The following is a 144,179-nucleotide window of genomic DNA, read 5'->3' on the forward strand; positions in this document are numbered from 1 at the left end:
AAGCGGATTGGGAAAACAAAAAGCTCACAGTACGGCCGGCGGAACGAACGTTGGCTGGTTTCGACTGACGATTCTAACGGCTTTAAAATTTTATCTGGTGTTTTGGTGCTTTTTTTTCTCTCGGTATTGTTTTTTTTTTTGCTCAACTGGGATTCTTGTGTGTTCACGGGTGAATGAGTTTTTTCCGTTTTCACTTCCTGCTAATATATTATCATTTTTTTTATTTCATTGTGCTAGGAGTAGTAGTTGTAGTGACGGTTGTAGTAGCAAATAGTGTTGTGACTGCAGTTGTAGAAATACAGGTATTTTTTTAGTGTGGCGCATTTTTCTCACTATTTAAATATTACATTTTTGTGTATTTTGCTGACAAACTTCTCTGTTACGTTCGATTTTTCTTCTTCCTTTTATTTTATCGTGACTCTATTGTTTTTTGATTTCGGTCCTGAAAGACGATCAGTACTGTGGAACTTATCCTCTCTGGCCGGATGGAAATTTGCTCTCATTCTGCTCTAGCTATCGTTTGAGACACTGAAAGAGGTAGGAGATTTTGGTAGAAAAAATGGAGTAACCGACGAATAGTAGAAGGAGGTTTGAAGGATTAAGGTTTGTTTTTAAAACGAAAACTTAAAAGAAGAACTTCACACAGTGAAACCTGCCTATTAGTTTGATCATGAGAACTATTAAAGTGAAAAAAATGTCTACACCACCGTTAGTAGCGCGAATTTGTAAAAGTGAATCAATAAGGGAAATCAATTGCAAGTAAACAACTGAAAGTTATGAAACAGTCGCGCAGGGTGAAAGCAAAGCAGCTGTTTGTTGGTATCAGAAACGATCCGAAAAACCGAAACAAGGCTGATAAAAGATTTGTTTGCTTTTTTTTGTTCATTTTAATACTCGCGCTAAGTGCTATACTTTTGTTTTTACTTTTATTTTCCTTCGTATCTAGCAACGAACATCGTGACTGATTTTTTTACGGGTTTTCTTCCCCTCTGTTCCAATACGATAGTTCACTATAAACGTATTTACATTCACTTAATGCTCATTCATTTATTTAGTTTAATTTACGATATCACATTTGCATATATTTTTTCCCTCTTCTTCTTGTATGTGCTTATCTTACCCTCAATCGTTTTTCTTCTCATGGTAGAAAATATATAAAATAAACTTTCATAATTCTATTTTTAGTTTGCTTATCTTTCTTTTTCTCTCTCTCGCTTTCTATCCCGGTTCCAAGTGGCTTGCCACACCTGCAAAAGCTGACGGTCGGTAGGATGTTTTCCCTTCTGACATCAGAATGAGTTACTGTATATATCGTATTTTTCTGTATTCCGCAGATTTTCATTTAGGAATGTAATATAGGTATGCAGTCGGAGCTGCTTCTAACGGGAACGCGTTCATTTACATTTTGGGCGGTTGCTAGCTAGCCATTCGCGTAAGGTGTCTTCTCTTCGTTGTGCTGCTGGTTTTTGGGCAAATGAAGGAAACTGTGCAGTGCAGGGTTCTAGTTTTTTCAGCTAACTATGAATTCTAGTTATATCGTCTTTGGAAAAATAAATGTCTCACAACGAGTTGTGTAAAACCCATGAAAACGAACAATGATATCAAATCATTTGTATCAAATTAAGAGATATAATTAAGTTTTGTTAAAACACGAGATTAAATTCATAGATTGTGCAAAGTCTGAAATACATGTTAGGATGGCATATTCTTTCCATCAACAAAGCATGAAACACAGCAGACTACAGTGAGCAGGCCACATAGCAAGGACGTCGGTTGAGCGACCAGCAAAAGCAATATCTGCAGAGGCCTCGATAGAGGCCAAAGACGGCGAGGAACTCTGTGCACGTTGGATATGCGCTGTTGACGAGGACTCAGCCCAAGTAACAATCCAATAGCCTATTCTTTTCTTATGATAGATTTATCAGAGCATTTCAGAATCTATCGCGTTTTGTAATGCCTTTCCTCAAGTGAATTTTATCTTATTTGCTTAACAGTTCTGAAGTATTACACCCATAAACAAGCTGGTGCCGAAACACATATGGTCGAATTTCAACAACTGTCACAGAAGACTGAAGTCGTATTTGGCCAAATTTCAAAAGGCCGAACCTCTATTTAGCTCAGTCTCGATGGATGTCTGGAGCTGGAGACAATTGAAAAATTATAGATCTCTTAAACGAAAATTAAGCAAAAATCTGTCCAATATTTTGAGCACTCCTTCATTTGAACAGTCAGTGAAGTCACAAAACATCGAACATGTATAGGATAGTGATTCCTACGGTTATAAGTATGAATTCCAAACAAACTGGGGAACGGCGGGGCCTATACCTATACTTTGAGATTTGTATGTAATTGCTTAAATTTGGTTTAATTATACTTTGCCGAAAGCGGTACGAGTTTCCTCTAGGGTTGTTTGTATTTGAAATTGAATCAGAGGTCATTGGTCGGTGTCTTTATTTGGAAAATATTTGAAAGGGTTCTTGTCGAAGCATATTTTATAAAAACTGTGAGCTATGAGTGAGTACAATAAACTAGGTAGATCAAAATTTGCGTATAAAACTGTCGAAATAGATTGCAGTCTTGCTTTAGTTTTTATAATCGATCTATATTGATACTCAACTTTGAAAATATACAGCTTATGCTCAACGGAAATATATGAGCAATCAACACGCTACGTCGATACTACATCAACTTGTTTCCTTTATTTTGAACCATAAAACCATCAACATTTGCGGTGGTTTTAGTACAGTTTTAAGGGGCTCTCGGAAGTCACTATAAATAGCTATCCATAGAAGATGCAAGTTTTGAGGGGACCTATAGAAATATTCTTGAGAACCTCCTTTGGTATGGGCATGTCTAGCTTTATAATAGTTTTATGCCCGTTTTATCACAGTTTTGTAGAATAATAAATTTTGTGATCAGTTTTAAGTGGACATGAACTACTAAAAAATTAGAAAAAATCATTATTTTTATTTCAGACTAGCTGACCCGACAAACTTCGTATTGCCACAAATTAAACTGTGTTGTACATAAATCGTGAGGAATTCTGAGGAATTCATGGGTGGTTTAATATGCAAATTTTCCTCACAGTAAACCACTCCTCCCAAAAAAACCGTACGTGGGATGTACCATTTCACGGAAAATGTTTTCGGGGTAAGTACCATTTCGCAGAGGTTATTCTCTCCTCTGAAAGAAAGTAATAGAGGTCAGTAAACCTAGGAAAATAAATAAACCTAATTGATAGTTTTTGGTGATTTTGTTATTGACTAATGTTTTATGGAAGAGTCCAAAATTTCTCGAGTTCGATTAGTTTTACAGTTACACAAAAATTTCTGTTTTATTTGTATGAGAATCCTTATCCCACAGGGGTGAAACGACTTGAACCATCATAAAAAAATCCTGCCTCCAAGACCCCTCACATGCCAAATTTGGTTCCATTTGGTTGATTAGTTCTCTAGTTATGAGGAAATTTGTACATATTTCATTTGTATGAGAGCATCACCTTTTATAGGGGGGAGGGGTCGTAATTTCCCTCCTGAAGGGGATCTCTATGCACCATAGAAAAAGAATTTGCCTCCCAAAACACCCACATGCCAAGTTTAGTTTCATTTGCTTGATTAGTTCTAAATTTATGAGAAAATTTGTATTTCATTTGTATAGGAACCCCCCTCCTAAAGTGGGGAGGGGTCCTAATTCATCATCGAAAAAATTCTTGCCTCCAAAAACACTCATATGCCAAATTTGGTTCCATTTGATTGATTAGTTTTCGAGTTATGAGGAAATTTGCATTTCATTTGTATGGAAGCCCACCCTCTTAAAGGGGAGATGGGCCATAACTCGCTTTCTAAAGAAGAGAGGGGTCTCAATTCACCATAGAAAAAAATCTTGCGTCCAAAACCACTTACATGTCAAATTTGGTTCCATTTGCTTGATTAGTTCTCGAGTTATGAGGAAATTTGTTTTTCATTTGTATAGGAGCCTCCCCTCCTCTTAAAGTGGGGAACTCCATAGAAAATATACCATAGAAAATATTCTTGCCTACAAAAACACCCACATGATAAATTTGGTTCCATTTGCTTGATTAGTTCTCGAATTATGAGGAAATTTGTATTTCATTTGTGTAGAAGCACCCCCTCTTAAAGTTGGGAGGGGTCCCAATTCATCATAGAAAAAATTTTTGTCTCCAAAAACACCCACGTGCTAAATTTGGTTCCATTTGCTTGATTAGTTCTCGAGTTAAGAGGAAATTTGTATTTCGTTTGTATAGGAGCCCCCCCTCTTAAAGTGGGGAGGGGTTCTAATTCACCATAGAAAATATTCATGCACTAGAAAACTTTCACATGCCAAATTTGGTTCCATTTGCTTGATTAATTCTCGAGTTATGAGGAAATTTGCATTTCATTTGTATAGGAGCCCCCCTTCCTAAAGTGGGGAGGGGTCCCAATTCATCATAGAAAAAAAAATTGTCTCCAAAAACACCCACGTGCCAAATTTTGTTCCATTTGCTTGATTAGTTCTCGAGTTATGAGGAAATTTGTATTTCGTTTGTATAGGAGCCCCCCCTCTTAAAGTGGGGAGGGGTTCTAATTCACCATAGAAAATATTCTTGCCCTAGAAAACTTTCACATGCCAAATTTAGTTCCATTTGCTTGATTAATTCTCGAGTTATGAGGAAATTTGCATTTCATTTGTATAGGAACCCCCTTCCTAAAGTGGGGAGGGGTCCCAATTCATCATAGAAAAATAATTTGTCTCCAAAAACACCCACGTGCCAAATTTTGTTCCATTTGCTTGATTAGTTCTCGAGTTATGAGGAAATTTGTATTTCGTTTGTATAGGAGCCCCTCCTCTTAAAGTGGGGAGGGGTCCTTATTTACCATAGAAAATATTCTTGCCCTCGAAAACTGTCACATGCCAAATTTTGTTTCATTTGCTTGATTAGTTCTTCAGTTATGAGGAAATTTGTGTTTTATGTGTATAGGATCCCCCCTTCCTAAAACGGGGAGGGGTCTCAATTCATCATAGAAAAAAATTTGTCTCCAAAAACACCCACATGCCAAATTTGGTTCCATTTGCTTAATTACTTCTAGAGTTATGAGGAAAATTGTGTTTCTTTGGTACAGGAGGCCCCCCTCTTAAAGTGGGGAGGGGTCCTAATTTACTATAGAAAGTATTCTTGCCCTCGAAAACCTTCACATGCCAAATTTGGTTCCATTTGCTTGATTAGTTCTCGAGTTATGAGGAAATTTGTATGGAAGCCCCCCCTTTTAAAGAGGAGAGGAGTTATAATTCCCCTTATAAAGAGGGGAGGGGTCTCAATTTACCATAGAATAAATTCTTGTCACCGAAAACACCCACATGCCAAATTTTGTTCTATTTGCTTGATTAGTTGTCGAGTTATGCAGAAATTTGTGTTTCATTTGTATGGGAGCCCCCCCTCTTAGTGGGGGAGGGGTTTCTAACCATCACTAAAACCTTTCCTGGCCCCAAAAACCCTCTACATGCATATTTTCATGCCGATTGGTTCAGTAGTTTTTGATTCTATAAGGAACATACGGACAGACAGACAGACAGACAGACAGACAGACAGACAGAAATCCTTCTTTATAGGTATAGATTTCGATTTTACAGATTTTGACACTAATTTTGATAATAATTTTGTAATAATCCGACCTTAGCAAGTGGATGGAAAACGATCATACACATAAGCATTCCAGTGCGGCGTGGAACAACCTCGGCAAAATAAAACGCTGTTCTTTTTCAAACTTTTTGTACCTTTTTCTTGGAAACTACTCAATGTATTGGAACCAATATTTTTGTTTTGTTGGTTGAACTTCTGGAAAAGACTTATAACTTTTGAGCTTTGTACATAATACAGCCAAAGAAAAAAAAAGACTAAATTTTAGTTTTTCAACCATCTTTTCTTCGTCTTTTTCTTTTTTCTCAAGCTTTGTTTCGTATTTCTAACAAGATATAAAAAGATCCGTTCCAAATGATAGAGCATACTGGCATAACAAATTCATACATATTAGCTCCAAAAATTGCGGAAGGATTCACAGGCTTTAACTATTACTACCAAACTGTCCAACACAAAAAACAACTTTGAAGTCTTTTAAGCAGTTACCGCAGTCAAGTACTTGCACCTTCAATAGCTTGACATCCCTCCAGTATAGTCTCCGGACATCCATTCGCTAAATGCGAAGGAAATAACTGGATCTTGATTTATTATCAGAATGCAAGAGGTTTGCACACTAAAATTACCCAATTGCGTTTGTTTTTAAGCAGCTACGACTACGATATTCTCATCCTAGTGGAAACATGGCATTTCAAATACAGCACAACAGCAGCGAAATCTCATCTAATTACGCTCCCAGCTCCCGCAAGTAATTTGGTAGTTTTATAGAGCTATTAACCCATTAAGCCACACACTTAACTAAGAATCGCAGACATGTATTTTTAATTTTGTCCTTATGTCCCACAATGATACGCTGAAAAAACGCGGGACTTACAGAGGGCTGGGGAGGCGGTATGCAGTTTTTACATAGCATTGTCATTCCGGAAAGGTTAGAACATTTGATTTGAATTATGAAATACGGTCATTAACGTTCCCGCTTTCACCGGTTTCGCTTTTGCCATCCGAGGGCAAAGTTACCAGTTTCAGCTGACTGAAAATTAGGAGGACCTGTTATGTTTACACGGGTGTAATTTTGTTAAATGTAAAATCTAAGCTTTGAGCAAAAACAGGTCGATTAGATTTTTTCTTAATCTTTCTCTGCTTCTTGGGGTCCAAGTTGATATCTCAAACCTAGCCTTCTCTAGAATCGAGAGAAGGGTGCATTGTGTTTTCGCAACGCTAGGAGGAAATAGGTTAAAACGGTAACACCCTGACCAAACCGATAACAGCAACAGCTATTATGAAGAATATTGAAGTTTAACCAAACCAAAATCATTGTTTTTATGCGAGGTCATATTCTGCTTAGCTCGCAAACAAAAATTTATCAAAGCAAAGTGTTTTGCAAAGAGAAAGTCATTATCAATCGGTTTTCCTGTCACAGGAAGCAGCTAAAATGATTTTACTAGAAATTGAGATTGACTAACTGAATTTATTTATTTTGTTAAAACCAGTTTTCGAAAATTGCAAAATTTCAATGGCGCGTTGATTGTATCCACCTATCATATCAATATTCACGATAAAATTTAATGCGCATATGCTGCAAACGAACTAAGATTGCTATAAAATTTATTAATCATTCTATGGGATATTTTATTATGGTCGCCCTAAACCAAATCAATCAGAATGATCTGACAGTAAAACTTGAACTTTTCTGTTCACGGACGTATTTTAAAGTTAACAAAGCTGGCGAACTGATTTAGCTTTTACCAGAGCGAAAAGCGAAAACTTTATAAAATTATGGCGGGGCTATCAAACAGAAAGCTAATGCAGCGTCTCCAACTACCGTAGAGTCTTAGTACTCTGTGCCCTTAGTAACGTATTAAAAAAACAGTTCACAGCGCGCTATAAACGCAATTACACTAGTCATTTCTGAGATCGATGTGACTTCGGGGAGCGCCAGTCAACCACCAATCGCCAGAAATCCAAAAATGTGTCCGAGAAGTCAAGCAAAGCGAAAAGTTGACTCGCTATCCGTTGACTTGGCGAAAACTTTTGGTCATGTCTCTATACTCCACATTCTAGTTATCGACAAGCTGACGAGAGTCCTTTGGATTAGACTCCGAAATGGGTATGCTCATATTTGAAGAAGCGCGCCACATATGTTGGGATGAACTCTATTTGGTCTTGTTCTTTTCCCTAAGACAGCGAACTCGGATCATTGCTTTTTACATCGTCGTAAACAATTTAGCTGCACTTATATCGACTCCCACATAATCGTTTGCTTTAATTGCCAACATTTCGATGTATTTAATAGTATTTTCAAAACCTTTACATTGATAAAATACTGTCCAACCTGCTGAAAACATAAAGTTTTTTGCATAACTAATGTTGCAAATTTTCATCACGATGAAGGCTCATCACCTCCCAAGTAACAATTTCAGGCTGATCAAACGCTTTTATAGCTGATTTTATTCAACTTGTGGCTGATCTATGGTTTAGGTTTAGAAATAAAAACCTTTTTTCAGCTCTTAAACATCTAAATCTGGTGATTTTATAAAGCTTCAGGCTAATTAATAGCTACTTTCGAAGCTGCAATGAAGCTTAATAGAAACTTTTTTGCGCTTTTAAATAGCCAATTTGCGCAATGCTGTCAATTCTATTTTTAGAACGAGAAATAGTTTTGCAATCTGTTTTTCCAGTCGCTTAATCAACGCTTCATCAACCTTTATGCAGCCAAAAAAAAATCTATCTTTAAATTTAAAAAATGAAACGCGGCCTTTTTTTATTTTGCTGTAAACATGTTTCGAACGCGATATTTTTAATTTCGAATAACTTTAATTCGTATAAGTAAGCTAGCTAAATTAAAAATGCATGTCGTTTTTTCCGGGAATTGAACCCGCCATATCTTTTGATCCATAAGCACTCACCGTATGATCCGCCCCATTTGTATCTGCAGAACAGACAGTGAGAATATCTTTACACCTGAAGCCTAGCCCGCCTAGCGTGAAGCAGTCGATAATGTCGATAACGGATAAGCTTTTGCTGTCAGCCGAATTGCGAAATTCTATGATCTGACAGTAAGTGTGCTGTGAGCCGAAAAAAAACTTGGTAGAAGTTTGTAAAGCCACTTTAACACCTCTAAGCAGCCCTAAAGTAGTTTGAAAGCTGTGAGCCCAATGAAAGCTTCCACTCTACATTTTAACACCTTTAAGTAGCCGTAAAACGGTTTGATGTTTATGGCTATTGAGAAGCAGATTGTTTAGCAGAAAAATCCGCTATTAAGCTTGTTTATGAGCTTTTGGGAGAGAACTGGTTTGAAAAACTTAAAGTAGCTGAAACATCGCTTATTTAAACACCATTTAAGTGCTTACTTTATGCAGCTTTGATCGCCTTAAACCAACCCGTAAACAGCCATTGCTCTTGCAATTCAGCTACCGTTGTTACTTGGGAACCGAGAATGTATTTTGCGATGAAACGTAAATAAGCTTTTCTTTGGCAAATTACAAAAAAATATTGCTCGTTCAAATATAAAACGTTATTCGTATCACAAATAATAATTATGAACTTGTCAAACGTCAACATATACTTGCGGCACCATACACAACAAGTAACTTCAAGCGGCACACGCAGAAACAAAATGGCTTTAGTAGATTTAGTTTCAATGAAATGCAAACCTGGTGCAATATTGTTATTATTAATTGGTGCCTCGCAGGTTCGAAGCTATGAAAAATAATACATCTTCTTCTTGTGTGGCTAACGATGAAGGCTGATAATAAATATATTGTCGGCTACTGTTCAAAATTTGAGCCTGCCAACACTGCCAACATGTCTGAAAAATCGCTTGTATCTTGTAAAATTATGCTGCACTCAACGTAAATGTTGAAAAATTATGAATAGCGTGTTAATATAATTTTATGAGATTAAAAGTCTTCTGGGTGTAGAAGAACGTTGATATTTTGGAGTGCAACTATGTATTATGCGCAAAACTGTATATTCCAAGTATCTCAGGTGCTAATAATAGAACTGAAAAAGCAACATAAGTATTAGGTACAAGTTTTTTTGACGGTATAATTCAATATCCGATAGCGCTTTTGCCTGGTTTTCAAAATTGATAAATCATCACTACTCATCGCGATGAGTCGAAATGCGAGCTATTCGTGTTTGATTGGCATCACTAGCGATCAATTCATGCATGAAAAAGAGTGAGTGGTAATTCGCTTTTCTCTTACTCTCATAAAATAATTCTAAAAGCTAAAGCTAAAAAACCATTGCCAGAGAATTTAATGTTATGGAATCAGCATTGAGAGTGTTTCGAACCGAATCAGTACTTTTATCGATGAATGGCAACATTATGCATAACTATGATCATTGTGTTTATTTTTTTATAAATGTCTGTTGAATATTACGCCATTATTCACAAACGGGCCATAGTATTTGACAGCGAAATAATTTAAAGTGAAACTGAAAGTATTTTATATGTCGGAAAGCATCGTCGTTAGCAGTTAGCGCAAACGCTAACACTGTCCTTTTAGAAATTTACAAATTTAAATTCAGCCTATTTGCCTTTTCTTACGCCAATAAAAATACTTTGCCGACATACAATTTTAATATGGTATAACTATTTTCTCACGACTGTAAGTAATCTACTATTTTTTATTCAAAGAACGTCAAAACCACCTGTTTTTCCGAATAGATCCAACCGTTTAATGGGCCGAAAATACCCTCCCGTGCCCCAGTACCTTTAACTTGCATTGATTGGCATCCTGTGCTGCATCTCGTGGTCCAAACCTACAAGCGCCAATTCATGGAACTATGTCTTCTGATTTTTTTTTTGAATGTTGAACCTTAGGGAGCTTCACAATTTCTAATATTAGTCTAAAAGGTGATGTGATTCAGTATGTAGAAAACATGAATCAATTCGCCCTTCACATTATCGAGAAGAAAGTACTTAAAATGAGCCAATCAAAATGATTATTAACTTGACTATATTCATGTGCCACCTGGACAGCACAACAAGGTCAGCTCATGGACTTAATTATGGTAATGGCTAATGGCGGAATTTTAGTGTGCTTTCAGTGTATAAAGACATAAAAGACAAAACATAAGTAGTTATTATTACTTTTTAAGTGCACACAATTAGGAACAAATATGTGCAAGAAAGTGCGCAGAATTAGGTACCGTGGATAAGTTTACAAAACGAAAAATATACTCAATTGTTGGTCGTCTTTTAATACCCATATTTTTACCAGATATTATAGACCGTAGCACTACACGTTGAATCTAGAATACTAATAATAGCGGAAGAATCACAAAAATGTCTTAACTGCGCAGAATATGGTACGTTAACGGTGCAAATTGGGATGACCAGTCTCAGATTTTTTGTGCATTTTAATACACGTGCAAAGTAAATCGATTTATTTTAAAACATTTTAAATTTAATTTTTAATGCAAAATTGCTACTTCTGCTTGACACGGCTCGTGAGCGGTCGCTAGTTTTTCGGGCATAACTCAGCAACAATAAGAACCATAAATTTTTAACGAATGAAAAATTATAAATTGGCAAACAAAAAAACATCCAAAATTATCCAAGAGTTAGACCACAGCTTTTTTATGACCTTCCTCTAGAGTTTTTCATAGAAACCGAGACTAAATTGGAGCGAATTGGACATCTTCTCGTAGATGTGTAGTATTCGCATGCGAAACCTATCCTTAAAGACATTTTTTAATGTTGTAAGAACATAACTTATCTTATCACGTTATTTACGTTTCGTTACAGTAGGCTTCCACGAAAAATTGTTTAATCAATCTTATAAATTGATTACTTTCACCTCCGAGTAATTGAGTTTAGTTGTTCAATTTGAATGACTTTTAAGATTTGTTTACTAGTTAAACTATGCACCATTTTTTACAACTCAAAATTCAACAGCAAACAGGCTGAAACGACACTGGAACTGAGAATATTCTTAGCTAAATTGAGATTAATTAGATAATAAGCAAGACAGCAGGCAGTTGCCTTGAGTGAGTCGAATTATTAGATTTGTCAAATACAATTCTACAAAAAGCGTTTCACGTAAAGATTTAAACTGTCTGCGATTCCAATTGTATTGCTATTACATTTTTTCATGATTAAATATACCTATTTACATAAAATTTCAAAGCAGAAAAATTTACAAATGCGTTAGAATGATTCATGAGTGCTCAACCATGTCATTAAAAAAATATTTATGACACGAGTAATTTTTACCTGACGATGCTAAAGTACGCATCGCTCGAGGCTCCGAGTCCCATCCCTTACACGTGTGGTGTCAACAATACACTGACTACGCTGAGCTTCCAGCCCTTCCTTCCGGAAGGAGCGACAAAAAATGCCCTTTTCCGAAGAAAAGCTCAAATTATGGGGGTATTTTTCAGTTTACTGCATAAAATAAAACGGGGTCATAAGGAATTCTCCCGCTTCGTCCGGACGGAGAGTGGCTCCATACGCTTCCGTGTGGAAAAGTGCTGACACAGTTTCCTTCCCTTCGCACAGGATCGAGAAAAAAAAACTTTTTTTTTTATTTTCCTCATAAATTCAAGATTGTTTCATTCTGCACTGTTCCATTCCTTGTCTCGCTCTTTAGTTTTTTCCTCCCCTAGATGGTTGCCAAGCTGTAGGTTATGATTGTCTTTCGCTTAAGGTTACTCGTTTTCTCGGTCGGTGATGACGGCTGAAAACATATTGGCCACAAGTTTTGCGCTTCTTGTTTTCCGTCCCATCTACCTTCGGCGAAGTTTCGGGTTCAGTGCACTGGTTGAGAGCGTGGTGTGATTTTTTTTCTTTATGTCGCATTTTCATTTCTTTTGTTTTCCGGGCCCACAACCGAGAGAAGACACCGCACCGCACCAGTCAGTAGTTCACTCCACTGATGGGGCTGGCTAGTTGCCCGAGAAGAAAATCAAACTGCTTGCATCTTGCTTGCGCTATAAAATGACTTTTCAACAAAGCGGGTAGAGTGGAAACCTAGGACGTCCGGCCGAACATTCAAAGCCTACAGGTTTTTCGGCGTGGACGTCGATTATCGTTTTCTTATATCAGGAAACAGCAGCGTACAAAAAACAGTAGGTATAGACGCTATGTAACAAAAATTAGACCAGTTTTGTCCTCTTATTACTGACTAGACTACGGAGTACGGTTCCATTTCTTAGTTTAAAGACACTAAAATTTTCACATCTGCTACAAATGTTGCTTTGCTAAAGTTTCCTTTCAGGTCAGTTGCCGGTTATTTACAAACCGCTCTCTTCTACCAAGCAAAGATACCTGGATCCAAAACCTGCTATTTACAAACACCGTCTGATCCGGCCTGCCTTCAACTTCCAACATTTTAAAAGTATACTCGTTAAAGTTACCATATTGTGAGCTTTTTCAGCGATTTCAGACTACTCACTGTAATGCTACGTTTTCGATTTTCTACTGGGTGGCTACTTTCTTAAGGTTATGGACTCTCTCTCTCTTTCTTTCTATTTCGCGAATCACTTTATCCTCTGTACAAAACAATAAAAAACTGCCAAAAAGAACAATTTTTAAGAAGTTTTTCCCATTTAAAAATGACTTCCACTCTTCTCACTTCTTTTCGATCTATTTACACACGATCCCTCTTTTGTATCATCCGCTATCGTCACCTGCTTCTTCCATGACTTGGTCCTTAGGCGAATGACGACTTCCTTGTTCGAGGGCTCTGACAAAAAACTCCATCAGAACTTCTGTTTCCCCTCTATTACGCTCACACTGTATCGCTGGCTCTCTCACTCTCGCACTTACAATCCAGTTACTTTCCACAGTCGGGGTGCAATTTGTTGGCTACTTATTGTTAAATGGTTCTAAACTTTTCTACCGCAGCCTCCCGGATACGAAAATACATAAAAAGGGGTAGAAAAGTTGCAACTTTCCAAAAAATAGAAAGCACTATTCCACGTGTATACAGCAGCCCAATCCGGTGAACGAACGAACGCAACGAAACCCGACCAACTCCACCTACGCCCACTTACGCTATCCGGAACGAGTTCAGGAAGATGATAAACAGCAGATACGCTCCGAGCTGGCAGTGGAGCCCGGCGAGGCCGGCACCGCTCAGGCCCATCGACTCGGTGGCCGAACTGCGGGACACCTTGCTGCGGGCGGCACCCTCTATCACGTTGTTATCGTCCAGCTCGTCGTCCTCGACCAGCGGCAGATCGACGTTCGTTTCCGACTCGGTGACGTAACGGTTGCGGTTCTGGAAGTACACGTTGGCCACGCTCGGTCCCCCGGTGCCGGTTCCGGGCACCGGCCGCACGAAGCTGCACGACTTGGTCAGCTTGTACGATTTGGTGATGTTCGGGGCGTAGCCGTCCAGACTTTCGGTGCCCTGCAAGCAGTCGGAAAAGAAATGACAATGATCAGTATAGGATAATAAATATAACAGTGAATAAATTTTTGATTTTACTAAATATTATGGAATTTCTCTGCAAAGTACATTTCAATAAAAAAAGAATATATAAAATTAGCAAACAAGAACCAATTTAGCTTGTTGGAGAATATGAAAGAATCATTTTATTTGAAATAATAAAGCATTGTCACCGGTTGGCCATATTGGGGACACCAGGACACGTGTCCCACCTTCTTCATGAAACATAATGAAGAATAAAATAATTTTTAAAGGTGTGAATCGAATGCCCAAAGATTTTAATTTAATCTTCACAGTATAGATGATTGCAATATTAGGCCGTAAGAATAAAAGAGTTAGAGCAAATGCTCCCATACGATTTAAGGGGACATAAACAACTAAAAATTTTGAAAAAATCAGGTTTTCAGATTTTGATTCTGCAGTCTTTTTCGCTTATTTTGATACTAAATTTGTAATGATCCGACCACGGGAAGTGGCCGAAAAACGATCATATACATAAGCATTCCAGTGCAGCGTGGAACAACTTCGGTGGAATAAAACGCCGCTCCTGGAAAACCATTTTAAAAACATTTTATTCTAGATGTCCTATTTCGACAAAAGTAAAAGAGGGAATATTCACGCACTTATTTTCGGAATTTTTCTGAATTTTTGTTTTTGAAAGATGATAGATCTTGAATGCATAGGTAGAATGTTGTAAAATTAATATCAAAATGTCAAGAAATCTGTTTAGAACAAATTTTTCATATAGCGTAGTGTGCGGCAGGCCAGACCGGCTCTCGCCAAGGGTGCTAGGTCTTGGGGGCGCCAAAAGGGGCCTGAATTTCAGTAAAGAATTAGTAATAACGTATGCATTAAAATGGACTGATTTAACCAACTTTTAATGCAATAACCCTACCAGTTGGTGATGAATCCACCTATGCATTGCCAGTTGTAGCAATCCCGTTGTGTAGAGTGTTATCAGTTGATTTGCATGCAGCAGCCGTAGCGAAAACACTCAAACTACTCTCGATGCTTTGTTCATACTGCCAGCTCCAGCCCGTAGCGTAGAAGTGAATATGATGAGGCACTTCGTGTCCGCTGGTTTGAGCCGATCCTCTCCCTGCTAAAGCGCCAAACGGAAGCATGGTTCTGACTGTCTGGCGGTGCTGCACGACCGTGAAGTGCAACAAAAGCTGAACAGGAATATCGAAAGGAAGGTGCCCATATCTTTCGGCGCATTGGGCCGGGAGATCGGAGCAACCGGTCAAACGGTGAAGCTGGTCAAAATAGACATTTTTAAGCGGAAGCGTCAGTCGAGGCTGGCGGTGTCTGAATAGTAGACAATCACCTAGAAGGTGTGCCAGAAGTTGCCACCTTCATCAAGAAGTATTACGTGAAAGAGGGTTTGGTCTTCTGGCCGGACCAGGCCTCGGTCCATCATGCCAAGAGATCACTGCAGAAGATAAAACGGTTGAAGATAAACGTGCCGAAGACCGCTAAAAATGGCCATAATGGAGAAGCAGCTGATCGCCAGGGCCACAACTCCGACGTCTACCTTGTCGTCGACCAAGGCGTATGTTCCTGATAATTGCTGTCAGAACGCCCAGCAGGGCCGCGAAGCAGTTTTGTACAAGACTCAAAAACGTAGGATTTAAGCAAACTGTGTTTCAATGGATTATCCTTTGTATTTTTTTTATCGCCATCTAAAATTAGTCTATTTTTCTCAATGCATACGTGAAGTACAGCGAAAGTGTTGGATAAGGGACGAATAAGAAGAAGTGATAAACTTGGGGGCCAAATTGGACCTTCGCCAAGGGCGCCACAATGTCACGCTACGGCTCTGTGGTCAATTCAAAATCAATTCCATATGCGGCTATGGAGCTGTAAAAGCGAAGGCCGTCGTCAGACGGCCGTCCCCGTTAGAGGGTTACTTTCAATTTCAAGTACTCTTTTCCTGATCTTTGCTTTTATTTTTTTCCGTTTACCTTCTGATTCGTTCGTTTACTTTTTTTCCTATCCCGTATTTCTTGTTTCATTGTTCTGCTTTTCTTCGTTTGCTGTCCATTTTTTCTCACTTTCAGTTGTTTTTCACTCGTTTTATGTTATTATTTTCTTTCCGGATCTCGAATTTTCATTCCCTTTTCCCTCTTTTCGTTTCCAATTTTCGCCTTTTTTAAATTCCTTTTATCTCCTTTCATTTGCATTTTTCGCATTCAACTGTTTTGTATTTCCTCTTTTTGATGCTTCGTTTTCCAGTCTTTTCGCTGTCTTGTTTATTCTATTGTTTTGTGCCCTTTGTGTCTTTGTGCCCTTTTCTTTTAGGTTTCTCTTTTTTTATTTCCCATTTTTCATCTCTTTCTCTTCCGTCCCTGACCTTTTTCATTGATCCATTTTTCCTGTTTTCCTTTTCTTCTATTTCCTATTTTTTGTCCCACCTTCCTCTTTTTATATCAGGGTATGAAATGGGGAAGGCAACATGACAACTCGTTCAACATAGCTCTGGCCGTCCCAAGTTTCTACCTATCGCCTCCACGCGGCCATGCCCGGTAATGCTCCATCTTTGAAATGGAGTAGCCGAGCTAGGAGGTGCGCTGCCGTGGGGCACCGGCTGCCTAATCTTACAAATGTAGTTTAGGCAAGCGGGTTTAAATAATATACTAATGATTTTTCTTTCTTTTTTATGAGATACAGCTAAGGCGTTTTGGTGTTTGATGGTACTCTGGAACCATCCTTTAACCCTAACAAGGAACCGTAAGAAGTATGGAAAACTCAAGATAAGTACTCCGCTTTCATTTGTGTATTATTACCAGAGTGAAAAATTAAACTATTATTATACTATATTCTATATCGTATTGTCTATATGTACGTATATAATAACGATCAGAGCACTCGTTTGAAGTGGCATGATAGCAACATATCATGGATAACGAGCGGGCCCTTCTCCCCACTTGCCGGGGCCATTCTGTATTAAGAGGGCTTATTCAACGATTGGCGTATGGATCTAGTCCCTGGAAGGCGATTCTCAACACCCCTGGTACGTGTAAGTGATGTTGTTTACAAGCCAATTTCCTTATGTACAATTCTTTTTGTCATAATAGGTCCATTGCTATGAACGGACGTTCTGCTAAGTGGTAGTACCTTATATTCATATTCATATTCATATTCATATTCATATTCATATTCATATTCATATTCATATTCATATTCATATTCATATTCATATTCATATTCATATTCATATTCATATTCATATTCATATTCATATTCATATTCATATTCATATTCATATTCATATTCATATTCATATTCATATTCATATTCATATTCATATTCATATTCATATTCATATTCATATTCATATTCATATTCATATTCATATTCATATTCATATTCATATTCATATTCATATTCATATTCATATTCATATTCATATTCATATTCATATTCATATTCATATTCATATTCATATTCATATTCATATTCATATTCATATTCATATTCATATTCATATTCATATTCATATTCATATTCATATTCATATTCATATTCATATTCATATTCATATTCATATTCATATTCATATTCATATTCATATTCATATTCATATTCATATTCATATTCATATTCATATTCATATTCATATTCATATTCATATTCATATTCATATTCATATTCATATTCATATTCATATTCATATTCATATTCATATTCATATTCATATTCATATTCATATTCATATTCATATTCATATTCATATTCATATTCATATTCTTTTTCCTCTTTTTATAACCAGTTAGACTTCTTTTTCTCGTTTTCCTCGTTTTCTTTTTTCTCTCCTGCTATTCTTCTATTCCCCTTTGGTTTCTCTTTATTTCCGTCTTCTTTTCTCCTTCGTATTTCCTTTCTCGTTTCGTTTTCCCTCTTTTTTCTCTCATTTTTCCTTTTTGCCGCTCATTCCTATTTCTCTTTCCTATTTCTCTATACTTTTTTTCTTCATTTCGTGACCCGTTTTTCCATTTTTTTCCTTTGTCCTGATTTTCCTCTGATCCGTTTTTCAACTTTTTTCTTTGGTTCTACCTCGTTTTCAGAGCCGTTTTTCTTGCTTTCCTGTCTAGTTTTTTGTATCCCGTTTATCTTCATGTTCTTTCATGTTTCCTTCTTTTTCATAATTGTTTTTTTCTTATTTCTGCTTTCGTTTTATTTTCTTCTGCGTTTCTTTGGTTTACTTTTCTTGTTTTTCTGTTCCATTCTTGCCCATTCTTGATGTGTGTGATATCTTGATTTTTTTCTTCTGTTTTACTTTTTCATTTTCTTTTCTGTTTTACCTTTATTTTCTCTTTTTATCCCGCCCAGTTAACTCCGAAGTAAGATACTGGCCTAACAAGTCTGTCGTCGTAGGTTCGAATCTCGATTGGACGGTGCCGCTATGAAGTCAATAGGAACTTTACACTAGTCCCGTAGTTTTCCTGTACTCTAATAAACGACTGTGAAGTCTGTCGATAAAGAAGGGTCAAGTTTTTAAGGACGTTTATACCCATGGCTTTGCTATTTCTCTTTTTATCCACCTATTTTTCCATTACACCATTTTCTCTATCGGTTTTCTTTTTTCCTGTCCCCTATTATCATCCGTATTTTTTCGCTTTTAAGGCCTTTTCTACCCCATTTTACAAGTTCGTCTGTTCCGTTCTTTTACTTATAATGTCACGTTATCGTTATTTTTTTTATCGTTATTTTTCTGTCCCGTTTTTCCTCTTTTTCTGTTTTCGTTTTTTCCACTTTCCTAATCTCATATTTTCTCCTTTGCTTTTTCACCTTTGTTTCTATATGTTCTCCTTTTTTGTCTGGGTTTTTCTTCTTTATTGTTCTTTTGGAAAATGAAACAATTTCTTCCTTAACTATCCAGTTTATCCTTATTTTATTTCTCGTTCCATCTTTTTTTCATGCTTCTCATTTCTTTTGTCTCATTTTTCTTTCGTTTCGTTTTTCATCTATTGCTGTAAAGTGTCCTCATTTCTGCCTCTTTTGCTGTCCCATTTTCTCCTTTTCTGTCCAATTTATCCAAATTTTCTTTCTCCTCTTTTCCCTTCCATTATGTTAAGTTTTTGCTTTTTGTTAAGTTTTAAACCTAACATTAGATCTTATTTGAAATCCAATTCCAAGCCGCGTGAAAATAGATCCGCCGTCCTATGTTACTTGATTTTGTATACCAGAAATACGTAGAAATTTTGTCTAACTTTTAATTAGATCGCACGCACCCTTTTAGAAGAAATGTACATTCTCAATCACGCTTAACAATTGTGCTGATATTTCCTAACTCTAAGGCTGTTTACAGTAATAATTTACATATCTGGACAAGACTAGTAAATCATTTGAAATGAGGATCGTTATCACGTCATACCTTCAGCAGCCGAATATTGGGGTAAGTGCTGCTCTATTAAATGTTAATAACATTACAAAACTGCCCATGACCTGCTACATTAAGGACAATTTTTAATTACTTCTCAGTTAACAACCATAAAATTTAATAGAATGTTGCAGAAATTCGTGTTGAATCGTGCCATTTTGCACTCCTTTTCACTGCCACCCGACGCGGGGCAGACTAAATTTCAATAACCGAAAAGCACTCTGCACCGTTACCCGCAAAGCCATCGCGAAACAATAACGCGCAAAAGTTTAATCGAACTAGATATTTATGCGAAAAGTTTCACCGCACCGCAGCCAGCAGCGGAACCGGGCTGGGTCACGCAGCAAAACCAACGGCGGAAAATCACTCAATTTTGCCATGAATTTATCGCATTTCCTAAGCCCGGAGATCCGAAGCAGGTTGGCTTGGCAGGAAAAAAGAATGTACTTTAAAACGGATGTTTTTGTTTTCTTCTAAATCATCCGGTCGATTGACGTTCCGTGGAAAGTGGGTGATTCTAAAGTTAGAGAATAGAGAGTGTATCTTTCAAATCATTTTGGGATCCGGGTTGGGTCGTAAATTCTCAACAAGCTTAGTTCTACATTATATTTAAAAAAATTACAGATCAGTCGATTCATTTTGTTTTGTGGAAAATCGTCAAAATAAAGAACGACGAGAATATAAAAATCAATTTCCAAAATTCTGTTTCTCGTTCTCACCACCGTCATCCCGAAAACTGTTTTGATCAAATAAAATCCATTCATTAGGTACAATTGATTCAAGAATTTAAGCAGCAAACTGATAAATTTATCATCGAATTCCAACCTGCGGCGGTACAGTATAGTGGGACCGTGATGCATGCGTTAGACGTCCAAAACCGTCCAACTGATCGGCTGATGGTTGGCCACGACACGAAAAGTTCCGCACCACACCCTTATCATTTTTGCTGTGCACACGGCTATGCAAAGGTCCGTCGACACGGGCAATCCCGAAAGACCACCAAAGCCTACAACGTACCTACGTGCATTGGGGGAAAATCGAAAACAGCCACCACCCGCAATTTCTCTATGGGTTCACCCCCGTCAGACAGACAGACAAACCGAGCCCATAAATAGCTTATATAAATGGGATTCACTTTTGAAACATTTAGTGGCTGACTTCAAGTGCTTTATCAATAGAATTTATTTCCAGTCGAAAATTAGCATTTTCCAATATCGATTTTCACAGTCGAGCAATAGTCGAACATATGGCTTATATGGAAACCACCGAACGAGAAACTTCTTCAACACAAGTGTCGGAGTGTGTGTGCCTGTGTGTGAGTATCCGTGTGCGCGTAGTGTGCATCTAGGTTGGTTCGAATCGAACGCTTCAAGGATGCTACCGGATCTTGGGTGAAAGTACCACCGGCTGGGAACCGTTTCGGTTTCTCCCCGTTCGTTGTTGGCATCTGGCTGCCGTCGGTTTCGCACACAGTGCGGTAGTGGTGCGGTCTACGGCACGAAGATTCATTTGCGGATGAATAAATTTCATACAATCTCCATCGGAAGCATTGCTGGTCGCACTTAATTTATTTATAGCGCACAATTTGCTAAATTCAACGTGTGCAATTATTTCCAATGGATGCGAGAGCGCTCTCCCCCGAGGAAAGCGATTTAGTTCCGAATGGTTACGCTTCGGAATCGAAAATTCTGCTCAGCAGCAGCAGTGGCTTGTTTGGGTGTTAAAATGTATGCGGCGTTTTAAACTGGATTATTTTACCTTAAAATTGTAATTTATTGCTTAATTTTGTCGTGATGGACGAACGTCAATCTTCTATCACGACAGCACAATGACGAATCTAGTTCAATTTTTGCAATCTGGAGCTGGCTATCGAGACGGTTGTTGATGTTCACAAAACGAACCTAGAGATCGAACTGAAACCAGCTCTCTCTGTCTTTTTTTCTACCATTGTTTCTTTTTTCATCTTTGGTAAAAATATGCTTAGTGACTGTTACATGAATACGTTCTAGATGTATCTAAAGGTACGTTCAGGTGGCAACAGAACCAACATTGACCAACAACTAGCAACATGTCGTATACCGCATGTTGCATTCCATATGTTGCCAAAAATTGCCCAGTTTAAACGCAGCTTAAGTCAGCAAGCAATAAAAATTATTGCGAATATACTTTTGCCTGTGCCAAAATAAAAATCGCATCATCGCTTCGCTATTTGTTTCTATTTATTGCAAATTGAGCTCCACCAAAAAGTTTTTGGAAGAACGTTCAAGCCTGTAAAATAAAACATTAGTGACAATTATAACCTCACAGTTTCATACATAAAAGTAGCGGTCGACATCGACGGATCGGGTAAAGTTCGGTCCGAAGTCTGATCGGAACAAAATTTTAGAGTCCGACTTTTTACCGGAACGGACCGGGTGTTCCTTTGAAAGTCCGGAACACTTTTAACAGTAAAACTGACCACATTGAAAACTATGACTAGGACTTACTTCAAATGGGTAAAGCTAATTTCTTTTAACTTCCCCAGTATTGTGGAAAGGCAAATTTCGCTACAATAATCCGCTTTCAGTTGTGGCTCCCAAATAACTCCATCCAATCGATATAGTGTTGAAAAATTTACAAATATCTGTGTGTCTAACCCAATTGAAAGCAGACGCTTCTCAGCATTGGCGAGAGCGTTTCGATCGCTCATAACTTAATGTCAAAGAGCCCACTTTAAAAGTTATTTAATTATAAGACTTAGCTTTCTCGGGAATAGCTTCCCGATCAGACAAACGGAACAACATAATATTTTATAGTGATGCAGTAACTCAATGTCTTCACATTCAACTATAAATCATCTGCGGTAATAGTGTTTTGCAAAATAAATTCTTCTTTCTTCTGATCAAGTGCAGATTCGAACTTTTACTCCACTAGTGGGGCAAAAGTGCGAAGCTAGAATCCATGAAATTAGCCCAGCAGTAGCTATCAAAACCATATTATCTTCAATCTGCGTTATATTTCGGTAAGGAATATTCTCAATTTGCACCTTTTCTATTTTGCGCTGGTGTATTGCAGCCTCCGTTAGATCGAAACTTTTCCAAACGTTTGTTTTTTGTTTCATCAGCGAAAACACATTATTTTTCTTCGGCCAACATCTGTAGAGCACACAGTTTTCTGCAGATCTTTCATTTCTAGTATCTGTGATATAGTGCCTGAAGCTGTATATAATTAGCTATACATTTTTGCCTAGTCCGTGAATCGCACTTTTGCCCCGTCCGTGAATCGAACTTCTACCCCGCTAGGCGCTTGACGGGGTTAGATTAAATTACGGAAAAGCGAAATATATTTTGTAAATTATTTTCAAAATTCAATTACTTTCAAAACAGATATGTGGCTGATGTAAAACGCTGCTATAAATTTTCAACAAGTAATATCCTGCTGTTGGTATCGTATTTGCTGTATAACGAAAAATTACACCGAAACCGACCTAAAAGAACATTTGCACTTAACTCAGCAACTATGCTTCGTAAGCAATCAAAATTTACGTTAGATTCAACCTATCAAAGTATTCACCCATCCATGCCAATGTAGTCAATTTACTCGGAATCTGCACCGATAAATCATTGAATCGCACTTTTACCCTCATCGCACTTTTACCCCTCCTTACTCTATTATAATTAACCTAGGCAATATCGACAAATCGTGCTTGACTTTTAGTCGTCGTCATTTGAAACAGCCACCAACTTCAATTGAAGCTTGCGTGAAACGTTCTGTTCAACAAATGAAACAAGTCATTCCATGTATGAAGCGAAGGTAAGACAATGTCAGCTTCATTTATTTGTTTCGACTATACCAGGCCCTGGTCGCGAGTTCTCTAAATTAAATCCGTATTTGTAGTGGGTAAAAAAGCAAAGCCTAGGAGCTACATTCCGTTATCGAAGCTTGACCTTCTGTTTTGGTACGCCAGACTTCGCAGCCAGTTGTTAGAATACAGGACAATTACTGGGTTAGTTGCTACGATCCTACTGATTCCAACAGCCTCTCCCAGCCGAGATTCGAACATACGACGACTGGCTTATTAGGCCAGCATCATACCTCGAGGCCAACTGGGTAGCAGGTACTCAATAAAAATAATCGAAAATCTGAGTTAGCCGGTGCCAAGAGACTTCGCGGGCGCTTACATTATCCATTAAGATTTTTATCTAGCTCTCTCCTTCTACTAACAACAATTTCTTTCCCGAAATGATTGCGAAAATGCAGATCATTCCCAGGTCTTAAGTAGCAACAAGTATTGGACTAATATTTCCTTCCCATCCCACGAGGATCCATATTCGGATGTGGCTGGTGTCGGTTTTGATCAGCATGCAGGGACCTGATAACCTTACACAATGATCAATAGTGCGCTATTCCAAGCGGAGTACGGGAGGGTCTTTTCGGCATGTTTTCCAATATTTTCCAAATTCAGCCTATTTTCGTTATCTTTGTCCAATGAAAATACTCTGTCGACCTTTTCTCTGTACTGTAAGTAATCTACTGTTTTATATTAAAATAACGTCAAAACCACTTGTTCTTCCATCAAGACTACTGTTTTACCTGACTCACTGCGAATATGCGTATTATTGAAATAAAACGTAACCATACATTTTATTCGTTTATAACGCATATACAGTTAATAACGATAACAAACGATTTTTTATAAGTTGTGCTTTTGTTATAGCATTTAATTTGTAAAAAGTTGCATAAATAACAATTCAGTTTCACAATACAATTATTGCGTATTACTCGCACTTGAAATGTAACGTTTAGGTACGTTATTTTTAGTGATCAAAATTAACGATATTTTCGATACAAGGGCGATATTTTTCGAAACCTTTCGAACCTACACCAGCGTCACCCGAAGTGCTTCTGGAACTATGTAAACGATCAACGCAGAGAGTCCGGCCTCCCGTCAGCTATGGAGTATAACGAGGAAATCGCTACCGCACCTCAGGACATATGCCGTTCCTTTTCCAGTAAATTTGCAAGTGTTTTCACTAACGAGGTATTGAGCGTTGACCATGTTGCCCTAGCAGCAAGCAATGTTCCAATTTATCGTCAAACACTAGATGCCATTGATGTAAACGTCGAGAAAATTTCAAAAGCCGCTTCCATGCTTAAGTCGTCCTTCAACCCTGGACCTGATGGAGTACCTTCTGCATTCCTAAAGAGACACATATCCTGTATGTTGACGCCATTGCTCTACCTATTCCGAATGTCTATCTCTAGCGGCGTATTCCCATCGTGTTGGAAATTTGCGCATATGTTTTCTGCGTATAAAAAAGGTAGTAAACAAGATGTGAACAACTATAGAGGAATCACATCGCTCAGTGCAGTTTCAAAACTATTTGAGTTGGTAATCATGGAACCTCTTGTCACACTGCAAACAATATATAAGTGCCGATCAACATGGTTTCATTTCCCAGCGCTCTACCACCAGTAACAGCAGGTTCTGACATCATACATAACGGGAAGTATGGACCACCGTGCTCAAACAGATGTTTTATACACAGACTTGTCGGCCGCTTTTGATAAGATAAACCATGACATCGCAATTGCAAAATAGCGACAACCTTTTGCGCTGGTTTCGCTCATATCTGACCAACCGACAGTTGGTGGTTGCCATTGGAGATTGTAGGTCCGATAGCTATCTAGCCTCTTCAGGTATACCTCAGAGAAGCCATCTAGTACCTTTGATCTTTCTGCTCTACTTCAACGATGTTAATTTGGCTATCAAATACCCTCGACTCTCGTATGCAGATGACCTGAAAATGTTTTCCCAGATCCGTTCGACAGACGATTGTCACTTTCTCCAAAATCAGTTGGAGGCCTTTGCCACTTGGTGCGATGTGAACCGCATGTTAGTGAACCCGGAGAAATGTTCAATAATCACTTTCTCCAGAAAAAAGACCCGATCCTGCTTTGTTATGAGCTCAATGCAACACTCATCGGAAAAAATTGACGTTGCGAATTTTTCGTTTTAAATAATGTATATTGAACAGTTTTTCATGAAAAAGAATATAACGTAGTAAGAGTTAAGTCAATATTGTGTAAAAGTGTTCTTGAATAAGCCAAACCGTGATGGATTCACTGGGTGTAACTAAAGCAACTAGAGTGATTTATAATGGAACTATTAGCGGAGCTTTAATGCAGAAAAAGTGTGTTGCTGTGCTGGAACCGTTTATAACACCCACTCCGAATGTCCAGGGTATTGTCGGCCAAGGGCCGAGGTTGATCGATGCGAACAGAATCTTTTAACAGTAGTTAATTTGCAGTAGTGGATTATAATGCAGATGAGTGAAAGTTTTTTATTTCTGATAAATTTCTCCTAATACCGCGTTTTTTAAGAAATAATTTGAACTAATATTGTTGGTAGTTTGAGTTTAATCTATTTTCAGAGAGCGAAATAAGGCGCTATAACCTTGGCTAATTGCAGCCGGGCTTTTGGTCTAAAGGCTAAAAGTTCATCCCCGAGGGTCCGGAGTATCATTTAACCTTTATTGGCAAAGATACTCCCAACGAAAACAAAGTTACTATTAATCAGAAACGGTTGGTACGAGACGTCCCCGTTTCTTCTTCCCCTGTTGATTTTGAAATGCATCTATGTGTGAATAACTTGTTCAAACAAGACCCATTTCGTATAATCGTCTTTGCGCCAATACTTCACAGTTTGCGGGTCGATTAAACATTTGCAATATATCTCTGATATTTTGCAAATGTTAATACAGACAAGAAAATAATTTGAAATATTTCTATGGTCTGAAATAAATAAAATTATTTCCAGGAATCCTTTATTGTGGCTGTGATGGTATTAATAAGAATAAGAATAAGAATAAGAGCTCAATGGCACACCCATCGAACGTGTTCCGTATATAAAAGATCTGGGAGTTATCTTGGATCCGCAGTTAACGTATAAGGAGCATATCTCGTACATTATCGCTAAAGCTTCGAGGTCATTAGGAGGCTTCATTTTCAGGATCGCGAAAAAGTTCTCTGATATATATTGCCTTAAGTCACTATATTGTCCGCTGGTGCGGTCCATCCTGGAATACTGTTCGCCCGTTTGGAATCCTAACTACAACAACAGTACAGAGAGAATTGAATCAATTCAGCGCCGATTTCTTCGATTCGCTTTGCGAAGGTTGCCATGGAGAGACCCGTTCCGTCTACCTAGTTATGTAAGCCGCTGTCAGCTGATTGACTTAGAACCTCTCTATGTTCATAGAGCTGCCTCTAGAGCTTTGTTTATTGCAGATTGCCTGCAGGGTAGAATAGACAGCCCTGTGCTTATGGAGCAGATTAACATAAATGTGCAACCATGAGCACTGCGTAATAGTGCCATGCTGAGACTACCAGTTCATCGCACTAATTACTCTATGAATGGCGCTATCGGTGGCTTGCAGCGAGTTTTTAATTAAGTGTCATCATTATTCGATTTTCATCTGTCGCGTCGAATACTTGGCAGAAGATTTGCAAGCTTTTTTTTTTCGGGAGCAGTAAACCGCGAGTGATGTAGACTTATATTTTAACTGTTTTTGTATTTGTATTTTACTCACTTGACTGTATTTTTATGTAACTATCAACAATCATTGGGGCTATCTCGAGCCCGTTGATTTAATAATAAATAAATAAATAGATAAACACGATCCCGCGAACACAACGCATATTCGCAGTGAGTTAGGTAACACAGTAGGCGGTAGGCCGAAAATACCCTACGATTTTTCTAGTCATCATTTTGTAAATTTCAACAGCCCTGATCAATAACGGACCAGCAGCACACGGGTGGTATCCTAAGCTTATGCTTTAAGTGATTGGTTTTAAGGGATTCTATAACATTAGCCCGAATACCACTAGCCCGAAAGCAACAAGCCCGAATAACACAAGCCCGAATGTAACACTAGCCCAAATGCAACAATAGCCCGAATGTAACAGTAGCCCAAATGTAACATAAGCCCGAATGTAACACAAGCCCGAATGCAGCACGAACCTGAATGTAATACCAGCACGAATGTAACATTAGGTGCTCCGTAAACGCAGGGTTGCAAAATCTACTTTGATGAGCGACACTTAAGTAGAATCAAAACCATTCTACTTAAGGACGGAATTATTCTCAGGTCATCTATTATCAATCCTTCGTCCATAATTTTATATTATCCTAATGATGCTTCTTAGAGAGTTATAAGAGGAGCTATTGATGCTATAAATAATACAAATATGTATAGCACTAATCTAAACAGAAACGATTCTTTTGGATGAATCAAATATTCGCAGCCCGACTACGGCTTCAAACATCTAGGAAAAATTGTTATCTATAATATTGCAGATTATATTTTTTTGTACATTTTGCCATTAAGTCAAAATATTTACTTTTTTATAAAAATATGTCTGATTTTGTGAATGCTACTATTAGAAAAATAATTATCAACTTTGATCGGCTGGCTGCGAAGTCAGTTGTATCAAAACAGAAGGTTAAGTTTTGAAACTGAGTGTAGCACCCAGGCATTGCTTTCGGATCAGTGTTGCGAAGCCCACTCTCGGGTGATCTAATTTCCTCACAGACGCGTACCCATTCTTTCGGACCCTCGCTCTTATTTATTCATGCACTGCAACGAGTTTTTGCGAGTGTGTGTTTAGCTAACAGCTACGGTCATCGCTCTCGTTCGTCGTTGAAATCCGAGCTGCTGATACCAATTGTTCGTGAGGATTCGCACTCCCGCCCATGAATAGAATCGAGGGCGAAGATGACGAAGAAAAGAATGCAAAATTTGTATCACAGTTCTCCATAAGCTTCACGGGCAGCTGATTGCTCATGAGTTTTTTGACTCGCGGATAAAGCTACGCAGGAAGACAATATGAGGGTGTGCGTGCGCGAGTGTGTGGGTAGCAGAATGTCTGCACACAGCAACGGCGGCTGTTTCTTTTACGATTACGTGAGCGCTGTAAGCGTTGAATACTATGATTCTCATATTCTCTCGCGTGTGAGTAGCCATCGTTGCTTTCTCGCTCGATTCGCAACATTGCTTCGGTTTTATTGAATCCCAAGAATACTCAAGAATAAGATACACAACAATAGTAATTTAACTGCTGTTATTAATTGTTATGTAAACTTTATTTGAAAACTAGCCCCGCTCTAATCTAACCTATAGATACTGAAACAAAAGACCGCCGCTTATTCAGTTTGAAAGTCAAACATCGCGCTAGAACTGTTGCCAGAATGTTGTAAACAAACATGTTGTTCACATAACTGTGTCGCCAAAAGTACCTAACACCTTATGATTTTTTTGTAATTTCTTCCAATAATATCAAAATCGACCGGGCAACAATGAAAGAGCATTTCATTTTTGAGTTGCGCGGTGGATAACTTTCAATAAATCTCACAATATAGTAAGTGATTTGAAAACACCGCTTGTCGCGTGTAAATGCCAAAAAAGTGCCTTCGCCGCTTTTCATTTTATAAAGGTTTTATAAAGGTATTATATAAAGGAATAGATCCAGGAAAACGAATAGACCTAGACAGATGTCTAGGACCGGATAGACCGGAACAGAGCCAAATCGGACCGGAACGATATCGGACCTAAAATGTTCGTTCCGATTTTTAACCGGACCGGAACCTATACTTCAATTTTCGTTCCGATGTCGAACACTACATAGAAGGTATATTAAACTTTCTTATAGCTGAAGCTTTGATCGAATTCTTCTTTGGCTCCATAACTCCATAACTCCATAACATAAAGTTATCTCAATGTTATTTACTAATTTGAAGAAAAGATTTTGAATGTTCATTAAAATAAGTCTTTACTACCTCATCAGGCTTAACGTCTTAAGTAGAATGTTTGCCATATTGTTTTGTTACACCATTACCTACTGGACTCATAAGACAGTAAACTGAATCATCGCACTGCTTATCTCATAAACCTCAATCTCCTGCATATAAACCAGGCAAAAATGATCAAATTTACATCTCATTATTATGCTCAGTAATTTAGATATAAAAACATAAGAAAATCTTAATGTATAACTAGCATGACTTTTACTGTTTGTCTTTTTTATTCTTAAATGCTTCGCCAGCGGAGGCCAACTATCATTACTTCGTACTTCCATTTTTTACCACTTTCTTTTTGCAAAAATCAGCAGTCAGCAGTATTTACCCCGAAGGTAATAGGTGACAGAATGTGAAATTTGCAATCAAGAAAAATGCCCTTGGTGAGTCAGCAATTCCGCCCTCGGAAAATGGCTCTTCCCTAATAAATACGATATTACGTTCAGTGAAATGCAAATGTAGGACATTTTTCTTCTTCCCCCGCGGCGCGCGCGGTTGTCGAGATCCGGCGGAGTTAGCGCTTCCGCGTGTAACATCCACGGCAGCCACGCCATGTCGTTGAAGAGGGGCACATCACTCTTCTTCAGGTTATAAAGGGTATTTAAGCAACTGTAAATAGGCACTTACCGCTAGCGGTTGATTTTTCGCACTCCAGCAGAGTGGCTTGAAGGATCCTTTGCGCGTTACGTACTGGAAACTTTTGAAGTTGTTCCGCCAGTCGTAAGAGATGAGTCGCGTCTCGAGCGTCATGCCGGAAAGTTCCGCCGGGGACGCGATTCGGACCGGATTGGAGCCGCTGTTTTGTTTCGCAGGAAGAAAAATCATATTTGACACGTTAATTAATCGTCACTTACGCATGAAATGTTTTATTATATGTTGATGAGCTAGAAAAACAGTATTTTTTACTTACGGAACCAGTTCGTTAATTCCCAGCGAATGCAGTACAGTCGGCAGGCTCGGTAATGAGTGGCACGTGGTCAGTTCTTTTTGCCGCGGGAAATAAAGCGTCAACACTAGGCAGGTTTCCTCTCTGGTGGTCAAGCCGCCCAGCGTAATCGCAGCCCTTCCCGAGCTGTCATAGATACACTCGGCAATTAGACGGTCCCCTGGAAGTACCCGAACGGGAGAGTTCAGCCTTCGATACTCCTGATAGTTATAGTCCGTATTCCGGTCGTGCGCTATCGGTAATAATTCCTCCCGATACCGAATTTGACGAAGCTTAATTTGCCGTCCAATTTGATGTGTCCGCATCATAACAGCGAATATATTGATTCCATCTCTTGGGAAAGCTCGCTGGGTACATTCGCCAACGCAGTGTCCCTCGGAAACGACGTGCTCCTGCCCGGGTGGAATGATGTGCCTCCAATTTGGATCCATTCCTACGGACAGCACTCCTGCATCATGGTTTCGCAACGCACTCGTATAGTATATTTTCAGTCCAGAATTGTCCACCATCACCTTGCTTTTGACGGAGTTTGTGTTACTTTCGCCAAACTCTACACTGCTGCTGTAGTGCGTCTCCATCAAATAGAAACGCGCCTGATTCGAATCCAGCGGATAACCGGCCTCGGTTGGAAACGAAAAACCCTACAAATGTCAGAAAAGAATGAAACAAAAACGGCTTGCTTAGTTCAATCTGCGCCCTGGTTGGTAATAAAATTGTGACTGTCATTGTGGCTGCCGTCCATCGTAGCCTTTTTGCTACGGGGCGTAACCGCAAATAAAGGATCCATCAGAAATCAATAACTCAAAATTATATTTATTGCCCACTGGCAACCGGCATTCCAACGCATTGAGCGGGATTGAACCTGCAAGAGAACAGATTTTTACTGCCCAGAAGCTTCACCCCGAATCGGGAAGGGTTTCACACAAAGAGCGAGCAACCAAGCGGAGCCATTCTGAGCCAGGCGAAATGCAAAACAAAACAGGAGATGTCGTAAAAAAAGTTAAACTCGGTTTTATCAAGTATAATAGACCAGAGCGCTGGCTGCGGCGCGGTTGCCGCCGCAGGTCCATTGTTGGGAAATGACGATAAAGAATTCGGAAAACTTGTTTCAGTTCTAGTTTTATAGCGCTTTGATTGGAAACATAAATATTTTATTGAACATCTGTTACTCGCGTCTTCGATGGGTGCAGAAAAAATGCTAGCTTTGGGTTGTGTCATGTTTGAAACAGGATTTCAAAGCTATGAGTTGGAAAGCTCTAAGCTTACACTTTTACGTTGAATCAAACATGACATAGTAGGAGGAAAACGTAAGCTGAGTGGATCACCATGAATTGAGTGATTTTGGATTTTAATTTTCCTGCGAAGATAGGTATTTTTATTGAGTAATATTTCGTCAGGTATGCCGATTACATTGGATAAACTTGGTCTTTTAATTGAAGTTAGATTAGTCGAAATAAAGGTCCATGTAATGTCCATGTAAAGGTCCAATGGTTCAATAGCTTTTGCTTTTATTGTTGCTTTACAATTATACGACTTTCTTCTATTACAGTTCGTTTCATAGCATCACTTTCTCGCATATGTTTCTGATAGCCATCAGCACCATATGCACATGAGTAACTTCTAATCATTGTATCGTGCTACAGCAGACAGACTGGAGGGTTCGGATTTTTATTAAAAATATTTCTGTTGTTTTTCCTCTCTCGTCTTTTGGGAGCAACAGGAAAAATGTAGGCTGTCTATATTTTAGACAGACAATATAAATCACTGGTGCAGCCTCCAACATTTCACTTACAGGTGTCGTCATTAAATTTATTTTTACATTTTGAAATAACTTTCCATAATACCCTTTCATTTGAATTAGAGAATACTTATTTTGGTCTTTACAGTGATTATTACATCCTTTCATAGGTTCAGAGAACGACAGCATCCATGCTTCAAAAAGATAGATGGCACCGTATCACTCAAAAACTCATGGCTCAGAATCGCCAAATATTGTAGTAAAATAATTAGATTATATTAAATGAAAACCGCTTGCTACCGAAAGATCCTAGGACTTTATAAAATAGGAATTATCTCTTAAAATGATAGATGATAGTGATCAAAATATTTTAATAATTAGAAAATCAAACACCAATCTCTGAATTTACCACTCAGATGCATAATTGGCTGTGTGTCGGACAGACTAACTGTAAAGTACCCACAAGGGGGGGGGGGGGGGGAGGGCGGGCAAAGGACGTGAGTATGAATGCAAATTCTACCAGAGCTCCGGAATCGCCTGCACGATTCTTCATCTAGCTTGGTACACATATGTTCTTTGACATAAAAGAATCAGCGCAGGGGGGAGGGTTGCAGGAAGTAAGGGCAATCTCTTACAAGGGGCTGAGTACTTGGACTACAAGAGGGGGTATCTGAAAGAGGGTTAGGACGACCATTGACAACAGGGAGATTTGCTCGCTTTGTAGAGATTATCCGTTATGTGTTCGACAGGGTACCCTTTTCAGCTTTCAAAGTACGAAATTCTAAAGTTTTCTTTGATCAAGGATACTGAAACTCTGTGACATCTAAGAACTAGTTGAATTGCAACTTTTCATAAAATAAGCTTACATGTAGCACTTAAAAGGGTGGAATGGGGGGGCTTCGAATTTTTTTACCCCTTAAGTGCTCGACAAGGGTACCCGGGTACCCACAAATTGAAACGCTTGTAACTTTGGCAATTTTTGACCGATTCGGACACTTTTACCACCAAAAGATTCAAGAACTTATCCACTTCCAGTGTGGTTATAACAGAGCCGGAAGTGGTTCATCTGGTTCCCGGAAATCCGGCAGTCCGAGGATGTGTTCCGGAATTAAAGCACTTTTTATATTTTTGGATGTAATTATAGTAATATGGGTGTCCAAAGTTCTTCCATTACTCCGACAGGTCATTCTTCATTGTTTTAAGACAATACAATGATATATCCTCGGAATGGCCATTCTGCGGCAAGTTCCCGTGGGACCTCCTGTGGCCAAAAATCTGTTTGGTTTGCAACACTGGCAATATGGGTGTCTAAATTCATGAAATTACTCCAGAAGGTCATTTATGATTATTTTGATTCTATCTGATGATTTTGCCACGGCATGGCCATTCCGGAACATATTCCCGTGGGGCTTCACAGTTGTCCAAAACCAAAAATATGTGCGCATTAGAGTTTTGAGTGGGAAAACTTGATTTTAGGTTTATGGAACCTTTGGAAGAGTTTCTTGAAATTAAAAGTTCTATCGTATGGTGAAATTCAAATTTTGAATAATCCCCCTAAAAGTGAAATAAAAAATTTATTTTTCTGCAGCTTCAATATAACACATTGATGAGTTCTGCAAAGTTTTAGAGCATATTATTACAAGAAATTTAACTGAAGACCGTAACCTTCTATCTCTTCAGCGAAGATAGAAAAGTCTTATTTCTTATATGTGAATCTTCAAAATCAGTTTTTCTATTTTAGCTTTTTTTGTAGTTGTTGTATGATTTTTTCATGTTCTATAAAGTTGTACAAATAGTAAAAATAAACAATTTTGCCGAATATAGTATACCTCTATCTTTGCTTATTTAGGAGCTGTAAAACTTTTGTTATAATAAATACCCTAAATCTGACCCCGAATTACTCAACTATGGACAAACAGATACAAATTACATTACATGAATCTGAGACTAAATAAAAAACTACAAAAAGTCAGGAAGTTTCATTTGTATCCGTCTGCGCATAGTCGCGTAATTGGGGATCAAAGTTAGGGTATTTATTATAACAAAAGTTTTACAGCTCCTAAATAAGCAAAGATAGAGGTATACTACATTCGGCAAAGTTGTTTATTTTTACTATTTGTACAACTTTATAGAACTTGAAAAAATCATACAACAACTACAAAAAAAGCTAAAATAGAAAAACTGATTTTGAAGATTCACATATAAGAAATAGGACTTTTCTATCTTCGCTGAAGAGATAGAAGGTTACGGTCTTCAGCAAAATTTCTTGTAATAATATGCTCTAAAACTTTGCAGAACTCATCAATGTGTTATATTGAAGCTGCAGAAAAATAAATTTTTTATTTCACTTTTAGGGGGATTATTCAAAATTTGAATTTCACCATACGATAGAACTTTTAATTTCAAGAAACTCTCCCAAAGGTTCCATAAACCTAAAATCAAGTTTTCCCACTCAAAACTCTAATGCGCACATATTTTTGGTTTTGGACAACTGTGAAGCCCCACGGGAATATGTTCCGGAATGGCCATGCCGTGGCAAAATCATCAGATAGAATCAAAATAATCATAAATGACCTTCTGGAGTAATTTCATGAATTTAGACACCCATATTGCCAGTGTTGCAAACCAAACAGTTTTATGGCCACAGGAGGTCTCACGGGAACTTGTCGCAGAATGGCCATTCCGAGGATATATCATTGTATTGTCTTAAAACAATGAAGAATGACCTGTCGGAGTAATTGGAAGAACTTTGGACACCCATATTACTATAATTACATCCAAAAATATAAAAAGTGCTTTAATTCCGGAACACATCCTTGGACTGCCGGATTTCCGGGAACCAGACGAGCCACTTCCGGCTCTGTTATAACCGCACTGGAAGTGGATAAGTTCCTGAATCTTTTGGTGGTAAAAGTGTCCGAATTGGTCAAAAATTGCCAAAGTTACAAGCGTTTCAATTTGTGGGTACCCGGGTACCCTTGTCGAGCACTTAAAGGTGTTTTTTTTGTCGAACACATAACGGTTATCTAAAAGAAGACAGATTTAAAAGTGGCTGGGCGATAACAGGAGGGGGTCCGACTAAGGGAGTAGATACATTCAAATGAAGAAAAAGGGGTCTGTTTCATGTATTATGAGAACTTTCGTTACAATAACAGATGCACAAGTGGCTAAGAGACAAAGGGGCCCCGAGTAAGATCAGACAATCAGAGTTATGGATATTGAAAAACCGCTATCATAGCATTCTCTATGAGAAAAGGTCATATCTGCAATCTAGATGTTTTCATCTAGGAGAGCACCATCTTTTACATTACGAAAGAGCACATCTGCATCCCAAAGCGTCCATTAACCTTCACCAGTCTTTTGTGAATTTCAGTTTTGACCCTGCCAGACTCATATAGCTGGATTTAATTGTATAGGCATCATCAGATCATTTCTGTTAATTTTCTTGCCACAGCAAATAGTGCGTGATACTCGCAATCCGATGTATTAGCGCTGTAGTTCAAAGTTAGGTCTGCATCCAGAATAGCTCCCATGTTCATAACTCTACTTATTGAATAAGTCTTATTCTCTCTATGGTATTTCCATCCAAGTTGTACTGGAATGTGATCAAATTAGAACAGTATGATAACGTTATTGTAGCACATTTTGACGTAGGACTACGTCTTTGTTTACTATACTGGGACTGGGTAGCATTTTGTGAAAACGAAAATAGAAGTGTAACGTTTGAATGAAAGATTTCAAATGCTAATAACTACTAAACTACTGAACGAAACTGAACTATTCATATGTCGTTGGATAGATAAAATAACCAGCAATTTTTAAGAGGGGTAAGAGAGCAATTTTAAGGAGGACGTAAGAGGGGGGGCTCCCATACAAATGAAATACAAATATCCTCATAACTCTAAAACTAATCAAGCAAATGAAACCAAATTTGGCATGTGGGGGTTTTAGAAGACAGGAATTTTTTCTATCGTATAATGAGACCAGTCCGTCTTTTAACAAGGGGGGGGTAGGATTTTTCTATGGTGGATTAGAATCCTTGCTTTCTTTAAGAAAGAGAGATCCCATACAAATGAAATACAAATTTCTTCATAACTCGAGAACTAATCAAGCAAATGGCACCAAATTTGGCGTGTGGGGTTTTTTGGGGCCATGAATTTATTTTGAATTTATTTATTTTATGATGCTTTGAGATCCCTCACCCCTGTGGTAGGAGGATAATTCATTACCAATTCAACCTTTATGATGGACACAAGTGATTTTCAAAAGAAATTTCTATGTCTCAAAGGTTGCAGGCGTTGTACTTATGAACCCCCGTCCACGTATTTTCAAAGCCACCATTGCATTGAATGAAGAATTGAATCTGAATATTTCGCTCTTCTCTTTTAAACATTCACGTAAACAATGGGACTCACAGATTCTTATAAATATACATATGCCAGAAATGCAATTTACATTCATCCTTATTCTGCGAGGCGAGTGACGTGACTATTTTGGATTTGCCGCGAATGAGGTGACAATTGTCACCTAGATGACTCGCTTTGTCACCTAGGTAACACGGTTTGTCACTTAGGTGACAGGGGTTTGTTACCTAGGTGACACGGTTGTCACCTAGGTGACTCGACTCGCCGTAGCGAGTCACGGCGAGTGACAATTATCGGATTGAGTCATATGACTCGCAGAATAAGGGCAATTGTCTTTGATCTGATGATCTGATATAGTCCTACGTCACCCTTTCGTACAACATTTAGGGCTGTATACCTTGAAGTTTTTTGTGATTGTTTTGTAATTTACATATTGAACAGGAATGCTATGAAATTTTCAGATCACTTTAAAGTTGCAAACAATCCCTCTTTCTTGCTTACTGGATTAAATAACTTCGCATCGTTAGTATAAATTAATTTGAAAGCATTGCCAATTACAGTGGATAGTTCATTCGTGGGATGAACAAAAGTGATCCCTAATGTCTACCTTGCGGAGTCGCTGACAACAGCATTAGGTTCGGAGTGAGGTTTCTATCGATCCTTTTTTACTACAACAGTCAACACCACCGTCATTTAATGTTTTACCTTCCATTTTGTGCTGGAACTCGAACGCTATGCATAGTATCTCAATACTTCACAGCAGCCATACCTCCGATTGTACAGCAAAACTGATGCGTCTGATCGTCTCTTAACATTTTCGTTTCGATCAAGTTTCCTTTACCGTTTGGGACAACGAATGACTGTAAAACAGCCAACTGGTCGGCTGTTACCACTAGTAATGGTAAATAACCATCACGCTATTGCATGATTCAATGTCACGAAAATATAGGAGGGCCCGTAGCCGCAAGGTTACCGAGTCTGCTTTGACAAGCGAGTGGTCGTGGGTTCGAATCTTAGTAGAATCAAGTCATTCGATGTCAAATGACTTTAGTATGAATTTATTCTCAGGCCCCTCATTTACGCTTCCTTCCCCAAGCAACAATGCTAGTTTTACTGTACTCTTATTGCGGTTTTCAAGACCAATTTTGGTCTTAAATGCCATCATAAGAATGTAATAAAACCCAAATTGTTACTTGGGTCTTGCTGAATTCTACATATTTACCTACTGAAGCCTTTTGACAATACAAAAGTCCCTCCTATAGTTAAGTGTACTGGTCAGAGGAACGAAGAAGTCCTCGCCACGGACGGCTATAATATGGGATAGTGCTGGCAGTGAGGAATAAGTGGGTAAAGTAGATTTAAACTTTGAAGGAAGGGTAAACTCCAATACACATAAGCACGCATAAAATTTAATTAGCATATCGCTCACTCAATAGCGATTATAGCAAAAAGAAATTCAGTGCAGGTCATACAGCAAACACCCGGGCGATATTACAATATATCAACTATACTGGTCGCAGCAATAAGTCCACACATGAAAAAAAAAATCACAAAAATATAGCCACTAGGTACATGGGCACGGCCGAAACACGTCGGACATCGTCGGATGAGCAATTTACTTGCGCTTGTCGTGTACTTTTACCATAGGTTGATGATTTGGAAAGAAGAACCGAAACGGAAATTGGTTTCTCTTGGACTGTGGCACCGTACTGTGCAACAGGCAGCCAACAAAGACTAAGCAGAGAAGCCAGATCTACGGAAATCTACGGATTTATCAGGTTTTTTGAGCCTCAAATACATATCCTTAGCCAAAATCTTCGGATTTTTTCACATTTCTAAGGAATTCTAAGGAACCACCATAACTCCGGAACGCCTGGATGGTTTTTCGTCAAACTTGACATACATGTTTCTTGTCGTAAAAGAATCGGCATAGAGTAGCTGACGAAGGGAGGAAGGTCGAAATAAGGAAAGTTTTGTTTGCTTGTTTTGTTTTGTTTGATAGTATATGTACAAGTGGTTGAAAGACACGAGGTGGTCTGAAAGGGAAAGGGCTAGAGCGGTCGCAATAGCTTTAAATTAGGCAAATGTATTGTTCTTTCTTTATAGGCAGTTGACAAGCGAGGAGAGATGTCAAATTAGGGGAAAGTAAGTAAGTAAGAATAAGATCGGGCACTCAGTTATTATAATGCATAAGTCATAAAACGGTCGGCATTTGAAATCCAAAAGGTGCCTTCCGATTCATTTGAATGTTTAAAAATCTTCATATTGCAGATGCTTTTCAATTGAGTTGGTCTAATAGGGAATCGAATGTGTATTCTGAATTTGCTAAATATTGATTACTGGTTTCAACTGGAAGGAAACCCCGATATTTTTGGATATCTTAATCTTGAGGTTCATAAAATCTTAAAATTCTATAATGATTCTAATGGAATGGGACGGTTCGAATATGACGTCCATAAAATTTCTGCTCTTTAGACTCCTCCCTCTATCCGATTTTGTCACAAATCAAAAAGTACCCCCCTAAAAAGCATGTTAAAAGTAAAAGGTGGTTAATAAAACTTGCCTAACCTTTTAAGAGTTTAGTGTACGATTCATACATAAAAGAAAACAGTTGCGTTTATTCTCGGAAAATTTAAATTAAAATTTCCTGATTTTGAAAGATAAAATGAGCACCCAAGAGTTTTTTTTAACAAAATAACAAGAAGATTTCACGTATTTTGGTATTTTTCTCCGCCCGGCGAGTAGACTTTTTACGGATTTTTTATCGAATTGCCGACTTGTTTATAATTTTTAACATTTATTTCTACGGCGCTTGATTTATGAACTACACACCAGGACCCAGACAACGTGGTCTTCTATTGCAAATCGTCACTAATTTGAAGCGAAGGCAAGAGAGAATCAGTTTTATTTATTTGTTTCGCCGATGTTGAACTTTATAACGAACTTCTAAAACCAAAATAAATTTAAGAGTAATAAATGATTGAAAAACTAAAGTTTTGTAGTCTTTTTCCTTTTGCCCAAACCCCCTCCCCCTCTGTCACAGTCTGTTACAAATTTGACACTCCCTCCCATAAACTGTAGACGTCATTATTGAATGATCCCTATGGCTTTTGTTGACAGCACATATCATACAGTTAAAAAAATCGTCACGTCGCATCCACGTGAAAAATCCTGTAAACTTCTGCACAGAAATTAACATCAACTTCATGTACTAGTTAATGGAAAAGTTGGTAAAATTTACCGGGATCGCACGCAAACTGGTTAGTATGAGTGCGAGTTACCAATAATTCACATGAAAATTACATGAAAAGTGTGATGGATGAGAATTACATATGTTTTCACGTAAACTTGACGTGCCGATTTTGTTGGGTGTCTTTATTTACTCGGTTTATTTTTATGATTTTAGCATTAAAATGGATTTTTAATGACGATTTTCGAATTAACACGGTTTTTTACATCATTTTTCGAGTTAACGCGGTTTTTTGACGTAGGACTACGTCTTACTTTAATAGGGTGGCATGCTGCGAATACAAATATAGTAATATTCGCCATGATTGTACAACATTACGCCGAATATCATTTTGCGAAAAACCTTGCCAAATTTGGTTCCATTTGCTTGATGAGTTCTCGAGATAAGAGGAAATTTGCATTTCATTTGTATGGAAGCCCACCCTCTCAAAGGGGAGATGGGTCATAACTCGCTTTCTAAAGAGGAGAGAGGTTTCAATTCACCATAGAAAAAAACTTGCCTCCAAAACCACTTACATGTCAAATTTGGTTCCATTTGCTTGTTTAGTTCTCGAGTTATGAAGAAATGTGTTTTTCATTTGTATAGGAGCCCCCCTCCTAAAGTGGGGAGAGGTCCTTATTCATCATAGAAAAAATTCTTGCCTCCAAAAACACCCACACGCCAAATTTGGTTCTATTTGCTTGATTAGTTCTCGAGTTATGAGGAAATTTGTATTTCATTTGTACAGGAGCCCCCCCTCTTAAAGTGGTGAGGGGTCCTAATTCACCATAGAAAATTTTCTTGCCCTCGAAAACCTTCACATGCCAAATTTGGTTCTATTTGCTTGCGAGTTATGAGGAAATTTGTATGAAAGCCCCCCCTCTTAAAGGGGAAAGGAGTTATAAATCCCCTTATAAAGAGGGGAGGGGTCTCAATTTACCATAGAATAAATTCTTGTCACCGAAAACACCCACATGTCAAATTTTGTTCTATTTGCTTGATTAGTTCTCGAGTTATGCAGAAATTTGTGTTTCATTTGTATGGGAGCCCCCCTCTTAGTGGGGGCGGGGTCTCTAACCATCACTAAAACCTTTCCTGGCTACGAAAACCTCTACATGCAAATTTTCACGCCGATTGGTTCAGTAGTTTTCGATTCTATAAGGAACATACGGACAGACAGACAGATAGACAGACAGACAGACAGACAGCAATCCTTTTTTATAGGTATAGATTTACTATTTGATGGGGCTTTCAACCGTTGGTTGGTTCGCCCCAAAAAGTTTCTGCCTTTGTTTCAAGGTAAAATGATTATTATCTGGCTAAAACAAAAAGAAACAAACGGGTGCTGTGAATAAACACCTTTAACCTCCACTGTCTTTTCACTAATAGAAAAGTATGAACCAGGGACCGCGAAATCTAGACATATTTACTTTTACAGACAAGTTCGAGAAAGTTCGAGTGAGTTCATTTGACCAAAACATCAAGAAACAATCATCTGCCCTAAACAAAGGCATGAGCATCAGATTTCACATGAAAATAGGTATCTTACGGCGAAAAAAGATTACTCTATCCAAGAGCAATCTAGAGATATGGTTTTATTTTTGAAGAGATGTTACTTTATACCGAGAAACTAATGGTATTTATTTGGCCAAAACTGCTGAAATCCCACCACTGAAATCCATGAATTTTTATGATTTTCTGAGTTAAAGTTAACTAGAGTAATTCTATTCGGTACACATTTAATTTACATACGATAAAAAAACACTTGACTCGAAATACTGTAGTTCGGCCTCAACGCTAGTAAATAACTTGCAAACGTATAAGAATAGTTCCTCGTGAAACGTGAAAAACACTGCAAGCCGGCACCCAGAAGCAAAATATTGCACCAGTAAACAAGTGAAAACGACATCAAAGCTGTAAACTGTAATCGATTCCCGGAATTAACCTACCTCCGATCCCCGGGTCCAGGCGGCCACGATCGAATTGCACGTCAGTATCGATCGGTCAGCCTGGTAGCAAGGTCGTCCGTTCTCCCGGGACATGATTTCCAGCTCTGGCGATGAGCCTTGGCACTCGTGCAGAATGATATGATTCAGGTACGGCACACTGGAAGCCGAATCGAAGACCGGTTCGTACTGTAACGAGAGAAACGAAAGCAGAAGAAATAAAAACAGATAAATAAAACCGGAACAGCGAAAGGTCATAAAAACATACATAACAACATCGCGTTCGAGCATATGTAAAAATTCAGAATGGAATGCAATGTGTATCTACCCGTCACTTACCGACCGACGAGCAATGCATTCTGATTTCCGGCCGAGATTTCCACTGGATGTTACCTACTACCTTCCCCCCAGCCCGCTTCGAAATGGGTGGTGGTGGGTGGTACAGACAGAAGTGCTCTTATGCGCAGACTAATGGTTTGCTTTCTGATTCTCTGATTGATATGTTTAAAATGGTACATTCGTTTTATTTGATCAATTTTAAATTGCCAGAGTAATCTGGTTGCCGCGCTGTCATGGGTATGCTGCCGGTCGGTCGGTACCGTGAATTGAGCGTTTTCGCAATTGAAATAATCCACGTTGCACAACACCTTTGCTTCCACTCCACTCCACTACACTCGACCGCCGCAACGCTCGGAACGGATCGAAATCGCGTTCGTTCTTTGAGGTAGGTCGATGCGGATCCGTTCAACCGTAGGCCCTTCGATGGCGAATGGCTCTGACGGTGGAAAAAAAAAATCGCCGACTATCGTTTTCATTTAATTACATTTTATTTACATTCTCGTGATTTTGCAATTAAAAATATTTAACAGCAAACAAACGAATGAGAATTTCGCCGCGCACCGTTTCCAACTCACTTTTTATTTCACGATTGATGGTGACGGGTTTCCCATCGGGTAGCGGACAAGCCACGGACGAAAGGAGGATGGAACGGCAAACTTCACTATTGTCGCTTATGTTGCTTGGCTGCCGAGAACAACAGTAGGTACCAGGCAGCCAAGTTCGGTGGATGGAGCGCGGCCGGCCGTGGTCTGAAGTCTGCAACAGATTATATCTCGGAGTCACGTGCAGGTTGAAGCATTGTTGATTCGCAAACGAGGACACGACACGGGCTGCACGGGGGTTGCTGCACTCTCGTCAGAGCGATGCGATGGGCCTTTTTGTGCCACGGCCGCCGCTTCGGTGGCATTGCATTGTATGGGAAGAAATACGACCATTGCACTCGGCTAGCTCGGTTGGTTGGTACCAATAATTAAAATGGCAACCTACATGTATGAAGCGAAAGCAAAGGCGAGGCTGAGCGGTCCGCTCCAGCCGGCAGCGGCACCCCCAGTGCAGTCCCAGTGCAGTCCCAGTGCAGTGCTCCCATCTGTAATGTGCAAGTGCTGCTGATTGCAATCTGTCTGCCTCGTGTCGCCGTCGTCGTCGTCGTCGGTTCGCTTCTAGTCCCGGTGCATAATGTATTTAGGATTAAAACGGTTGACTGGAAAACGTTTATTGGCAGGAATGTAGAGTAGAGCCACGATTAGGAATGTTTCGATTGGCGAATGCGAAACTTTGATGGCCTTGGCCAGTACAGTATGAATTTTTTGCGGTGGTCTAATATTAGTTTGGACTTTACTGCAATAATGTGATTATTTTTTACATTCAATTTGATATAAATAATAATTATAATTTTTTTATTTCACAAAAAGCCAGCCCCAAAGTGCATCCCTGTCTGCAAAACGTCACAGTTTGTGGGTTGTTGAAGAGTGAAGCGCAAATTTTTCGTTATTGTGAGAAATTGCCCGATAGCGACGGGAACTCGCCACCACCCCACTGCACCGTAGTACCTCTTTGGTTTTAAACCCCGCGCACCTGTCCACCTGGGGGTAAACTGCATCGCAGTCAGTCAGTCAGCTAGTGGCCGTGGAAATGGAACACCGGTGGCATTTATTTATTTCCCCACCACCGCAGCGTGTCCGCGACCAACAACCGCTGGGGAAAAAACGTTTGAATGTTGTATTAAATTTAATTGAATGTGTTCGATACACACGCTGCTGGAAGCAGTACAAAATCGTTCTTTTGAAACATTTTACTAGGATGCAAAGTGGGTCTCTCGGTCCGTTGGTTTCTCCTATTGCGGTCGGTGCTCCGAGTCGGGCGAGATTTAAACCGACGGATTGTCTGTTAATTAACGATTTAATTGTGAAACAATGCAATGCGCGATTCGGAGAAACACAGTTCCAGCCGATATATGGCGATAAAATGAGAATGAAACCCGATTTTCCGGATCGCATTCCATCAGCCCACCTTTGAAACGTAACACAGCAAAATACAATCTTTCACCGTTTAATGAATGCCAACCGTTAGGTTGAATTACTGAAATGTTCAACAAATACGGATTCGAAATCAACGGAACTTTGACAATAAGCGTCTCATTGTGGGTTCGTCTATCCTGTCTACCCTATTTGGTTCCCCTTTTACGCTCTGTCCGTTACTTTATTTAAGTGAAATCCCACCCTCTCCAGACATGCAACCGATTTTCCAGACCACACTACAAAGAAACTATTTCCTGGCATTCGCTGGACGACCGGCAGAACCACCGTACAAACCAAACACAACGCTTAGCGCCATTATCTTAAAACAACACCCATCAGAAGTACCTCGGTCACCGCCGTCATCATTGTTATCATTTGTCCTTCTCGTATATACGCTGCCCCGTCAGTAAGTCCATCGGCACTGGACCATATCGCTTCATGCATAATTCCTGGCTCCATCAGCAACGTCGTCACATGGTAAGCAGCAGGACCAACATCGTTTGCGATGAAAACCGGAAAAAAGTACCGATGTTTAGATTCAAATGGAAAAGTTTCATTCGGGTACTACCTGCCTTTCCGCTTTCAACCACTTCTCGACCGAGTCCCGGACGAGGACGAGGTTTAGTGATCTCTTACGGTCACCGATTCGAAAAAAAGCACCGAAAGGCAATTTCTCGTCCCAAGTTCAGACTGCGTCTACAACAGTACTACTGTGCTCAGATTCGAACGATACCGATGATGAGAATGACGATCATTGTAATGATAATGATGGTGATGATGATGACGATGATAGTGATGACACAGTCTGCCTCATTCAAAGTCGAAAAGGGAGGAAAAACTTCGACTGACAGGGAACCAACATGCAAATTCGTCGAAAATGCAACCGGAAGGCTCTAAATTGTGTACAGCACACCCGGCCGCATCCACCACCGAGAGGAGCACTTTCTGCTGTGTTTTGATAATCCACCCTTTTCCGTTAGTCCGTAGTCCTCGCTCGGTAACCTGGCGAAGAGAGCTTTCCTCGATACCGAGGATGCGATGGTTCATGGGTTTTCTCCCACCCAGACGAAAGGGTTTCAATCAGCTTCTAAGAGCTCTTGCACAATTGAGAGCTGTGCTGCGAGGGCGGCAGGCAGGTGATTGCTCAGAAACTGCACCGAAATGGTTTCATTGGAACTACCAGCGACTATTACTGCAGCTGTTGTCGACGGATGACTGCTAGTGTGAGGCACACCCAAATTTTCCACAATATTATTTTTGTTTACGACGGATGGAACTGTCAGCTAATATTGCGACTTAATGGTTTTGACTTCAAATGTTTGGTATAAATTATTATTGGTTAGAGTGACGTAAGTGACTTTTCGAGACTTTTCATTCTGTCTTTCTACAAAGAAAAACAATCTTTTTATCGTAAATTCAGCGGAAGAGCAAATATAACCATCACTGGGAACTTACGTCTTCTAAGCTCGTTGCTTACAGCCCAGTAATAGCAGGGAAATAGTCCTCAGTTTATGTTTCTCGAATCATTGCATGCATTAGATTTTTAGATTAAAATCGCGTGCTTTCGAGAATCAGTGCATAAAATCGGATTGGATCCCGACGTAAAATCCATCGCACTTGACCCTGCTTCATGGCCGGCTGGATTGTTATTTAGAGGGTCGTAGAATCATCATTTTTGCGATCATCCATTGACGGTGGGAGTCTGCGGGCTCCCACCAGAGGCGAGTATTACAATAGTCATCTTGCGCTTCCTCTGCTGTACCGCTCATCTTTTCAGCATACCGATCGTAGTTCATCTAAAATATGGATTTACCATCAGAACGTGCGCGGATTGAGAACTAAAATTGATGATGCTTTCTTGGCGATCAACGACTGTAACTTCGACGTCATCATGTTTACTGAAACCGGGCTCGACGATAACATCCTTTCAGTGCAGTTATTTGGTAGTGGCTTCAACGTCTTTCGTTGCGATCGCAATTCACCGAACAGTAATAAACGTTCTTTTGGTGGTGTTTTGATTGCCGCCGCACGACAACACACGAGCTCGATCACCGAAAGTGCCCACGGTAGATGTCTGGAGCAGATTTGCGTACAAGCGATTATCAGCGGTTTGAAGCTTTTAATGTGTGCTGTATATATTCCCCCGGACAAGAGTAATGATAAAGTAATCATCGATGCACTCGTCGCTTATGTCCGCGATTTTTGTGGGAGCTACGATGATCATTGTACTACCTTAGTTTGCGGTGATTACAATCAACCCCGTATTGTTTGGGACTACAGCGAAGGTGCTATTAGGCATAATAATTCCACGACACTCTCCACTACGAGGGCCGCACTCATTGACGGCATGGATTTCCTGAATTTGAACCAGGCTATTTTACACCGTAATTCACTCTTCTGAGCGTGATGTCACAGTCGATAGGTATGTTGCTCCGTTGCTGCCGGTGGACTCACACCATCCCCCGCTGACTATTTCGCTTCTGTCTGGTATACACCATGATGCTGCTCGTTCTTACGCTATTTCTGTGATGTGTGAGTTGAATTATCGCAGGATCGATTTGGTTGCCTTTTCTGCATATATCTCTAGTATAGACTGCTTTGATTTACTGCACAGCGACAATGTTGATTGGATGGCCGAACGTTTTTGTGAAATTATTCGTTCATGGCTTAGTGACAATTTGCCAGTTGTTAGACAACCGCACTCACCTGCGTGGAGTAATTGTCTTTTGAGAGTACTGAAAAGGCAGCGAAACGCAAGTTTGCGCAAATTTCGTCGTTGGAAATCTGCTGCAACAAAAAATGATTTTAAGCGTTCTAGCGATGAATACCGTAGGTTGAATTCCAGTCTTTACAAATCGTATGTTTTGAGAAACCAAACAGATTTGCGCAGGAATCCGAAAAAAACTGGAATTTTGAAAATTCAAAACGAAAATGCCGCTCAACTACTACTGATGTGTACCTCGGTGATGAGGAATCATGCTCGGGATCTGCTGCGTGTGAGCTTTTCGTAAGGTTTTTTTCTTCGGTATTCGCCGCTGAGTCTTCTTCAGATGATAGTGCTTTGCGTGCTGCTGAAAACGTTCCCGCTGACCTTATAGATCTTGATATTTTTGAAATTACACCACAAATGATTACTACTGCTGCGAAAAAATTGAAATGTTCGTATTCGGCTGGCCAGGATGGGATTCCGGCTGTTATTTTGTGAAAAATGTGAAAAATTACCGAGGCATAACTAACTTATCGGCTGCATCCAAATTATTTGAAATAGCTGTTAGCACAGTTATTATGAGTACCACTAAGAACTACATTGATCCCGATCAGCATGTATTTGTACCTGGTCATTCCGTGACTACAAACCTTTTGGATTTCGTGTCGAACTGTATATTAGAAACCGAACGTAAAGCACAAGTTGACGTAATATATACAGATTTGAAAGCAGCGTTTGACCGTATTGATCACCTTACACTGCTAACCAAAATTTTGCGCTTGGGTGCTACTCAGCAGTTTGTCACGTGGCTGAAATCATTCCTGTGTAATAGAGTTTTACAAGACAAGCTTGGATCGGATTTATCATTTGCATTTACAAACGAATCTGGTGTACCGCAGGATAGCATTCTTGGCCCACTTCTTTTTATTATATTTTTCAATGACGCAGCTCATGCTATAGACAATGAATGTCGACTTGTTTACGTCGATGACCTCAAAATCAACTTGACGATTCGTAGCTTAGAAGATTGTTATGGTCTGCAGCTTTTATTAGATAAATTTACGACGTGGTGTAAACTGAATTCTTTGCTTATAAGCACTGTTAAATGTGAAGTAATTACTTTTTACCGAACTCAAGCGCCAATTCTCTTCGAGTATGCGATTAATAGACAAGCGCTCGAGAGAGTGGATCACTTTAATGACCTTGGCGTTATTCTTGACAGAAAGCTGACATTCGACAGGCACCGCACGGCGATCGTGTCTAAAGCGAGTAGACAATTAGGCTTCATCGCTAGAATAGGACGGAACTTCAAGGATCCTCATTGCCTGAAAGCCTTGTACTGCTCTCTTGTACGTCCGATACTGGAAAATGTATGTGTTATTGGGACCCCGCACTAGCTCGATTGGAATTTGCGGATTGAGCGTGTGCAGAGAAGATTCGTTTGTTTAGCTTTGAGCGATTTACCCTGGCGACATCCTGCCAACCTGCCCTCTTATCCGGATCGTTGCCGTTTAATTGAATTGGACACACTTGAACGACACCGCAAATTACAACAGACCTTACTTTTGACGGAAGTGCTTAACGATGAAATAGACTCCCCAAAACTGCTGTCTATGATGAACTTCCGTGTTTCACAATGTGTGCTGCGGCCATCCTCGATGCTTGTAAACCAGTTTCACCGGACGAACCTCGGTTATTTTGAACCAACAGCGTTTTGAGTGAGAATTTTTAATAGTGTTGAACATCTCTTCGAATTTGGCGAACCCATTTATGTGTTTAAAAATAGGTTAGCTAGAAGTAATTCATTTTAGTCGCTTCATTAAGACTTTTATGTCAGATGATGTACAATAAATAAACAAACAAATAAACAAATAAAGAAAATTAAATCAAAAATTAGAATTTGGAAACAATTTATCATAACAATTTATCATACCCATTATCCTTTATTACTCTTCCGACGAAATGGCAACAAGCGCATACATGTAAAAATAAGTTACAAGTTGTAACTTACAACCGACTACTGCTGTAGCGCACTTTTCCAACCTCATAAGGCTTGTTCGCGACAAAATATGGACACCCCTAAACACACACAGCTTTGGAAATACATTGAGGTGAAATTAGCAGTCATCGATTCTGTCAATTTCAAAAGCAGTTTTTTTGTTTGAAACGAAAATCTTGGACAAATTCAGCTAAATTGGTTGCCAACAAGTCTGCACTCACCCTAATGGCAAGGGTAAACTCCAAAGTTCGCCAATTTCAATTCCAACTCAACTGGTTCCATCTTGTTCTGAATCTTCTTCGTACGTCAATCAGAACGTTTTTGGCGCGGGTAAACCCGGAAACAGTATGGCCGGATGGCGAATCTATTTATTACCTATCACAAAAATACCGGCCGATTAGGTTGAAAACTCCGGACTTTCGGTTCCAGTTGGATTAAAAATCAAAGTTGAAATTGGACTAGCAATTAGATTGCTAGAAATTAGAGTTGAAATCGGACTCAAAATTGGATTTCAATATAGAGTAATTCAGACTGAAAGTATTTATTGAAATTCGACATGAAAGCAGACCTTAAACAGAATTTTTGAAGTTTTTATTTGATCTTGGAATTGAATTAGACTTGGAATGAGATTTGAAATTAAGCACAAAATTGAACTTAAAATTAGAATTGAAATTGAACATAAATTGAAATTAAATTGAACAAGAGATAAGAGATAACAATTGAACTTGACTTGGACATTAAATTAAACTTAAATTTGAACTAATATGAACTCGAAGTTTTACTTCAACCGGATTAGGATACGAAATTAGACCCGAAATTTTAGTAGGAATAGGATTGGCGAAGTAGGATTGACATTTTTCGTCTTATTCTCGTTTTACCACTTGTCCGTTCCGTTTATCCTCTTTTCAGTCCCATTTTTTACTCCATTTCCTGTTTCATTGCTCCGTTGTTCTTTGTTTCTTGTTTCATTTTTTTCTTCTTTTCACTCCTTCACTCGAGTTTTGTTTCTAATGTTTTCTCTTAGTCCCTTCGTCCCCTTAGTCCCCTGTACCGTATTCCTGGTTTTCCGTGTTTTCTTTCCTGTTCCGTTTTCGTCTTTTTGCTATTTTTTTCGTTTTTTCTCGTTTGCAGGTCGATTTTTCTTCTTTCCCTGTCTCGTTTTTTTTAGTAATTTTCTGTTCCGCTTTGACTCTTTTTTGTTTTTTTAGTTTCGGTTTTCATCTCTTTTCATTTTCGTCTATTCCGACCTTCCTGCTTTTCGTTCTTTTCTGTCACGTTCTGTTTTTCTCTTCCGATCACTTTTTGTTTTCTGTTTTTTTCTTTTTCTGTCTCGTTTTACCACTTTTTCTATTACCGTTTCTGCGTTTTCCTGCTGTTATATTTTAACCTTTTCTTTTTCTTCGAAACACGACTTGAAGTTTTACTTGAAATTGAGATGACGTATTTCGTCTTATTCTCTCACACGTTTCATGTCTTTTCTGTTCCTTTTTTTCTCTTTTCCAGTTTCGGTTTTCCATTTTTTATCCCATTTTCCTGTACTAGTTTTTGCTCTCTTTTTTTCTTCTATTTCGCGCGTTTTCTTTTTTCTGTCACGTATTTCCTATATCATTTTTCCGTTTTTCCTCGTTTATTGTCGCATTTTCAATCATTTGTTTTTCATTCATATTTTCTAATTTTCTCCCCCGTTTTCCATCGTTTCTCTTCTCTTCTTTTTTCATTTGCGATTTTTATTTTTGTCTATAACTTTTTTTCCTTCTCGTTTTTCACTTTCATCTGGTTTTCCTCTTTCAGATGCCTCGTTTTTCTCTTCTTTTTTTGTCACGTTCGTGCAGTTTTGGTTTCCTTTTTTCGGTTTTTCTTTTCTATCTCCCGATTTTCGTCTTTTTCCTTTTTCCTTTTATTTTTGGTCCGTCGTTCTTGTTTTTCTGTTCCGTTTTCTTCTTTTATATCCCGTTTGACCTTGTTTTCTCTATCGGTTTTTTCTTTCTCGCTATTCTCATTTTCCTTTATGGTTTCTCTTGTTTTCTGTTCCATTTTTTCTTTCTTGACTTGTTTTTTACCTTTTAGTTTCGCGTTTTCCCACCCTGTCTGTCACGTTTTTTCTGTGACGCCTGCCTTGTTTTATTTTCTCTCCTTTTCTCTCTTCTCTTTTATTTCTCTGCCCGCTGTTTCTTCTACCTCTTCTTTTCCAGTCTCGTTTTTCGTCCTTTTCAATCTTGGGTTTTCTCTGGTTTTCATCTTTTCTGTTTCATTTTTCGTACTTTTTTTTGTTTTTTTTTGTTTTCGTCTGTTCTTTTCTTCCTCTAATCATATCCTCCTTTTCCTTCACCGGAGGGACAAAAACTTTTTTTAATATTTGTAATGGCCTAACTTTTTTTTTGTTTTCGTCTGTTCCTTTCTTCTTCTTATCATATCTTTCTTTTCAATTACGTTCTTTTTTTCGTTTTATCCCATTTGTCTTCTATTCTTTACTTTGTTTTTCACTTTTACTGTGTATGGGTCTCAATTTTCCTGCTCCTGAATTTGCTTTTTTTCTGTTGCTCCTTTTCTATCCCGTTTTTCCTTCTTATTTGTTCCGTTTTTCTTCTTTTCTGTCCAGTTGATCCTGGTTTTCTTCATTTTCGCTATTGTTTTTCCGTTTTTTCTCTTTTTTTCCTTGTTTTTTAACAGTCTCCTCTTCTTTTACCTTCTTTTGTTTTTTCTCTCGTTTTTCCCTTTCCACTGTTTTCCCGCCTATTCTATGTCGGATTCAAATTTCACTTCAGTTCAGAAATCAGTTGTTTAAACCTAAATTAGGCTTGAAAATAAACTTAAAATTGGACTTGAAATCAGTGGTTTAAGCTTAAATCAGGCTTGGAACTATTATTCTTACGCAACTTGTTGCTACATCGTCGTAATTGCCTATTCCCCTCCTATCCAACACAAATTATTAAAAATATCAGCATTTTGACACACAATGCAAAACTAGTAAGTTCCTAATATTTTAGTTTGTTGTCTATCACATGCGATCAATCAAAGTGAGCTGAGGTCTCTTTAAATGCTTTTTATCATTAAAGAAGTCCTACCAGCCAAATTTCCTACGTTTTTTTCGTGCGACGAAGCAGGCAATGTCGACTAATCGTTTTAATTTCCATCATTCATAAATGAAAATAACTCATGCAAGGCATTGTCGTTATTCTACAGCCAGGAAAACTTGCCTGACCTGCAGAAATTTTGTAGAATAATATTTGTCACGCCGTCCTACACAAATACATGCGCGTTAGCTTCGTAAACATTGTTTTGATTTTTGGTTCGGACGATGGAAAATTTTGATGGACGGATTTTAAAACGGTACGACGAATTTTAGAAATAAAGTCAGTTGCGTAATTTCAATAATATGCTTTAATAGTCGCTTTTCAGTGATTTCAAAGTTCACGGATCGGAAGGTAAGTGTGTTTTAGTCAAATCAGCAGCAGAACTTTTGGAGTATTCATTAAATCCATCCAACAAATGATGAAAATTAGAATTGCTTTACCTATTACGACGAAGCCCTGCTATATTTACAACAATTTCTTTGCAAAAAAATTACAGATTAAATTGAAAACTACGGACTTCTGGATCACGGAAATTATTTATTTTTTATTCAATTTCAAAAAGATAGTGAGGCACGTGCCGCAGCATGGGCACGCCAGTGAATGCTAGTGCAATGGGTCAGTTAAGCTCCCCCAGTGAGTCATTCTACATCTTCTATCGAAACGTCCGTGGGCCGACAAACAAGACCTACGAATGTGTTCTAGAGCTCTCGTACGAGGTGTACGTTTTTACTAAGACTTGGCTCGATGATCACATCACCTCTCGTCAATAATTCAGCAATGCTTATACAATGTCTTTCGGGTAATTCGAGGTGCACCTGTTTAGTAGTTTCCGGAGAAGTGGTCGAGTCGTTGCAAAAGCATCGATGCCGATATGGGTGCAAATTGCCAAGGTTGGCAACATTATTTCCATCGGCGTTGTGTATATTCCACCAGACAAAAGCAAGGATTGCGACCATATTTAATTGCATCTAGACACTTTTGTTGAAATCAAGAGCCGTTCTGACCGTGATACGATAATTCTCTTTGGTGACTTCAGCCATCGTCAAGTTAAACGGAATGCACCTGATCCATTACCCAGATACTAGCAACGCTATTCACTTCGCCTCCGTTGACGTGACGTTCTTGACAAGGATGTTTTTGTTATCGCAATGCTGAGATGGTTGTTACGGCATTAGCAGAGTTACGGTCATGATCTATTGCTAGTCCAGACGACATCCAATCGTACGTGCTGAAAAAGTGTTCTGGCGTTAAAGAAAAACCTTTGACGTTCCCTGCAACCTGGAAAAGCTCATGTATGACGCCAGCACACAAAAAAGGAGACAAATCGGATATTACTAACCATCGTGGGATAATTTTACTTCCTTCTGTATCAGGATCCATCTTTACCATCTTGGTTTCTCGGATAGACTCTGTGATTGGCTGAAGGCTCATTGGACAAACCGACGGCTATACGTAAAGACAGGATCGTTTGCATCGACTGCATTCATTCCGCAGTGCGGAGTAATTCAGTACCACTCCTATTCGCCCTCTTATTCAATGATGTCTTTTTGGTTTTACCAAATGAGTGTGCGGTCATTTGAAAATTTACCTCATCATCCGCATCGATGCTTAGATGATAGTTACCATCTGCAAGATATGCTCGACAAGTTTGCCAGGTGCTATCCGGATAAATCATCTCATGATTAGGATAGCGAAGTGTTGGGTGATTTCTTATCGGCATCTGAAGAATGCTGTTCTGTTCAAAAAATCCATCAATGAGACTGTTTTGAATCAAAACATGGATCTTGGCGTTCTGTTAGATCACCTACTAACTTTTAAAATGCACTTGGTTTCATTTTAAAAGTTAATTTCTACGATCGCCTGTGTCTTCGTGAATTGTAACCGTCATTGGTAAGATCTATTCTCGAATTCAATAAGAAATGGTCGCCATTTGAAGAGTTGTGACATCAATTGTATGGTCGCCATATGAAGAGTTGTGAAGTTCTTGAATCGAATTAGTGCAGCATTTGTTTATTTGGTACGCTTAGCGCAAACTTCCATAGATGCACCCGCGGGACTTACCTTCTTATAAAGATCGTTGTGCAGTGATTATCATAGAAACATTAGAAGATCAACGCTGTTTCGACAATCAAGCTGTTTGCGGGGTAAAAATTTGACGATCGGAGATCTACTTTCGATTGATTGTTTCAAAAGTTTTTCTTCGACTTGAATGAATTTAATTGATGAAAATGTCAATAAGTAAGACATTCTTTTAACGTTCATTTTGGAATTATATTTTATTAAAAACTAGCAACAGGATTCATCTTTCCCTTCCTCGATGTAACTCAACTATAGGATAGTTCCTCTGATTGAATAATCAATACAGTAAGACAAATCTGTCAATTTGTTAGCGGGTCTTTATTGCTTCATCTTAACCTACTTTTTATTCATTGCTGACCATTTCAGACGCGGTTCTAACTTTTACGATGTATTTATGTCTATGTCTATCAATGCAATTATCTTCTATATTACGAGTAGTTATTTTATAAAGCAAGCAAATCAATCATCAACAGCAAAGAGATAAAAAATAACAAGTCGAATGTTCAGTTGAGTAAGGTACAACAAATAGAACCGTTTCATTCAACCAATCCAATCCGGCTCTGAAACAGTTATTTAAAAACCGCGGAAAGCAATAAAATTCACTAGCTAAACCAAAACATGGTCACATCGTAATTTTTTCCCGAACAATTACCACCGGTTGACCGCAACAATCTGCTCCATTGCTAACACGATATCGTTTTTCGCTATCGTTTTAGCTCCTTTAAGTTTCCCGCAGAATAGCGGGCGACTATTTATTTAACAGCCTAGTCGTGGAGGCTGTAAAAGCGATGTATGTGGGATTCAAACCAAACCAGTGCAACGGTTTGTTTGGCACAAACAATGACCTCGTATTTGTTTGTAATATTGATTTACTTTTTCTGTTCTGTGCTAGAAACTTTACCCACATAACAGATGTCTCTTAACTACCAGGAACTGGAAACTGACCTGAATTAGTACATCAGAGGGAAGGCTGAAGCAACGACTATTTCTTCTTCTCATCCCCTATAAATCTGCTTAGGTTCTGCGTTATGTGCTACCTCTGTCTCTCTCTCTCTACTCATTACACTCTAGACTTACAACCCGGGGCCATCTACCGTCAACCGCAAGTTCTCTCATCTACTGCGTTGGATCCTTTTGAAGTCTCCCGTTGCTATCCGCAAAATTCCATGTAATGAAACCGATTAAATCTCTTCCTCCTGATAGGGACACAACGTCCCCGGGGCTGCAAAACAAGCTTACATATGCGAACGGTCGGTCGTACGTTCTGCTGATCCCCGAATCCAGACCTTCCGCTGGCAGAGTTCGAAAGATGTTAATAGACAGCCGGATCCGTATCCGCAGTATTTGCCCCGTTCCACATCCGACCGTCTGGCAATCTGTCACCGGGTTCCAGACCGGGTCATCAGGAGACGTAAGCAAAACATTTCCATTGGCCCAATAACTTGTGTCCAGACGCACGGACCGTGGGAAGGAATCTAGTATCTTATAGCTGTAAGATGCGATGTGGGTGTGTGATGTGTGGGTGTGTGAGTGGGAGTATGGGCAGGTCAATGCGGCTAGGTCCTCTATCGCCCCGATGATAGCACAGCGATGGCGTAGGAATGATGCTCCAACCGGAATCTCATGTACATCGATTTATAACCTAATACCCTGCAGGTTCAGCATCGCATTTAGAACGACAGAAGACAGAAGCTGACAGATTTCGGCTCTAACAGTAAAAGATTATGTGACGTATGAATTGAGGCTTCGGTCACATGTAATTGGGCTAATTGGATTGAAACAGTTGCAATAGTTTTCTTCCGAACAAATGCTGTGAGATTAAGTTCATTGTCTTGGAAAGTCCTATAAAATGACCTATTTCATGTCGATTTCTTCCAAAGAAAAATATTCAACATATTTTTTCCGTAATATATATCGTAGACTCATGGAATAATTTATTTAATTATCTTGATTGTTCTCAAGTGTCGCTTGACAAGCTCTAGCAAATAATTTGTTGCTGTTTACTTCGACAAAATTGGAGCACAGCTGAACAAATAAAACAGCGGAAAAATCAAATTGCGTACGTGTCACCAGACGACGTCGAATCCGTACATCTTCCTTCCCGACAGCCCGAAGAGAATGCTAATTTAAGCAGGAAAAAAAATAAAAGGAAAATCATTCAAGTGCCGAGCCTTTCCTTTCGCATGAAAGAAACCGTTGCGCCCGAGGGCACACGCACAATCAAGCGCAAAAATTCGTTACCACCGTCACCGTTCCGCTGACACCGGAAAAACAAAACCTTTCGAACGGTTGGCTCGCTGGGGAGAGGGGAAAATCGAACAACCATCGGTCGGAAGGAAGCAGAAAGCCGAAAAAGGACAAAGTGGCAAACTTACCCTAATCAGATGATGTTTACGATTGATATCGCTCAGCTTGAACATTTTGCACCAGTGCAGGGTGTTGTCGGCCCGCGGCAGTTCGACATCCTGATTGCGCAGCTCCATGATCTTCATCCGGGCGTCGAGCTTGATTGGGGCCTGATTGACGCGCTGCGTCAGGAACAGTGAACGTGCCTGCTTGAAGGCCTCCGCCGGATCCGGCAGGCTCCCCGGGGTATACGAGGACCCGTGCGGTTCCTCGTCGTGGTACATGTAGATCACGCGCATTGTGTCGTTCTGTGGAAACGGAAGAGAAGCGAGAAACAAAAGAAGTAAAGGGTGAGAAATGACGGTTACAAATCAAGTATGTATTATTGACGGTGCACCGTGAATGTGAGTGATGGCCGATAGGACGAAATTAACTCTGTCCTACTTTTATTATTCCTATGAGTGATTCCTAAGCTTAAATTAGACGTATTTCACACAAAGATGAGCAGAAATTGACATCAATGCCCCGCAATAAAATTAGAATGCATCTGTAAATGTAATTGTAATTGAAGCGAATGGAATTGAACAATTTTACATATTTTGTTTTTCCAGAATTTAATAGGACTGAACTGAATCTTGAACCATTCGAGATTCTAAATTTTAAACAATTTATGTTACTTAGTTATATCAGGTATCAGGTATCAACATGTTTGGCTCGAGCAACATGTTCGTCACAATCATGTGGAAAATTTTTAGCAGCTTTTAATGAATTATTCGAGATAAAAACTTCAGAGAAAGGTTCCTTGAGTATGTTATTATTATTCGTAGCTTAAACTCAAAACGTGGAACTCAAAATCTCTAATTTAAATCGCTGGTTGTCAAAAGAATTAGAAATAACAGATAACAGCAGTATTTACGGTACGACCATTAACTGTAGTAAAAATATCATGAAAAGTAATTACATTTTATATATAAAAATGGATTTTGGAATCCATTGGAAAAAATGGAAATGGTTCCTGTTGTAGCCCGTCGTGAAGTGTCGTTTAAATGATCATACAGATCCGCATCCCGCGAACTTTTAGCTGAACACCTCCAAGCCATACAGTGACGCCGCATCGGTTGCTATTGTTTTTCGGTTTCTTTGAGTGCAACTGATTGTCCGTCATCAGTGCGTTTCGGACAAAAGAAAAAAGACTCGAAGGCAGTTTAGCTTTTACAGCACTTAAACTGAAAAGGAAGCAGAACCGACTTTCTCAAACACATCAAGTGTCAAAAAGTTCCATACTACTGTTCAGTGTGAACTTCCGTATGTCTCTATAGACTAAAAATAAAAAATCGTCAGTATTGGGTACGTATTGCATCCATAATCATGGAAGAAGAAAAATGCGGTCTGTGTGGTCTTCCTAATCCTCCGTCCAAGCAAAGGGGGAGGAAAGCGAAACAAATTAACTGGATTTGCTGTGATAAGTGCTCTGTGTGGTGCCACACCGTTTGTGTTCGAATCAGTGACACGGATATGAGTGACTTGCAGAGCTACAAGTACTTCTGTGAGAAATGTACTATCCGAGGTAGTCTAGTTAAAACAGTAATGAGCTCCGATCTTCACCTGGAGGAAGAAGTCACACAACTCAATCAAACCATTCACGATCTGACAGCGCAACTAGCAAAGCTTCAACAGGAGATCGATAGTGTCCGCTTAATAGGTAAAAAGCAGCACGACCGTTTGCAGAGTAAGTTGAACAATGCCAACCAGCGTGATGGTCAATGCACTGCCCATAGTGAACTAATCACCAGCATCGAAAAAAAACTCGAGATTATCGAAACGGGCGCAAAGCTCGCTAGCACCTGCTCACAATCAGTGAACTGCTGTCGTCTAGCTATCAACAAGATTCCATGCCGTGAAGGAGAGAATGTCCGCGGCATCGTTGAAAGTGTGCTTAATTTTCTTGGCACACATGAAGAGCTGTCTCACGTCATCAGCTGCTTTCGAATCGAAGTTAAACCATCAAAATGGTCCAATCGCAACATATCTCCAGCAATAGTTGCAATCTTTGACAGTAGGGAAGTGCGGGATCGTGTACTCAGGAAATATTTCGACAGACACAAAGACGCCAAGCTGTGTCATCTGAAGCTTGCTCTTGACCTCAACTACCGATTCACACTAAACAAAATGCTGTCGGTAAAACCTTTTCGGATTCGAAACCTCGCTCTTCGTCTCAAGCAAAAAAAGCTCATTCAATCCGTCTTCGTACGTAATGACAACATCTCCGTTTTGATCCCAGGACATAAGCGGTATACACTAGTTGACAGCACCGAACATCTGTTAGAGCTTACTGGTCAAGACCAAGGCATAAACGAATCATCTGTATTCTTAGATGCTCTTTCGTCCGACATGTCTTCTTCACGTTGCTAACCCTCCAAACTACAATACTGACGATTTCCAACCGTTCGTTAACTGACATGTCCAATAATAATATTTCAAACCTGCGTATCGGGCATCTCAATGTCCGAGGCCTTGAACACCATATTGATGGTGTGAAGCCACTCCTCGATAAAAATCAGTACCATTTCTTTGCTACGACCGAAACCAAGCTCAAAGCATCATCTCCTGTGGGACCCATCCGTATCCCGGCATATAATTTCATCAGACACTCGCTGCCCACCGGTAGAGGACGTGGTGCAAAAACATGTGGCGGAATCGGACTATATGTGCGTAAGGGAATCAAAGCGACACCGATACTCAAATCAACATTCGACCCGACAATCCCCGTCGGTCATAGGTTTGAATTCCTTGCCGTAAGAGTGAAAATCAATCAGCTAAATATCTGTGTGGTAGCCGTCTACAATCCCGTCAGTTCTAACCCTCATTTTTCGCTGTGTTACGAAAAACTACTTCTCGATCTGCTCGACAATGGGTACGACAGACTATTTGTAACAGGTGATTTCAACATTAATGTTGCTTCGACTCAACCAACAACAAACCATACAGCGCTGAATCGTATCAACAATACTTTCAACCATCTCCATCCATCTCGGATCACGAAGTAGTGTACTTGCTAGCGAACATCAAGTTGCAGAGAACCGCGCCCCACACAATGCGCGTCCGAAACATCCGAGCCATTAATCAACTGCAACTGCAAGCCGATTTTCTAGCAAGAGACCTTCAATACATCTACGCTGCTGAGGATTCTTCGGTTGAGGCAGATCTACTTACTGCCGAACTTAAGGATCTACTCCAGCACCATGCCCCCGAGCGCACAATCGTCGTGCGTGACAAACGTACACCCTGGATCACGGAAAGTATCAAGCATGCTGTGGAGCTGAAATCATTAGCATACACTCTGTATTCACGTAACCAAACAGAACCAGAGGAGATAACCAGTGGCAGGACTATGTCCGAAAACGTGACAGGGTCAACTGCCTCATTTTTGAAGCCAAAAAACGCTATGCCGAACAACATTTCGATTATACTCTGCCAGCGAAACAACTGTGGTGTAACCTCAGAAGAGAAGGCATACACAACAATGTAAAAAAGGACTCACCTACCGAAGAAAGTAATGCGGATGACCTAAACCGTTTTTTCAGTGATGGCCATCGCCAAGTGCAGAGCGCAAGCCAAGCCAGAACATCGTTCGCACCCCTCCACCGTTCGATTGATCGAGGTGCAGCCGAGTTCAACTTTCGTCGTACGAACACCGATGAAATAAATCGAAAAATTTTCGAAATCCATTCGAATGCAACGGGCTCGGATGAAATTCCTATCTCCTTCATTAAGTTACTATGTCCATTTATCCTCCCACACCTGTCCCATCTGTTCAATTCAATAATCGAATCGAAATCTTTTCCTACCAACTGGAAAAAAGCCATAATTACTCCCATCCCAAAACAATCCAACCCTACCCAGCCCAAGGACTTCCGACCAATTAGTGTTTTACCTGCCATATCAAAAGTGCTATGACCCATCTCCTCTTTAAGAGAGTGGGCTTCCATACAAATGAAATGCAAATTTCCTCTTATATCGAGAACTAATCAAGCAAATGGAACCAAATTTGGCATGTGGGTGTTTTAGATGGCAGAAATTTTTTCTATGGTGAATTACGACCCCTTCCCCTTTTAACAGGGGGGGCTCCCATACAAATGAAATTCAAATTTCCTCATAACTTGAGAACTAATTAAGCAAATGGAACCAAATTTGGCATGTGGGGGATTTTGGAGTCTTGAATTTATTTTATGATGGTTAGAGACCTCTCACCCCTGTGGTAGGCGGATATGGACTCTCATACAAATAAAACAGAAATTTTTGCGAAACTCAAAAACTAATCGAACTCGAAAAATTCGAGACTCTTCCATAAAACATTAGTCAATATCAGGACCACAAAAACTATCTATAGTAACACTAGATCATTCAGGACGAGACGGCCGCGAGTGTTGCCGGTGACCCGCCGTCGGAAGCGCCGCCCACTGGGGGGAGGCAACGCTCCGCAGAAATCACTACTGTCTAGGTTTATTTATTTTCCTAGGTCTACCTGGGGTTTCTGGAACGAGCGACATCGAGTAAGGAGAGGATCGCGAAATGGTACTTTCCACAAAAAAGTTTTCCGTGAAATGGTATATTCCGCTTAAGGTTTTTCGCAAAATGGTATTCGGCGAAATGTTGTACAATCATGGCAAATATTACTATCCGCTTTCTGGCTATGCAATGAGGGGACAGGGGAGTTGTTTTCTATTTTACTGTGAGGAAAAATTGCAAATTTGTATATTAAACTACCCATTCCTGGTAACTAATAAGCACTAACATAAGCAGCAAATCAGCGAATCTGGCATTTTATATTGCACGTTATTGTATGTTAAGCTTTTTGACTGCAGAGGTGTTGTAAATCCAAAATTGTTCGTGTCGGTAATTAGCTGTAAATTAGCATTGTCAGCACTATAAGAAGGTTATCAGTAAAGTAGCTGTATATTTTGCCAAAATAGCATTTAAGTAGCATTTAAGGCGACTTAAATGCTTATTGGCCTACATTTGAATAGCATTGGTGATGCTTATTGGTTACCTGGTATGCTTTCATAGTTACGTAACTGCCAAAATGAATGATCTAAGGTTGAACTCCTCAGAAACTTGCAAAACTCGAGATTGTGACAAAGATCATCCGAGATTCATGATTTATGTACAACACAGGTTAATTTGTGGAAACAGGAATTTTGTCGGGTCAGCTAGTATCTACATAAAAGTTATTTATTCCAAATGTCTGTTGATCACAGAATAATCTGTGCGTGCGGCAACACTGACATACGCAATTACATTGTTGCTAGATTATTCGTTTCAGATGGCGACTCTCTAAGGCTCTCTAGCTATGACTACCGGTATTTATTTCGTCAGCATATGCGGAATGCGGCTGCGGCGGAATTCCTGCAGTAGTATTTAGGAGAAATGAGTTGTCATTGTTTTTTTGTGAATTTCAAAAGGTGTTGTTTTTTGTTTGAAATTGAGATTCTGTTCATGAAAATATATTCTCTTTGTTCAGACTGGCAAGAAGAATGCAATGGATACATTTTTAAAAACCTGAATTAATCCGCCTAACGGTATGACCTGGCCTTTTTACTGCAACAAAAATAGTTATTTTTGTATTTCCCAGGAACATCTATAATTAAGTTGACTATATTTTTAAATATCCTTGATCCTCAAAATCCTTATTCAACAGTAAAATTCACAAGAACGTACTGCGCGCAACAATTATATTTTCTTCTCTTCTTCTTCAGCATAGAGACGAGGTGGTTCGTGATGTCTCAAGCACTCGTCTTCATTCAACTCGGTCTTGGGCGACTCGTTGCCAATTCCCTAGTCGTCTCAGAAGTGGCAAATCGCTTTCGACCTCGTCGAGCCATCGTGCCTGGTCGAGCCATCGTGCACGTTGGGCCCCCCTGTTCCTGGCGCCGGTGGGGTTGTTGAAGAGGACTATTTTCGTCGTACTGTCATCCGGCATCCTTACGATATGTCGCCCACCGTAGCCTGTTAAGTTTCGCTAGATGTACGATGGGATTCTCCCCAAGCAGTGCCTGTAGCTCGTGATTCATACACTTCCGCCACTCTCCGCTTTCAGCTTGTACTCCGCCGGCGTATGCTTCCTGATCGTAGCATTTTACGAAGGGCAAAGTAGGCCCGATTTCCCGCTTGGATTCGCCGCTGGATCTCCTTACTAGTGTTGTCCAATGTACATGCTCTGATCAGTCGTGTAAGTTTGTCCGGAAAACCGTGTTCGTGCATTATCTTCCATAGCTTGTCTCGACCGACTGTATCGTATGCTGCTTTGAAATCAATAAAGATGTGATGCGAGGGCACATTGTACTCCCGACATTTCTGCAAGATCTGTCGGATAGTAAAAATTTGGTCCGCAGTTGCGCGAGTCCCCATGAAACCCGCCTGATAATTCCCTACGAAACCTTGTGCTATCGGTGATAACCGGCGTGACCGGATCTGGGAGAGTACCTGGTAGGCGGCGTTTACCAGCGTTATACCACGATAGTTGCAACAGTCTAGCCGATTACCCTTTTTGTAGATGGAACAAACCACTCCTTCCATCCATTCCTTTGGTAGCTTTTCCTCCTCCCAAATCCTCGAAATAACCCAGTGTAGAGCCTTTGCTAGCGTTTCTCCGCCATGTTCACAAAGCTCTGCCGGTAGGTGGTCCTTCCCAGCGGCTTTATTGGTCTTCAGCAGCCCGATTTCTCGTTTGACTTCTTGGATATCAGGTGCTAGGACATTACCTCAGGACTCAATTATCTTTCAAACGGTGGAAAAAGTTTCATAAGCTTTTCACCAAGTAGCATAAGTATTAGAGTGAATTCTGTTAAGTTTTAGCATGCCTATAAATCGAAGTTGGCGCGAGTAATGAAAGGTTAATTCTTTTGTAACTAAGTATAATTGAATGGAATTTTACTTTTTGTCGTTGATTTGTCTTAACGGTACCATTACTGCTATGTTATTTCACTACGAGCAACACGAATGCTTTTACGGTTAAGAGCCCCTTTTGATAATTGTTGATTGAAAAATCTGTTGATTTGCTATAAACAAGTGTAACAAACAGAGTTAACTGAAATTAAACTCTAATTCACTGCAAATCCATTAAAATGCATTGAAAACAATGGGTTTAAACAAAATAAAATTGTCATATAAGAATGTGTTCGTTCTTAAAAGAACGGTTTTCAATAATTGATGAAACATAGGAAACCTAGAACTTAGAGTTTTTTTCTTGGTTTTCTTTAGTAACTGAACAGAACAGCTTGGCTCTTTGGTAATACACCATTTATGGTAAAAGTAGTAGTAGTAGTAGGGGAAAGCCACCATCATTTCAAGGACTTGCCAATGTATGTGGGTAGAATTACAGTAGATCCAAATTTGATTATCAAATGAATTTCACACTAATGCTGTTACAGAAGGGCCAAAAGGGATTGGGCGGACCCACAAGCAGAGGCACTTGTGCGCATTCCGGGGTTATAAGAGTCGCCTTCCAGCATTAGGATCCTTTCATGTAATAATCAATTTCGCTGTACCAACTTTAACCCGCGTGATGATTTGTTTGTTTTGAATTGAGAAGTGCCATATTTGCTTCAGACCTTAAGGATTCAGGTTGGCAATCCACTCCATCATCCAGCCTTCCACATTTATGATTTCATTAATAATACTGTTAATAATATGATATTAAGATGAAATGTGGTATATATAGGTAAAAATAGAACAATCTCACCAGCAGTCCTTCGTATGAAATAAAGTAGCGTCCTTTGAGGTTCCATAAGTGCTTCTAATGGTTAATTTAATTTTTCATTCTGGTATCCATGTGCAGTATTAAAACTCGTTTTGGCCAAAGTTTTTACTATATAGCAGTAGATGCTTCATAAGCTAAAACGAAAAAAATAATTAAAATAACTTATTAGGCTTACCAATTAGCTAGGCCGTCTGGCTCCGCCGTCTGCCCAAAACCTCGGTTTTGAAGTCAGGCAGCCGGATACCACCCAGCATCGCACCTCCTAGCTTGGCTACTCAAGAGCATTACCAGGTATGGCCACGTGGAGGCGCTAGGTAGGGGTTTGGGAAGGCTAGAGGTATATTGGACGCTCCTCATTTGCCTTCCCCATTTCATACCCTACACCATTTATGGTAAAAGTAACTCCAAAAGTAACTGGTAAAAAATACGCCCTGCTGCGTGGTAAAATTTTCAGTTGCTGTGAAGTAAGCAGACACGAAGTTACCGTCGACGTGTGAGAAAGCCGCCAAGAGGCTTCAAAAGAGAAAAACATAAGGCGCGTAGAAGAGCTGTACGTGTTTCTGTTGTTCCCTGATGAATTTGCTGAGCACGCATCTTATATGGCTGTCAAAGCTCGCTTGTATTAAGTAAATGTTGCAAGTTGGAGTTATGATAATCAAACAATCGGTCCTCAAACAAGGATCCATACATAACGATTAAAGAGATTCTCTTGCTCAGTGAGTACCAAAATAACACCCAGGCAGCAAGGTAAAAATTTAATTTTTCTGCTTTTTGAACACGTAGCTACTGAGACTTCTTGGTTGGCTCGTTTCAACAAACTTTTACCGATCACCTCTCGCGAAGCTCAAATTTTTTTCATAGAAATAACTTCACAGAAAAAATTTATTGAGAATTGAACGTAGACAATGTTACATACAATGCATGTAGCATGTGCACATGAAGAATCGTATTATTACACGCAGTGATACATGCTACTATCGCTACAAAGAGACTTACGTAGTCCTACGTCACCTATACGTTCGTGTCTTGTACACAACCCCTCTAGTGATTAAAGTTTAAAATTTTTTGTTGAATTTTCTAATGGGAGCTAAATCTCTCCTGTACCTTAGGGTTCCACCAATGCACTTTATCGGCCTCTGCTTTTACCAATTTTGTGGCTTTTAATGTTTAACTTGTTTAAAGTTTTTCAGTAATGCAACGTACCATGCATTCGTATTTTCGAGCGGCGTCTGTTTGATTAATGCAATCTTTATTGTGAAATTGGGGCTACGCTGTATGGCATAAAATCACATGGCATAACGCTCTTGGACATCACGCCATTTGGCATAACAGTCTATTTGGCATAATGGTCGTTTGGCATAATCGAAAATTTAGCCAGACTTTGTTGTTTTGTGTTTACTTATAAAATACTATATTTGCCACATTGTTGTTTACAAGAAAGGAATCCATGCGAGGACTAAGCAGAAATAACTTATAGTCGATAAACCTAGTGAAACAATTAAACCTAGGCAGCGGTGGCCTCGCCCTTGATCTAATGCAGCTTATTCTAGAACTTATTTTCATTTATCATAGACTATCCAAAATTAAGTTTGTTTTGTTTACTTTCAGTAAACGATAATTTTGTCCTCACTCCGCACAGTGGTTTCCACCGCCAGTTGTTGTTTGTCAAACCAGCTGACTTCACAGTGATTGCTCAATTTTCAAATTTGTACAAAAAACACCACAGAAAAACCGCAAATCATTCTTAAAGCAGCATCAACAGCTCAATCGATGACAGAGAACTAGTGCCAATTGCCTATCACTTCTGATACCCGGCACAATGTCAGCGACCACGACTGGGAAGAGCATCTTCCCAAGGGCATTCCTGTGCATCCTGAGTCGGCGGATGAGTGAACAAACGATGTGCAGGCCTATTCATCCGCCCGCTCGGTGTGCTATTCGCAGCCGACCGACAGCACCGCTGGTCGACGACGATGAACCTGCCTGCAATATCCCGAGGGGGGTGCGGTCGTTCAATCGCCAACCAACGCTTGCATCGTGTATGTTTGCGTGTGCAGAAAAAGTTGTCCCTATTGTCAGTCGATCATCCGTCCGTCCGACCGCTCAACTGGCAGGTATAGGAGATGACGAGATGTTAACCTAAAAATACCTCCAAGGCTCCTCATCATCCTGCGCGGTATGTTGATGACGAGTGGCGAGCTGCACACAATTTGCCCTCGTAGCGAAAATGCTCACTGAGCATCAACCTGAGCATGTCCACACCGCGGCGCGAGGTGGTGCGGTAATTTTCCGACTCTGAAGTAGTAATGTGAAGTAACCGGTTTCTTTGCTGGCAGAAAACTTGAAGACTGTCACGAATAGCTATCATTTAATATCGCGCGCTCGCGCAAATTATATCGAGCCGCGACGACCGTTGCGCCACGGTGTGGTTAGTGGTTAGTGCTGGCGGCGCGGCAGTGCTATTTCAACGATCCATTTTGCGAGCTATTAAGTGCAGACCCACAGCTTTCGCAAGACACTGCATGTCGTATGCGATGCGGAGGCTTGGCTGCCCACTACTGACTGACTGGCACGGCGCAACCAGACAGGGTCGGTTCCGCTGGGGATTGCGAGTCCCGCGAGGTTGTCATGCGGACTCCGCTCTGCTCTGCTCGCCTTCTGGGCAGTCAGTCAGGGCTGTGCGAAGAAGTGCGAAAAGGCACCGGCTTCTTATTGCATTATGTTGTCATTCAGGACTGATTGGCAGCGAAATTAGCGATGACTTTGTCACGGTTTATCCGACCGGAGTTTAAGCCTCTGCGACGCTATAGAGCGAAATCGTCTAATTTGACACGTGATAAAGTAATGGGCATCAGATATTTGATTACGGACAAATGCGGTAATGGATGGTATGATTCATGGTTAATACGATAGAATCTTACGTGACTCGAACGCGAAATTCCGTACGCTTCTGTATTGATCAAAGTAATTACTCCTTACCAGAAGCCGAAGGCTACGATACAAACACCGGCAGACACGTGGTTACGCAACTTTTCGCACACGGCTCAAGGACTTCTCGATTGTGATTACGAACGACATGTCGTCCCTAGAACTGACGGACACTCGATGTGCGCACTTGGCGGTCACCATCACATAGCCATCAGTTGTCGTTACTCAATAATGCATGTAATTAATTTCGATTGGACAGATTTGGGCCACTACTGATGCAGCAGCCGTCCGGGCCGGAGATAAACAAGCCACTTTGCGACAGGGTGCCTCATGCATGTTTAAAATACCGTACCCTTTGGTGGCAGCAATGCAAGGGGGACAATTCGCTGACGTTTCGCGTGTGAACATTTGCATCCACACTGGAACTGATCACGAATTCGTGTAGCGCTGATTTTCCTCATCAGTTTGTATTATTTATGAGGTTTTTGCTTCAGTTTCACGCGCCTGATTACGCCACACCGCGGTCGGTAGTGCGCTTTTGTGCATGGGTAATTAATGTTATGCAAAACGGCTGCGGTGTTAAATGACTCTGTCTGGCTCTGAACCAATCGTCGTGTCACTGCCGTTCATTCATTAACCTGAAGTCGTTTATGGTCTCTTATAGTCTTATGCAATAAACCTTCACAAATAGGCCACACTGTTGTCAACTTAAATAATTGAAAAGTGCCTTGCAGAAATTGTTTCCAATAGTAGGTCATCGTAAATGTGACACTTATACTGACGAACATCAAACTATATCGCAGAACGAACTCTCGACAAAACTTTATTCCCCAGATTGCATCCGATGGCCATAAAAATTGCAACATTACAGCAGTCAAGCAGAAGAATCCCCATTAACATTATCAACTTTCGGCAAGATTTGCTTGTTAGGATAAAACTTTCTCGTGGCTCGCGTTCTTCGGCACGGTTTTGGCTGCCGTACGATGTTTTATTTTTCATGCGATGGTCGATCTGCCGGGTGACCCTCGAAAACTTGCTTCACGCCACACTTGAACACGTTCGCAGCCAGCCGGGGAAGGACACAACTGGGCAATCGGTTCAGTGGCATCGGCCAACCAGACACTTTTCCACCTAGAAGAGCATGCTGTCTCTTCTGGCAGCGACAAGACGAATCGTTGGAAAGTTTTTCGAAATCTTTCGAACTCCTGTTACGCTCTCGGACCGAGGACTAAGTGAAAAAGTATGACATTATGTATGTTTTGTTTTTGCTTACTTTTACCAACAGTTGCACATCCGATGCATCAGGATTAGGTCATAAAGAAGGATAAAAATTGAATGCGCTTTGTGGGGCTGCTAAAAATCGCTAAAAGTATTGCTTCTAGACAAGCACAAGATATTTTTCGAAGCTGCCATGCCCAAACAAAGCTGGCATTTTTCTAACAAAGAATTTCCGAAGTGAACCTAAAAGCGCTGACAAAATCTTTTCGTCTTAACCAGCACATTAAGACACCGAGCCGGGTCACCAGCACGGCGCGGCGGCAACACTCGAAACAAAAACTATAAATTGGATACGAAATCCTTGCGTGCACTGCTGTTTACCGAGGGGATCGCCGTACAGATCTCTAAGTTGGTTTTCTGCCAAGAGACCTTCTAGTGTAGTTATCTGCAGCAGCAGAAACGACGACGACGACGACAACGACGACGGTGTCGAGATTTCGACGCCTTTTGTGCTTCATTCGTTCGGCCGTTGCCACCCCCGCGTTGCGTTGTTCGGTCTCGTACGGAGGACTATGAAACGAGGATTTAATTATCTTAATGACCCATTTATCTGGACAATTAATTGCAGCATAGCCGAGCCAGCCAGCAAGCAGGGCTACCCGTGGTTCGCAGTGTTCGTTTGAGTTTTCTTTTGTCTTATCCACCATATTTGTACTCATTTTGTTCAGTTTGACACTAGCAAACCGAACCGAACAAAGCACTGGGGTCGGTTTCAAAGGGGAATAAAAACGTGTTTCTTGGTGGAAATACTAATATCTCATACCGTGGGATCAGTACGTGCAAAAGTTGGTGGAAACCAGCTGGCAAAACTTTTCAAAAACATGGTTGGAATTAGTTTAGATGATTTTTACAAAATACAATATGTGAAATGTTAACAATCCTGGTGGGAGTTTTCTTCCTACGGCACGGCACACTATGGTCGAAGAAGCAAAAGTTCAATACAAAATACAATATCTCGAAAACCATTTGCTCTACAGATTTCATGTATTCAGAAGATTTTGTTTACAAAAAGAAACCTATCTTTTGGTATAATTCATTGGTCACTAGGCTGGTTAGATAATTATGTGGCCCACAAATCTTACATATCATACATTATATATTGCAAAATGCACATATTTAAAGGAAAAAAGTTTTTTAACAAAAACGTTTTCATGTCCATACTGAGGAAAATGAGCCCTTTCCAAAAGTTAGTCTAGAGCAATTTTGGAAAACATTAAGTATGCAAAGTTGCTTAATTAAATGAACTCTACACACACACAAAGTTTCATTGAATTCTGAGAGGGTGCTGCGAATCCTACAGACTGGCGTGAAATCCGTCATATAAATATAAAAATACTCACTTTTCAAATGCGGTTTTCTACAGAATAGAAGAAGTGTTAAAAAATGGCATTACATGTCGTGGAAAACTGTAATATTTGGAAACAAAAACTTCTATAACTTCCTTCAAGTAATAGATAGCAACTACCTGATGGCTTCAAAAAATGCATCATTTTACGTCCTAAAAGTCATCCTAACACAGTTTCTAAATTGGTTTTCAAATAAAAATGTTAAAGCAAAAAATTTATTTTTGAAGACTCACCCTGATCCCAAAATTGTTATATAGCGATACACAATTTTTGTTTGTTCAGCATAGTTTTAGTAAAATAAATTATCAATAGCTTTGCGGGTATGAAATGGGGAAGGCAAATGAGGAGCGTCCAATATAGCTCTAGCTTTCCCAAGCTCCTACCTAGCGCCTCCACGTGGCCATACCCGGTAATGCTCTATTAAGTAGCCAAGCTAGGAGGTGCGATACTGGGTGGTTCCCGGCTGCCTGATCTGAAAATCGAGGTTTTGGGCAGCCGGCGGAGCCACACGACCTTGTTAATAGGTAAGCATAAAATAAGTTATTTTAATTATTTTTTTCGTTTTAGCTTATGAAGCAGCTCTTGCTATATAGTGAAAACTTTGGCCAATACGAATGTTAATACTGCACATGGATATTGGGTACCAGAAGAAAAAGTTAAATTAATTATTATGGAAACCAAAAGGACGCAACTCTATTCCATTTCAAGGACTGCTGGTGAGATTGTTCTATTTTTACCCATATATACCACATTTCATAAATAAACTAGAATCGGGAAGAGGGAGGGACCATCAGAGCACTTGTTTGAAGCGGTGGGCCTAGGGAGAGTGAAACAGTCAACTTTCTAGGGTTAATCTTGGCCCGATTAACAACACATCGTGGATAATGAGCGAGCTCTTCTCCCTACCTGCTGGCGTCATTCTGCATTAAGACGGTTTATTCAACGATTGACTCAGGCGACTTAGCCCTTGGAAGGAGATTCTCTAAATTCCTGGCACGTGTAAGTGATGTTGCTTATCGACCAATTCCCTTTTTGCCCTTCATACAAGAGTTGGGAAGCATGACCAATCGTTGAATATGTTCAACTCTTTTTGACATGATAGGCTCATTGCTATGAACGGATGTTCTGCTAAGGCAGGTGGTAGTACCATATATTCATTCATATTCATTTCATTAAATTATCAATAGCTTTGTAGTAGGTAATATGCTCTATATCACAAAAATGAGAAGTTAAAATTGTTAAAACGAGCAAAAGTGAACCACCCCACATTGGGCAAAAACAGGCTCGTAATCCCAAAAATTAGAAGCCGCAGGTTTGGAATCTTACAAGATAGGGTAAGGAACGAGTTAAGCAGTGTTACCTATTTTAATCAGTTGAACATAAATGATCCGAAAATGCACTTTTTTATTCATATTTTCAAAATCTTTTGATAGGATCATCTTCACAAATCACTTAACCATACATTTGATTCACACAAACACAATTTACTGGGTTTCCGACAAGAAATATGATGAATTAAAAATTGTTGTCCAAAAAGGTACATTTTTCAGCTGCTCTTCAGCAATCGCCACCTCGCTACTAACGAATTCATCAAATTTTCAGCACTGATTACAACCACTCTGAAAGTCAAGCACTCAATTGTCACATACCATATTATTCACGCTCTTTTTTTCTATTATCTAAGGCTTTGTCACTAGCCAAAAGTTTTATTATTTTCTAACAAAACTGAAAACAAATTCTGAATTGACGGAACCTGTTCACCACTAGCAGCAGCTGCAGCACAACTGATGAACTATCGTGTTGCCAAGACACTCTTTCGGTTCTGGAAATAAGAATTTTAAGTTTGAAATTAACTGAAACTTCCTATGGTGAAAATGTGGTTCAATACTTTCAAGAGAAATGTATGTTCATAATTAATTTTTCTTTATTAAAAACAACACAAAAGACAGCTTTTTCAATAATTTTCGAAGATTTTCTCAGTGATTTAATAAAGCAACGATGTGTTTCGATGTTATTTGCTTTGACAACACTGTTCTGAGTCGGATCGTTTGTACTACTATATGTTTACCTCTTTTGTTCTCCCACCATCCTTATGAACAGCGAGTGAGACGTCAAACTCGCAGTTTCCCACAAGAACACCAGAGAATAAAAGAGACGACGAATACCGTTTGCCGAACGGTGCGGTGAGTGTATGCCCCGATAAACAATTTAGACAGATGGCATTTTACGCATCTATGCCGATACGCTATGCCGATTACGCATCAGATGCCGATTAGTAGGTCGCGGATAGGAACGCGAACTTACTGAATAGGGGGAAAAGTTCGAGGGATTTTTTAACGGGACGTAAAAAAATTCAGATTTCAGGATTGCTTAAAAAGCACCTTGCGGGTGAAAATGGGTTCGGTGTGTTCAAAATTAGTTCCGCCGCTCCAACTTTTAAAGCGAAAAATCAAAAGTTTAGCTCAACAATAGTGTCTTCCAATGGTAACAGCTTGAAGAACTAAAGATAGCAAGAAGATTGGTATGCTGATATTCCCCACTTATTCAACCCATCGCTTGTAATAAGGTAAAACAATCAGTGACCCGCTTAGACTGCTTAAAACTAGTTCTTTACCCTAAATAATATAGAAACTTCTTCGCCACCCGTAAAATGAACTCAAATAGCATCCAAATGTAGTCAAAACAACAGAAGAATCAAATCACATCGATTTAATCCTGTGCGAAATGCAAGAATAGTCTATTTTGCCCAATTTACCCCCATATACATAGGGGTCATTCCACGTCAAGTGTCCGAGTGCCATGTAATCGGCCTTCTTGGATTTGAACCAAATTTTGTCAGATTTCAGATTTTTCGTTTCAGGTCAGCAGGAAAAAATCCTAAGTTTGGCGCCGATTGGACGTTCCCTCGATTAATGGGAGCACCTCCATTTTTAATGAAAAGACACGTTTTTGTCGAGTCCTCTTATTTTCTTTTGCTTGTATCTCTGGAAATATTAGATTAAGAAAGACTATTTTATCATGTTTTCAAAGGAAATTGTCAGGAGTCCGAAAAAAAATATTATATTTTAGCGGCAATGCTGCCAAATATTTTTTAAATCGATTTAAAAACTAAATTTGCATTTTTCTCTCAATGAGTACAATTTGATTTCAAAAATTTCAATTCCATCGTATTCCTCAGATTTTTTTACATAATAATCGCTTAAAACCACGAGGTGTTCTTTGCCGATGCAAAGTTATAGCGATTTGAAGGTAAAAACCAGTTTTCATAAATAATCAATAGTAAAATTATATTTTCTTGAAGCACTGACTCTTTTAGCAATGTAAAAACACTTTGTGTGGGTAATACTGAGAAAAACAGAAAATTTGGCAACACGGTTAAGAAAAAGCTTATTATATACTGTATACATTCTTCCACGGTACTGCACAATGTTTTTGCAAAGCAGAGAGATTAACTGCTTCAATGAAATGTAATTTTACTCTGGATTATTAATGGAAAATCGGGGGTAGAATGCTTCAAATCGCTGTACCTCTGCATCGAACACCTCGTGGTTTTGAGCGATTCTTAAGCCAAAAAAATCTGAGGAACACGAAGGAATTGCAATTTTCGAAAACAAATTATACCCATTGAGAGAAAAATTCAAGTTATGTTTTGTTTCGCCTTCAAAAAAACGTGAATACCTCAGTGATTTTTGAACATACGTCCATACTTTCTTCGGCAAAGTTGTTCGTCATAAAATTTCGCATCTATATAGTATAGCTACGTTACTCTGAGATACTGTTCGATACCCTGTTTTGACGTTTATTTAAATGAAATTTCAATAAATTTTTGTAACCAAGTCTGACTCCAGACATCCCACCATAACTTTTTTAATAATGTATCAGATCTCAATGATTGTGAAAAAAATAGCCATGAATGCAATGCAATGCAATGAACCAATGTTGACGTCATATAAAAGATTTGTTGTGACATCCTAAGCTATCATTTGAGGGGTGAGTTCCCGGGTTTTCTGACATAGTGCTATTTTGGGACACTCTAGTGGACAGACTCGACAATAACGCTTGACTGGATTTCCGCGCCTCCTTCTACATGGAAGACCTTCGTGAGTAACAGGGTAGCCGAAATTCAAGAGCAGCTACCGTAACAGCTATTTGGAATCACGTTCCTTCAGAAGATAACCCTGCCGATTTTTTGTCGAGAGGAACTAGCCTGCGAAACCTGATAGAAAATGTATTGTGGTGGCACGGACCTACCTGGATCAGAACAGTGAATGAACATGGCCAGCAAAGTACGTTTCAAGGAAACAGATCTCTAATGTTTCGGAATTTCGGCAAGTTGTCGCACTGCCTGTGTTTACCACATCGGATGATATTATTGATCGCTTTTCAAGCCTGACTCATCTCGTTCGTGTCGCCGTTTTCATTCGGCCGGCTTCATCATTCAGCTTTCGCCGTGGACGCACGGCATCCTTTGGTCCTCCCAGCAAGTCATCAACTCACTCGAATGAACACCTGAAAACACTTCATGGCGGTCCTAACTTACTCTTGTCATCATTACGTCATCGCTTCTGGCCCCTGAGCCCTGCATGGTCGGAATCTCGCAAGTGCTACTGTTCATGGTTGTGTAACTTTTGCTGGTGCCTCCCCGAAGACTATAGACCAACTAATGGGAAACCTTCCGCCAGTACGCGTGAACAGGGCGTTTCTGTTCGAGAATGTTGGGGTCTACTTTGCCGGCCCTATGTACCTCCGCGCAGCCAACAAAAGATCAGCTCTCGTGAAAGCATATGTAGCAGTCTACGTTTGTCTAGCTGTCAAGGCACACCTTGACCTTGTTCCGGATTTATATTCGGAAGGATTCATCGCAAGCTTGCGTCGTTTTAGTGGAAGGTGCGGTAAACCGAACAACATCTACTGTGACAACGGGCGAAATTTTGTCGTCGCTCAACGAGAGCTTGAGGAGCTCCGCAAATTGTTAATTTCTCAGTAACACAAAGACCTTGTAACCAGAGAGTGCGCTATGGATAACATCACGTTTCATTTCATTCCCCCTAGATCGCCGTCGCTAGGTGGCATCTGGGAAGCGGCAGTGAAGTCTATGAAGTTCCATCTGCGATACTGACAGAAACTGAATACAGAACTTAATCCAGGTTGAGGCAATGCTCAACTCAAGACCTATTACTGCAATGTCTGAGGATCCCCAGGATCTGCAACCGTTAACTCCTGACCATTTCTTGGTTGGGAAGCCTCTCAACGCTATACCCGAGCCGTTACTTCGTGATGTACCAGAAAACCGTCAGTTGCGCTGGCAGTGTGTCCAGTGTCTGACGCAACAGTTTTGGAAGCGCTGGCAGAACGACTACTTGATCACCTTGCACAACCGTTATCGTTGGTCAGACAAAACAGCAAACCTCTTCCGCATTTCGATTGTTCTACTCCGAGATGAAAACCTTCCCCCATTGAAATGGGCTGTTGGAAGAGTTGTGGACGTCCATCCAGGTATCGATTGGCCAGCCAAGGAGTTACGAAGCGTGCAGTTGGCAAACTATGTCTACTACCGGTAGAATTGGATACAGCTGCGATTGAAAGCCAGTCTTCAAAACCAGATGTCGTCGTCAACCAATAATTCATTTTGGCGGCCGGAGTGTTCAATACAGATAAAGAAAATGAATTATATGTTACGCTGTTTTTTTATAACCTATTTACTTCATTGAATTTCTTCTCATTTTTTGAAATCCGCTCCATGAGCGTCAATATCTCTCATGTAACAACAAGACACCAGAAATAAAATTATTCCTTTGTTCACATTCTTCTAAACCGGACGTGTTTTCGCTTACCACTACTAAAATCAAAGGCCGGTTCACGATTTCCGCTAGTGATTTCGAGATCGGAAAAGGAACCTACATTTAACATGGACTATTCTTGCATTTCGCACAGTATGTAATGGATGGGATTAGTTTATTCTGAAGTTTTGACAACGTTTAGAAGCTATTTGAGTTCATTTCACTGGCGGAAAATAAGTTTTTATGCTGTTTAATTAGCTTCACGATTTTTGGGGATAATAGGGCAAAATTGACCACTTCTCGCAGCCTGCGCAGGATGAAACCATCACCAATCGATTTCCTGCATTTTTTACATAGGAATAGGTATCTTGTAAGTTGCCAAACCAACGGATTCTCGTTTTTGCCCATTGTGCGCCCTTGCGACTAATTATACCAAAAGATAGGTCTCTTTTTGTAAACAAAATCTTTTGAATACATAAAATTGTCTTGAATTTTTGCTTCTTCGACCATAGTGCGGCAGTAGTAACTTTAACGGTTTGATACATCCATAGTCATGGGCGGTACTAGGGGGGTTAAGGCTAATGTTGTTATATATTTTAACGTCGTCGGCGTAAACCAGATGGCATCCAGATGGCAGTATGACAGAAAGTTCGTTAATGAATAGCAAAAGAAAGTCCAAGATTACTCCCCTGGGGACCCCACGAAACAATCGTAAATACTTCAGAGCAAGAAGCTCCGATGTTAAAGCAGAGCGATCGGTTTATCAGTTTATCTGTAGACCAAGTTTCTCTAGTTTGCTTAACAGAATTTCGCGAACCACTCGATCAAGTGCTACCATGAGATCAGTGTAGACAGTATCAACTTGTCCACCGTTTTGTGCGAACGGTTAGTGATGCAAATTCGGTCAAATTTGTCACAACAAATCGCTTGGGATAAAATCCATGCTGAGCAGTTGAAATGCAATTCTTAGAAGAGCAGAAAAGCACCTCATTGATTGATAATGATTTCAAAAGGCCATCTGGAACTCTTGAACAGTAGTGTAATTCCGATCGTCTCTCTTATCATCTTTCTTGTGAACCGGAAACATAAATGAGGATTTCCAATTTTCAGGAAATTTAGTCTCTTGCAGTGACCTGTTAAACCGTTTCATAAGTGGAGCAAGTAATACCTCCGAGCACCAATGTTGCAAATTTTCATCACGATGAAGGTGCATCACCTGCTCGTCTGCGATTTAAATTTTATCAACTGGCAACTCTATCGTATCTTGATCGCTCGCAATGAGTCGCCGACGCAAAAACTGGTGAGTAAAATATGAATTGATTACGCTCGCAAATACTCGTTCGGTATCTCCGGTCTCATCGTTAATCGCTGTCATCCAACTGAGAATGTATTTTGCGATAAAACGTAAATAAACATATTTTTTTGGCAAATTACAAAAAAAAAAAAATATTGCTCGTTCAAATATAAAACGTTATTCGTATCACATATAATAATTATGAACTTGTCGAACATGTACTTGCGACGCCATACGCAACCAGTAACTTCAAGGGGCACACGGACAAACAAAATGGTTTCAAGATTTAGTTTCAGTGAAATGCAAACCTGGTGCAATATTGTTATTATTAATTGGTGCCTCGAAGGTTCGAAGCTATGAAAAATAATACATCTTTTTCTTGATTTGATCGTGCCAACATGTCTGAAAAATCGCTTGAATCCTGTAAACATTTGCAAACGTTTCTGGTGCTAGTCATTAGGTTCTACATTCCGCAATTAAGAGTGGAAGTGCGACTAACCAGGAAGCGTTCCATTATGTGCCGAGTGCTGAAGCCTGTGCGAGTACAACCGAGGATTGGTCCACTACCTAAAGCGAGACTGACATCGTTTATGCGAGCCTTTACATATGTCGGGATAGACTATTTTGGGCCCTATCTCGTCAAGGTTAGCCGAAAAATCGAAAAAAGATGGGTCGCTCTTTTCACCTGTCTAACAACGCGGGCTATTCATCTGGAACGAGTAGACAGTTTGTCGACAGATTCCTGTGAGAAGGCTATACGCAGATTTATCGCTAGTAGGGGCTCGCCAGTGGAAATATACTCTGACCGGGGAACGAACTTTGTAGGCGCCTGTGGAGAGTTGAGGGAAGAAAATTAAGAGGATTAATGCTGGGCTCCGAAGTATATTTACTGATGCCACTACTCAGTGGAAGTTCAACCCACCAGCTTCACCGCACATGGGAGGCTGTTGGGAGAGAATGGTTCGGTCAGTCAAGACAGCTCTGAGCTCGCTACCTGTTGAACGGAAGCTGGACGACGAATCGTTGAAGACATTGCTGAAAGACGCACAACACATGATCAACAACACTCGTCTGTTGACCAGTGTTCCGCTTGAAACTGCTGATCATGCAGCGCTGACGCCGAACGATTTCCACCTGTTGAATTCCAGTGGGGCGAAGCAACCGGATAAAGAACCGATTGATGCGGGAATGGCATTGAGAGGGAGTTGGAACATGATCCAACACACGCTCGATGGATTTTGGCGTCGCTGGCTAAAGGAATACCTGCGAGACGAACCAAGTGGTTTCACGATGTTCGTTCAGTTAGGGAAGGTAACTTTGTGATGATAGGGGATGAAAGTGTTAGGAACCGATGGGTCAGGGGACTTGTAATCAAGACATATCCTGGAAAAGACACTATGCCTCGTCGTGCAGATGTTCGGACTACAAGTGGAGTAGTGCTGAGAGATCGGGCAGTATGCAACCTTGCGTTGTTGGATGTACAGCAGGATGATGGCGCCGAATCTTAACTTCTGGCGACACGTGGGGGAGAATGTTGCGCACGAACCGGTTCGAGATGCAGTGGAAGATAGTAGCTGTCGGGAGGTCGGTGCCGTCACGCTTGCTGTCATCAGTAAGTTGTCAAAGACCAGCAGAATGTCATCGAAAAACATAACAGCGAAACTGTCAAAAGTAGTAGTTGCCAAAACCGAAAATTGATTTGTCATCGAAGTACAAGAAACCAGTTGAAGCTTAAGATTAAGAATTAAGATTGAACATTGTGCATAAAAGTAATTATAGCTAAGTACCAAATGCTAATTGTTCTTAAATCAAATATCTTCTAATTTACCTTATAGTTTTTAAAATTGTTAAACATTGAAACTGTTTGTTGTTGCAGTTAAAATTGATCGGATTCAAAATTTAGGTAGAAAAAAGTATAGTTAGAGACGCGTACTAAATAAAATATATTATAGCTTTGAGCTCTGGCGACGTGATATCTACGCGTAGTGCTTCAGGGAGTCCGAAATCTCCAACCGTACCAACAGGTAAAAGTTTTTTGACGGTATAATTCAATATCCGATAGCGCTTTTGCCTGTTTTTCAAAATTGATAAATCATCACTACTCATCGCGATGAGTCAAAATGCGAGCTATTTGTGTTTGATTGGCATGAAAAAGAGTGAGTGGTCATTCGCTTTTCTCTCACTCTCATAAAATAATTCTCAGCTGGAAAAGAATTGCCAGAGAATTTGACGTTATGGAATCACCTTTGAGAGTGTTTCGAACCGAATCAGTACTTTTATCGATGAATAGCAACATTGATTTTAAGTCCATTTTCATGTCCAATTTAACAGCAATTACAAGTTTAATTTAAAGTTCAACTTATCTAACAATTTGAAGCACAGCTTCAGGTCTAATCGGTCTAAATGGTCTAAACTTATGCAAAATTTCAAGTTCAATGTTAAGTCCAAGTTCAATCAAGTTCAATTTTATGTCATGTTTATTTCATGTCTAATTTCAAGTCCAACTTGAAAGCCAATTTTAAGTCCAATTTCCAGTTCGCAGGTCGCTGTTAAATCAATGCAAACCAACAAGTAACAAAATTTTGATATTGAGAATAACGAATTCAAAATTTGCTAATCTGTATTGTTCGCAGCTATTAACCGTTCGAAATCATTTCATATCTCAGGCTATTTGTAACATTTTGTATTACCTGATTAGAGAAAAATGTAGCTTGAGAAATTCTTGATCGTTTGATATCATTAACTCACTTTTTAAAATAACAAAACTGACCAATTGAAAGTATAATTCAATTCAATTTGCAGTCAAACTTGATGTCTAAATTTGTGCAAAATTAAGTCCAATTTCATACTGATGAAAAGTCTAATAATTCTAGTTTACGTAAAATTTTAAATTCAATTCTAGTTGGATTTTTTAAAATAAAATTCCGCGTCTAATTTCAAAACCAAATTTCAAATCCCAGGGGTATGAAATAAGGAAGGCAACTGAGAAGGAGCGTCAAACATAACTCCAGCCATCCCCAGTCTCTTCCTGAGTTAAGCTTAATTGTCGATATTTTTGCCATAAGTAAATTGAATTATGTTAAAAGCTGGTTTTGTATCATGTTTAGTGGAGGAACATTCCAGGTTTTGAAATAGGTTTAGTTTTTGGGTCATAGCTTTTGATAGGATCATCTAATTTTGAACCGTTTGAGGTATTTGTAATCTTTTTGCTAAAGACAACATATCTTTTTTGTTTAAAACAGTGTCGCAGTTTTAAACGTGTCGCCTGTTGTGAAATACTTCAGAAATCCCATAAAGTAGAAAAAAAGAAATAAATATGGAAGAGAAATTTAAAATTGGAATCATGAATGGAAAAAGTTATCAATGTACAATGTAACCAAATCTAAATTGTACATATTGCATGTAAAACCAGACAGTTGGAGATCGCAAATATGCAGGTTCAAAACGAACCGGAATCCGAAGACAGAATGGACAGAATCAGAAGACAGGATCCATTCATTAAAGTCTATTAAATAATTTCGCAATAAATTGCCATCCATCAATGACACAATATTGATCACCAATCGAACTTCTTTTTCTCATCACCAGTGTGTGACTGATGCGGCAAAAAAGCAAGCCTAATGGGAAGGAAAAACTCATTCGAAGACCATCCTTACCGAAAGAAAAACTAATCGTGCGAAAAAAAAGTTTTCCCCTCCGTAGATAAACTCAGCCTCCTCTTCACTAACATCCAACATGGCAGCAGTGGTCGTTGACATTCTCATTCGATTTCATTGCAACTTAAATGGTTTGGACATTTCACACGTATTCTTCTTCGCATTGGCCTTCTTTCGTTCCGATACACCGCACTTTCAAAGCATCATCCCGGAGTTTTACTCAATTGGCAATCGATTTTCTCCCCGTTTGGGTTGATGGCTCAGCAACTGGTACCATGTCATAGCCAGCATCATCATCATCATCATCGTCATCCTCGTCGTCGTCGTCTTCATCGTCGTCATCGCTGCCCCCAGCTAGGAGGCGACTCATTCAGTAGCCGTTTGAAATCGTGTTTCTCGCTTCATACTCGATCCCATCCCACCAGAGCCCAGCCATGCGGCCGGTTGTTGCGGCCACAAAAAGTCGTAATCGTTCTCAATAACTTCATCATTTTCGAATGCGTGCCTGGTTCAGCGAGAAAACCTTCCGAAGAATCGTCAGCGTAACAATTTACAACAATTAACAGCACATTTCCGACCGTTCAAGACCGTGTGCCCTAGTTAGAGCTTGCAAACAGCCTGCCGGAGCCGATTTTTCCCACCGTCAATGGTCGATAATTAAAGCCGCGCACTAGTGGCTGGCAAACAGCCTAAGCCGTCCTGAGCCGGCATCTCCCGGTTAGGGAGCACAAAAGATCTACCGAAAGTCGTCGTCGTCGGTCGTCGGTGCGATGGATGACTGCCTGAAGTCCAACAATAAGCACTGCACTGACATGCACTGGTGGTTGGTGGAACCAAAACCCAAAGGCCCCGCCCGTGACTCGATGTTGCTTGGGATCTGGAAGCAGCAATGTATGCAAAACGTAAGAAACCTTTTCCAAAGAAGAGGCTTGTTGTGCACAGACCCAGTAGTAATGCAGTAAAGCAGTAGCGGCTGAAATTCTTGTTTTTGCGAAAAAGATTTTTGCATTGAATTGAGACATTATCGGCTACAACTATTAAAAATATCTATTCAAATTTGATGTGTATGTAATCATTGATTATTGTAATGATTACCGATGATTGCGTATTTAAGACGTAAATGATAACAAAAGTACTGTATGATTACGTCACACTTATACGCCCCACTGGAAACCCCTTGCGCACACACGATTTGTTGTTGTTGTTGGTGGTTTTTCCTGGGTATACCCCATTGGGCATGAACGATTTGTGGAAGGCATAATGTATGGTAGGCATAGTGGACGTTACGTAATCTGCCGTTAACTTGCAAGATTCGACTCAATCGACTCACAATCCACTCAATTTAAAAAAATCAGAGGTGTTGTGTACAAGACACGACCGCATATATAGGTGACGCTGGACTACGTAAGTCTCTTTGTACTGATAGTGGCATTTATTCATGCTTGTAATCATTCGATTCTTCATGTACCCATGCTATATGCAACATATATACATGCTACATGCGTTGTATGTAACATTTATCAAAGTAGTAACATTGCATATGTTTCATTTGAAAACAATTTAACAAAATCAAGAACACCAACTATTGCTTTCTTGCTACCTTACTGAAATTAAAGATTGTTTTTATTATTCATGGTTTCCCACGTTAAAGAGATTTTACCAATTCAATCCTATTTTATCAACAGCACATCTTTCCACTACACTTCTAATGAAACGGCAAGCATGCGTATTCATACAGAGTCGTATTATAACCGAACACTACAGCTGTAGCACATATTTTCAACACAGATATCAAATTCGCCTAGGTTTAATATGTCCCTAAAGCTGGCAGTACAAAGTTAGCAGAACATTAGTAGCAACATTCAGTTAATTGATGCTCAATTAATGCTAATTAATGCTCCTAATGACGAATTTAATGCTCCATTGTTTCATAGGAAAAAACAATGCACTGCTAGCTTTAGATAAAGTTAGCAGGACAAAGTTCGGAAATGGCACTTCCGGTGCAGATAGAGCTACCCAAGTACGACCATCAATTAATGCTCATTTAATGCTCCAGGAAAAACATAACTTCGATAACTTTGGACGTCATTTTCCATGAAAAATTGAGCAAATAAGAAAATGTACTGCTAGCTTTAGATAAAGTTAGCAGGACAAAGTTCGGAAATGGCACTTCCGGTGCAGATAGAGCTACCCAAGTACGACCATCAATTAATGCTCATTTAATGCTCCAGGAAAAACATAACTTCGATAACTTTGGACGTCATTTTCCATGAAAAATTGAGCAAAAAAGAAAATGTACTGCTAGCTTTAGATAAAGTTAGCAGGACAAAGTTCGGAAATGGCACTTCCGGTGCAGATAGAGCTACCCAAGTACGACCATCAATTAATGCTCATTTAATGCTCCAGGAAAAACATAACTTCGATAACTTTGGACGTCATTTTCCATGAAAAATTGAGCAAAAAAGAAAATGTACTGCTAGCTTTAGATAAAGTTAGCAGGACAAAGTTCGGAAATGGCACTTCCGGTGCAGATAGAGCTACCCAAGTACGACCATCAATTAATGCTCATTTAATGCTCCAGGAAAAACATAACTTCGATAACTTTGGACGTCATTTTCCATGAAAAATTGAGCAAAAAAGAAAATGTACTGCTAGCTTTAGATAAAGTTAGCAGGACAAAGTTCGGAAATGGCACTTCCGGTGCAGATAGAGCTACCCAAGTACGACCATCAATTAATGCTCATTTAATGCTCCAGGAAAAACATAACTTCGATAACTTTGGACGTCATTTTCCATGAAAAATTGAGCAAAAAAGAAAATGTACTGCTAGCTTTAGATAAAGTTAGCAGGACAAAGTTCGGAAATGGCACTTCCGGTGCAGATAGAGCTACCCAAGTACGACCATCAATTAATGCTCATTTAATGCTCCAGGAAAAACATAACTTTGGTAACTTTGGACGTCATTTTCCATGAAAAATTGAGCATAAAAGAAAATGCACTGCTAGCTTTAGATAAAGTTAGCAGGACAAAGTTCGGAAATGGCACTTCCGGTGCAGATAAAGCTACCCAAGTACGACCATCAATTAATGCTCATTTAATGCTCCAGGAAAAACATAACTTTGGTAACTTTGGACGTCATTTTCCATGAAAAATTGAGCATAAAAGAAAATGCACTGCTAGCTTTAGATAAAGTTAGCAGGACAAAGTTCGGAAATGGCACTTCCGGTGCAGATAGAGCTATCCAAGTACGACCATCAATTAATGCTCATTTAATGCTCCAGGAAAAACATAACTTCGATAACTTTGGACGTCATTTTCCATGAAAAATTGAGCAAAAAAGAAAATGTACTGCTAGCTTTAGATAAAGTTAGCAGGACAAAGTTCGGAAATGGCACTTCCGGTGCAGATAGAGCTACCCAAGTACGACCATCAATTAATGCTCATTTAATGCTCCAGGAAAAACATAACTTCGATAACTTTGGACGTCATTTTCCATGAAAAATTGAGCATAAAAGAAAATGCACTGCTAGCTTTAGATAAAGTTAGCAGGACAAAGTTCGGAAATGGCACTTCCGGTGCAGATAGAGCTACCCAAGTACGACCATCAATTAATGCTCATTTAATGCTCCAGGAAAAACATAACTTCGATAACTTTGGACGTCATTTTCCATGAAAAATTGAGCAAAAAAGAAAATGTACTGCTAGCTTTAGATAAAGTTAGCAGGACAAAGTTCGGAAATGGCACTTCCGGTGCAGATAGAGCTACCCAAGTACGACCATCAATTAATGCTCATTTAATGCTCCAGGAAAAACATAACTTCGATAACTTTGGACGTCATTTTCCATGAAAAATTGAGCAAAAAAGAAAATGTACTGCTAGCTTTAGATAAAGTTAGCAGGACAAAGTTCGGAAATGGCACTTCCGGTGCAGATAGAGCTACCCAAGTACGACCATCAATTAATGCTCATTTAATGCTCCAGGAAAAACATAACTTCGATAACTTTGGACGTCATTTTCCATGAAAAATTGAGCATAAAAGAAAATGCACTGCTAGCTTTAGATAAAGTTAGCAGGACAAAGTTCGGAAATGGCACTTCCGGTGCAGATAGAGCTACCCAAGTACGACCATCAATTAATGCTCATTTAATGCTCCAGGAAAAACATAACTTCGATAACTTTGGACGTCATTTTCCATGAAAAATTGAGCAAAAAAGAAAATGTACTGCTAGCTTTAGATAAAGTTAGCAGGACAAAGTTCGGAAATGGCACTTCCGGTGCAGATAGAGCTACCCAAGTACGACCATCAATTAATGCTCATTTAATGCTCCAGGAAAAACATAACTTCGATAACTTTGGACGTCATTTTCCATGAAAAATTGAGCAAAAAAGAAAATGCACTGCTAGCTTTAGATAAAGTTAGCAGGACAAAGTTGGACAGAACTGCCGGGTTCTGGGAAAATTCAGAAAAACAAAGCAAAAATCGCATGTATAGCAAATTTAAAAAATAAAAAAAAATGATTCCCCCCCGTCTGGGCAGGGATTCGAAACTATGTCATGTCGCATGCTCTGCAGCTAGTGTAGCCAGTGAACCGTTGACGCACTTATGTAACTGCGTGCAGAATGCGTATTTAATTTAGGTCTGTCAGTTCGAGAAGTGAATTTGTGCGTACCATCGGCAACAGTGAGTTTAGATTTCGCGCTTATTTTTCGCTGCGTCTATGCAACATGTAGGGGAACAGGTGCTAAAATGCCATGTCGGAACAAAACGCGCCACTGTAATAAATTTTTAATGTTTTGTATGATTTATGTAATACAGGAAACTTTTATGATACACACGAGTTAATAATGAGAAATAGAAGCGAATAGCACCATAATTACTGTTGAAAAGTGTATAGATATGCGTATAATATTGCAGTGGCGCGTTTTTCCCCAACTGGGAATTTTATCCAGAATTCCCCTACTAATTTTTGTATGCTTGGCGACACTCTTGGTTGTAGGGTAGGTGGGGGTGATTCTGACTATGATGTGATTTTAATTTTTTTTTCTCGAAAAGTCTAGCAGTTTGTCTGATTTCTCACCAAACTCCACTCGTTCGTTGTCTAGTTGTACCATAACTAACGTTAACTAACATATTGTGCTTTGCTTCGACAGTGTCGTAAACAAATCACCTACCTAAGTGTATTGCTGATGTTAGTTTGCCCTCTGATGTTTTAATATTTTTACAGTTTTGCCCCAGTCTCGAGAAACAAAAAGTGGAAAGTTGTTTTCAAGACACCGCATGTTTTACGTAGGACTACGCAACGTTGATGTAAGTTTACGTGAAAACATAGGTAATTCTCATCCATCACATTTTTCATGTAGCATATACGTAAATTATTGGTAACTCGCACTCATACTAACCAGTTTACGTGCGATCCCGGTAGATTTTATCAACGTTCCCATTAACTAGTACATGAAGTTCATGTAAGTTGCTGTACAGAAGTTTACATAATTTTTCACGTGGATGCGATGTGTCGATTTTTTTGAGTGCAGACGATCACGAGGTGGTCGATAGGTGGAAGCAATACTTCGATAAACATCTCAAAGGCGATATAATAGAAGGAGACGGAACGAAAGTTCACCTAGGAATACCTACAAACGATAACACAGTACAGGCTCCTCATCTCGAAGAGGCTCGGTGAGAAATTGGTCAGCTGAAGAACAACAGAACCACCGGAAAGGCCCGACTTGCTTCATAATTCTGCAATAATAGCCAAGAATCGCTAACTTCACGTCACTGGATAATTTCAAGGATTTGTGAGGAGGAAAAAATCAGAGAGGTTGAGTACAAGACATGACCGCATATAGGTGACGTAGGACTACGTAAGTCTATTTGATTTGATGAAATCGAAAAATTGTTATGTTAAAATGGTTTGGTTGTGCTGCAGGTTGGAAAATCTAAATTTTTGCAAGTCGATAATTGTTTACAGCGTTTTATTCATTCTCATGATATAAACTACTAAATACTAAATAAGTTAAAATTGTTTGCAAAATGTTTTGTACCTTACTGCCTTATACTGAGTTGACAGTCAAATAAACATTTGCATCACTACGGGTCCCTCTTGCCTTGTCTTGTGCATCATTTTCGAAAGAAAATAATCTAAATGTAATGCTTGACTATGGAAACTATGTAAAGAATTGCCAGCAACTAACTGATGCAAAGCAGCAAATGAAACGTTTAAAACTATTTTCGGATAAGAGAGTTACCGATTTTCCTCACTTTGAGAATTCTGTGTCATGTCATATGCACAAATACCAGACAACAGTTTGGAACAAATTCTTGCAGTGCCTACACAGAGAACAGACTACCAGGTAATTGTCAAAAAGTGTGTAAAAGGTTTTTAAGTAATCTACGAGTAATCCTTCAATAGAGCACCCCTTGAGCAGTAAGTGGCAAACTAAATCTTGATGTCGCTGCGATCGCTGCTATGTAACTCCAGCACAAAGAAATACTGATAAAGGCACATGGATATTTTTTATGCGTTTGGCAAACTATTTCTGGAGGGCGCTACCGACAGATTTTACACACAAAAAACCGATTACTTCCTTCGAGCTTGTTAATCTGTTCTCTGTGGTGCCTATATGGATACAATCTGGCAAAAGGAAAGTATGACCGTTCACTTTTCGAGGACGTTTTACCTTCAGGACATCAATTTGGACTAATTTCAAACTTAAATGTTAAAGGCGGTTGAAGAAAAGGGGTCGTTTTATACTTTAAGAAAATTATTTACCTTCAGCACATCACATTGGACTAAGTTTAATGCTGAAACGATGAAATCGATTGAAGAAGAGGGGTGGTTTTGCACTCTGAGGTACTTCCCAAGCACAGATATCAAATTGGTATAGGTTTAAGCGACGTAAAGAATCTTCAACCTATTGGAACGAGGAGTTTCTGTCACTTTGTTGCAAAAAACACGTGCAAACCATGATGAGGTTTTTTCTCCGACCAATCAGGTAGGGAGGATTCTAGTTGGACAATGCTTCATTATTTTCAGTTTTTCAGTAGTGTACACTTACGAAATAATAGTGTTCTTCATTTGAGCCAATTCTTAGAAGATGTTCCGATCAATTGGTACAAAAATATTGAAAATCGATTGGGAAACCGCTATACTATTAGCACAGACAAACAGACGAGACATTCGCGAAAATTCCATCGTCCAATCAAAAACCACTCATTTTTCAAAAAAGCATGTTTCGCAACATGACCACACCGCGGCGCGCGAGTTTTGCTTCGAGATTTCAGTATAAAATCATACAAATGTAAAAACCCTACAGCATAAAACCGTGCAAATGCAAGCTACTCCGCGACATGCATAACAGAGGGTGCTAGTGGCCAAGCAAAATGTGTAGGACGATGGTTTTAAAAGGATTTTCTTTTATGTGTCATGTCAGTTCGTCAGTGCTATTAGCGTTCAAAACCTGACCACTTTTCGAGAATGATTTTTTGGAATGACACCCTTCCCAGCCAAAGCTTGCCGTAAGACGTAGTCCTACGTCAAAACTACTGGAGGAGTAGAAGAAAGGTGTAGTTTGTCCCATTGACAAAAAGAGCGATCGGCTAGATTGCTGTAACTGCGGCATTACGCTGGTCAACGTCGCCTACAGGATCTTGCTCAAAACATTAAATTGTTTGATTTTGTTACGTCGTCTATCCTCAATAGGAAAAGAGTCCGTAGAGTAGTATCAGGCGCGCTTTATGGAGGCCCGTACTCTTTCGGATCAAATGTTTCACTCGCCGCCAAACCCCCAGAAATGTTGGAAGCGTAACGTGCCCACGTATCATATTTTCGTGGATTTCAGGGCAGCATACGATACAGTCGAGCGCGAAAAACTCTGGCAGATAATGTACGAGAACGGTTTTCCGGACAAACTGACGCAGTTGATCAAAGCTACCCTGGAGCAAGTGACGTGCTACGTGTCAAAATCCCAGCAAATGCCATAGGAAATAGTTGCCGCTTAGTTTACACCGATGACTTACAGATTTAATAGATTCAGATTCGTTTAACCATTTTAAAAAGACAAATAAAATCACCGAATGCAGCGATTAAATTGTTTAAATAGCTAGAATTAAGCATTGTTTTGAAACTGGTGCTGGCTAGGTATAAAATAGAAACAGACTCAAGAACTAGTGTTCCAACCCTACTAGGTCGCTACTATCGCTATTCATTTACGGAATAGATCCAATCAATTCATAGAAATGACTGAAATTTTTTGAGGATTGAACGAATACAATGTTACTGCTTTGATAATTGTAACATACAACACATGAGCATGATTTCATGAAGAATAGTATTATTACATGTATGGATTACTTGCAATTATTGCTACAAAGAGACTTACGTAGTCTTACGTTAACGATGTGTAATGGGTTGTACACAACCTCTCAGATTTTTGGTATGATGTTAGTTCTCATCTAGTCAATTACCACAAATCAACTTAATTGGCTTACCAAACCGGTGATTAGAGGGTTCAACGCACACCAGCTTACCAATGAAATAGGCCTAAAACTTATCGACTTTGCCACTTCCAATAATATGGCCGTATGAAGTATTTTTTCTAGCAGACAATCCTACACAAGTACTCCTGGAGGTAACCAAATCAGATAGAATCACAGATCGACCACGTTTTGATCGACGGCCGGTACTTCTCAGACTCTTTCGACGTCAGATGGTATCGAAACGCCCTACGCTGATTCGGACCACCGATGGTTAAGTGATGGTTAAGATGCGCCCTAAAATCTCCGGTACAGCTTTCGGTACCGACGCCAGTCTCGGTTAGATCTCGCGCGACTGAACCAGCCAGACGTCGCCGTAAACTACGCGCATTCACTCGAAGCTGCGCTGCCGGAGGAGGACGAGTTGGACGGAGCCCCTCTCGAGGACTGTTGGAACACCATCAAAACAGCCATCAGCAGTGTAGCGGCGTACACTATTAGGCATCTGGCTCGGAATCAGCGGAACGATTGATTTGACGATGAATGGAGGAGGGTGATGGATGAGGATAACGCTGCGTGGGCAGCCAAGATGCGCAGTGCCACACGTCAGAACATGGTAAGACACAAACAGAAGATGTAGCGAAACCAAATCTTCTGGGAGAAAAAGCGCTACCCGGAAGAGGAGGAATGGAGATGGAGCTGCTACATTGTTCTCAAGAAACGCGAACGCGAAGTGACCGATAAGTGGAAGCAGCACCTGAATGGCGTCCAGGCGGAGAACCATGGCGGTGGGAAAAGCGATTTCGACGATGCAACAAACGGGAAAGAGGTGTCAGCCCAACGATAAGCGAAGATAAGGAGGCCATCATGCAGCTAAAGAACAAGTCAGCTGGGAAAGATGGCATCGGAGCGGAGTGTATTAAAATGGAACCAGAAAAGCTGGTCGTTTGTATGCACCGGCTTATTGTTAGAATTTGGAATACGGAATAGTTACCGGAGAAGTGGAAAGATGGGGTTATCTGCCCGATATAGAAAAAGGGAGGCAAGTTGGACTGTGACAACTGATTAAATCGGATCCGATTAGAAATTGCGCTTCGATCAGAACACAACGTATGCTATAACACAGGTCGATCGGGACGTTTCGGAACGGGCCCGATCGAAATGTAGAATCGAGGCGATTATCGGCAGAACATCTGTGGCGGTGGGTGAACAGTACACCAGACTAAAGCGCGGAGCTAGTGATGTCCGTTAATCGTTCGATTAATTCAACTAATCGAATAACACATGGAATATTCGAATAACTTTTAATCGAATACTGCCAGCACGAGTAGTTAATTAATCGAATAGTTCAATGAGTACGAATAATGCCCGAACAATGCTGTTTAATAGTTCATAATCGTTCGATTAATCGAATCAAAGAAATATTCGAATATTTTTAATCGAACACCACTGACACGAATAATTGAATTAATCGATTAGTGCAGACAACGCGGCACCGCGCCGTACTGACGCCGCTTGGACAGTAGTATAATAATCGATGGCGATGAGTTTGAGGTAGTCGACGAATTTGTCTACCTTGGTTTACTGGTAATGGAGGACAATGATACCAGCCGTGAGATTCGGAGGCGTATAATCAGCGGAAGTCTTATTTTGAAGCAATTGCGGTCGAGCAGACTAAGTCCCCGTACAAAGTACACCCTCTACAAGACGCTCATTAGACCGGTTGTTCTCTAAGGGCATGAAATATGTACAATGCTCGAGGAGAATCTGCAAGTGCTCGGAGTTTTCGAACGACGAGTGGTAAGATCGATCTTTGGCGGCGTACAGGAGAACGGAGTATGGAGGCGGCGGATGAACCATGAACTCGCACAAGTCTATGGCGAACCCAGTATCCAAAAGGTGGCTAAAGCTGGAGGGATACGATGGGCAGGGCATGTAGCAAGAATGCTGGACATCTGCCCTGCAAAGATGATTTTCGCCTCAAAGTCGGTAGAAACATGGCGACCGGCAGCGCAGCGAGCAAGATGTTTAGATGGTGTCCGAGAAATTGGGGAACGGTAGCCCACAACCGAGTTATATGGAAAAACCTTGTTCAACAGGCTTTGTCTAAAGACAGCAAACCACTTAAGTTAGTAAGTAAACATGGTGAGGAATCGCAACAGGTTTTGACGGAGGACTACGTCTTTGATTTCTATATTGGGGTGCACTTTAGAAAAACGAAAAGGGAACATGTAACGAAAGGTGGTTATAGTTTGACGCTTATAACCAGGGAAGGCACAATCACTTTGACACAATTGTCAATGAGACTGTAGCATCTCAGTCACGCAGAATTTGAAAAAGTTATGTATCGGACGATTGAATAACTAGTTATTACCTACAACTTTTCTGAATAAAGTATTGCTGTATCTTTTCTATTTGTGGTGCTACAATGCTAGTACCTCTTTAGTGACTAAGTAAACGTTCATTTAGTCACTAATGAGTTACTAGCATTGTAGCACCGTAACTGCAAAAGATACAGGAAAACTTTATTCAGCAAAATTGTAGATAATAACTAATTCTATAAATAATAAAATTTAGTCAAATTTTGCTTGGCTGAGACGGTACTGTCAAATGAATGTGAATTGAGTCAAAGTGATCGTGCAATCCCTGCTTCCCTACAGTCCCCTCTTGACCTAACAAAATTTCAAAGGATAGCTATAAACTTAGACCAATTCGATGTCGGTGTTAGGAAAGTGTCCCAGAAAAAGTGACAAGTCTCTTCTTTCCAGCAAGACTTCGTAGGACCACGACAAACCTAGTCCAACTTGATGTCCTGAAAGTGAACGGTTATAAAATAGTCTGCGACCAACCTTATTCGCCCGATTGTATTCATATACTGAAAGTATTTAACTGATTACTGATGTCTTAGGTATATGAAAAAGGGATTGTGGGAATATTCATGCACGTGACGTGATGCAGCAATTTTTAAAGTCTGTCTGATCCGAAAACAGAGTTTACTCAAAGAGGCACAAAAGCCCAGTATCTTTTACATCGACATACAATAAAAATATATAGTACAAAATAAGTAAAAAACTAAACTTGAATCAGTAAATTTAAAATTGCGCAAAAAAGTAGCTAAAAGTCCATGCTATTTCCGCGACGATTGTTCTCCAAGGCCATACGTCGAACTGGCTCGTGAAGTCCATAGTTAGTGCGGTGCGAATCGACGCATAGGAACTGTCGGTTCCGTTGAGGCCGAAGAGGACAGTATAACTGAAGCTGCGACAGAACAGCGGACAGTCAAGAACACCCAACAGTATCTTATGAGCGTCTTAGCAGACAAAGTTCTTCATAAGGCGGAAGAGCATCAGGGGTTCTCCAGGTTATATATCAACTATCTGTAAGGAAATTGACGAAAGTGAACCAGTGGTAAATGATAACCCAGATTATTTATTTATTTTTTTCGTTCAACCACAAGTTGTGCGTTTGTTTGAAGCTAGTTACCTAAAGTTAACTAGTGCTACAAGTCACACAAAAATTTTCATAATGCGACATCGTCGCTAATCACCATAAAAACTACAAGGTATACAGCCCTAAGGATTGTACGAAAGGGTGACGTAGGACTATATCAGATCATTAGATCAAAGACTAATGTAATCTGCATTTCAGGCATATGCATGTTTATAAGAATCTGTGAGTGCCATTAAGAGAAAAAGTGAAATATTCAGATTCAATTCTTCATTGAAAGCAATGGTGGCTTTGACAATACGTGGACGGGGGTTCATAAGTACAACGCCTGCAACCATTGAGATATAGAAATTTCCTTTAAAAATCACTTGTGTGCATAAAGGTTGAAAGAGTAATGAATGACCAGCCCACAGATTATTGTATTAAATATGATTATGCGTAGCTTGACATGTTCCAATAATCTTACTTTAACTCCCTTGTGGCCTTTAAAAGGGCCATTGGTTACAAGTAACATTAACCTTTACGTCCCCGACATCAAAAATGATGGTACTTGCAGTTACACTTTTGGCTCTATCTGCACTTATTTTCATTCGATTTTTATTCAATTAGTCTTAAAAGAACCTCATTAGATTGGCTTTAATAAAAAAATAAGGTAATAAATTATGGTTCCCTTTTCCCGGAGATATTCTAGATCGCAGTGGGATTTTTTTGACGTCATACGTAGCATGAGATATAAAACTCTGAAATCTGCTTAACCGAGTACGCAAAAGTTATACATTTCATTTGTAGTCAATAAGAATGAATCTTACACTATCCTGTTGAGCGCAAGTTCATGTCCCACACTCCGGAACATCCGGTATGGGTTCTACCGGAACTGAAAATTGACCGTTTTAAATTCTCTTCAGTAATATGACAAATGGGGTATCAAACCAAAGGATTTTTCAACGCAAGTTCTTGGGTGGACTTTAGGATGCATTTTGAGCCGATCTGGACATTCCGGAACATCCGGTACCGGTTCTACCGGAGCTCAAAATTGGCCGTTTTGAGAGAATTCAAAACGGCCAATTTTCAGTTCCGGTAGAACCCATACCGGATGTTCCGGAGTGTGGAACATTAACTTGCGCTCTACAGGATAATGTAACATTCATTCTTATTGACCACAAATGAAATGGACAACTTTTGGGCACTCTGTTAAGCAGATTTATAGTATTATTTCACATGCTACTTATGACGTCAAGAAAATCCCACTGGGATCTGGAATATCTCCGGGAAAATGGAACCAAAATTTATTACCTTATTTTTTCATTAAAGGCCAATCTATTGTGATTCTTTTAAGACTAATAGCATAAAAACCAAATGAAAATAAGTGGAGATAGAGCCAAAAGTGTAACTGCAAGTACCATCATTTTTGATGTCGGGAACGTAAAGGTTAAAGCCAAAACACGTTCATCGTAAATATGACGTGCCATTCGAATGTCCTTCTCTTTTAACATGAATGGCAACAGGCACGTAAGTTAGCGGCGTCGATTCACTATCTTTTGCTTCGAGAATATTTAACTATTTACTTTCACACCTTACCGCTTGTTACACAGCAGAAAATATGGCACATACGCAAAAATTACTGTTTTATTTGTATGAGAGTCCTTATCCTCCTAGCACAGGGGTGAGGGGTCTCAAACCATCATAAAATAAATTGATGCCTCCAAACACCCCCACATGCCAAATTTGGTTCCATTTGCTCGATTAGTTCTCGAGTTATGAGGGAATTAGTATGTTATTTGCAATGGAGCCCTCCTCCTATAGAGGGAAGGGGTCATAATCCACCATAGAAAAAATTCTTGTCTTCTGAAACCTCCACATGCTAAATTTGGTTCTATTTGCTTAATAAGTTCTCGAGTTATGAGTTTGTATGGGAGCCCCCCCCCCTCTCAGAAGGGGAAGGGGTCTCAGTACACCATAGAAAAAATCCTGCCTTCTGAAACCTCCACATGCCAAATTTGGTTCCATTTGCTTGATTAGTTCTCGAGTTTTGAGAAAATTTGTGTTTCATTTGAATAAGAACCCCCCTCTCACGCCCTCCTTAAAATTGCTTTCTTGAAATTGCTTCCCCATAAAATTGCTGGTCACTTTATCTATCCAACGACATATAAATTGTTCAGTTTCATGCAGTAGTTCAGAAGTTATTACAATTTGAAATCTTTCATTCAAACGTTACACTTCTATTTTCGTTTTTACAAAGTGCTACCCAGTCCTAGTATAGTAAACAAAGACGTAGTCCTACGTCAAAAGTGTGATTGTGGCCTGATGAAACTCTTGGTGAACCTACGAACTCTAAGAAATGGATATAACAGATATACAAAGCACGAGCATTTAGGAAATTTGAACTTGTCTTCTGATATCAAATTTATTGGAATGTTTGAGTGCATTTATTACAATACAGTAAATTAAAAATTTACGTGACAAACTTTTGCAAAATGTCAAGCTTTGTCGAATTGAGTTTTTTTCGGTGAAAATAAAAGCTATGATGCTTTCAGCGGACGTTTCGACTTACTATCCTTTAGTCATTGACTACGCATTAAACATCTATTCTCACTTCTCACATTGTTCTATAACTATAACAGTTAGTAATAGTTATAGTGGACGACGCAGTGAGAATAGATGTTTAATGCGTAGTCAATGACTGAAGGAGAGTAAGTCGAAATGTCCGCTGAAAGCATCATAGCTTTTATTTTCACCGAAAAAATCAACTAAAGTTATACATAAAATTCACGGTGACGAACTCTAACAATATTTGTTGAATTGAACCGGCATTCGTGGTCCAACGTGAGGCCCTAGTTAGTGAATCTAGGCACAGACCTTCATACTTTTCGTGATTTCTACCAGCACTTATTACTTCAACGTTGCGTAGTCCTACGTAAAACATGCGGTGTCTTGAAAACAACTTTCCACTTTTTGTTTCTCGAGACTGGGGCAAAACTGTAAAAATATTAAAACATCAGAGGGCAAACTAACATCAGCAATACACTTAGGTAGGTGATTTGTTTACGACACTGTCGAAGCAAAGCACAATATGTTAGTTAACGTTAGTTATGGTACAACTAGACAACGAACGAGTGGAGTTTGGTGAGAAATCAGACAAACTGCTAGACTTTTCGAGAAAAAAAAATTAAAATCACATCATAGTCAGAATCACCCCCACCTACCCTACAACCAAGAGTGTCGCCAAGCATACAAAAATTAGTAGGGGAATTCTGGATAAAATTCCCAGTTGGGGAAAAACGCGCCACTGCAATATTATACGCATATCTATACACTTTTCAACAGTAATTATGTTGCTATTCGCTTCTATTTCTCATTATTAACTCGTGTGTATCATAAAAGTTTCCTGTATTACATAAATCATACAAAAAATTAAAAATTTATTACAGTGGCGCGTTTTGTTCCGACATGGCATTTTAGCACCTGTTCCCCTACATGTTGCATAGACGCAGCGAAAAATAAGCGCGAAATCTAAACTCACTGTTGCCGATGGTACGCACAAATTCACTTCTCGAACTGACAGACCTAAATTAAATACGCATTCTGCACGCAGTTACATAAGTGCGTCAACGGTTCACTGGCTACACTAGCTGCAGAGCATGCGACATGACATAGTTTCGAATCCCTGCCCAGACGGGGGGGAATCATTTTTTTTTATTTTTTAAATTTGCTATACATGCGATTTTTGCTTTGTTTTTCTGAATTTTCCCAGAACCCGGCAGTTCTGTCCAACTTTGTCCTGCTAACTTTATCTAAAGCTAGCAGTGCATTTTCTTTTTTGCTCAATTTTTCATGGAAAATGACGTCCAAAGTTACCAAAGTTATGTTTTTCCTGGAGCATCTAATGAGCATTAAATGATGGCCGTACTTGGGTAGCTCTATCTGCACCGGAAGTGCCATTTCCTACTTTGTCCTGCTAACTTTATCTAAAGCTAGCAGTACATTTTCTTTTTTGCTCAATTTTTCATGGAAAATGACGTCCAAAGTTATCGAAGTTATGTTTTTCCTGGAGCATTAAATGAGCATTAATTGATGGTCGTACTTGGGTAGCTCTATCTGCACCGGAAGTGCCATTTCCGAACTTTGTCCTGCTAACTTTATCTAAAGCTAGCAGTGCATTTTCTTTTTTGCTCAATTTTTCATGGAAAATGACGTCCAAAGTTATCGAAGTTATGTTTTTCCTGGAGCATTAAATGAGCATTAATTGATGGTCGTACTTGGGTAGCTCTATCTGCACCGGAAGTGCCATTTCCGAACTTTGTCCTGCTAACTTTATCTAAAGCTAGCAGTACATTTTCTTTTTTGCTCAATTTTTCATGGAAAATGACGTCCAAAGTTATCGAAGTTATGTTTTTCCTGGAGCATTAAATGAGCATTAAATGATGGTCGTACTTGGGTAGCTCTATCTGCACCGGAAGTACCATTTCCGAACTTTGTCCTGCTAACTTTATCTAAAGCTAGCAGTACATTTTCTTTTTTGCTCAATTTTTCATGGAAAATGACGTCCAAAGTTATCGAAGTTATGTTTTTCCTGGAGCATTAAATGAGCATTAAATGATGGTCGTACTTGGGTAGCTCTATCTGCACCGGAAGTGCCATTTCCGAACTTTGTCCTGCTAACTTTATCTAAAGCTAGCAGTACATTTTCTTTTTTGCTCAATTTTTCATGGAAAATGACGTCCAAAGTTATCGAAGTTATGTTTTTCCTGGAGCATTAAATGAGCATTAAATGATGGTCGTACTTGGGTAGCTCTATCTGCACCGAAAGTGCCATTTCCGAACTTTGTCCTGCTAACTTTATCTAAAGCTAGCAGTACATTTTCTTTTTTGCTCAATTTTTCATGGAAAATGACGTCCAAAGTTATCGAAGTTATGTTTTTCCTGGAGCATTAAATGAGCATTAAATGATGGTCGTACTTGGGTAGCTCTATCTGCACCGGAAGTGCCATTTCCGAACTTTGTCCTGCTAACTTTATCTAAAGCTAGCAGTACATTTTCTTTTTTGCTCAATTTTTCATGGAAAATGACGTCCAAAGTTATCGAAGTTATGTTTTTCCTGGAGCATTAAATGAGCATTAAATGATGGTCGTACTTGGGTAGCTCTATCTGCACCGGAAGTGCCATTTCCGAACTTTGTCCTGCTAACTTTATCTAAAGCTAGCAGTACATTTTCTTTTTTGCTCAATTTTTCATGGAAAATGACGTCCAAAGTTATCGAAGTTATGTTTTTCCTGGAGCATTAAATGAGCATTAATTGATGGTCGTACTTGGGTAGCTCTATCTGCACCGGAAGTGCCATTTCCGAACTTTGTCCTGCTAACTTTATCTAAAGCTAGCAGTACATTTTCTTTTTTGCTCAATTTTTCATGGAAAATGACGTCCAAAGTTATCGAAGTTATGTTTTTCCTGGAGCATTAAATGAGCATTAATTGATGGTCGTACTTGGGTAGCTCTATCTGCACCGGAAGTGCCATTTCCGAACTTTGTCCTGCTAACTTTATCTAAAGCTAGCAGTACATTTTCTTTTTTGCTCAATTTTTCATGGAAAATGACGTCCAAAGTTATCGAAGTTATGTTTTTCCTGGAGCATTAAATGAGCATTAATTGATGGTCGTACTTGGGTAGCTCTATCTGCACCGGAAGTGCCATTTCCGAACTTTGTCCTGCTAACTTTATCTAAAGCTAGCAGTACATTTTCTTTTTTGCTCAATTTTTCATGGAAAATGACGTCCAAAGTTATCGAAGTTATGTTTTTCCTGGAGCATTAAATGAGCATTAAATGATGGTCGTACTTGGGTAGCTCTATCTGCACCGGAAGTACCATTTCCGAACTTTGTCCTGCTAACTTTATCTAAAGCTAGCAGTACATTTTCTTTTTTGCTCAATATTTCATGGAAAATGACGTCCAAAGTTATCGAAGTTATGTTTTTCCTGGAGCATTAAATGAGCATTAAATGATGGTCGTACTTGGGTAGCTCTATCTGCACCGGAAGTGCCATTTCCGAACTTTGTCCTGCTAACTTTATCTAAAGCTAGCAGTACATTTTCTTTTTTGCTCAATTTTTCATGGAAAATGACGTCCAAAGTTATCGAAGTTATGTTTTTCCTGGAGCATTAAATGAGCATTAATTGATGGTCGTACTTGGGTAGCTCTATCTGCACCGGAAGTGCCATTTCCGAACTTTGTCCTGCTAACTTTATCTAAAGCTAGCAGTGCATTGTTTTTTCCTATGAAACAATGGAGCATTAAATTCGTCGTTAGGAGCATTAATTAGCATTAATTGAGCATCAATTAACTGAATGTTGCTACTAATGTTCTGCTAACTTTGTACTGCCAGCTTTAGGGACATAGGTTTAATCGTCTCGCAGTAAAGAATTTGCGATCTGTTGGGACAACGAACTTGCGTCATTTTTTCTGGCACACTTCCCTAACACAGACATCAAATTGGATTAGTTTAATCGCGTTCGTAAGAAATCTGTTGGCACGAGGGGGCTTTGTTACTCTCTCTGGCGTACTTCCCAAGCAAGGACATCAAAGTGGTCTAGGTTGAACCGCGGTGTTAAGAAATATTGTTGAAATGAGGCAACTTCGTCACTTGTTTTGGCTTACTTCCCAAGCACAGATATCAAATTGGTATAGGTTTAGATCATCGTAAAGAATCTTCCAACCAATCACGAAGCGAGAATTCTGGTAAAACATAGGTTCATTATTTTCAATTTTTCAATAGTTTAACATCAAGAATCCATACTTTTCTTCATTTGGGTCAATTCTTAGAAGATTTTCCGATCGATTGGTGTAAGAATATTGAAAATTGATCGGAAAACCGCTGAGCTATTAGCGCTCAAAACCTTTCATTTTTCGTGACGCTCATATTTTTCGATTTTTTGGAATGACACCCTATCTCAAAACTTGCCGTAAGACGTAGTCCTACGTCAAAAACCATTCCATATACGATGAATCGGATAATCTACGAATGGTCAAAATACACTTGGTCGCGAATGATACAATGTCACAAAAAATATTCGCGGCCTTTGACCTGCTCAGATGATGGGTATATACTGTCCTTACTCGATTCGGTGCCCCTCTTTCGGACTCAGTTAAGAACTAACTAGTCAGTAAACCTAGGTAGATACATGCAACTAAATAGTGACGCTTTCCCCGACTGAACCTCTCCTTGGTGAGGAAAAATCCGTAGTTTATTACCGAATAAAGGGTTACACTTTCATTTTGAAATGAAAATTGAATATAGAAGCAAAATTTTGAAAATCCCTAAAGGAGCGAAATTTAGCTTAAATAAAAATTTTCAAATTTTAGTTTAAATAAAAATTTAACAGACACTTGTGTTTCAAGGGCAGGTTTGCTAGTATTGTCTGTTTATTTTGCTGCATAATGTAAATTAATTTCGATAAGTACTGCCTCTTTTCTAATATACTAGAGTTTCTTTTAACACGGATAAATTCAACTTCTTTCCACCTAAATTTGGGGTTACTCTTTATTACCTTTGTTTTAAAGGTATAACCCTTGAATGTATTTGGAGGAAATGAATCCTTTTTTTATTAAATCATTTCATGTACCATCGGAATTTTGAATAAAAGTGTAATACGGTTAAGTTAAGTTTGTTTTCTTTTCCTGCTTTTTTAAATTTTTACCGATTTAGATTTACAATACGTTAGTTACAGTGATTGTCTGTGTAGTGTAGTAAATTACGATCAAAATTTCGAGAGCGAAATAAGGCGCTATATCCTTGGCCAATTGCAGCCTGGCTTCTGGTCTAAATGCCATTAGTTCATCCCCGAGGATCCGGAGTATCACTTAACCTTTATTAGCAAAGATACTCCCAACGTCTGTAAATAAATCATCTATGTATATGGGAAGCGTTTGGTACGGGAGGTCAACGCTTTCTTCCTTCCCTTTGATTTCAAGGAGTTTAATGGAATTAGGTATTTTTTCTGGTTCCACTTGATTTCTTGGAATTCTCTCTGCGGTACATGCTGCGCAGTTGGCCTGGCCGTTGACAAGCAAAATGATTGCTTCAAGTAATCGTCATTTTCCAGGATGCCTTCAAGAATTGACTGCGTTAGTGTGAGATTAGATTAGATTAGATTGAAGCATTTCATGTACCATCGTTTCAAAAAAAATAATAATACATACATGCCTGACCGCATTTCAAGATCATGACTAAAATCACGAGGTTTGGTCGATTTTTACAGAAATGGGGCCTACCCCCGAACCCTCGCGCTGAGAACCGCGGCTAACACGCTGGCAGACGAACAGCGTTAACACGCAGTACCTTGTAAGTCGCAAGGGCCTGCATAGTGTCGTCGTCCCGCCAGTAAACACAAAGTTAGAATAAACTTCTCAGTCGGTGGTTTCTACAATAGGTGGAAGAAGAGGCAAAACTTGTGTCTAAAAATAACCCAACCCATGTCGCTACATTAATAAGGGGGGCTGTGCAGAGTCCTTTTGTCCAGCGCCTCTGTGGTTCATAGGTACACGGGTACCAGCGTGCTACATGCCCTGGCGGGAGTTGTGGATTCGAATCCGTTTATAATCTCAGATTATAGTTTGGTTCGACCCATGCACCTTCCAGCATTGGACAAAAAGTAGGAGTCACAACGACAACTTGTTAAGCGCAGCTACCTATTACCCCCCTCCCCCCCCCCTTGCTTTCCACTCTTTCTCCTATATTTCCAACAAATCCTTCATTACTTTCCCGTACCGACCCTTCATCAATTGTAGAACCATCGTTTCAAAAGAACATTTCATGTACGTTTGAGATTTGACTTAAAATAATTAAGGATGCTTACTTTCGACTTTCGTTACTGATCTTTTATCATTCGTCTTTGATTATATGTCTTTCATCTTTTATTTTGGTGAAGGTTTTCGGTACAGTGGCGATTCGCCTTTCTGGCATAATTACATTGTCCTTTTATCTATCGTCTATCGTTTATCGTCTTCTATTACGTACTTCATTACGTCTTTTTGTCCTCATTCGTAGTCTATTTTGCTATTTCCTGTCGTTTGATCGTATCCTTTTCGCTTTATCTACATCTACTTTAACTCTTCGTTTGTCGTCTTTTATTTTGTCAGTTTTTTCGTCATCTTCCGTTGTCTATTCCCCAACTCTTCGCCATGCTTTTATCGTCTTTTTTTTATCCCTTCATCATTCTTATGTTGTGTTTTCGTTTTTTTTCCAACGAGTTTTCACTGTCTTTTTGCAATTTCTCAGTTGTATTGTTATGGTCTTTTCATGGTCGCTTTGCCATATTTACATTATCTTTCCGTGGTCTGTTCGTCATTTTTGGACTCCATTTTCGCATTTTACCGTCGTCGTTGTCTTTTTTTGTTGCTGTTTCGGCACCTTCATTTTGGCATCGTTAATTTATTGATTTTTTTTTTTATTTTTTTCATGTTTCCATCGTTTTTTGCTGTCTTTTCATCACCTATTTGGCACCTTTTCTCGTCGTCCTATTTCTTTCAAGACAACCAAAACTGTCACAAGAGACAATCATCAAAACTGTCGCAGTGATCTTTTATGCCAACGCCCTTCTGGCATACAAAAAACGACAACTAGCATGTTGTTTTCTTTACTGTCGTTTCGATACGATTTTTTTGTCGTTTTTGTCGTGTTTTCTGTTATTGTTGGTTTTAGCTATGTTTGTCGTTGTTGTGGTGTCTCTTTGTCGTCTTTTCTTCGTTTATGTAAACAATACACACCGTTCCGCCATTTTTTGTTGTCGTTTCGTCTATTTCTGGCAATTTTATCCTCGTTCTGCTTGTTATAAACATAAAAAATAGCTGTCTTTTCACTGTCTTTTCGTCATTCTTCGGTTGTCTTTCTGTCGCGTTTTGTCGCCTTTTCGAAGTTTTTAATTGTTTTTTGTTATGTCGTTTTTGTCCCTTATTACCGTCTTTTTATCGTCTCTTCATCGCCTTTTCTGCATCTATTTCTAGCAAATCGACGTTTGGTATGGTATTTTTGTTGCTGCTTTGGTGTTTTTTCGGCATCTTTTGTATTTGTGCTGTCTCTTGTCTTATTTTCATCGTCTTTTGCCACATTTTTGTCGTCTTTTCGTCATCCTATTGCAGTCTTTTCGATACCTTTCCATCGTCTTTTGGTCATCTCTTTGCTGTTTTCTTTTCGTACACGTCGTCTCTTTCAGGTCTTTTTTCGTTGTTTATTCGTCTTTATTTGAAGTCTGCTTTGGGGATTGTTTGTCGAATTTTCATCGGATTTTACCGTTTTTATCGTCTTTTTTGTTTTGAAACCTTTTTGATGACCTTTAAATGCTTTTTCGTCGCTTTTTGTTTACTTTGCCGTATTTAGTCATATTTTTTGTTACCGTTTTGGCTTCTTTTCGTCATCTTATATTGTTTTTTCGACGCACTTTCGCAGTCTCTTTGTCACCCATTTTTCGTGTTATTCGTTTTTTAGTCATCTCTCTGTCATGTTTTTGTTCTTAACGTTATTATCGGTTTATTTGTTGCTGTTTTGGGGTCTTTTCTACGTCAGTTAGTTGTTTTTTCTTCGTTCTATGCCATCTTTTCACAGCCTTTAGTTGTCGTTTTGCCGCTCTCTTTATCACTTTTTGGTAAATTTTTGGTCATTCTGTTTGTTGTCAAAGCAACAAAAATGTTACTTTTTCACTATCTTTTCATCATTCTTTCATTTTCGTTTTTAACATGTTTTATAGCCCTCTTGGCGCTTTTTAAACCTCTTTTTTGACATGGTTTTGTTTGTTTTAGGTGCTATTTTTTGCGTCTTCGCATTGCAATTTTTGCCAACTTTTTATCCTATTTTCCCCACCTTTTCCTCACTTTTCCATTTTTCATCGCATTATCGTTGTCTTCGCGGCGTCTCTCGGCGTATTATAGATTTCTTTTCGTCGCCTTATTGTTGTTTTTTTAAGGTTCAAATATTCAACAATTTTCGATGATTGTTCAAAACGACTTAAACCAAATTATGCAAATAGAACAAGAATAGCAGAGAAATTCTCATTGAAACGGGGCCACTAGTGACACGAGGTTTTCAAGTATCGGAACTTTTGCACTTAATTGGTTGAAAATGGTTAAAAGATAAGAATTACACTTTTAATACCTCGAAATAGTGGACCCCTCCTTCGTGTCAAGGGGCCTAACAGTTTCAAAAAAGTTGAATTTTGAGCAAACCTTGAGATCTACATCATGTGATATTTCAGAAATTTGCCATGAAATAACTAACAAATGGTCTTTCAAACGGAGTAAATAAATTTTTGGCGGTCATCTTGGATTTGGTCGCCATATTGGATTTTGTCAAAGAATGGCCGTTTTCACCATGAGTCCCCCAACCGATTTGCATTATAAGACCACCGTTAGAAAGCTGAGAAAAAATGACATAAGAAACATTCATAAAATTCGGTGTGCAATGGCATTAACTGAATAAAACAATCAGTTATTTGTAGCAAGGTTTACAATTTTCATATAATTATTGTGATATTTCCAAAATTTGCTATGAAACAAATTACAAACGACATAGTTTTGTAAAAAGGAGAGATAGGGCTTATAAACGAAGTGAAAAACAATTGGCGGACATCTTAGATTATGCCGCTATGTTGGTTTTTTAAAAAAATCGCCGTTTTCGCCATGATCCCTCCAACCGATTTTTATTTCAAGACCACCATCGGAAACCTGAGAAAAAATTCTATAAAAAATATTTATCAGGTTAGGTGTGCAATGGCATTAACTAAATAAAGCAATTAATTTTCTGTAGCAAGACATTCCATTATATGAGCGTTGTAAATCTTGATACAGATAACACTAGTTAACAAAATAAAACAAAAAGCGTGAACTCAGTAAGCTGAAGGTGATTTTTCATGTAAAATTGGTCGCTGAATCCGAAAATGTGGTCAGAAAAAATTAAAGTAGGATAGTTTTTAAAATATGCATTAAAGTTGAAATTTTGCTTAAAGAAAGAAAGTACATGCACATAAATACAAATTTCTTCGGCTGCGGGGCACCATTTTCAAATCTCTTTTTTCCATATTAAAGAGGAGAAAATTTGCTATCGATTAGTTGAACTTCATTTTTCTGTAAGAATAATAGTACTGTAGATATTTGAGAATTTGTTCACAACAAAACAAAAAAGAACGCATTTTTTGGAATAACTTCAACTTTATCAAAGGTTTTAGACAAGATTAACGCATTTCAAAAATATCATTTTATGTGAGTCTTAAAGGCCGATAAAAAACAAAGAAATCATGGGGTTAATGATAACAATCGGTTGAAGATTGTAGAAGTTATGACTTTAGTTTGTTTCATCGAAATATCACAATAATTATCTGAAAATTTTGTACCTTGCTACAAATAACTGCTTGTTTTATTCAGTTAATGCCATTGCATACCTGATTTCATGAATGTTTCTTGTAGTATTTTTTTCAGCTTTCCAACGGTGGTCTTAAAATGAAAGTCGGTTGGAGGGCTCATGGTGAAAACGACGATTTTTTGATTAAATCCAATATGGCGACCGAATCCAAGATGACCGCCAAATTTTTTTACTCCATTTGAAAACCCTGGTCTTCTTCTTTACAGAACCGGGCCATTTGTTAGTTGTTTCATGGCAAATTTATGAAATATCACATGATATAGATCTCAAGGTTTGCTCAAAATTCAACTTTTTTGAAACTGTTAGGCCCCTTGGCGAAGGGGGAGGGGTCCACTATTTCGTGATATTAAAAGTGTAATTCTTATTTTTTGACCATTTTCAATCAATTAAATGCAAAAGTTCCGGTATTTGAAGACCTCGTGTCAGTAGTGGCCCCGTTTCAACGAGAATTACTTATCAGCTACTTGGTTATAAATAACAACTATCCAGTTAGCATTTTTATACGTATATAAGAGATAAAAATCAGCATTACGTATAGATATACATGCTAATAAATCGTATTTGATGCGCAAAATTGGCATATCCCTATTATTTTGGAGGCGATATACGTGATTAGGAATAATTATAAGCGTTACGACTATATTAGTATTTATATACGTTAATATCCGATTAAGCGCGACCCGCTTTATAATGCTATACAATTTTGTGCTGAAAATCGTATGTATGTCAGTTATTATCATTATATATGATAGAAAATCAAGTTAGGCCCACTTTATCAAGCTTTAGTTACGAAGAAATTAAAACGAAAATGTATTTCGGCCAAATAGTCCCTTATAACTATGATAATGTTTTTATAGCAAACATAGCATTTGCCAAACATTGCGACTTCAAAATTATATTAAATTAAAAAGTAATCATGCAGTTATATATATGCAGATCTCACAGATAAATTTTACGTATAAATAGTCAACAGAGTGCGCTTGCGTATAAACATCGAATGATGCGCGCTCTATTTATTGTTTAGACTGAGACGCTGGGGTTATTTATTTTTTTTATTTATTTATATTATTATCTTCAACTTAGAGTTGTGCAGACAATTTGTTTTAGTCTAATAGTTGTATCCTACGCTTATAAATAGTTTTGCTAATGTCGAAATCGTACACTTCACTAGTATCATTGAAGACACGGCAGCACATGGCTCAAGGTTCGTTGTACCCGTAGTTTGTACGATGAGAAGGCTGCCACAGAAGGGAATGATTCCGGAGTTGCCTTCTAGGGACACGGATGTTCACTTGGTTTAAAAGAGAGCTGCAATCAACATCCCCGTTTAGTAGTCCGAAAACAAAAAGTCTTTGCAATAATTTCCGTCTCGCAGCTAATGAATGCAGGTCGATCAGTTTACCGCGTTCCCCATAGGCTGGTAGATTTATAGGATCATCCCAGGGCAGAAAACGCAGAGCGTATCTCAGGAAATTTTTTTGGATAGCCTCTAATCTATTGATATGCACAGCATGGTATGGAGCCCATACAACAACAGCGTATTCCAGAATACTGCGGACAAGTGCACAGTACAACGATTTAAGTGCGTATATATCCTGAAATGCTTTAGTGTTTCTTTTCACGAAACCTAGAATTGCGAAAGCCTTAGCTGTTATTGTAGAGATGTGATCATTGAACCTGGCTTTACAATTAATAGTAACGCCCAAATCCTTAATAGCCTGTACTCGACGTAAATGGTTTTGCCCGATAGTGTATTCGTTTTGCAGGGGGTCGCGTAGACGGCTAAAAGATATGACGCAACATTTCGTGACGTTAACTTCCATGCCGTTCAGAGTGCACCATCGTGAGAGAGAATTAATATCGCCTTGAAGAGCGCACCCATCAAGTGCGGACTTAATTTCACGGAATATCTTTAAGTCGTCTGCGAACATAAGTTTAGAACAGCTCAAACGACTGCACAGCTCGTTAACAAAAAGTACAAATATCAAGGGTCCTAGATGACTGCCTTGAGGCACACCGGATGGCACCTCGAAACAAGCCGAATTAGTACCATTGATACTGATAAAAGCAGAGCGTTCGGTAAGGTATGATTGGATCCACTGTGCTACCCAGGTTGGTAACCCCATAGTTTTAACTAGGTTTCTCACATTTGTTTGTATATTGTTCTGTTATAAATTTTTAACACTGATTTTGGACCCTTTCTTTTTCGGGTCCACAACAAATCCTGCGAGGTAGTCACACCAGCTGTAGTTTAAGTAATACATGTATTAGTTTCAGCTTGGTACAAAACGTGTCAGGAGCGAGTTGCAATTTTTACCACGAAACTATGGCGTCCTATCAGTCAATCGCTCTTAAAATAGCAGGACCATCGATTATTCCCTGCAACATATCAGTAGCAAACAAAGCTCTTGTGACGTTTCTCCGCACCTGAAGTGTCTCCAAATGGATCAATCGGCATTGACTCTCGTAGCTCGGCAATCGGAATGGATCTCGCCATGGTAGATGACGCAACGCGAAGCAACAGAAGCGACATTGAATTGTATCAACCATGACCATCCCATCTTAGTAATACCGATGCCAGACAAAGTCCTTGATCCTTTGTCCACAATGTAGGGATTGTGCAGTTTAAACGGTAGCTGACTGTTCAAAATAACGCCGAGATCCTTCACCTGGTCGACACGTTGGAGATAAGTACCATGAAACTTATAGTTAAAAATCACAGGTTGATGGATTCGGGCGAAAGAAATAATGGAGCATTTTTCATTTCAAGTAACATCAATCCATGTAGGTGCGCTCGTTGAAGACAAATTGCATCGACCTTGAAACGAATCCTCAAGTAAATCTTCAGATCGTCGACGTTAGGAGATAAACGAGGACCTTTAAGAATGTGGTTGACATCATTGAAGTACAGCAAGTACGATCCCAAATGACTGCCTTGTGGGATTCCTGACGAGGCCGGAAACGCATTATATTGAAAACTTTCAACCGTCACAACCTGTTTACGACCTGCGAGGTAGGAACTAAACCAACACAACATTTTTGAATTTTCTATGTTGCAGTTGGAAGATACCATCCACAACAGTTTGGCTGCATTGATTAATGAAAGGACATTGAGTGCAGTCCAGTACTCCATTAACCACAATTATTAGATTGTCAAGCGGCAGTCGTCAGTCCTACTTAGTACTCGGTACTACCACAATCATCATCACCGTTCACACTGTCAACATTATTGGTGTCTCGCAATTGTAGTTTCCATCTGGAGTTAATCCTCAACACCAAAGGAACAGAAGTGGCAGGCAACATGGTTTGTTTTTATTTCGCCTTTGGAATCTCTATGTGAATTGGATAACTGGGGCTCGCCGCAATTACGCCCGTGATGCCAGCCGTAGTGCTCTAGTAGCGGTACGTGGACGGATAGATTTCCGTCCTCCCCAAGACGGTTGCACATTCAAGAGAGGCGAAAGCTTCCCGTTTTGATTGAAAGATAATCGTCGCACGGCAGCAGCAGCGGCATGATGCGTTTCTGTGCGAAATAGGGTGCCTGTCGCATCATGGAATTACCACTTTACGACTATTAATTGCTAGTTTTCTCTGCTTGCTCATGAGCTTGCTGCCAGTCAGTGCAGTGCGACGACGACGGTCTGTGCTTTTTCAGCATCGAACGCAAATTGCATGTGGAGCAATGCACGCTCAATGGATTCAGGAGAGCGTATTCACGTACAGTTAATAACATAGTTCTAATGTTATTAATGTTTACTCTGAAGACGACAATAATGATGTGGATGAGCGTGATATGACGTTACTTGTTGGAACCGCATTCGACTCATGGAATTAAACAGTTATTTTAACGAACAATGGGATAAAGGTAAGTTGCGTGAAAACAATACCATCTGAAATTCTTCCACATCAAATTGCCTTCAAGACGTCGATATGTGCCTGATTTATAAACCGTGCGCCAGCCGTAAATTCCGGCCATCAAACCCATCTGCGCCAATTTGTTCCGCGAATATGATTCTTGTAACACCGACAGGTCGGTGATTGATCGATCCCAAAATACTTGCATTATTTCACGCCACTTGTGGTGAATAACGACCCTAACAGGCGTCAAATTACCGCACGGCTCAGCGGGTAACCAGACCACGAGCGGACGCGCGAATCTCCTACGCAAACTGCTGCCGGGAAGCATCGAAAATCACTCGTTAACAAACCGCTCATTAGCGGTCCACACACACACACACACACGTCACAATACCCGGCCACCGTTGCCGCAGGACCGGAGAAAAGCCCGAGCTCCTTCTTCGGTAAACAGTGCTGACTATCATTGCAGCCACAAGGGCCAAGCGAAGGGAACTTACCGTTATCGGCACATCGTACGCCACGTCACAGGTGTCCAACTTCCGCTTGAACCGCAGCACCGTGTGCGTCTGATTCTCATAGCCTAGCAGCAGGACGTAGTCCTGGGACGAGTCCACCAGTGGCTGACCGTCGCCGTTCTTTTTCACGTGTCGATCCTGCAAACGGGAAAAGGAAGAAAAAAGATCAACCGTTAGTACCGAGTATTTACCGTGCCAGATAGCAACTGTATTGCTGTTCTGTGGTTATAATTATGGCTACCACCCGCCTCCCACCCACCGGCGGCGGTGGTGGCTCAGCGGAAAGAGGCGGTGTGGGCTGCGGATTGCTTCGCCACACGGAAGCATTAAGGTAGAGACTAGCAAATGCGGGCGAGAAGTTTCTACCGCTGCCTAATGATAAATAAATAGAAATACTGCTGCGATGGAAAAACAAATTCATGATTAATGAACGTCGCTTTTCCACGATGACGGTTGTCCGTGGTGCGCGTTGGTGTTTTCCGTGCCGTGCCGATTGGAATTGGACGACGACGACGACGACGGGCGGGTAAGTTTTCTGTTTTTGTTGTTCTGTCATTTACTTCACTTGAACTTTCCGGTAAGTTTACCGAATATTAAGTTACTTCGGGTAAACAGACCGACTGGTGGGGCAGCCCCACCTCATCACCGTTCGCCGTGTAACTTCAACTTGCCGAGGGTTCTTTACAAGACATAATGAATTCGGTTTATTGTGTTGTTCGTGAGATTGAAAGCAATACGGCTAATATGACCATCAACATTAATTTAATCGCCCAGTTCCCGGCGTACAAAAGCACAATATGATTGATTTAATTCGATGATTTGATGGATTCCATCCTACCAATCTAATTTTTATGACTGTAACGATTTTTTCCATAAAATGCAACAGTGAAGCAGCTGTGAATCATAACTACTACGTAGTTAGCTATTTTTTCCATCAGCAATTGATCCTCCCGCACTTCTATCTAAATATACACTCAACTCCCTTTAAGGCGAGTTCAATCAACTATGGCACAATGTTTCCTAACCTTCCCGAGTCCGATCCCACCTGCTCTGGCATCCCTCCACAGAGCGGGCCCTTCTTTTATTGATTTCTTAATTAATTTCCCATGTGTCTGACTTTTGTTTTACTTTAATTATTTGCCCACTCATTCAAGGAGAGCGCACTGACTTGTGTTCCTTTTCCCGGACGGCTATCAATCGCATCCAATCATGCTGCTGCCTGCCAGGAACGGCAGCGGCGGCGGCGGCATCAGAGAACCGAGCGTCCATCAAAGCGTTCGAGGCGAAACCAAGCTGAAGTTTGGTGGTGGTGGATGAGTGTGTCGAGTGATGGCAGCTTACCTCGAAAAAGAATCGTGTTGAGATAAATGAGAAACCAAACGAATAATATGGGAAAAGGTTACCACAAATTGGAAGCAAACATTCGGTTTTAGCGTATAGTACCAACTGGGCCACCAATGTTCCTCGAAATTAAATACAATTAAAGGATAATTGTAATAAAAACTAAAAACAAAACAGACAGGTAGCATTTCGCAACCTTACTAGACTGTAAAGTAATTTGTTAAGAATGTGCAACACTTTGCACGTTCTGCAACGGGTAACATGCACAGGTAGAATTTTATGTAGGTACCCACGCTGTAAATTCTTTATTAGAAATTTTATGTGAAACAAATTGGATCAACTGCTTCGTTGTACTTCTGTAGATGTTGTAATAATCTAACATTTTTAGTGTCAGCTGCCATATGAGCTCGGTATGGCGATGTTACCACCTTTTATTTTTTCTGACCACAGCACTGGAATTTAATCTTTTATTGTAGCTTACTTTTATGATTAGATGGGTTATAATTTCAACTATTGGTGCAATTTGCGGAGCAAATCTATCATTTGTCCTGATGCAATCAGGGGGTTTAACGTAGCTGAAAACAACTTGAAGCACATATTATTTCACCAACGAAATTCTTTCCATTTCTGCCAGAGGTGTCACTAGAGGTGCCAGTGTCTAATTATCTTCGACTTTGCGACTTCAACGAAAAAAACAACCAGCTCTGAACACCTGCATCAGAATGTACCACCACGGTTGGGAACCCATCTGCGCTGACTGGTAATAACGTTCTACAGAACGACCTGCGGTGGCAATGATTGTTTCAATTTATATTTACGATTCTTTGGTGACGCTTGTAGTGTGTTTGTTTTTTCTAGGTCCATAAATGTTTGTTCGAAAGTATTAGGCTTAAATTAAATAATCAGAAGAGTTATTATCGAGTGGAACTCTTGTATGAAATATAAAGCTTCAAAAAATGTTTTCTTACACCAACTTACGATTCGTGTCTTTGTAAATTACAATTAGTAACTATAATGGGAAATGTTTATACAGCTATCATTTTATGTTACGAAATATCTTAGAGTTAATTTTGTGTGAAAAGTAACTGCGAAGTGACTATTTTGTGGTAGAAAAATCAAACCTGAAAAAAATGGAGGCTTCAATTAGATTGAAGCTATAATAATATCTCTATAAGATCAAAGGTGGTCAAAGATGATGAACAAAATAAACACTAAAACTATTGCAACATTTTCCACTGAAATGACACTGAAATAGGCTATAAGTTAAGAAATCTGCAGGGAACCCTTCTTTAAGTAAATTTTTGGCAGGACCAGTACCAATGACCAGTCTTGTCTAGAAGAGGAGAATTGTATACCAAAACTGAGGTGGCAGCCTGATTAGTAGATTTAAAGTTTGTGATGCAGTAAATAATTTTATAGGAGCGCAGGTAAATATTGGCTAAAATAAACAATATTAAGATTTCATTGCTACCATTGCTCTATGTTATATGCAAATAAATAATTAACACTTTCGACGTCAATCGCGGAATAAGAAAATTTCTAGACGATGGTGCAAAAGATATACGAAAAGCATTATGAACCGTGGAAACAATATTTTAACAAAAACTTCTTGCTTGTTTCTAGGATTTTGCAAAATACAGAAGAATTATTTCATTTTCTTCTTGTTTTACTCTAACGGGAGAATTAAACTGAAAATTAAACACAAAAAATGTAGAAATAATTAAAACATATTTCGGTCCAACAGCAAGTAGAATATTTGCGATACGAGAACTTTTTTTGTTTTACTTGTCTATGACTCACGGGCCAACATAAAATCGCTGTTTATCAAAGTAGAGGAGCGTTTAGTGCGAAGAATGGTAGACTTGACGAAACTGGGAAAATTTCGACCTGAGACCAAAAGTATGTTGGGTAGTTCAATTGGTAAGTGGGACTCCAACCCATACTTTGTCGGTTGGCGCCCAAGTGCTTTGGCAATTAAACTATTACCACACGACCCCCACTAGCACTCGTCATTATATGTATAATTTAGAATTACTTTTCGTGAAACCACGCTGTAAAAAAATGCTTTTCTACACTGTAACATTGGCGCCCTTTGATTTGGCGAAAGAAATTAATGAATGAATCAGCATGTTGTAGCCCTACCCAAGGTAATGGAGTGGAACTTCAGAGTGATAATCTATCTTGCTTGGTGGTTAACTGAAGAAATACAATATTTATTGAACAAATTATATTCACAGCATTGCACAATGGGCAATAACGAGCTCGTAATCCCAAGTATTAGAAGCCGCTGGTTTGGAATCTTACAAGATACCTATTCTTCTGTAAAAAAAATGCGGGAAATCGATTGGTGGCGGTTTCATCCTGCGCAGACTTCGAGAAGTGGTCCATTTTACCCTATTTTCCCTAAAAATCATGATAAAAGCTAACTAAACAGTATAAAAACTTATTTGCCGCCCGTGAAACGAAAAAACTAACCAAACAGTACAAAAACTTATTTGCCGCCCGTGAAACGAACTCAAATAGCTGCCAAATTAGGTCAAAACATCAGAAGAATCAAATCCCATCCATTCCATACTGTGCGAAATGCAGGTATAGTCCATTTTGCCCAATTCACCCCCACCCTATACATAGTAAAACCTAATTAGAGCGATTAAAACTAATTCAAAGACAGGGGGATAAACTCGAATAGTACCAGTTTACTCGAAAGACATCAGGAGACTTGTTTGTCATCGATTTAGTAGCGTGATGAATTCACAATCGGTCCGTTTTGCCTGATTCTCTCCTAGATCTTCAAAAACACGTTCTTTTGCTGTTGCGTAAAAAATCGTAATTTTACAACGATGGTGTCTTTGGAGAAGTTTATCAATATAATATAGCGCATCTTTTCTAACTATCAAGGCAATCTCATATTCATCTATCAGGGTGATACAAACTTTTGTTTTTTTTGAATTTGTCCAAAAATTTTGTTTTATTCAGAAAAATTATAGAACATACTAAAATGAGCAAATTTGCTGAATATAGTAACTATCTATCTTTCGCTAGTTGCGAGATATAATGATTTATTTAAAATGTACACTTAAAAATCAATTCTGTACAATAACTCCACATCCAATTAATTTATTGCTTTCAACTGTTCTCCGAAGTTATTCAGTATGATAAATTACACATTTTTTTAAAGGTTGTTTTTGCCTTTGAGTTAGTTTTAATTGCTTTAATTAAGTTATCTATGTATATGGGGGTGAATTAGCAAAATGGACTATTCTTGCATTTCGCACAGTATGGAATGGATGGAATTTGATTCTTCTGATGTTTTGACAAAACTTAGAAGCTATTTGAGTTCGTTTCATGGGCGGCATAAAAGTTTCTATACTGTTTAATTAACTGAAGTTTTTGGAGCGTCTTAGTAGAATACGAAACCTAAAATTAAAAAAGAAGAAAACTTATCCAATTTAATTCTACTATGTATATTTTATTCACAACAGATACGTATTTCGCCTACGACTTGCAGGCTTCGAACTACGTTCGAAAACAGACACTGAGGAAGCCTGCAAGTCGTAGGCGAAATACGTATCTATCGTGAATAAAATATACATAGTAGAATTAAATTGGATAAGTTTTCTTCTTTTTTAATTTTACTGTTTAATTAGCTTTTATCATGATTTTTGGGGAAAATGGGGTAAAATGGACCACTTCCCGAAGTCTGCGCAGGATGAAATCATCACCAATCGATTTCCCGCATTTTTTTACATAAGAATAGGTATCTTGTAAGATTCCAAACCAGCGGCTTCTAATACTTGGGATTACGAGCTTGTAATCTCGTACGTGCATTGGTAGAGCAAGGTCTGCTACATCTCCCCTTCTTAAAAGTACGTTAGCCATCTTTGGAGTTTTGTTCACGGGTAGATACTTTACCAGTCGAGAGCCGGTGTGGATCTTGCCGTATCAAGAATTCCTCTCCATTGTCTTCGGTCTTGGGCTACGCGTCTCGACACACGCAAGTCGGCTTCAACCTAGTCGAGCCATCTAGCACGTGAACGGATTTCACTGCACAGTCGTCCGGCAACCTTGCAACGTGGTCGGCCCACCGTAGTCTCTCAATTTTCGCCAGGTAAACGATGAGAATCTCTCCAAGGAGTACCTGCAATTCGTGGTTCATACGCCCACGCCACTCTCCAAATAGTCCGCAACACCTTTCGTTCAAATATGGCAAGTGCACGTATGTCTTCCGTATGTAAAGTTACTCACTCAGGTCCGTAGAGGCCTACCGGCATGATTAGCGTTTTGTACATCGTCAGCTTTGTGTAGCGGCATCTTAATGAGCGTTTTGCGGAGGGAACAGTAGGTTCGACTTCCAACTTGAATGCGTCTTTGAATCTCCTTACTCGTATTATTGTCGGCGGTGACCAGAGATCCCAAATATACGAACTCATCAACCACTTCCAGTTCATCGCCTTTAGTATTTATTTATTTATTGATTCTATTCATTCGACTTATGTCTTAATGAATTTGGGGGAAAAGCCGGGAAGGCATAAAAACCCTTCTTTTTGGTTGCATTAAACTTAACAAAACAAACTTAAGAACTAACAATCAAGCTTAAAGTGTTCAAGTTAAAATTACAAATATGCAATAGTCAGCACAATACATCTAATAGTCTACGATGAAAACTAGCATTACTAACTCCGAATTCCGAATTTGGGGGGCTCCGTAGCCGCAAGGTTATCGAGTCTGCTTTGACAAGCGAGTGGTCGTGGGTTCGAATCTTAGTAGAATCAAGCCATTCGATGTCAAGTGACTTTAGCATGGGTTTATTCTCAGGCCCCTCCATTTACCCTTCCTTCATTCTGAATTCTATATTTACCCTCTGACGTCTCTTGACAGTGCAAATGTCCCTCCTACAGTTTAGTGTACTGGTCAGAGGTACGAATGAGTCCCTCGCCAGGGACGGCTATAATATGGGGATAATACTGGCAGTGAGGAATATAAGGGTAAAGTAGATCAAGCTTTGAAGGAAGGGTAAACCCCAATACACACAAGCACTCATAAAATTTAATAAGCATATCGCTCATTTAATAACGATTATAGCAAAAAGAAATGCAGTGCAGGTCATACAGCAAACACCCGAGCGATATCACAATAGATCAACGATACTGGTCGTAGTGATGAGTCCACACATGAAAAAAAAACTCCGAATTCAAAAAGGTGAGAATATTCATTAAATACTGTGCACTTAGAATAAAACGGAGAGTTACGTAAAAACTCGGATCTAGCCAAAAGAAGGCTGAAAAAGCCATCACGAGCTCTTGAATGTCAGCACCAAGTAGTTACAAAAGATTGGAACAATCAATTTCGGACGAAATAATTTTAGCAGCAAAAACAGCTTTAGCGATTTTCCTCCTATTCTCGAGTGAAGTAATACCAAGCAATCGACAGCGAGATTCATTCAGCGGCAAGTGGTCAGGGTTGATCCAGCGTAGGTTTCTAAGGGCGTACCATACAAACTTCCGCTGGGTATTTTCGATGCGACGGATCCAATTCATATGATACGGGGACCAAATAATAGCGGAAGATTCAAGATGGGACCTAACTAACGCATAGTACAGCGACCGGAGGCAGAGGGGGTCATCGAAATCCTGAGCTACCTTAATCATAAACCCGAGTTGCCGATTAGCTTTGTCAACCACTGATGCTTGTTGCTGTCTGAACGTAAGCTTCGATTCTAGGTTCACTCCTATATATTTTACTACTTCTGTCCGCTCCAAGGTATGATTTCCAATTGAATTGTCAAAGCTGTATACTTCCCGGCTTCTTTTTCGATGAAAAGATATAACGACGCACTTCTCTACGCTACGGGTCATCTGGTTTACTGTACACCATTCAGCAAAACGATGCAGACGGGCTTGAAGAACGTGGCAGTCAGCGAGATTTTCGATGGTGTTGTAAATTTTGAAATCGTCAGCGTAAACTAGTTTACATTTACCGTTATATAAATTCGCTGCATCGTTGAAGAACAAGGTAAACAAGATAGGTCTAAGGTTGCTGCCTAGTGGAACTCCTGGACAGTTAGAAAATTCATGCGATAAGGCAGTACCAACTTTGACTTGTAGGGTTCTATTTTTAAGATAGGATTCCAGCCATACACAAAGCTGCCAATAGAAACCTAAATGTCTAAGCTTTTTAATGACAATGTCATGATCAATGCGATCAAAAACTACTAAATAGCATACAGGACAGATCAACTTGTTGTCGCAACCTTTTGAGCGATTCGAAAGGACTCGAACGAAGGAACGAAACGCACACGTAGCACTTTTTGTAGATGGGACAGACCACACCTTCCATCCACTGCGCCGGTAGTTTCTCCTCCTCCCAAATCCTACAAATTAAAAAGTGAAGTACCGATGCTAGCGATTCTTGACCATTTTTGTATAGTTCTGCCGGAAGTCGGTCCTTTCCGGCAGCTCTATTATCCTTCAGCTAACTGATCTCTTCGAGATTGGGAGCCAGCACGCTGTTATCGTTTGTTGGCACTCCTACGAATAGTATTAGAATTAACTAACTAAAAACAGTGCATAGCCGACATATTTTTTACACCAAGGAAAAAATGTTAAATGCAAGCAATACATTTTTATGACACTTTTGTGTTGCTGTTGTATCGTATTTGGCGTTTTGTATTGATTTTGTATCATTTTGGTAATATTTTGATGCCATTTAAGTAGTTTGGTGGAATTTTGTGATTGTTGTTATTTTTATATCGGTGTGTGCATCATTTTTGTGTTGTTCAGATGCCATTTTCAAATGATTTTAATAACATTTGAGAATCGTTTTTATTATATATTAGGAACCTGAAATTAAATTAAAAAGAAAACTTTCCAATTGAATTCTACTAAGTATATTTATTCTTGACAGATACGACAGATACGATCTTCGAAGACACTGAGGAAGCCTGGAAGTCGTAGGTGAAATATGTATCTGTTAAGAATAGATATACATAGTAGAATTCAATTGGAAAGTTTTCTTTTTAGTACAATTTAAGGTTTCGTATTCTACTAAGACGCTCCAAAAACTTTAATCTATTAGGAAGTCAAAGATTTGCTGCAACTTGGAAATTATCGTTTATGTTCCTTGTAATTAAAAAAAGTAAGGAGCCCCGTGCAGTGTGGAGAATTACCGTGGAATCTCTTCGTTGATATTTGAAGCCACTGTCTAAGATCTTCAGCTGGTTCGTTGTAAACTACATACACACAGGATTTTATCCTGGCCGGTCAGTTTCATCCACGTTACTGTAGTTTACCTCACTTTCTCTGCGTATAGGGCAATGAAATCGACGCCATCTGAGAGCGGCATTCGATCATTTTGATCTCAAATGGGAGTGTCAACTAACGTGCTCTCTTCGCTTAGCACATATCAACTTTAAATTGAGCCCTATTCCATCGAGCTGGTTCCAGAATAGTTCTGGAGTTCCCCAAGGTAGCATTTTGGGACCTATTCTCACTATTTGTGAACGATTGAGCATTTAATTATAATAAATTGATAATAAAACAAAACACAAAGGAATAACAAATAACATTTAATCATTGTTGAACAAACTTGGCGATTTTCACAAAGCATTCCTCTTCTAAAAATATTCATATTTAGAGGTTCGACGTACGTTAGCGTTATTTCAGTTTTAATAACCATATTAGCAATACTCAACTAACAATTAGTTGAGAATGGATAATTTGTTCTTCATTTCATATGATTTTGTTAATAATAACACTTAGCCTTCGACATGCAGTTTGCATGTTGCAGGAACTGCAAGTAAGAGCTAGTTTTTGTTTGTAAATGCTTCAGACTACGGTTGCTTTCGTTAATTAAAGTGATACAGTATTTTGAGACCTTTAGTCGAAAAATGTTATTAATCGTTGAAAGTAGCATTTTAAGCATAATTTATTTGGTAATAAATATCGATTCATTGATCCAATTGATGTTAAATAATTTGATGACCATATAACTCAATATTCTTAATAAATTCATCATGCTTCGTCAGATAGATAAATATTAAACGCCAACATAATTTCGGACCGGAAATCGTAGAGAACGAACAGGATTAAGATTCTACTTTGATAGAGAGAAAATGATTAGTTAACCACGAGCATTGCTAGCGGGATGCGGTTTCCGGAGAATCATTCAGTGCCTCCCTCGTATTACAGGCTCAAAAACGGAAAGAAATTCCATCACCACCGGCCAATTTCGTCCATTTCGAGATGCACGAGAGGTGAACAGAATGACGGGGCTCGTCCCATACGTCAGGTGGGTTTAACCCTGCCACCACGACCGACCGCTGCCGGTTCACTACCACATTAGTGCGTGGGAGCGGATGTAACTTCCGATCTGAAGCACATAACTAATTGAGTGATGAAATGAATGATAAAATTTCAGCTGAAAATAGTGCAAGGCACCAAGATAATGCAACTTGACTGTAGGCCTAAAGCTCATCTCAGAAATTACAGTTTATTTTCCTATTTATCAATTTAAATTTACTTCTGCGAATTGAATTTTTGAAAGTGTCGTCCCGATTCAGCAGTATTTCGTCAGAATTGGCATTAATCAATTTGTTGTCCTTCCTTTTAGCGAAATCTTTCTCTTCCGAAGCAGATGTATGTAGCTACACTGTTCAAGCCTCTAGAAATCCTCAGTTCGAGTTTCTGTTCTGCCAAACACCCGCCCCCATACCTCGCCCATTTCCATTCGAAATTGGATTTTAATTAAGAGTCAATGTTCAACATTCAACAACGTACACTTCCTGACGTTCTCCCCGAAATCGGAATACAATCACAATCGGAAGAGAACGAACTTTTGCGATAATTTGAAGCTTTCGTAGGTTTATTCTTTTTGCGTTGTTTTGAACCGATCCCGCCCACCAGGGAACTCTGGGATCTGGCCAAATTAGTGAGAACTGGAATCGATTTAATTTGTTAACAGATTTATTGGCCCCTCGATTCGGTTACCCGGTTTGGGCTGAAGGAATTCGCTGTGTCATCTATGAATAGTGTAGTTGCTCACAGGTTCGACCCGACACTTGACCCCACCGTGCACGAGTGGGGAGTGTGGATCGAAAAGTCAGCCTGTGAAACTGCGGGAGCGAGTTTAATTCGCTTGAATATGCAGACACCGTAATTGAATAATTACAGTTGACTTGAGAGCTACTCTGATGGCTGACCGAGTAAGTTCCTTGTGAAGAAGCATGGTGGCTATGCAGAAACAACATTTCAATTTCGCGTAATTTTAAACCCAACTCCGGGGACGATTTGCACAGGTCGCAAATGTTTCGTCCGATCCTCTCTTCCCCGCTACTCCCGTAGGTATACGATAATGGAAAATCCACGCGTGTTGGCTTGTATGTAAATCTTCATCGAGGTTTTGTACTTTCGGTCAAACAAGTCGTCGTCGTTGTTATTTTAATGAGCACTTCTTAGGTTGTGGAGGCGTTTCGAGTTCTTACAGTGCGATTACCACCGCGACACATGGATTGGATTAAACGACAGAATGAATGTTCAGCTTTCCGATTTCAGTTTTTGGTGTTCGAATGAAAGGTTCAAGTTCAAGTGAAAGGATATTGTTGTTCGGTTTATAACGGAGGTGTTGAAACTACATTTGGAAGGTAAATCAGTGTAGTGGAGGCAAATCAAGAAGATTAGTTTGACAGAAGCTATAGATTTATGTACAACGATAGGTCGTTTTGTGCTGTAAGTTTGAAATGAAAAACACGTGACACAGAATGCTCCATGTACGTGGCAGTAGATTACCATCGACAATGACATCAATCAGCTGCGTAACGTTTGTTACTGTTGAAGCCACCAATTTGTTCACCAAAATGGAACAGCCATTCTTTACCTTAGAAACTTCCTTTTTTCCCGAAACAAACCGCTTTCTCATCCCGCTGAAATAATGCCGACCAAAGTTCGCACTTTTCCAAACCGCTCGCGGACAGCCCACCGCTGCTCTTAGCTAGACTAATAAATCAATATAATACTTCCCCCAAAAGCAATAAATCAAGCACCTTTTTTTCGGAGCTTCGCATATTTCTTCCTTGTTAAGTCGTCGGATGTTTGCGAGCGGAGCATTTGCGGGATTCGGCTGCAGCAGTGACCAGAGTGGCCAGAGATTGCTCCGGCTGGCTGACTGGCCGGGCGCGACCACCGAATACGGCTCGAAGTGTTTCATTTTGGAACGGTCTGTAGGATCGGTCGACGGAAAGTGCATTTTTAGGAACGCACTATCAAGATTCCCATAAGATACCGTCGCGCGTCGGTTGGGTTTGTGTGCATCCGACTAACTAACCAACTAACTATGCACACCGTGGCTGCTTGATTCAGACGAGTTTTATTTTCGGGGTTTTTCGGTGGGGATGGAAATTTATATCTCTCCAGATAACTGACCGAGTAATTTATGGTGGTTTTTGCTTCGCTTGAGTGAACCGGAGCCTTAATTAGTATCGATAACAAATGGCATCGGTAGTGTTTTGTGTTTTTTAATTAGTAGCAATTTAAATACGAGTAAGGTTGACGCCGTTTTGGATGGAACTAGCAATAACGTTGCGGATGATTGTAGACGTTAATGTAGATGACTAATAAATCCTGAATAATCAGCAGCGATCTTTTGGGCATCGAAAAAAAATTGTAAACTGCATTCGAATATACAAAAGCTAAATGCGTGGTAGTTTAAACAGATCATTATTAAATGAAATATATGATACAAATGTACTGAAGTGCATATCTATGAAGAAATACACAGATTTTCTAATGTTTTTGTGTTACTCATAGCGTGATAAAAAAAGATAGATGTATTTCACAGAATTGATTTTCTCCATCTTTCTAAATAGAATTTCGCAATATTTTCTAGTCTTTCAGTGGTGGCCAAACTTACACAACACGGCCCGAATTTGGCCACATTTATTATCTTTACGTGAATGCCTATAATGCCTATTTGTTTTCAAGTAATATCAGTTCGAAATTTTCCAGATCTATATTTTATTTCTCGAACTTTACTACGACGTACTAAGATTTCCAAACTTTCTTTTGAAAAGAAAATTAAGGTCGAATATCAAAAGGTGGCCCAAACATGACGACATTCTCCTACAGGAAGTCTAACAAAATGTCGATTTATTCCTAAACTCCCGGATACTTGTACTTCAGGATACTTGTTTTTCTATACTCTTGTATATTTAAATCTTTGAATTCTTGAAATATTGGGTTCTTTCATTCTTAGATTTCTGGTTCTCATATTCGTGAAATTCTTTTGCTCCTGGCCTCTTAAATTCCTGGAATTTTCGGGCTTCATGTTCCTGGGTTCTTCGATGCTTGAATTTTGGGATTCTTGATTTCTGCGTTATTGCGTTATTGCGTGGAATCATCATCATCATCATCAGCATCATCATCATCATCAAAATAATCAAAAAAACAAAGACATTTTTTAATCGAGCAAAAAAAATGCGTTTTGAGCATTTTTACTTTTACTTCAATTTGAAAACTAAATTCACATTTTTCTTTCAATGAAGACAATTTTATCTCAAAAATTCCAATTTCATCAAGTTTCACAGATTTTTTTACATAAGAATCACTCATAGCCCCGAGGTATTCTTTACCGATTCCGAGATACAGCGTTTTAAAGCAAGCAATCCCCCATTTTTAATGTAAAATTAAGAGCAAAGTAACTTTTCCCTGAATCGGTGATTCTCTACGCAATGTAAAAATACCTTGGCATATCGGGAAAGCATTTATACAGTATATAACAAAGTTTTTCTTAACAGTGTTGCAAGCTTTACAGCTTTTCGTTTGATTTATAGCGCTAGATGAGGCAATAATATTTAAAAAAGGCGTAAAATATATGTTAGTTGTTTGATCGTAACCTTGTAAAATGTTTTTAAGCTCGCTAATAGACATGAGTTATTACCTTCCTAGTTTATTGTTGCTAGAAGACTAATATTCCCTTAATTAATGTTATTAATCATGCGGAAAACTGAAATGTTGGCAACACAGTTAAGAAAAACTTTGTTATATACTGTAGAAATGCTTTTCCGATATGCCAGGGCGTTTTTACATTGCGTAGAGAATCACTGATTCAAGGAAAAGTTATTTTGCTCTTAAGGTCATTGCAAATTATTTTTAAAGTTTTTGTCACCCCCCCTTGGAAACTGGCGCGAAAAATCCGGGGGCAAAAAAATAATTTGTTTGATATACGTTAATTAAATTTATTGCCTGTGTGCTCCACAGCCCAAAAATCTCAAAAAATGATTATACGATTGGAGTTGACGCTTCTAAGACGGAACAGAAATGAAAATTCGAACAATGGAATTTTCGAAAATCGGGAAAAAAAAATTTCGTTCATTTTTGTCTACCTTTTCGTAGGTTTTTGCATGGAAAATAATAACGCGTATATGAAAAGAAAAAATAAATTTGGTTTTCACTTTTAAACTTTAAGTAAAACTGCTTAAAACGCATTTTTTTGCTCGATTATAAAAATCATTTTGAGTCTTTGAACTCATGTATTTACCGATTTTTGGATTGTTGCATTTTTGAATTTTCGTAATATTAGTTTCTAGATCAACAGACTCTCGGTTTCTGGGGTTCTTGAATTCTTACGTTCCTGGATTCCTAGATTTTTGGTTTGAGAGAATCTTGGATTATCGGATACTTGGTTTCTTGGTTCTCGGTCCGCATGTTCGCATGTTCGCATGTCGGCTGTTAGAGTTAGGATCGTAGCACTCGCCCCGCAATTGTCCCGTATTCTACTAGCTGGCTACAAAGCCTGTTAAAAAAACAGAAGGTCAAATTTAAAAAACGGAATGTAGCACCTAGACTTTGCTTTGCTTATTTAGTATTTTTAGATGCTTGAATGTTGGATTCATTAATACTTGTATTATTGGTTTCTGGGATTTGGATTGTTATACTGTTGGATATTATTATATCCTTGAATTCCTGCATTCTTTAGGCTTTGTATTATCGGATTCTTGGCTTTTGAGAATTTTGAATTGTCCAGCATTATCGGGTAGCTTGAGTTTATGCGCTTTGCATTTTAGCAGACAACCGGGCGGTGATTGAAAGATGGAAGCAGCTCCTCAATGAACAGCTGATGGGCGTGTAGGTCAAAAACCAAGTTAGTAAAGAAAACGATTCCATCGGTGCACCAAGCAACGGATATATGCCCCCAACGATAGGTGAAGTTAAAGAAGCCGAAAAATAGCAGGACAGCAGGAAAGGATGGTTCAGGAGTGAAACTTATACAAATAGGCTCGGACAAACTGGCCAGCAGTTTACGTCCATGCGAATGACTATTAGAAGAGCTATAGGGTATGTTTATGTATTTGTTTATTAATTAAAAGTCAACAGATTTTTCTATCCTACTGACTACTTAAAAACTAATAGCAAGAGTTCTAAATCGGTTTTTCAGCACGTTGCGGCTGACGTCAAAGTCGAAGTAGAACACAAAACGGTTGAAGTTCTGTCCAGTTATAGTACCGAAAGTGCTGTAATTAGTTCGCCATTGCGGTATATGTAAGAAGGAATTATTCCGCGTTAAGCGAGGCCGAGTTAAGATGTCGAGTCTTCCTAGAATCTAAGGACAGTCAATTCGGGATGTCAGAACATTTGATACGAAGACGGCTCTAGTTACGTCCCGACGTGTTTGCAGGGTGTCCAAATTGATTAATCTGCAGCGCTGTTCGTAGCTTGGTAACCGGAACGGATCATTCCATGGTAACTTACGAAGGGCAAAGCGAATGAACCTCCGTTGCACCGATTCTATTCGACTGATACCGTTTTGGTAATAAAGGCTCCATACGGGTGCGCAATACTCGAGGTTGGAGCGAACTAACGCACAGAAGAGTGATTTCAAATAATAAATATCATTGAAGTTTTTGGCGATACGCATAATGAATCCTAGGTTTCTGCAGGCCCTGTCGATAACGAATGAAATGTGCTGTTTGAAAGTCAATTTAGAGTCCAGCGGTACCCCAGGATCCTTGCCGCAATCTACACGGCGCACCGTGGTCCCAAAGCTATCGAAACACTCGTTCTTTTAATTGCGCATGAGAGAACTACCAAAAAACAAAAATGTCATATGCTCTGAAGATGTACTGCAACTGTTAATCAGTACAGATGATATGCACAGTAAAACAGCGATAGTGAGGATGAAGAATCTTCAAATACATTTCGAAATTTATACACCTCGAACTGCAGTAGTTAAATTTCATGCAAAAACGAATTTTGAAAATCTTTTTTTAAATCTCTACAATGAATTCTTGGTGCTTGGATTACTTATTTTTATTAATTATTTGCGCACTTATTTGATCGGGGTAATACGGTTTTTACACTACGCCATATTAAATTCAGCCGAGTAACAATTTTCAATGCAAGTGTTTTGATAAAGGGATAGCCAGGGTCAAGCTACATTTGTTTTGCATTTTGTAGTATTTTTCTTGTACTTTCACCTGGGTAATAAATTTCTTGCATGTATTGGCATGTTTAGGAGTGATTGCTATTGAAAATTGCATGATTTTTGAAAGAAAACTTTAATTTTTTCCTCAAATATTGACGATAGTCAGTTACTATATTCTAGAAAAGTACGCAATTTGACTGTTTAAAAATCTCTGCCGAACATGTCAAATATGTATAAATACTGTAGAAAGAACCGTGGTCAAAAAATTGATTTGCTCCACAAAATGTTTTCCTTATCTCTAAAACTAGGGTAAACGCACCATTAGTGGTGGTAGTACCAGTAGTGGTGGAAATTCGAATTATTCCATTATTTTTGCAGATTTTGGTACAAGTTAGATACTTATCAAATAATACTGTTACTGGTAGTTCGATACTTATCAAACTTGTACCAAAATATGCAAGAATAAAGGAATAATTCAAGTTTCCACCACTACTGGTACTACCACCACTAATGGTGCGTCTACCCTATAATACCTAGAAGGTTACTTTCTTTGGCATAGTTCTTTAAAATAAGCTTCTCAAAAATTTTGTAGAACATTGTTTTGTTGTATCTCTTATTATTCAAAAAATAAATTTTCTATCTTACTTGTAGGGGGATTAATCAATGAATCGTTCATGCCATATGAAAGAACTTTTAACGCTGAGAAATTTCTCCAAACATACTTAACCAGTATAATCAACCGTTTCGGTGCAATTTAAAAAACGCGTGTTTCGATACCTTTGGAACCACTGTGCGGCGTAAGGTTACGCTTGATAAGCGGTAATCGAATATTATAGGATTCAACCAACCGAAGGATAAGGTTATCTCCCTTTTCTACAAGAAAGGAGAAAAGCTGGATTCTGAGAAATACTGAGCGATCCCTGGTCTGAATGCCCCTTACAAAGTGCATTCCAAATCAACTTTCATCAAGTGTAGCCAATAGCCTATAGATTCGTGAGAAATTATCAGGGCGGTTTTATGCAAGGTTGATCTACAACGGAGCAAATCCTTATCTTACGGCAGATCCTCCAAAAGTTCCGCGAATACTGAACCCCACGCATGACGTATTCATTCATTTTAAAGCTGCACATGATAGTGTGAACCAACAAGGGCTAAGAAATTTTTTGGACGTAAAAGGCTTTCCGGGGTGCTGATCAGACTTGGATGACGAATGCTTTGCAAAAATTTCGGGTGGAGTGTTGTACCTATTCGAACTTCTCAGCGGACTTCGACAAAGTGATCGTGTTTCCTGCTTGCTCTTCAACATTGTGCCAGAAGACGTTATTTGTTACATTTGAAGTAGGAAAATATCAGTACACGATAGCATTAAATATCAAACAGAACGGATGGATTGAAGATAAATACATTTGAAATGAAGTGTATACAACAGAATGCTATTATGCAGCACCATGACAGCCGAAGGGGGATGATGTTGAGGTAATCGGCAAGTTCGTGTAACAATATCAGCCATGACCAGGGATGGAAAAAAAATTGATTCTAGCGATTAGGAGTAGAGGAGCGATCAGATTCGGATTCATTGACATCACTATATGTAAGTGCAAATACTTTGTCGTGATCTATACAGATTATGACAAAGTTAATATCAGATCATGGTCATTGAAATATAATAGATACAGACAATCGGTTGTGTACAGTGCGTGAATCTCAATACAAACAAAACGAGTAACCTTTCTCACAGCTAGGTAATATGTAACACTATGATCGACTGCTGAAAATTTACTAGTGCACAAAATTTTGTGATTAAAGCTAAAGATTCATTGTTTGTCATAAAGTGTACAGCACATGATCTGTGCGTGTGGCGATAGCTCACAGATTTTCGTCGGGCTGACTATCTAGCACTCAGCGCTGCATTTTCTGATGTTGATTGGAATATATTTTTCGAAGCCTCCCCCAGTATTGACGATGCCGTATGCCATTTAAGCAGTATTATTGAAGCCGTCATCAATCGGATAGTTCCTGTTCGTGCACCGCCACGGAATCCAGCGTGGTCGAATGCACGCCTACGCACGCTTAAACGCTTGCGTTCAGCCGCACTACGGAAGTACTGTTGCCATCGCTCTCCGTACTACAAGATTCAGTTCAATATTGCAAGCCACCAATACCGTAGCTACAATCGTTATTTGTACAACCGATATGTGAAGCGCATCCAAGATAATCTTCGTCTGCAACCGAAACAATTCTGGTCATTTGTGAACACAAAGCGCAAGGAAAATGGATTTCCGTCGTCCATGTTTTCAGGGAATTGCGTCGCCAACAGTGAACGTGAGAAGTGCGACCTTTTCGCCGAACATTTTAAATTAACGTTCAACGACTCCATCGCTTCTCGCGCACAAATTGAGGAAGCCAGCAACGTAGCACCACGTGACGCTTTCCCATTCGAGCTACCCCGTATTAATACTGATACCGTTATTGCTGCATTGGGTAAACTGAAGACCTCGTACGCAGTTGGACCGGATGGCATCCCTTCTGCGGTATTGAAGCGATGCGGTTCTGCACTTAGTTCTCCTATCGCCAAGCTTTTGAATATGTCGATACAGCAATGCAAATTCCCTGACCGATGGAAATCTTCTTATCTTTTTCCAATATATAAAAAAGGCGATAAACGTGACATAACTAATTATCGCGGGATCACGTCCTTGTGCGCTTGCTCAAAACTTTTCGAGATAATTGTTAATGACGCTATGTTTGCTTGTTGTAAATTCTACATTGATGCTGAGCAGCATGGATTTTTTCCAAAAAGTTCGGTAACCACAAATTTGATGCAGTTTGTTTCCCGCTGTATGCAAAGCTTGGACTCTAGCCTGCAAACTGATGCTATCTATCTAGACCTTAAAGCTGCTTTTGACCGTGTAGACCACGGAATACTGCTAGGGAAAATGGAGCGACTGGGTGTATCTACGGACGCCATCTGCTGGTTTAGATCTTACTTAACGAAGCGAAATTTATGTGTCAAAGTAGGATCTACTGTTTCCAACTGCTTCTCCAATCGATCTGGAGTTCCACAAGGCAGCAACCTGGGCCCGCTTCTTTTCTCGATTTTCATAAACGATGTCGCGCTTTTGCTTCCGCAGGACTGTCGGTTGTTTTATGCTGACGATACAAAAATCTTTAGAGTCATCACGTGCCAAAGCGACTGCGTGAAACTACAGGAATACCTGAACTCTTTTGTGAGCTGGTGTGCAACAAACTGTCTAACTTTAAGTATAGACAAGTGCAACATAATTTCGTTTCACCGGAAGCGTGCGCCAATCGAACATAACTACACTATTTCGGGCCACTGTCTCCACCGTGTGCAATGTGTCAAAGATCTGGGAGTGCTGCTAGATAACGAGTTAACATTCAGGAGCCACTATGAAAGTATCATCTCAAGAGTTAACCGCCAGCTAGGATTTATTTTCAAAATTGCCGATGAGTTTCGTGATCCTCTCTGCCTTAAATCGCTCTATTGCTCTCTTGTGAGATCGATCCTAGAAACTAATTCTGTTGTTTGGTGCCCATTTCACGCTAACTGGTGCAACAGAATAGAAACGGTGCAGAAGAAATTTATCCGCTACGCGCTTCGCCATTTGCCTTGGAGTGAGCCGCTGAACTTGCCATCATACGAAGATCGCTGCCGACTTCTTGGTATTCAGCCTTTGGAGTTGAGACGACGAATTGCCCAAGCTGTCTTCGCTGCGAAGCTTCTATCCAACCACGTAGACTGTCCTTCGCTACTGGAGCAGTTGAACATATATGCTCCTGTTAGGCAGTTACGTCAAAAGAATTTTCTGTACCTAGAGCCGCGGAACCGCCAATTTGGCGCTCATTAACCTGTCAGAATTATGTGCCAACGTTTCAATGAAGTGTTTGAGTTATTTGACTTCAATGTTCCAGTTCATGTCTTTCGAGAGCGACTAGTCAATGTTTTCAATAGAAGCCAGAATTATTTTATTCATTAAGACAAACAGTCAGATGGATTTTTTGAAATAAATAAATAAATAAAATTACTGATTTTCCATCCCTAGCCATGACATTAGAAGGCAGAAGTTGCGCTTTGCGGTCGAATAAACTGTAGGCCCAGACACAATGCATATGGATTTTAATACGATGCGATAATATGACAGAAAATTCAAGAAAAAAGTGCCAAATTTCCGCAACGTGTTAAAATCCGTATGCATTTTGATGGGGTTTTGAACCTCCGTACAAAGTGCTCTAGTACAGAAAGCTAGTTAAACCGGCTGTCCTCCATTAGCATGACACATAGACACTGCTCGAGAAGACCTACGAGCACTCAGAGTATTCGAATGGCGGGCTAAGAACCATCTTTGGTGGTGTATTAGATATGGTGGAGACGCAGAATCGTTTCGAATCCTAAAATGATGTTTGTATCGAATCCGATTGGAATAAGAGAAAGAGGTTCGCAGAGAGCGAGTGTTTCTCGGATTATGAAATTTCTGGATTGTGAAATTCATATGGCATCATCTGACACATTTTGCGTATCTCGTCATAAAATCAAACAACAAATTGTTATTTCCATCATTTGTGAACACTTTTTGAAGTAAAATAGACAATGTTTGACAGAAAATATAGCAAGGTTTGGCAAGGTTCATGCAAGATTGAACTGAATTTGCAAGGTTGTTGTGGGCTGAGTCGGGTTAAATTTTTAAATCTAAAACGAATATGTTCTGCATGGTTTAACCTGATCTTAAAAGTGCTTCAGATCAGGTGTGAAACTTATTTTGAAATGCTGCTTTCTTTGCCTTTTCACAGTTCTTCTAACTAAAACAATTAATATTCTTCTGAGTACATTCCCGGCTTCATCTCATACGATGGGTGGTTCAGTTATTTAAAACGTTATAAGAACAGCAATTTTCCAGCTACAAAGACAGGTAGAAAAATAGCATCGTCATCGTAACTTACTACGGGTTCTTCAAATGAACCACTTACGCCATTGTAAACAAAGTTTTTTTTCTTTCCTCCTAAACTACCGTTTGTTTTGCTTCTGACTCTCCGCCGACAGTTATTGCAGTTAGTCAGTCTGGCTAGCGCAACCAATCGATTTTATTTCGATTGAATCATTCCGCGTCCATCTGCTTCTCGCGAGTTTGGTTAGTCGTCGTCGTCGTCAAACAGTCCAGCACACTGTGTGGACGATACGTAGCCACGCCACGGTTGCGGGACGAGAGCAATATAAATATTTGATGAATATTTATTTTCATCCGCTGATATTACCGGCGTGGACAGCGATCGAATAAATTTCCCTACCTCCATTGGCGGTTAATTGGAAGAAAATGAGAGAAGTTGCACCGGAGCGATGGACGCAGAACCGGTGGCAGAAGCGGAACCGGTCCCGTGTGAGTTTGCTAGCTCTTTCGCGCTCATCGATAGATGCGTTTCGGTGGAAATCGCATCGCATCGGTGGCGTGAAAGGGGGTAGGACGCAACTATTGGCTGTTTGGTTGTTAATTACATGCCTGTTGTCTGCGGAGCAGTCTGGTTAGGCAGTTTAGAACGTCATAAAATCACAAGACACGGAAGGAATCCGACACGTGCGGCCAATTGAATTGGATGCGCGAGGTGGAGCCAGGGGGAAGCTGGCAATGCGATTTTCCCGTGAGGGCTTTTAAAATTCTATTCCCTCCGTCAGGAGAGAACAAGATCAAAAGAAATGGAAGTGCTTTCGAAGTGGTCTAAAATAGAGGCGGTTTACACTGGAAATCACGGAACGTCAGTACCGTTTGTCGAATGGCTGGCGCTTCGGTTGATTAATGTCGTCAGTGAGAGGCGAGTAGCGGTTGATTCCGTGCAAGATGGTGGCAAAATCTTTAAATAAGCTTCGTGGAAAATTTTAGCCGGTTAGCTATCTCGCTAATTTAAAGCAAAATTTCACGCCATTCGATAGGGTGTATCCGCTTTAAAGTAATCTTCGTCAACGCCATCGCGGAACGAACGGTTGACGACAGACGAGACCTGTCGATGGCAGAGTGTACGCGACATCGACATGACATGCGTGCCATTACTCACGGGAAATCAACTCAACCCCACCAAGCGGGTAACACTCGTAAGTAAACACTCCGGCTTTCACGCGACAGTTCCACTGAACTGGTGTCGCTGCTGCTGCTGCTGATGATGATGATGATGATGACGCTGATGACTTTACATCAGCTCAGTCAAACAACTGCATCATGCAGAGAAATCTCTGCCTGGCGGAGAGGGGACATTGCTCGCCTCTAGCAAGGAGCACCTATTTACCGACGACGATCTTAAAATCACAATATTTCACTCCGAATGTCATCCACTTTGACATATGTTTTTAATGCGTTTGCTCTTCGGTGATGAACAAAAACAAGAACATCAACTCTGAACGAGATGTCTCTATGGACATTTTTCTCATTCTTCTGCGAAGAGGAGTGCCAAAAACGACGACTACGTAGTCTACAACTGGAGACCGACCATTCCCTGAGGAACAAACCGAGACGGAACACACTCGCTCTCGGCGAAGTCCGCCACACAGAACCGTGTCAAATGGAACGCGAGATCGTCGCCCTGGCAGAAGACCCGCAGTGGAAGTTCGGTAGGATGGAAAGTCATTTTCCTCAAATTAGTCTGTAAATGAACCGTACTAATTGAGAAAAATATGACGACGTGAAACAAGCTTCTTTGGCGTGTCATTCTGCGTCCGAACCCCGCTAGCTAGTGGATGGACAGACAGACGGACGAACGGAAACAGCAAATTTTGTGAAAAATTCAAACTGACAGCTTAGAGGAGGAAAATGCTCAAATGGTGCTGCTTTGCCAGGAACGTTTACGTTTGCGTTCGAAAGCGTCTTCGGTAGTAGTTGTGCGAATTAGTCGCCTCAGTGTCACAGCCAATAGCGGCGGGTGGCCCAAGGAGAGCGTCCACCATCGTCGACGACGCGACGGTGACGGGGCTGATGTTGATGGATGGGATGGGTTTGACTAATTTATTCAGAATGTTGTTCCTAATTTGACTATTTCTTAGTTTTTCCACTTGCCGCGCCAGCGAGTGGAGTACAATACTCGGAGATTGCGGAAAGAGTTTTCACCGAAAACTGTCCGACGCCATCTGTCACCGCCATCAGTGCGCTCCTGGCCCCGGTCGGTACGGCGGCGCTATTCACCGGGACCGGGATTCGATAGCGAGGTGAATTCAATTTGCTGTCAATCTACCTAATTTAAGTAAGACATGAATATTCAGAGCAGACAATAAGACAAACGTAATTTGCATTAATTTTGCAGCTAATAACTTTCACTCCGGGACGCGCTGGTATGACCGAAGTTTAGCGTATTTATGAGTAACTTGTTAGAAAAATTACTTTAAAATGTTAACAATTGCCTCCAGGAAATTTGAATGCGTCATTAATTCAATTATGTTAATCTACTACACGTTCTTTGGCGCAGGATTTCTTCAAAAACTTCACCATAATTGCAAATTAATTATATCAACCTAGAGAAAATTGATAAGAAAACTCGGCATCTATTTGGAAATTTTCCTCTAAATTCCTCTTTCTCATTATTGCTCAATCAATACAGAAAATATGTTACTGCAAAGAGGAATTCAAATTTACTGAAGTGCTGTACCATCAACGCAATTCCATTACACCCCATTCAAAGTCAGTTAAACACACCGGCGCGGCGAGGATGATGGTAAGCAATATTTCCGCATACCTTCTCAAAGGATCAGTGCAATGTCCTGGATGTAGTGCTCTGGCGTCTCTTTCTTTCGCCTTCTCGTCAACGCGCTCTTCCAAAAGCATACATTCAATATGTTAATAATCCTATTTCCGATGAAAAACACCATTACCGGGGAAAAGAAAATGAGAAGTCCATGTTCTTCACAGACGCGACGGCACTCCTGCGCCCATCCCTCACCGCGCCCCAAACGTGGATTGTCAATCTTCCTGAACTGCTCAATTACCATGAACGCTTCGGCATCTAATATACGGAATCGTCAATGGTCTGGAATTGGATTGTGCGGGAGTCCCGCGAAATAAAAGACTCACGACGACGCTCGCTTGTATTCATCCTACCCGTCCGCTTGGCCCGAGGTGATATGATGCTGCCGGAAGCAGTGTCTGGTGTTGGCTGGGTGGGTTTGGCAGACGGGAAGTAAAAAGACAGAGAAGCACACAAAAAAAGTGTGCCATCACTGTCACCACATCCAAAGGCATCTGAGCGTATGTGCGCCACATACACACGAACTCGAACTCGAACACAACCAGAAGGACCAAAGCCAAAGCATTCCGGCATCCTTCTATTCACACTTCAGGCAGTACCCGCTGCGAGCAACGGCAAAGCTCTGCCAGCCAGGCAGCAGTGAAGTGGAGTGCAGGAGAAAATTGTGCAGGAAATTGAATTTTATCGCACAATAATATGATTTTCAGAATCACTGCCAACCATGACGCGTCGAGGGTCCTTTCGGTTCCCAGACGCCGCCCGTTGGTTTTTCTTTGAAGGTGCTCTACTAAAACAACACCCGTTCCTTGGAGAATGCGAAGCGTTTTGCTGCGCCCGGGCTGGCCGGGGTGGTTGTGAATTTCTCGCACGTTTTCCTCAAGCAAAATTAAAAATCCATATTTATTGAATCAATTTACAAATTCAACCGTCCTGTTTTTCCGACAGAGCTTCTTTTAAGGCTTTAAATGTTTCTGTTACCCTCTGCTTGTTTCAATTAACCGTGCTCCTTGCTTAATGAAGCATTTCCAGCGCCATCAGCATCCTCACCAAACGCAGCTCGAAACACCTGACACACTCCGATTACATTGTCACTCTTCCACTTCCACACTCGGCGGATTTTGCCGGTTGGTATCTTTCGAGGCAGCCATTTGCACCGGATGCTGTCAGCACCTCGTCTCGGCTCGTCGTACTCGGTCTCGGGAAGGAAAAGTGCTACAGCCACAAAGGGAAATCGAACGAATAACCAACAGCCACGGGTTGTTTCCACGGGCGGGCAGACATTAGCCGAGCGTAAGCACTCGCTGCGCTGGCTGTGCGGTGTTGTCGGAAAACCGGAGCGTTCCGCAGCCAGGCGACGATGGTGGGAGCAACGAAAAACTCTCGAGCAAGCAGGAAATTCGATCAACGGACGAAAGGTGATAATTGAATTGATTTAAACAAACCATAAAAACAGAGATAAAATAAAATTCAATTGATTCGATGCGTGTACCGGTTAGCGAAGGGCGAACTTTTTAAGAGTTAGCTTGCAAGAAACATTCCCGGGCGGTTCCGGCGGTTATAAATGAGCACTTTTCCGGGCAGGAAGCGGAAACTTTCCGATTCACTGAACGTGCGGAGGAAGTTTATTTTATTATTGGCGGTAGAGTTCACTTCCAAAATTAAATGGATACTGCGGTGGGTGATGAAGCGGTGTTATTTAGATAGTGCTATGAATGAAAATAAGTAAATTTCGTTTCGATATCGTCAAAAGTAACACGGATTTCCGAGTGCTAAGGGTCGGGCCTTATAATGTTATTGTTCATTAGCTTTTAAAATGCATAGCTGTTGTAAATGTGAACAAAATTCAATCAAAGCGTGTAAACTATTCATAGAAAAATTTCCAAGTCGATCATCTTGTCCAAGTTGTCCTTTTTTCAAAAGTAAAAATGACTAAGATTCACACAATTTTTGTCGCAGTTTTCCTGGATTCTTGATTTTGAATGATGTTATCCTCCTTTATCTAAGTTTCAGCTATTTCCCCTTGGTGACTTAATCCACTCTGTTTGGATACTACAAACACCTTTGATTTCACTAGTTTCTTCTACCATTTACTTTTACCATTATCAAAAAATAATTAATGGATGACCTCATTATATGTTCGTGTACGAATGGCCAGGCTGGAATGATCAAAACTAGATGTGAGATTAGCTAATATAGGGTGTCGTGTACTGATAGTTTAATTGTCTAAACACTTGGGCGCAAACCGAGAGAGTGTGGGTTAGAGTCCCACGCAGTAATTGAACTACACAGTATATTTTTGGCCCCACATCGAAGTTCCGCAGTATCACCCAGTCTGCCATTCTTCCTCACCAAACGCTCCTCCACCTTTAATAAAAAAAACTCATTATAATGATCAAGACAACAGAAAATGAGCTTGGCATAATACAAGAACAAAATGGAATAGAATTTGTTAAATAGAAAAGATAGAAATAAGGAAGCAATAAAAAGAAAATTAGTATTTAGGAGTCAAGTCCAGTATTATAGCTAGCATTGAAGCCTCTCAAGCAGGGGACTCATGTTCAAATCACAGCCCTGCAGAAATCGGAATGGTCTAAATTATTTATTCACCATCCTCGACTACGTCGTACAGATTGTTTACTTAATACTAGACTTAATAACTAATTTAAGCCTCGGATTCTATTACTAAACACATTTCTAGACAGAGTAAAATCGAACACATTACAAACCGTTGTGTTCCGTTGAAGGAACGCAAGCAAACATTAAAACAATTATTCACACCGTAATTTGTTCTGTGAAATTGGATGGCCAATAACGGTGGGTTCCGAAGCCGACGAGGAGGTATATTCCACGGTATCTGGCACAGAAGTTCCGAGCAATCCACATTGCCTGTTATAAGGTCGAATATAAATAAACGCGGCTGTTTGACGCGCCAGACTGCGGGTGTATCCAGGCTAATCAGTTGACAACGGTCTATGTAGCTGGGAAGGTTGACTGGATCATTCGACGGTAGCGCAAGGTGAATCGCAATTTTTTTCTGAATTCGCTCAATCGCAAGGATCTGTATTAGGTGTGCAGGAGCCCAACCCGGGGAAGCATACTCCAAAATGCTGCGTACGAGAGAGCAATATAGCGTCTTGAGGCAATAAACGTCTGTGAATCCAGACGCATGGCGTCGCATAAAACCTAGCACGGTGTATGCTTTAGCAGTGACTCTACTTATATGCTCATCGAACCTCAATTTAGAGTCAATAGTAACACCTAGCTCGAGAATAGAGCTGACATGTTCCAGACAATCTGCCCCCATGCTGCATCGATGAAGAAAACGGTGTTACGGCGACTGTATGATATTACTTTACACTTATTGCTGTTAACACGCATGCCGTTGTCACTGCACCAGACTAGCAAACGATTAATGTCCTCCTGTAATGCGACACAATCGGCAGGGGCAGCAATCACCCCATTTTTTTTAGATCGTCGGCAAACGATAGTTTCTATGATGACAGCAGCTCGACGAGGTCATTAATATAAATTATAAAGATAAGCGGGCCAAGCACACTGCCTTGAGGGACACCAGACGATATGTCAAATGTTCTGGAGCGCACGAAGTATACTGTAACGAATGCTTTGCGATCGGATAAGTATGAGTAAAGCCATTCGGTAAAACATGAGGAAAATCCGATGTAGTTCAGTTTTTCAATAATGAGATTGTGTAGTACAGTATCAAAAGCCTTCGCAAAATCAAAATAGATCGTATCTACTAGCCGCTTAGCTTCTAGCTCACGTGATATCGCTGTGACGTAGCACATAAGATTTGATGTTATAAATCCATGCTGGCTGTTAGAGATGATCGGTGCAACTGACCTGTATATAGTTGTGTGGAGTGGTTTTTCGAATACCTTGCTGAGGCGGCAAAGTATGGATATGCCATGGTAATTGGTGACCGATTTGTAACTTCCGGACTTATCGATCGGCACGATGGACGCCATTTTCCATGCAATTGGGAACAATCTACTACTGATTGAGCGGTTAAAAACAACCTCTAGCGGTTAGTCCAGCGCCTCTGTCGTTCAAAGGTGCACGGGTACCAGCGAGCCACACGCCCTGGCGGGTGTTGTGGGTTCAAATCCGGTTATAATCTCTGATTATAGCTTGGTTCGACACATGCACCTTCCAGCATTGGTCAAAAGGTAGAAGTCACAACGACAACTTGTTAAGCGTAGCTACCATTTACCCCCTCTTCCCTCTTCCTTTCCATTCTTTCACCTCCTTTCCCAAAAAAGAATTTTCATTACTTTCCACTACCGTCCCTCCATCAATTGTAGAATCATCGTTTCAAAAAATATTAATATTTTTTGTTAAATAGCTAATTTTTATTATTCGTTGCAAAAAAAATGTAATTTTAAGCTTACACAAACAGTTTGTTTTACTATATGGATTGAATGAAGTAGTTTCTGAAGCACGCTGAATGAATAATATAATTTTATTTTTAAATTGTTCAACCATAGTGAACCAAGTCCCAAAAACAATTTCTTCGGTTCAGTCAGAGTGGACCAAGTGCTAATAACCTGTCATAAAATTCTCTCGTTTGACCTAAAGAGACGGATTTGTTTCAATAATAGTATTACACGACTTTGTTGAAGAGTAACTGAGAGTGGCGAAAGACAAATCAAGGAAAACGATTTAAAACTACAAAAGTTACAGAGCTTCAAACTTTGAATGCGTTTTGCTCGGAAACAAAACTTTGTCACTTAGTTCGGTCTGACTTGAAGGGGGGACCCTACTCTGGAAGACCGAAAAATAATAGATTTTAGTAAAAAAAATTCAGATGCTAGAATTATAGTTTAGTGTTCGGGTATTTTGGTTATTGGTTAAGGTATATTAGAAGATATATTTTGTATTTTTTTTGGATACCAAAAATGCTGATGGTGGGCGCGTGAATACCCTCTATAAAATAGTTCCTTGCTGGCGGCACGTGCCGGGAGCTAACGGAGTAAACTAGAACAGACTTCAAGGATGATTTTGATGCTTTAGATCAATATCTAAATTATTACCTAGCGGTTTTTGAAAATTTGAAAAATTGCCAAAATGGCGGCAATTTTTTCAAAATAAAGGTGTAGAGTCCCCCCTTAACACCGACCAATTGTCAGTATTAGGAGCTGCGTAGCCGCAAGGTAACTGAGTCAGCTTGAACAAGCAAGTGCTATTGGGCGCGAATCTTAGTAGAATCAGCCCGGCCAATGTCATGCGATTTTAGCATGCGTTTTATTTTCAGACCCTTCATTATCCTTCCTTTATGCTGAATTCCATATTACTCCAATGAAACCTCATAGCAGTGCAGAAGTCACTCTTATAGTTAAGTGTACTGGTCAGAGGAATAGAATGAGTCGTGGCCAGGGTCAACTATAATTGGAGACAGTGCTGGCATAGTGGGAGCAAGTGGATAAAGTAGAACAAGTTTTGACGGAAGGGTCCCATGTAACACAAGATCGTAATAAAGTTCACATTAAATCGTTTTCATGTCAATTTTACATTGGAATCATTATACAATTCAAAAGCATGTCAAAACAAAGTGAACATTCAGTTGTTGTGCAGTCGTGCGTGTCCTCATATACAACTCATGACTGTGAATTATAAAGTAGTATAGATGATTGCAATATTTAGTTATATCTTAATCATATATTCAGGAGTATTAAGTTATAAAACCGCAGCATAAAATGCAAGATAGAATTACAAATAATGTCAAAATTTTCGCACGTGTATTGCCGTATGGGGTAAACCCCATTACACACAAGCACGCATAAAATTAATAAGAATGTCGCTCACTCAATAGCGATTATAGCAAAAAGAAATGCAGTGCGGATTATACATAATATATCAACGTACTGGTCCCAGTAATGATTCCACAAACGAAAAAATTCAACATTGTCTCACAATTAAAAAAAAGTTCCTTCATTAAAGTCATCAGAAAAACTTGTCCAACTATATTAAATCTCAACAACTTTATGTAGAAGTAAATAAGCATTTAATTATTTTAGAGATGTTATTCTCTTAGAGATGGGTAAAGCGCGGCTCACTAACATGAGCATGGAACTAACATGAATGAAACAGAATTGATTCATTCAGTATAAGAAACCGGATCTTCTGAACGGTTCATCGGACCTTCGGTAACACCGAACCCACAAGCATTCCGTGGCTATGTCGTGGCGAATCTAGACGTCACCTCTTCACCACTCGATTTTGGGCTGCCATTTTCCAATTGTGCCGGACACGCGTTACTTACTTACGTTAGTGGCAACGGTCCGTTACCGGTTCCTGCACCGAACGAATTGTGGTTCTCCAGTACTGTCGGTCCCGGGCTGCCGTTCTCCAATCCCCACGAACATCAACTGAACGTGCTTCGTCTTCGACAGTGCACACCCATCGGGTGCAAGGTCAGCCTCGAAATCTACGGCCTCTTCCTGCTTGTCTGTTGAAAATAGTTTTGGCTACTCTATCGTCGGGCATTCTGGCCATGTGCCCAGTCCATCGCAGCCTGCCACATTGTACTACCTTCACTATATCAGCATATTTGTATACTTGGTACAGCTCGTGATGCGTCTACGCCACACTCCATTTGCATAGCACGAATCAGCGTAACCAGTTTCGCCGAAAAACCATGTTCTAGCAGTAATTGCCACAGCTCATTTCGTTTGACTTAATCGTATGCTGCCTTAAAGTCCACTAACAGATGATGTGTCTGCAAGTTGTACTCCCGGAACTTGTCTAGTAACTGACGCAGGGTAAACATCTGATCCGTCGTGGAGCGACCGCCACGAAAACCAGCCGACGGAGGACTCCGCTAACGGTCTCAGTCTGCAGAACAGGTTACGGGAGAGCACCTTATAGGCAGAATTGAGCAATGTAATTCTTCGATAGTTTTTACACTCGAGTCAATGCCCCTTTTTAAAAATTGGGCAAATGAGGCCATCCAACCACTCCTCGGGCATTTGTTCTTCCTCCCAGATCCTGATAATGATCCGGTTGATTGCTTCGTACAGCCGCTCGATCCCCACTTATAACCGGGGTACCGTCCTTCCCAGCAGACTTGCCGTTTTTCAGCTCACTGATTGTCTTCTTAACCTCCTCCTGTGCCGGTGGCTCCACAGCTTGGCTATCCCTTACAATTCTTATCCCGTCCCTGCTGATCTCCGCGTTTACCTCTGCATTCAACTCCCGAACACTCGTTACTCGATGAAAATACTTCCTTGAGCAGTTCAAGTTAATGTTTTAATGCCAGATCATCCTGTTCGACTTAATTTATAGCGATTATAATAGAATAAATAGTAAATTTTAAGCAGTCTGCGTACTTGTGCAGCATATGCGTACTAAATTTTATCGTGCATTTGGAATGATAAGTGGCGAAAATTACCGCGTCATCAAAATTTTGCAGTTTTTTAAAAGCAGTTCGCGTAGTCAATCTTACCCTCGAGCAAATCCATTCTAGTTCTGCATTTCGACGGAAAAACCTAATGATAATAACTTCTTTTCTGCAACTCACAGTTTGCTTTGATGGATTGTTGCTTAGCGACAAAAAAAAATTCTAGAAAATGGCAATCTGGCTTACCATAAAAAACAATGATTTCGGTGTTGAGCTCTAACAATAGCATATCATTAGTTGTTGAACTCTACATAATAGCAGCGATAAATCTGTTTGGTCAGGATGTTACCAGATTTGCGCCATAAAACTAACTTTTTTTTTTCAGGTTTAACAAGTAACCGCAATTAAATCAACTTTGGTAGGTGAGACATATTGTATTGCTACTTCCCAGTTATATGTGTATTATGTGTCATACCACAATAAAACCTTTATAATTAATAAAATTTCAACCGGAACCCAACGTTGTCAACTTTGGCTCAAAATCTTATGACTAGTTTAAGGAATTTCAGTTCACAAGTTACAGCGGATCGCAAAGCGAAGCAAAATCTTGAGGCAAAAAAACACCAAGGAAGATCTTAGAAATTTGGTGACGAAATACGAGTGCACCGACATGAATAATGAAACATACTGCAAGCATAGATGCCACAGACACAGCTATTTGTGCATACCTAAGTTTGGAACCCAGCAATTTTTTCAATCCCTTTGAGCTCTGGTACTACCAATGTGTTTGATGATTAAAGTACTTCATAAGCTATGCATGTTACAGAAAAATTTATGATAGGATCCCAAATTTATCCATCCGAAAGTGCAAAATAAAAGCGAGATCACAATTGCCGTAAAAGTTTCTCGTTTGGCAAGCAATCAGCAAATTTATTCCATTTGACGAATTTCCTGGTCATAAGAGGTTGCTGTCTTGTCTGTAGGAGCATAAAGTAGTTTGCCTCTGCTGTCTCAATTCGACAAGCTGTCATTACTCCAATGCAATTAAACCTGGGTACAACGACAATGGCGTCATCATGGAGGGCAATTTAGAAAAAAATTGATCGATTGTGAGCAGAAAACTGCAGACTACAGGATTTACGAGCGATGAGAAGGAGTTCAAGCGAAAACGGAATTCTGCCGCCAAGCAAGTGAAAAAATAACTAGTGAAAATTGACAACAAATTAGTAGGTTCATCCAACATTTTCTTCACAATTTTCAGCTTCCCAAACGTCTTCTTTTGTTCTCGTTTATGTTTAATCCACAGTTCTTAAAGTGGTTAAATATTGTTTTTCATAACATACTCTGTGAAAACGTGAGTATGCTTTGCTTTGTTTGCCCCAACAAAAGACAGGATGTGAAAAAGTATAAAATTGGGTAGTTTTCGATGCAAGTTCACAAATTAAACAAGCTGCTTTAAATGTTGATTGAATTACACAACAATCTGCAAAACTATATAACAAATAAAAATTACCCCAGGCACTGGATTTTCTTCAGAGTAAAAACACGATAATAAGCGGGATAGATCATTTTACTTTAATCAATTTTTAATATGTGCATTCAAATAATGCTTTTACATTGCTTTGCTGGCACAAGAATGAGTAATTTAATATTCGATTATGATCTATAAAATTTATTTCGTTATACGATCTGCAAAAGGTTTTACTGGCTCCATTTAAAAAGACTAACTTAAGCTAGACGAAACTTAATGACTATGAATTATTGCATTTCACATGTGTATCATTATGAATCATCGGTATCCATTTAGCAAAACAAACTAAATTATCTGTTTATTATACACTGTGTGACGTCCCATGAAAACAATTTGCATCTCATCGTTTGAAGTCTATTATTGTCTGCAGCAGGTGGCTTTCTGCTGGACATGCTACCAGTAACTTTAATGCATTTGCGGTAAAATAGAGATCAAATAAACTGCCAAGTCGATCTTTGCAGTCATTTTCCATATTAATGGAATCTTTGACCAGCTGCAGAGCGCATCGCCCCACTTCGAATGACAGATGATGATTTTCCCTGATTGGCGACCCATCAGTATATCACTTTTCCCTTAGAGCGAGCTTGATTTACACGGGGAAAAAAGCATACACAACTGCCACACACACGCTAACGCGACTTCGGAAGCCGACAGTGTAGCAATCGAACAAAGCATAAACCAGCTAATTATCTCCAATTAGCTTGATTAGCATGAGTCTCGTTTGCATCATCCGAACGATCCGATACACGACCTAAAAGCTATACATGCCCTCTTTCAACGCCTGAATCTCATTCCTGTCGGTCGCCGGTGGGGACCGGTACCGGGCGATGACGGCTGGCCATCTTTCGCTGCCAGGCAGGCAGGCAGGCAGGCAGGCAAGCAGACTGGCACCGACTGCACTGCATGTGATGAGAAACAGAAGAATGCACACCTCTGACATTGAGGGAAAATCTTCCACCTCACTCCGAACAGCCGACCCCACCGCACCGTCGTCGCCACTGCATTGTGAACTAATTAATGTAAATTGCAGCATAATGTGAGTCCATGTACAGGAAGACTACGACTGCACCGTATCATTTAGTAGTTATAGAAACCAGATCATTGATGTTTATTTTTAGCACAGTGTTGGTTGATTTTCTTGTGAACCGAAGTTCGCCCGCCGTCGTTTCCAGCTTTGACAGCGCAGTAAAACGGGGCATTACTTTTAAGAGCGGATTCCGTAGGAAACACACGATTTTGGAATGTTTAAATTTAGACATTACGGACCCTGCAGCGCAAGTGCCTCCTAGCCTAGCGGAACTCTATTTGAGGATATGGTTTTATTGGTGGTACCGTGACTGCCCGGTTGGGTTATTGGTATTTCCCTAACTTATTTGATGGCAAACACCTGAGGAAATATATACGAGTCGCGTGAATTTCTAGCACATGCCAGCCCAAAGGTTTGATACTTAGCTAAACCATCCAAGGTCCAAACAGCAGCCTACAACACACACATTTATCAAACAACAACAGCATTGAGCCGTGGGGTCCGCGCGTGTTTGCATTTCTTACTCACCAGCGCCCATTCGATCGGAGGTCGGTGTTTGAATTCCAGTGTTCCCTGCAAAGTCGTTCGATATTTACCAACGGCCGCGGTTGGATAATAATAGAACCGGTGTTTCTACGGGCTTCTGGTAGCTCATTTTAGGTACTGAACTAAGAAAAACTCGGGTAACATATTTTCTACTTTTCAACTGTGGATTCAACTTTAAAGCAAAACAAATAGCAATTCGAACTACATTTTATTTGTTTTGTGTTTATTTAACTGATAAATTCTATTGTCTCCTACCAATAGGTTCATCCGAAAAAAGTTAAATTCTGCTGCTGGAATAAAAATTCCTATAATTTTCGATTTTATATTCCTGATGACATAAAAGCCAACTGGAAGCGCTAGTCACCATCTTAAATTCTTTCATTCGCACATGGGAACAATTTCCCCATTTAAAGTTACCGACAATTCGCCACAACGTTACCGCGTAAACCGCCAACAGCTTTCCCAGGCAGATGTCAGCGCAGTAAATATTTTCAGATCCCTTCATTTCAACCGCACTGAAGCGTATTAAACCGGTAAAGGGTCAACAACAGAGCGAAGAAAGGGAGCAGACGGAAAAAAAAAAGTCAAACCACAAAAAACAGTCCCAGAAAAACCGACCTGTTCCTTGCCCAACACCGGATATGGCAAAGGATCAATTAAAATAAATTTCCACCTCTTTTCGTTTCCTCGCCGGTCGGTTAGCGGAGAGAGCCTTCGTCAATTGGTCATTGAAGAGGAATGCATGCCACACGAATGCGCCACACAATGTCCAGACAGACCAGTCGGTGTAGGTATCGGAAGCTGCAACATTGTGTGGAAGGCGACTCCCGCAGAAGGTTATCATCATCGTCATCGACGATGGCGATGTCACTGTTTTCATTGTCGCTGGGACACTGCCCAAACGTAAGACCATATCAATTGGTCGATTGTTACCTACCCCGGTTGCAACCGGTTTTTTAAAACGACAAAAATGTCGTCCCTCGGGCAGAGGTTTGGAGAATGATTATTCCGGACGCTGGTCCGTCAATTAACTGACGACCGATTTGGAAATTTTCATGCAATATTAACACTATAAAGAGTAAGCTTGAAGCTCATAGTTAACTTTATTAATATATTTTTGTGATTGTATTCAAATTGCTGACGATCGGTGAAATATTAAAATTCAAAACATACAAGGGAACTTTTTTATCGCTAGCAGAAGACAAAAGTACTATGGGAGTCTCTGAACAAACCGACTAAGTCGAATTCCCTGATAGTTATTGTCTACATTAAAACGTCTCTTTTGGCAGGAGCAACCATTTCGGCATGCGTCGTTTTAGCGTTCCCTTACTACCACACACAGGATTCCTGCTTTCAGAATCCCGCCGATTCCTAATTCATAGTAAAGGGGATTCCTTTACCGAGCTATATAAATCCTCAGGATTCGCCTATTAGATTCTCATGCAAGCATTCTAT

General features: G+C 39.7%; 1 protein-coding gene across 1 annotated transcript; it reads right to left on the reverse strand.

Moving 5' to 3' along the window:
- Positions 1-13,632: 13,632 nt before the first annotated feature.
- Positions 13,633-110,042, reverse strand: LOC128735340 (MOXD1 homolog 2-like). The gene is made up of 8 exons (XM_053829830.1): positions 109,942-110,042; positions 109,029-109,171; positions 108,756-108,979; positions 56,067-56,345; positions 41,479-41,664; positions 30,163-30,839; positions 29,880-30,048; positions 13,633-13,995 (listed from the first exon to the last, which is right to left on the reverse strand). The coding sequence occupies exons 1-8, from the start codon at positions 110,040-110,042 to the stop codon at positions 13,633-13,635; spliced, it is 2,142 nt and encodes a 713-aa protein (XP_053685805.1).
- Positions 110,043-144,179: the final 34,137 nt, after the last annotated feature.

Source organism: Sabethes cyaneus, chromosome 2, assembly GCF_943734655.1.
Source record: "Sabethes cyaneus chromosome 2, idSabCyanKW18_F2, whole genome shotgun sequence".
Taxonomy (NCBI): domain Eukaryota; kingdom Metazoa; phylum Arthropoda; class Insecta; order Diptera; family Culicidae; genus Sabethes; species Sabethes cyaneus.

Bases quoted from the DNA above. Each gene is read 5' to 3' on its own strand.
- LOC128735340 (XM_053829830.1), bottom strand. From the start codon at position 110,042: ATGGACGCTCGGTTCTCTGATGCCGCCGCCGCCGCTGCCGTTCCTGGC. The intron at 41,665-56,066 runs GTAAGTTTGCCA...CTCTCGTTACAG, and splicing joins GTAAACATCATCTGATTAGG to TACGAACCGGTCTTCGATTC. The intron at 30,840-41,478 runs GTAGGTTAATTC...TGACATTTGTAG, and splicing joins CCTGGACCCGGGGATCGGAG to GGTTTTTCGTTTCCAACCGA.